At 41.6% G+C, this 144,179-nt stretch overlaps 1 protein-coding gene across 2 annotated transcripts; it reads right to left on the bottom strand.

Moving 5' to 3' along the window:
- Window positions 1-46,090: 46,090 nt before the first annotated feature.
- On the bottom strand, window positions 46,091-82,918 carry PIK3CG (phosphatidylinositol-4,5-bisphosphate 3-kinase catalytic subunit gamma). 2 transcript variants are annotated; one of them, XM_079785342.1, is made up of 11 exons: window positions 82,835-82,918; window positions 78,588-80,597; window positions 75,381-75,446; window positions 75,046-75,271; window positions 72,709-72,812; window positions 68,601-68,747; window positions 67,026-67,116; window positions 65,879-66,009; window positions 64,811-64,922; window positions 62,977-63,134; window positions 46,091-48,647 (listed from the first exon to the last, which is right to left on the bottom strand). In XM_079785342.1, the coding sequence occupies exons 2-11, from the start codon at window positions 80,583-80,585 to the stop codon at window positions 48,369-48,371; spliced, it is 3,312 nt and encodes a 1,103-aa protein (XP_079641468.1). In that variant the 5' UTR covers window positions 80,586-80,597; window positions 82,835-82,918; the 3' UTR covers window positions 46,091-48,368. The 2 variants fall into 2 exon arrangements, with proteins under 2 accessions (XP_079641468.1, XP_079641467.1); XM_079785341.1 differs by lacking the exon at window positions 82,835-82,918 and adding an exon at window positions 82,452-82,506.
- Between the last annotated feature and the right edge of the window lie 61,261 nt (window positions 82,919-144,179).

Here is a 144,179-nt window from a genome sequence, read left to right as displayed (position 1 = left end):
GGTGTCACTGTTTACTGCTGAGGAGATAGAATCTCAGAGAAGTTAAGTACTTTGAATGAAGAGAGTATCTGAAGAAAGTTTACAGGAAAGCTACAAGGACAGGGAAAAATAGACATTTATCTAAAGAGAGTCAAAAGAATGAGTATGATTTGAACTTAAGAGAAGATTCAGGGACAGAGAGCAAGTATATTTATTATTATATAAGTTCCTAAAGTAACTGTGACTTAAACCAGGTAGAAATTTATTTCTCTCTCATGTTATGATTAAGGAGTAGATGGTTCCAGGGATGGAATGGGGGTTTTGCTCCATGAGGTCATTTAGGGATCCAAGTCTCTTCCATTGTTCTATGACACTTAGGACATTGCCCTTACCTAAATGGTCCTATACAGCGTGCCATCACATCCATATTATGAGCATGGGATAGGAAATGGGGGAGTGATGGCCATGCCTCTTCCATTAAGACACATCTCAGAGTTGAACATATAATCTCCCATCACTTACAATTAGCCAGCTCTTAGTAACATGGCCACACTTAACTGTAGAGGGGGCTAAACTACGCAAACTTTATACTGAACATTCATGTAAATATCTACCAATTACGGGTTCTATCACCATAGAAGAAGGAGAGAAAAGATACTTGAGGACAACCAATATTGAACCAATCTCTGCTTCAACAAATAGCAGGTTGAAACTTTAGCACATGGATAGATGAGAATATAATAGAATTTTCTGTGAGGGTTGCTGAACACAGTTACTTTAGAAGGTGAGACATGCCTCCAGATGTCTTAAAATGGGACAGTTATTCAATTGTAATGAAATAGGTTGAGAAAAGGCATAGCTTATGCTCAATCCCAGCCCGAATGTCTATATTCAGAGATGACAAAGGGTAAAAGACAGGACTGAACGAAAGTTTAAAGGTCTTACTCAGGGCAGATTGCTACAACTGGAGTTGTATGCTTGGCAGAATGTGGTGTGCCTGCCCAATGCTCCTCTGGGCCTTTGTAGAAAATGAAATGGCCCCTAAGGAGGTCAGAGAGGCCTTGGGGCTAGAGGAGATAGAGAAAATATCCAAAGCAATTTACGGATGACAAATACAAGGGCAAATTGGGTGTAAGTTCAAAGCTGTAGAAATAGCATGGAGAGCTAGAGGGCACGTGTATGTCTGAGTGATCTTGCAACATACTACTCGGGGCCAAGAGTAATGGGGCTGTAAGTCACTGGTGGCAAGGGCAGAAGGCAGTGTCCAGAGAATGACAGCTGGGTCAGGCTTTCCAGGGCCACTGCTGCCCAGCTGACAGGCTCCTGGACTGACCCTTTTGAACTGCGCTTTCTGATGCAGTCTTCAAGCAACGGATTTCCTAGGAGAGCAGCAATGCTTGGCCCACATCCACTACTGTAAATGTCTCCGAAGTTTTTTTATGAGCATTCTCTTTTCTCATGTTTTTGGTTTAGTATAAAGATACACATGTCATCCAAGCAATCTATGAGTGTCATAGGGAACTCTGATATAGTATTAGGGTTTTTGTATTCTTCTACTCTTTTAAAAAATTATGTTAATTTATTGAAAAACATTCCTGGACTGGAATGTAATAAAAATACATTCCTGGGCTGCTATTAATAATGGAGGAAAGTTTCTAACAAAAATTATAGTATTAATAGTAATATTGGTTTACTGATCTAGTGCTTTACATGTATGTGTACCTTTTTAATTGACATAGAACGTTGTATTAGTTTCAGGTGTACAACAAAATGATTTGATATTTGTATATTTGTATATGTTATGAAGTGATCACCACAATAAGTCTAATTCACATCCATCACCATACATAGTTACAGATTTTTTTTCTTGTGATAGGAAGTTTTAAGATTTACTCTCTTAACAACTTTCAAATATCCATCCAATACAGTATTATTAACTATAGTTGCTATGCTATACATTACATTCCCATGATTCGATTATTTTATAACTTGAAATTTGTATTGTTTGACCTATTCACTTCTGGCAACCACCAATATGTTCTCTGTATCTATGAGTTTGTATTTTATGTTTAGCATTTTGTTTTTGTTTTTTTAGATTCCACATATAAGTGAGATCATATGGTATTTGTCTTTCTCTGTCTGACCTATTTCACTTAGCATAATAGCCTCATGGCCCATCCATGTTGTTGTAAAAGGCAATATTTCCTTTTTTATGGATGAATAATGTTCCACTGTGTGTGTTTCTTTATCCATTCATTTTCCTCTCTCAAAATATCTTACTGTAGTGTACTCACCCTTCTTCTCATGATTATTTAAGATGATAAAATGCCTACATGATAAGATGAAATGAAGTGAATGAGACATAATTAGTAAAATAAGGGTTAATTGAACACAAGCACTACAATACTGGGACAGTTGATCTGATAATTAAGACAGTGTGGGGCGTGTATACAGTGTGGATATACTGGACAAAGGGACGATTCATGTCCTCGGCGGGGGGACTGGGATGGTGCTACTCAGAATGATATGCAATTTAAAACTTATGAATTGTTTAATTCTGGTATTTTTCATTAATATTTTTGGGCTGTAGTTGACTGAAAGTAACTGAAACCCCAGAAAGCAAAATTGGGGCAAGGTGGGACGACTGAGGCAGTGACTAAAACAGACAGAAAGTTCCTGCCCACCTCTGGCTTACATTCCAGTGGATGACAACATAGTGATAAAACTGGGACTTAATGCATACCTCTTTCCTTCTAAAAGAATTCTTTTCACTGTTTCCTTAATGGCAGGCATAGCGCTTATTCTACACATTACAGCTCAACTTTCTTATTAGTCTTCTGATTTGATTAAAAGTTATCTTTGACCCACTATCCACAGCCACCTCATTTCTTCTCCTTTTCCGCTGAGGGTATGTTTGGATACCTAAATGGTCTGCAGTTTTAAACCGTCAAGTGATGTTCAACCTACCTTTCCATGTCTCAGCTGGGATCACACAACATGAAGGGCAGTGAGTGGTACTTAAAGCAGAACGGAGGCTCAATTCTCAACCACGTTGTTACTCTGAACTGTAACTCCTTTCCACTGATGTCAATTCTCTCTGTAGTTTTGAAGACTGCCACACGCTCAGATCTGTAACTTAATACTTATTGTAACAAAAACCTCTTCTTTATATAACAGCCTGCTTTAAAACCATCTTTATTATTAGAAGTACAATTAGTTAATAAGACCACTGATCTCTGCGTAGGAGCAGTTTAGCTTGCTAGAAGAGCAAGCTTATTCAGAAAGAGGCCGAGCGAGATATAGTCTTTCTTATTTCCCCTCATTCCCTGCAGAGTGCTTTTCAGTTCAGGGTCCACTCTCTTTGGGAATTTGCCGTTGTTGTTTTTGAAGGTAAAGGAATTTGTACTGTAGGCTCCAGGTAGAATGCTATGTAACTTTTCTGTTTTCAAACATAAGTTTGGGAACAGGCATCTCCATTTTTAAAAAATAATTTGAAATATTGAGAAGTGTTTACTCACCATCTGACCTGCCTTTACAAGGTCTTCCTACAAGCGTCCCCTTCCCTCTCTCCATAGCTCACATTCTGACCACTCAATATGATTTGAGGGGTGTAAGATCTCATCTACTTGGGAGATTTGGTCCTTAAAATTTACCTTTAGAGGTCAATTATCCTGGATTAAGTATTACCTTCCTTAACACTTAAAATGTAAATACTTTCTAGAAGGAGGTGTAGGGTAGGAAAAATAACTTTCTCTCTAATCTTAATCTAGGATCTTGAGTGAGACACCCTCACCTGTAATAAAAGACAGATTAACAAGAGAAAACATTTATTAAGTACATATGTGTGGGAGCCCCACAAGGATAAGACACAAAGAAGTGACCAAACCAGGAAGCTTTTATACATTTAACTTTTTTTTCTTCATTTTTTAAAATCCTCACCTGAGATATGTTTATTGATTTTAGAGAGAGGGGAAGGAGAGAGAGAGAGAGAGAGAGAGAGAGAGAGAGAGAGAGAGAGAGAGAGAACATTGATGAGAGGAAGAAACATAGATTGGTTGCCTCCTGTACGTTCCCTGACCAGGGATGGAACCTGCAATCTAGGTATGTGCCCTGACTGGGAATCGAACCTGTAACCTTTTTGGTGTATGGGACAACACTCCAACCAACTGAGCTACCTGGCTAGGTGCTTTTATACCTTTTGGGCAAAGAAACATTTCAGAAATCACCTCTGTGAAGCCTTCTCTGACCTCTCCCAACCTGTAGAGCTGCACGCTTTCACTTATGCCCTAGTTGTACTTATACCAGGTGTTATGGCCTAGATGTATCCCCCAAACGCATATGGAGGGCCCTAACTCCCCATGTGACTGTATTTGGAGACATGGCCTTTAAAGAGGTGATTAAGATGAAATAAGTCTTTTTAAAAAATATTTATTGATTTGAGAGAGAGAGGAAGGGAGAGAGAAACATTGACTTGTTGTTCCACTTATTTATGCATTCATTGGTTGATTCTTGTCTGTGCCCTTACCTGGGATCAAACAGCCAACTTTGGCATATTGAGACGATGCTCTAAGCAACTGAGCTACCCAGCCAGGGCCAAGATTAAATGAAGTCTTAAGGGTGGATCCCTGACCCCATAGAAATGGTGTCCTTATAAGACGAGGAAGATACACCAAATATCTCTGCCATATTGAAGATACAGCAAAAAGGAGCAGCTTTCTGAAAGCCAGGAAGAATACTCTCATCAGAGCCTGACCAACATGGTGCCCTGATCTCAACTCTCAGCCTCCAGGACCATGAGAAAACAAATTTCTGTTGCTTAAGCTACCCAGTCTGTGGTATTTTGTTATGGCAGCTTGAGCTGACTAATACGTCAGGTTCTACTGCCATGATTTGATACATCTATCTCCCCTTCTAGATTCTAGACCTCTTGAGAGTAAAGACCCACGTTAATATAACTGCCATATATTGAGGGCTTATTATGTGCCAATCACTGTACCAGACACTCACACATATTTAGATCTTACAACTTCTTAAGATCAGAACTATTATCCTCATTTTACAAACAAAGAAGCTAAGACTTGAAGAAATGATGTGGTTTGTCTAAATTCCTTAGAATCCATTTATACCGGGCTCCATACCACCATACTGCCTTTTTTTTTGGTCATCTGTGTTTCTTCACCTCCTAGGAGTTCTCCACACAAAGCTGGTTTTAAGAGGTTGTGCATTTCCCGAATAAATCCATTCCAATATCAGCAAGGGAAAGGACCTGTTTCTTTCTACACCAATGAAATTCCTGAACGTGATGTTCTTGGACACCCCCACCTCCCACAATAATAAAATGCATTAGCCTTACTTCCAGACAGAACCATCTACATAATATACAGAGCTCAGTCCAAAATAAAATTGAAGGGCCTCTTGTTCAGAATTTATTAAGAATTCCAAGAGCTTCTGAGTTGGTGAACACATGGAGATGTGGGGAGAGTGGCATTTCCAGAGAGCATGGAAGTTCTTGCCCTATGCACTCTTCCATTTGACTAGTCCTCAGTTAAATCCTTTTATACTAAACTGATAAACATATACCTATTCTGGACACCCACCTTGCTTTATTCTCAGAACAACCTCCCTGTCAATCTCTCCACATTAGTATGTCGGGATCTGCCTTATTCCTTTTGCCACAGAATCCTCCATTGTGTGGCTTATTCAGTCAGTCCCTACTGACGGACATTTGCCCTGTTTCTAGTCTCTTGTTATTATAATAGAGTTACATGAATTAAAAAAAGAAAAAGAATATCGAGATGGCCACTGTAGAGTATTAAAGGAAGTGCAGAGTCCTTCTATGCACCGGGTCTTGTGTGACCAACCATAGTCACATATCCATGAATCCAGCTCAATTCCAGGATATTTTCCTCCACCTTTCTCTTGGGATCAGTCATAATCCCAGCTTCTAGCTGTCCTTTATGAAATTGTTATTACCACCGTAGCATAGGGTTGGGTGGGGTGAGAGTAATCGTGGAGGGGAGTGCATCACACACCCATTTCTCCTTTGTTTTTCTGTTCCCTGGTAATGAATGGTTCATTTGCCTCTCAAGAACCAGCACTTAAGAAAGAGAATTTTCAACAGACAGGCCAAGTTGCTTTAGTAAACAACAAAAAGTATTTATGAAATGTGATAGATTAGTAAAGGTGGCTGAATGCCTATGATCCAAATTTTACTTCAGAAAGGTGGAAATAAATTAAACTCTACATAAATATATTAGGAAGTGAGAAGATATATTAATCATAGGAGATTAAAATATGTGGTCCATTGCCTTACAATCTCATTCGTTTTTTAATATATTCAAGATTTAGCATCACAGTTGTCAGCCCTAGCAGAATTATTCCATATGGGATGCTCCATGTTCAGCTGGTGGTGGTAGAGCTTTAAACCAAGAATTGCAAATCCAGTGCCTTTAGGAGCCAGCCAGGTTCTGTGGATGAGTGAGGTCTGCCGACTGGGGACTTGGGCAACTGGAGAGCACACGTGGGCCTCTATTTCAGCTGTTCCCCTAGCTCAGCTGTTCCCCTAGCTCAGCTGATTCTTACCTGAATGGCTAATGTCATAAGATCGGAATTTTCAAGCAAAGCCAGAAATAAGTAAATCTCAAATTTTAAATGTTAGCAACTAGTTTTAATAATTAAAAAGATGTTTTGGTCAAATAAGTATTGTCTGGGGCTGGAAGTAGTCATAGGCCCTTAGTTTGAGCCCTCCATGACAAAAGACTCATTTAATCACATAGAGTCCTAGGAAAATAAGTTGGGACTAGAGTCCCATATACAAATCCATCATTCACCAGAATGTTTGGGTGGCTATGATATTTCAATTAATAAGAACCAAGATCCTAAGGCAATGGTTTGCAAATCCATCACTCCACAGGATGTTTGGCAATATCCAGAGACACTTTTGTTTGCCACAACTGAGAAGGTGGGGGTGTTACTGGCATCTAGTTGGTAGAAGCTAGGGATGCTCCTAAATCCCTACCATGCAGAAAACAGCCCCACAACAAATACTCATCCAACCAAAATGGCAGCAGTGTTGAGGTTGAGAAACCTGCTCTAAGGCAATGATTTACCCTCAGAATGTGGTTCTCAGGCTAAAACTTAAAATGCTGATCCTTGGGCCCCAACCCAGACCAATCAATCATATGCTCTGTGACTAACACCTAGATATGTGCACTTAAAAGTTCTTCCCAGGTCATGTTAATACATTCTAAAATTTGAGAGCCACTGAACTGAAATAACAGAATCTAAAGACTCTAAATAAACCATTGTATGTTTGGCAAGGATGCATGTTAAATGATAACAGAAAACTTCTCACTTTTAAGCTGCAAAATACTGCACAGCCAAAGCAATAGTATCAGAATAATCCACCCACAATTACAGCCTGTTCCAAAAAGATAGGGGGAGTTATAAAGAAGAAAAACTGTCATCACAATTTACCCTCCATGTACAGAAGATAATTTCTTAGGCTGCTGAAAGTGTTTTTAAAAGTTTTCTTGATAACAAGAAAAACAAAACAGCTATTTTTAAAATCCCAATTTTAAAAGAATCTATATTCCTCAAGTATTGCAAACTTGAGCATCTGAAATTAGGATACATAAAATTAAAGAGAATACCTTTAAATATCCTTATTACCACTTTCAATATAACTCATAGCAATAGAAAAGTAGTTTAAGGTTTATCAAGAAATCTATATTGTCAGTTTGTTTTATTTTCCATTAACACTAAAATATATATATTTTTTGAAACACTGCTTGGAACCCTCCCTCTCTTATGGGGTGTATTAGAAGCTTCCCTGCTCCAGAAAAGCCAATAGATCCTCTCCCCTTCTCCTCTGACCAGTTAAGTCCCCACTAGGATAAGCAACTGTTATTCACAGAAATGGGTCCCACCTCTGGAAGGTCAGGCATGTGTAGTGACCATCATCTCTAAGTGGACATAAATGGAAAACTCAGCCAGAAGTATATGCACAGAAAAGGGGAGATTTGTCCCAGGGCTGACACAATAAGAAGTTCAAAGCAATCAACCAGATAGAAGGCCTGAGAGATATAACTTCTTGGGTAGTAAAATCATTGTATGCTGTGCGGCGTCCAGCACAGGCAGGTTCGGTGAGCCTGAGGAGGGGCAGTGAAGGATTAAAGAAGACAGGCAAGAGAATACAGCTGGGGCTCGGTGGAGAGACGGCGCCACGGCCTGCAAGCCCGACTCTTTATTTTATAGTCAGAGCACACAAAGCAAAACAAGGGTAGTTAGTGGTCAACATGTTTACAATGTTCTTGTGAGTTTCACCTTGTTTTGGCAGCACACAATACAATATACAGATGATGTATTATAGACTGTGCACTTGAAACATATAATCTTATTAACCAGTGTCACTACAATGAAATTAATAATAAAAAAATGTAGTAACAAAAGAGAAAGGAAAAAATACAGGGAAGCAATGGGAAACATTTCTACACTCCAGCAAACATACCTGTTTATATCCTTTGTGCTACTCTTTTCACTGCTCTTGGAGAAAACCAAAGCGAAATCAGCCATACCTACGCCAAATTGTCATTATTGCCTATCTGCAAACCAAGATGAGCCTCTGTGGCCTGGCCCTACTCAAAGTGGGGGAAAAAAGACCCATACGGGGTTAAGTGAGTAAGTAAAGAGGGAAAGAAACACACAGGAAATATACAGATTAACACTTCAAGATATAATCCTGCCATAACAGGTTGCAAATTATTTTCCCTTAGACCTTTGAAAGTGTAGATTCATTGCCTTCTAGCACCTGCTGCTACTAATGAAAAATCTGATGCTAGTCTGGCTTGTTCTTTGTGCCTGACTTGGTTTTACTTTCTGGAAGATTTAAAGATATTTTATTTAGTCTTGGTGTTCTGAAATTTCATAGTAATGTGTTTAGGAATAGGTAATTTTAAATTCTTGAACTGGGCATTTAATAGATTCTTTCAACCTAAAGATTTGTGATCTCTTGGCTTTAAATTTTTTTCATTATTTCTCTGCTAATTTCCTCTTCTTCATGGTCTCTGCCCTCTCCTGAATTGATTTGTTGATTGACACACTTGTTGAATTAGTCTTGTTTCAACTTTTGGGTGTGTGTCTGGGGGAGGGGAGAGATAAAATACACAAAACAAAATTGTCTCAACTTTTATCTCATTTTTTCTCTATCTCTTTGTTCTAAGATCTGATAAATTTGTTTTTTTATTCTTCTATTTGCATTTTTTATATCAGTAACTAACAATTCCTAATAGTTCTTTCTGTTTCCTGATTGCTTCTTATTTATAGTACTTTAACCTCGGTTTATGGATAGCTAATTTGTTGTTTCCTGAATTATTTCTGTTTTTCTGATTGTTTATGTTTGTCTCTCTTATTGCTGGTTTTATTCCTGTGCCTGGCAATCCTAAACTGTCTATTGATGTGTAAGAAGGAAAGACTGACTAGCTAGCGTGGCCTTGTTTGATGCAACGTAAGAAGGACTCTTCTGGCTGACACTGCATGGGGTGGAGCAGGCAGGGCTGTGGGCTTGCTCTCAGGTGAGCAGAGTCGGGGCTGGCTGTCAGGCTATCGATCCTGGCAAACTACTGAATGAAAAGGGCTTTGCTTACAGACTTATAGTCTCATTTATTCTTTTAATGAGAATGAAGATAGTTTCTATATTTTAAATATGTTTACTTGCAATAGGAAATATTGCAGAACTAGACTGTGTAGATGTAGGAATGGATTTAATACCATAATTGATTTCTTTAAAGAAGGATTCACCTGCATATTAGATAGCTATGACTATTTAGGTAGAGATTTTACAAGCAATTAAATTCAAATTCTGGAGTTCTTACCGCCTTCCACTTCTATTTGGGTGTTGTTTCATAAAATATAGCTAGCATTTTTATGTCTCCAAATTAAACACACACACATACACACTTTTCACAATTAGTCAGTGTAGAGTTGGGTAGTTCCCAAGGTTCTGCGTAAGAAAGAAATGTAACTCTGGTACATCCAAAGGATAAAACATTTCCCAGTCTCTCCACTTTTCCTTACTTTCTCCTCCCCTCCATTTAATAATGGTTCAAAAAATATCAATTCAATTCAATTCAATTCTTTTTAACATACTAATGCCTATCCTGAATCATATGGTTTCAAGATTGCAAAGTTTAAGACTCCATAATCTTTGTGTTTTGTGACCTAAAATTGGCAAATTGGCCTTTTGCTTATCTGAGTTGCCTCTACTTAATTCCTAGGCTTTAACCGTGGGTAACCCTGAGGCCTATGTCCCTTCTCGGTTTTACTCTGGAACTTGATGAGCAGTTGACTAGCTCCATACAGGTCCTGGGAATTGTCTCTTTCCTGACCAGCCTGGACCAGCACAGCTCTCAATGCAAACAGTGAGTCATGGTCAACAACCCCAGACTTTTCCAACAGAATCTGAAGACTCCTCTGTTCTCCTCATTCAGGTTGGATCCCCAATTTTCTGGAGATGGGAGAAGCCCAGACTAGAAGTACATGCCTTTATATTGCTTCAGGGTCCCACAAATACTTCACAGAGAGGGCCAAGGCCACGCCACGCGTCTGCTCTCTCTTTAGGGTGAATGCTGAACGCTGTGCTCACTTTCCATGCAGACACCCTAAAATGACGCTTCTGCAGCCAAGAACTAGCTGGTTCTGCTTCACAATGTGAGACCCACATGCTAAAGTACAGGAAAGGGTCAAAGGGGAGGGGAGGGTAAAGCCTGGGCCCCTCCAATAGGTTCCCATCCTTTCATGCCCCACCCCTCACATCTCTTTTGGACTCTATGGATTGAGTTGCCCTGTTGTTGTTTTTTTGTTTGTTTGTTTTGTTTTTTTGCTTAGACCTAACCTTTTACTTCTGAGTGGTGGCTTCATTCCAGGCTAGACCTTTCAGAAGAACTTGAGTCCCTAGCTCCTTTCTCTCAGTAACCTAAAGAGAGCAATATAAAGTGTTTATTTCCCCTTCCCTTCTGCTTACTAGAATTTATCTGAAAAGGTAATTATGTGCAAAAGCAGGAATATTCATGCAATAGATGTTGAGTCCAATAACAAAAAAATTTTTAATAGAACAAATCAAATATTTAAAAGAAGTCTTTAGTGGACTCTTTGCTGTTCCTCTGCAAACTGGCCCTGGGGGACCCAGGGCCCCATCTGCACTGCTTTGCTCAGACTCTGTTTTACCCCACCCACCCCTCGCATCTGCCCCCAGCCCTCTCAGTTCAAGACACAAGCATTTACCTAACGGGTAACTGGTGATGGACAAATGGTAACCAGGGGAGAAGGCAAACAAGCACAATAAGGAGAGTGGTATCTCTAAAGCAACTAACGATGCTCCTGCAATGGCATTTGCAGGTGGCTTAGCCAGTTCACAGTCCGAAGCAAACCCATGCAAAGGAAGAGATGGAGTGTGAATTTGTTACTGTCCTCTCAAATACAAGCCAGAGACACTTGCAAGTCAGAGAAGCAATGTAGCATCCTACTCAGATATGTTGCCTACCTATGAGGGTCTTCAGAGAGGTTGCTCTCAAAAAATTGAAATAAGGCAGCTGGCACAGAGTTAAACTATGAAATCAACACAGCATGGTACAGAATATAGTGCATGGAATATGCAAGTCCATTTAAAAGACAGTGCCCCACCCTACCCCTAGCCTGCAAGACAGTAACCTGACTGATGCTAAAAACAGAGCTAAAGAAATAATGAGAAAGTCAGGAGCATGGTGATCGGCTTGGAAGCACAAAACACGGAGTCACCAGGAGCAGTTGGCAGGACTCTTCAAAGCACAGCCCCGGGGGAGAGGCAAATACCCCCTCTCACTGGCTGGACCAGTCCTCTTACTAGTATAAAGCTGGGAGCATCAGGCTATCCACGCCTGATGCCATTAAACACTGGTTGTATCTGAAGAGGTCTCTATTCTAATTTCCTGCTCTCCAGACAACCTCTGCTTATTATCTGACTTCCTCTATAGTTCCACCTACAGATCTGTTACAAAAGCTCTTAGTTTTCCATTCCTTGTAGTGTTGTTGTTTTTTTCTGATTGTAAATAAGCCAAATGGCACTTGGACCATTATGTTATTTGGCTTCTTCTGTAGGTTGAACAACTGGGAGAGAAAGGGCTGGTTATATAACATATATGTTCCTGTCGCTGTGAGAGGTAGTTCTCACTGTAAATGAAGCCATCTGGCACTTAGTTTGGGGAGCTCAGTGGGCTGGAGTCTGCCCCGAGGAGATTAACATACTCAGGGAGCACTTGGGTTTCCGAGCCTGGGAGGGGGAGGCCTGACTCTGAAATGTGGGAAGTTCCCTTGGTAAAGACACAGCCCACTGAGGCTTGTTTCCTTTGTGATAAACACATATGCTGTAGCTGCTGTTATTTTACCATTTTTAGGCAAAGATAAAATGCTCAGTTCATGATGTCCGATACGGTGCACACTGTGCATGGCATGCTCAGCAAAAACATCTAGGTTTCTAGAACAAAAGTGTGGCATTGTTTCCCTCATATTCATCCTTCTATTTAAAAGTTCCCTTGAAAGTAGCCTAAAATAAACAATGTTTTAAAATTTCAACTTAATTAAAATCCTGGTGAAGATGCATTTATTATTAGGCTGACTAATTAAGAAGGGAAAGGAAGAAGGCAAATGTATTATTTCAACCCCAAACTTACCCCCTCCTATTCCCTTACAAGCAAGAGGCAAGATGAGATTTGTGCTAAGTGATGAGAAGAATTTCCATCCTGTTTGGATTATGCTGAGATGCTTTTGGAAGACACTTCAGAGACGAAAACAGAGTGTTAGGAATGCACAATTCTCTATGTGTGTCTTTTTCGGACACACATTTATGAACCCTCAGAATCATGCTCCAGAAAGGCAGGATTTCCAGTCTGAGGCAAGCAGAAGTGGGGGCTTTAATAATGGACCTGCAGGATTGCCTTCGAGGGAATCCTATCGAGTGATAAAGGCTGCCATTTCCATGGCAATGGCAAGCACAAGTCAGATTCACCTGCACATCCCTTCTCTCTGCTCCTTTTGTTCAGAGCAAACTGCCAAGAAGCAGCCAACAGCACTGTTATCCAGGCAGAGGCATTTAAGTGAATTGGATGCCACAGGTCTGTGGGCAGATCTGTTCTGCAATGAATCGGCAACTCCCTAAGTGCCTTGCTGTTAAGGTAATAACAGGAAGGAGCTTGAAAGAAATACCAGTCTAAACATCTGATCTCACCTGGGCCAGCTTTTTCTGAGAAAGAGTTATGTTTTCAGTTTTCAAATTCAGTGATTCCTAAGCCCTAATATACCTCAGAATCCCCTAATCTACAAAATACAAATTCCGAAGTCTCAATCCCAGAGAATTTGATTTAGTAGGGCTGAGCTGGGGCCTAGGACTCTGAGGTGCTTTTGTTTTGTTTTGTTTGTTTTTAAAATATGTTTTCATTGATTTTTTAGAAAGAGAGGAAGGAAGAGGGAGAGATAGAAACATTGATGGGAGAGATAGAAACATTGATGAGAGAGAAACATTGATCAATCGACTGCTTATGGGATCCAGCCCACAACCTGGGCATGTGCCCTGACTGGGAATTGAACTGATGACCTCTTGGTGCATGGGGTGATGCTCAATCCACTGAGCTACACTGGCCAAGCAGGACTCTGAGTTTTTAATAGGTACCCTAGATGATTCAGATGGCCCTGAGATCCACTTCTGAGAAGTCCTCTTTTGGATATTTGAGGACGCTGCCCCCTTCATGGAAGATCATGATTTTAACGAGACGAGTTGAATCTTAAGGTCTTTCTCCCACATGAAATGTACTTGGAATATAGTCAAGCCCTATCACTGTAGTCAGGTGGCAAAGAGGTTTTGGGATAGGCCTGAACTTCAGTTTGCTCTGGGGGCTTGGATCATTATAATCCAGTTGCAGGGCTCCTTCAGAGTGGTACCCAGCACCTGCTGCTCCCATCTCGAGAGAAGACAAGGAGCCCCTTTTCTTTTCCGCAGAACCTGCTGGCTTCCGTGAACAGGCAGGGGGAGCTGTCACGTCTAAGTTCAAGGCAAAGAGATAAAGTTCTGATTGCATTCTGCCTTTCTCATAAGGGTCAGCGTGGCCTTCAGCTCTAGGACAATTAGAGCTTCAAAGCTGTAGGAGGAGAGAAGAAGTTGTTCCTAAGATTTCCTGTCCTTGCTGATGCAAAAAATAATAATAATAATAATTAAAAAAGTAAAATAAAAAACAAGAAAAAAAAAAAAAAAGCTGAGGTCCCCCACAACTTCAAGAAGTCTTGTAGCAATCCCTTCCTTCATCCTTCTATTTTTCCAGCCTCTAAACTTGTTCTAAGACAATCTTTCTCCACCCCTTTCTTTCCATTTCTAGGTTGCCCTAGAAGCTTCTTTTCAGCATATTGTTTGTTAAATAGATGTATAATCCCAGAAACACCTTGGATGGCCACGGAAAAGAGTCTGGAATATCTGGGCAATCTTCCCACAGAGTCAGCATTTAGGCCACGGGAGTCCTACTCAGTGGCTCAGGTTGAAAGTCAGAGCATCCTAAGTCAAACTTTTCATGAGGATGCTCCCCAACTCCGCAATCCTGTTTCAGAAATAACTTCGTGTGCGTGCACCAAAGCACTGCAGGTGGTACTTATGCTTTTATTAAAATGCAGTTTCTCTTTGAAGGAGAACAAAGTAGATCTGAAAAGTCCTATTTTTGGAAAGGAGAAGTAAGTGATGCACAGATAGATATTTGCAATGTAAAAACTCCTTCTCAGGCCTTATTCTCAATTACTTAACTTTCCTTACAGCAGGCGGCCCAGGAGGAGCCCACATCACAGATAGGTCTCGATGACCACTGTGTTGCTGACTCTTTGTGGCTTTTCCCATCTTCACAAAATGGGGACAACAGGACTGGTTTTCAGGCAATGATGTAATGAAAATTAAAAATAAAACAGCACAGGCAATTGCTGACAACAGCTTTTAAAAATATTTCTACTAACTCTTGTGAGCCAGAGCCTTCTTTGCACCAACAACCGTAGGGCCAGCTTTGTAAACCAGTCACAGTTCAGATCTGAGCACAGAGGTGCTGGGTTAGTATCCTCGTCGAATGAACAGCATAGAATTGTTTTACTAAGAATGTAGCTCTGAAAAGAAGCAGTAAGATGTGGTGGTTAAGCCTGGGAGCTTCAAAGCCATGCTGCCTGAGTACTACTTCATGCTCCCGGCATACACCTGCAAAATGGGGATGATGAGAGCTACCTCATATGGTTACAGTGAGAATTAGACCAGCTCGTGCATATTGCATTTTCAGTGATGGGCCAGCACTTAGCAAGGGCCCAGTGAGTTTGCTATTCTAATTGTGGAGAAAAGACTACTGAGTTTGATATCACTCCGTGGACATGCTTGGATTTAGTTGGAAGATCAGGGAGATAATCCTACCAGTGATTGGATTGGAAGAATTAGCTGTCTGGTTGCCATCTGTGTCCACGGCTTGGATTTGGGAATTATCCACTGTGACTCCTCTAATCAAGCAAGTGGGAGAGAGCAGGACAATAGGCTTAAATTTGGCTCTAGATACTCCTGTTTCTTGCTGAATAGGACCCCCTTTCCTCCCACCCAGGTTCCATTATCAGATCCTTTTTTAAAAAATGTATTTTTTTATTGATTTCAGAGAGGAAGGGAGGGAGAGAGAGACAGAAACATCAATGATGAGAGAGAATCATTGATCGGTTGCATCCTGCACGTCCCACACTGGGGATCGAGCCTGCAACCTGGATATGTGCCCTGATCAGGAATCGAACTGTGACCTCCTGGTTCATAGGTCGATGCCCAAACACTGAGCCACGCTGGCCAGGCATCGGATTCTTTTTAGCAGGTCTCATTCCTGCCCCTTTAATATTCAGAACTCCCATTTCTTTTCAAGCTCTGCTCACTACCTAATGTGGAACGAGGGGACTCTGTGCCTCCGTGGAATCATTTTCTCCTCTGCTGCCCAATAAAGCGGAAGGGTTCATAATAACAAGGACAAGTCCAGCTCCTTGGTGCCTCCCATACCCTCAGCTCTTTGTCTCTTCCTTAGAGCACCTGTCTCGTGTGCCAATTGCCACTAGTATGATAGTGAAGACAGACTCAGTTCCAGTCCTCCTGGAGCTTATATTCCAGAGGGAGAAAGACAAAACAATAACTTCATGTTGGAACAGATTCTTCAAACAAAAGAGGGAGAGGACTAAAAGAAGAGAACAGTGGAACAGAGAGTTGGAGTTTTTAGTCCAGATAGGGAAGGAGCCGCAGTGGATGATGCATTTAAGCTGAGAAAAAATTGCCTCTTGTAAGAGGACTGCAGGTGAGGGGATAGTCTCAGGTACTGGTGATGTTCTCAGCAAAGAGCCAGGCTTGGGTTCAGGTGAGGAGGTCTTACAACAAAGACTTTGTAAAAGGCTGAGATTATGGTACTGGTGCTGAGCTCAGAGCAGGAGTCCCAGAGGACTCTGGGAAATATGTATCTGAGGTGAGTCCCTGGCTGTCTAGTAGATTAGGGTACAGACCAAAATGCAAATTCATCCATTCATCTGCCACTCCACATGTGTTCATCAAGCATTATGATATGTCAGGTACTGTTCTGGTGGGTTGGGCTGCATCAGCAAAAAAACAAAGATTTTCCCATATGTTCTAGCTGTGGGAAATAGAAAAGGAATAGCAAAAGTAAGCCCAAGTAATTGATGTGCTATATTGAGATGTTAAGTGCTATGGAGAAAAAGTAAGACATGGTAGGTCAAGCCAGATAAGGAGGGCATGAGAAGTGATGAGGCAATGGCACTGTGCGTGTGTGTGTGTGTGTGTATGTGATTTAAAATAGAGTGGTCAGCATAGGCCTCATTCAGAGGCGAGATTCAACGAGGTGGAGAGTTTAGCTGTACAGGTGACCAGGAAAGAGGGGCCCAAGAAGACTGAACACTAGTATGAAGGCCCGAAGGTGGGCACATGACGCTGGGTAATGATGAGTGCCGGGGCCTTTGGACCTCGGGTGACTGAGCTTAACAGGGAAGGGAGGCCTAATGGTGTCTGAGATGAGGGAGGGGCCGAGCTTCTCAGGCACATTGTCCGGGTGCTCAGTGAATGGCAGCTGCCACTTCAGAGGCCTGACCAGGTGTCACAGCGTGTATGGGTTGAGGCTCAGAAGGTGTGGGTGGGACACTGTGTCAGGTGCCAGGGACCTACCTGAGCTGAAAAGCATTGCTGATGAGTTAGGAGACTGACTGAACTTGACAATGGATGGGACAAAAGCAGAATATTCAGAGTCAGACAAATTTTAGCTTATTGCCACTTATTAGTTAGGAGATCTTACAAAAATTATTCTCGGGCCCCCTCAAGGTCCTCAAGGAACTCTGGGAAGCTTTCAGATTTTGAAACCTTTTACCCTTGGATTTTTTTTTTCTTTTTGAGACATAATGCACATACCATAAAGAGTGTGCAATTCAGTGGTTTTTAGTATATTTGCAAGGTTGTGCAATCATCACCACTATCTAATTCCAAAACACTTTTCTCACCCCCAAAGAGACCTGTACCCCTTAGCAGTCACTTAGCATTTGCCCTTGGCCCCAGCAACCAGGAATCTACTCCATGAATTTTTCTATTCCAGACATCCTACCTAATAAAAGGGTAATATGCAAATTGACCGCACCTTCGCTACGCCCAAGCCACACCCACCAGCCCAAGCCACGCCCACCAGCCAATCAGGGCGAGTATGCAAATAAACCCAACCAAGATGGCTACAGCCACAGAGAGCAAGGTTTCCCAGGCAACAGAGGAAGCCAAGCTTTCCGCATGCCCTTGCCAGGCCTAAGCCTCCACTCAAGCTACAAAGTTTCAATTATAGAAGGTAAACAAATTCAAACAGAATGGCAGCAGCCACGGAGCTGGAGAGACCAAGCCAGGGTTGCCTGCGGCAACGGAGAAAGCAAAGCTTTCCACACACCCTGGCCGGGCCCAGGCCTCCGCTTAAGGCTACAAAGTTTCAATTATAGAAGGTGAATTAACCCCAACAGAAATGGCTGCTGGCCATGGAGCATGCAGGAGGCTTGGCTCTGCTCCAGGCTACAAAGTTTCAATTGTAGAAGGTAAATAAATTCCAGATACCAGGGCCTCCGCTTGGGTCACCAGGGGGCGTGGCCGGCCTGCAAACCACCACAGGCCCCTCGCTCAGGCCGCCCCACGCCCCAAGGGAACCCCCAATCTGATCCGGGACACCCTTCAGGGCAAACCAACTGGCCCCCACTCCTGCACCAGGCCTCTATCCTATCTAATAAAAGAGTAATATGCAGATTGACCATCACTCCAACACACAATATGGCTTCCCTCATGTGGTCAAAGATCCTTCCCCCATGTGGACACAAGATGGCCACCACAAGATGGCCAGCAGGGGAGGGCAGTTGGGAGGCACCCAGCCTGCAAGGGAGGGCAGTTGGAGGCGATCAACCCTGCAGGGGAGGGCAGTTAGGGGTGACCGGGCCGGCAGAGGAGGGAAGTTGGGAGCAAATAGGCTGGCAGGGGAGCAGTTAGGCATCAATCAGGCTGGCAGCGGAGTGGTTAGGGGGTGATCAGGCTGGCAGGCAGAAGCGGTTAGGGGCAATCAGGAAGGCAGGCAGGCGAGCAGTTGGGAGCCAGCAGTCCTGGATTGTGAGAGGGATGTCCGACTGCCCGTTTAGGCCCGATCCCACTGGGCCTAAACGGGCAGTCGGACATCCCTCAAGGGGTCCCAGATTGGAGAGGGTACAGGCTGGGCTGAGGGACACCCCCCCCTCCGTGCATGAATTTTGTGCACCGGGCCTCTAGTTTCATATAAATGAGGTAATATAATATGTAGCTTTTTGTGACTGGCTTCTTTCACTTAGCAAATGTTTTCAAGGGTCATCCATGTTGTAGCATGTGTCAGTACTTCATTTTTTTTACAGCTGCATAATATCCCCCCTTGGATTTAGTCAGCATGAGAGGTGAGTGGATTTCTGTAGCACCTACTTCTCTGCACAGATTTATTATTGAGGAGCAGATAAAAGCCCTCCCCCATCCCCTAAGCTTGAGGCCTTTAAGCAATGCACTTGCTTTTATTGCCTCCTAGGTTCCGGGTATGTGTCCTCCTCCGGTCTCTGTCGAGCTGAGATCATCGTTATTACAGCAGAGACAATAATTATCGGCTCACAGGTTGTTGTGAGGTAATTGAAACAGTTTATGAGAGTATCTGCCTTCTCCCTTTGAACTGCGGGTGCTGCGGGGAGAACCCTCCATCCCTGCAGTGAACACCTCGCTCCCCTCCACTCAGGAGACCGTTTCCAGTCTCCTTGCTCCTGGGACCCGATCTGGGTACAGGGACTCTCTGGGGTGGAGGGAGTTACGATTAAGCTGTGTCCTAGGTTCTGGGGGTGCTTCTGAAGGGGCCACTTGCTTTAGCCCCAGGAAGCAGGAAGCAGTGGGAGCCTGGGAGAAACTTGGCTCAGAGAGTTTGTTAGATAAATGTCTGGAAGGAAAGCCAATGATTATAATTGAACCTCTGAGTCCCCTCGGTCTCCAGCTGAAAGTGCTGAGTTGTAGCTGGTGTGGCAGCACAAGACAGTTCCTCATCTTATCACCTCACCGCTCCTCCCCATCAATGAGTGAGCCTGGCATCTGATAGAAAGTTAGGAACTTAAACAAACCAGCACTTACTTCTAGAACTCTTAGGACATTTAAAGACACCCCAGAAGGACCCAAAATGTGAGATAAAAGGGAATGTTTTGGGGAAAGTGGAATAAAGGAGTGACAGCACACTGGTTTGATTTCAGGGTGCTCCTATTCTGAGGTCCTCCTTTTATCATCCCCTGTCTGCACCTCACTCATTCTGAGCCCCTGGGAGCAGTAATTCTCAATCATGCCTGTGCAGCAGAATCAGCTGGGGAAATGTAAAAATATGCAGATGCCTAGGCCCCCCTCTCAGAGACTGAGTCCATTGCTCTGGGGGTGGATCTGGGCAATCAGCATCTTTAATAAGGTCTCCAGGTGGTTCTCATGGGCACGAAGTTGAGGAGCACTGAGTTGGAGTCACCTCTCATTGGCCTCCGAGGAAACTCCCCGGAAGCGGCCATAGGACAGCAATAGCATGCACCTGACACGCAGACTGGCGTCCACTGGGGGAAAGCCAGCTTCAGGAGTGGAGGGGCTCTGTGACCCAGAGGCCTTCTTCGGGGGCATTCTGGAGGCCACATCCTCTCTCTGATGGCCCCTGAACTTAACCCTCACTTGGCTTTGCTGCTCGGGGAGCTGCTCCTGGGGAGGCGGGGTCTGCAGGGTCTCCTTCCGCAGAGGCTCCTCTGGTCCAGGGGGCACGTGGGGTGGGGTTGGAAGGCTGCAGAGACTGCAGAGACACCACGGTGAGGGCGAGGGAGCAGCAGCAGCAGGCGGCGATCCAGGACCTTCTCTGACCAGCGCAGATGTATGTGGGGCCAGTTATTTTAACCTCTGTCCGTTTTCTGTTTCTAATTTGAACAACCTCCATAATACGGGTGTTGTGAGGCTCCACTAAATAATGTCGTCATGTAAGGCCATTGTAAACTGTGAAGCGTGACAGAAACCTATGTCCTGTCATCATTACAAAGTGGCCTCCAAGCCCCCCTTTTCCTCCCCGGGGTGTAAAGATCTCACCTGCGCACTGGGACTCATCTCTGCCCTGGGGTTGGGGCTCAAGACCTCGGAGCCAGGAGCAAACCGGGAGGATGAATAAGCCCTTGTGAAAACGGTGCACCAAACTGGATGGTGAGCACAGAGGGGAAAAAAATTTTTTTCCCAACAAAGAGAAAAAAAGAAAAGAACACAAACGTGAGCCCTGCAGGACTGAATTCATCAGAGTCCTGGGCCCCTATTTGGGTCCTCAAGGTGGGAGAGCAGGAGACCAGGAAAAGGTGAAGCCAGTGTGGGGACAAGCGAGTGCATTGGGCCCATGGGAGGCCAGGGCCTGGGGAGAACCGTCCCAGGGTGGGGCCAGGTGGGTGGAGAGGAAATGCCAGCCAGGACTACAGCCTCCTCTGCCTCAGTGCCTGGAAGGGAGCTCTGAGAAGGCCCCCAAAAGTTCCCTAAGGGCTTGAGGTGCTTAGCTCAACCATCACAGGAAAATCCCCACTGCTCTGCCATCCCCAACCTGGCTCAGGCAAATACATTCCCCTCCCACGGGCAGGAGAAAGGGGCATCGTTTTGTTGCACTCAAAGGTAGAGGCGGGTGGAGCGAGCAGCACACCCTGCAGCAGGCCTGTTTTTTCCGTGAGTAATGCCATTTATGGGGAAGCAGGGAGCTGAGGGATTTGAGCAAGAGGAAGTGGGAGGGGAGTGCAGGAGTCAGGAGGTTTTGCATCTTGTTGTTGCTGGGCAGGGCTCTGAGGAAGGAGAGGAAGGAGAGAAAGTGCAGCCCAGGGCGGCAGTCCTGCCACTACCAGGGCCACAGCTGGGCCACAGCTCAAGCTCCTAGGAAGAAAGCAGTGAGCTCCTTTTTTAAAATAAAAAAATATTAAAAAAATGTATGTTTAATGATTTCAGAGAGGAAAGAATAGGGAGAGAGAGATAGAAACATCAATGATGAGAGAGAATCATTGATTGGCTGCCTCCTGCATGTCTCACACTGGGGACTGAGCCCGCAGCCAGGGCATATGCCCTTACTATGATCTCCTGGTTCATAGGTCGAAGTTCATCCACTGAGCCATGTGGCTGGGCAGTGAGCTCCTTTTCGTGAACAGCACTGAGGTCCCCAGAGCAGCTCTCATCTACTCCTGCATGCACCCCTGTTGCAGGGGATGTTGCTTTGCGGAAACACCTATATTGAATACCAATGATGTTTATGACACTTTTTCACTTATGAAATACTTTCTCCCATAACTCTTGATTTTCCTAACAACCCTGGAAGGCAGATTGAGCCGGTCTTATCAACCGCCTTTTATAGAGGAGAAGACTGGGGTTCACAAAGGTGAAGCGAATTACTGAAGAGCCTGGACTTGTCAGGGGTAGAGCTGGGAGTGGAGCATGCCTGTAGGGACGTTTAGGTGTGTCATATTTGTTCACTTTTTGTTTTGGCTTCTTTTGTTGTTGTTGTTCACATAAACCTGTAATTTTTTTTCTTAATACAGAGCAGGGGTCCTCAAACTTTTTAAATAGGGGGCCAGTTCACTGTCCCTCAGACCGTTGGAGGGCCGGACTATAGTTTAAAAAAAAAACTATGAACAAATTCCTATGCACACTGCTAAGTTGGCTGCTAAGCAGGACAGGCAGCGGTGGCAAAAACACCCGGCGGGCCGGATAAATGTCCTCGGCGGGCCGCGTGTGGCCCACGGGCCGTAGTTTGAGGACCCCTGATACAGAGTTTCATAGGATTCACGAATGCTTCTCCAGTGCTTTGGATGTGGCATTGCTACCGTTGGAATGAACCTCGTTATTAATAACAGCAAAGGAGCAGAAGGAAGGCCAAATATTACAGGCCTGTCATTGGGGCAGGGTTGGTGGGAAGCTACAACCTTACATTCCCCGGGGCCTGGGCAAAGGGAAGGTGAATCATTGATTGGCTGCCTCCTGCATGTCCAGTAAAGCTGGGGAGACTAGCAAAGGTGCTTACTGTCCTCACATCTAGGAACAGCCATGGGCCAGCAGAGGCATGGCCACTGCAGGGCGGGTCGTTTGGGATATTTAATACCCTGAAAAGAGAAGTTCACTCCCTCGGTTTCTCTCCTGTGCTCTTGGGACTCTGGTTGCGGGCTCTCCTGGTTTGCTGTGGGCCGTGCGGACCCCCACGCACAGTGGACTGATGGACTGCAGCTAGCCTGAGGCTGAACCGGACCCGGCTGCCACATGGAGTGGAAACTCTGGACACTGGCTTTGCTTTTAGCTCTACTGAAATCCTAATTACACTTCTTCCAGGACTGGACTTAGGGAAATGGGACTTTGGGAACCCCGGGATATAATTCATACAAATAAAAATGACTCATCCTCCCATGTGAGTCTCAGGAAATCATTTTTCTCGAGATATCATAAGGACTTCACCCCAGCACTCAGTGCACCTAACCCTGCATGCACCTCGGTCGCATCCCCCAATTTCCCTGACAGCAGCATGACCACACCTGCGATGTTGCCAGGCCTCCTGTCCATCATCGCTTCACCCAGCAGCCCTGGGTAGGCCACATGTGAGCACGTTTGTGTCTAGGGTCTTCAGGTGAGAGGCTGGGGTTTTGGCTGATGTATGAACTTGAGCTCCTGCTTTTGCTCTCTGCACTGTGTATATTTAATTGTGTTTGACGGAATTTACTTTAGCCCAAGTTCAGGCTGTTAGCCTTCTTCCTCTCATTGTTCCTTTCGTTTTTACCCTTACTCCGTGCAAGCGATTTGTCTTCTCTAGATCTCAAATACACAGTCCCTCACCCCTCGCCAACCCCCACAGCCAGAGGAGAGCTGTCCCGTGAAAACTTCTCCCTCTTCCCTTGGCTGTTGCCTTGGGAAAAGAAGTCAGAGTTCTCACCGTTTTTTGGCTCCCCCCGCCCCCCCGCCCCCTTAAATTGCACAATTTGTTTTACTCTTTCTTTTCCTGTCTCAGTTTTTCCAAGTTTCCCTCCTGAGCTGACAGGAGACTTCCCCGGCATAGGCTGCCGGACATTTTCCTGCTGCTTCTGAACACTTCCTCATTTGGTTATTCCAGCTAGGAATTATAATAAGCATTTGTTCTGGTTAAAAAAGAAAACTAAGAGCCCAAATTCATAATGCGTGGCTCCCTTCTGGGCTAAAGAGGTAGGGAGGACCTGGCCCTGTGGCGCTTGCTTTTCCTGGCACTTCCAGGTTTGCAGAGTGTGTCCTCAGGCATTTGATCTTCACAGCAATGATGTGAGGCGGACAGGGCAGGGGTTGTCCTTCTCATTTTACAGAGGTCAAAACAGAGCATCCCAGAGGGTGACTCAACAAGATCATCTGACTTCATGTTTTGGCTTTAAACTGTGAATCTGAATTTTGTATAAGAAAACCCATTGTTTCAGAGGAGAGTATAAACGTTCAAGTAGAGAGCCCAACTTGATATTGGGTGTTGCCTCAGTCGGCTAGGGCCACCATAACAAAATACCGCAGAATGGGAGGCTTAAACAACAGAAATCTATTTCTCACAGTTTGGAGGCTGATTTGGTCCCTGATGAGAGCTCTCTTCCTGGTTTGCAGACAACCACCTTCTTTCTGGGTCCTCTTGTTGTGTCTTACCTGAGAAACCTCTCTCTCTCCTTCCTCTTCCTATAAGGTGGCAGTTCTATTGGATTAGCACCCCCCCCCCCCCCATGATATCATTTCATCTTAATTATCTCCTAAAGGCCCTACCTCCAGATATAGTCACCCTGGGGTTAGGATTTCAATATATGAATGAGTGGGTGGGGAGACACAATTCAGTCCATAGCAGGTGTGTCTAGGAAACACCAGCCTGGCTTCTAAAATGCCTTAGATCTTAGTAAATTCACTTTGTCAGGTCCTCAGACTGAGGGCTCACAGCTCAGCCTTGTGTATGCTTCAGTGGTTGCTGACATACCTTACCCAAGTCCAAAGTTACATATTCTTAAGGTAAACTAATTATGCTGTAGTCAAATTTTACAGCCCTAGGAGGTAGCAACTCTATCTCCAATCTCATCTATTAAGTGTTGATTTATATTTACTCTCAGAGAGTCAACTTATTTCTGTTTCTTATGGGACATCTCACTGTCACTTCCATGTATCTCTTATATATGGACCAAGAGAGGTAAGCTTGATTTTCCCCACCCCCTCTTTGCTCCAGTTTTCTTACTGTTTTGAGAATCTCATTGATATCCATGAACTCTTTATTTTTTATGTCAGAGAAGACAGATGCTACACCTTTTGCGTTATGTTAATGTAGGGTTCTTGCTCATTGTTTTCACGAAAAGTCAGACTCAGCAACTTGTTATTTCCATTTTAATTTAATAAATTTTTTTGGGGGGAGATCTATTCCCAGAGACAGAAGGAACCTAACAGAGGTAGCTTTCTTATCTGAATCAACGTTTCCCCAAATTCTGCCTGAAATTCTCACTTTAGTTTTCTTATATTGCCTGTAAGCACCCTGATTTCAGATTCTACTTTGATAAATGTGAAATTAGTTGGACCAGTTATTTGTTCATTAATTCAGCAAACATTTGTTAAGCACTCTCTATGTTCCACTGTGCTATGAAGCAAGGAAAGTCTTTGTTCTCTGAAAATATAAGCTAATGTGAAAGCCAGTCAAGTGAACAAGCTGCTATAAAAATGTGAAAAATGCTATGCTAAGCATTACACAAAGTAGCCTAGGAACACTTGGGGATATAGGTGGAATGCACCATTCATTAAGAAAAGGGATGCCCTAGCTGGTTTGGCTCAGTGGATAGAGCATTGGCCTGTGGACTGAAGGGTTCCAGGTTTGATTTCAGTCAAGGGCACATGCCCGGGTTGTGGGCTCAATCCCCTGTGGGGGCAAGCAGGAGGCAGCTGATCAATGATTCTCTCTCATCATTGATGTTTCTCTCTCTCTCTCCCTCTCCCTTCCTCTCTGAAATCAATAATAAAAAAAGGGATATAAGAGGAGAATCACATTTTTTACTCCAACTGTGGTGGGGAAGGGATGATTAGCTCAGTTTTGACAAATTGAGTTTGCAAGTGCTTATGGAAATATCCAATAGACAATTGGTTATGTGGCTCCTCTGGAATTTAGGAGAAAGATCTGCCAGAGATAGCAATCCAGGAAGCGTTAGCTTATATGTAGCAGTGAAAGCTCTGAGAGTAGGTGAGGTCACTCAGGAAGAGTATGTAATAGGAAAATATAGAGGAAAGAGATGGGAGAAGAAGGTACATAGTCCACACAAGTGAGGCACTGGCGATAGTAGAAGCAGGTCAAGAGGCAAGGGAGTAAAGTGAGTGAGCATGGAGTCTGATGTGGAAAAAAAGAGTGAAGGGAACACACATGGGATGGACAGGCTGGAGAGAGGGGTGGGATTTAGAACTGGAGGTGCCAGTCTGGTTGAATGGTGGCTATATTGGGGTGATCTAGAAAAACAGAATGTGGTCAAGGGGGTGGGCATTTGAGTCTAAGATTTCAGAGGTGGAGCGATTCTAGGGAGTGATTAAACTGAAGTTGTGGTCTTGAGAGGTCAAGTATTATGAGACTAAGGTGGCCCATGGATGGCCTTAGGCATGGAGATACACTAGTAAGTCCTCCAGAGGAATTGGTGCTGTGAGTGCCTGAGTTTGAGACGAATGTGCAGTGAGGTCAGAGATGAGAATGACAACTAGGGACTTAAGGAAGTATTAATGACTTGGAAATAGAAACGGGAGAGTTCTGTACACAAGCAGAGCTTGGAAATATAGACCAGCTTCCATGCCAGATGACTGAGAAAGTGGTAGTGTCAGGGAGAGCCGAGTTTCCTTTGCTGCAAGGGAAGCAGAGGACATAGAGGGCAGGGAACCTCTTTGAATAGGCTGAGGATAATAAACGGGTTTGTTTATCATCAAATGGGGAATGACAGCTGGCAGTAAGTCTCCAGAAGAAAGAGACTGGTGGGAAATTGGATTTGAGGAGCAGAGTAGGGGAAGGGACAGGTGATCAGAGAGGGTTGAAATGTGGAGAATCCCCAAGCACGGTAGCAGGATTGCTTGGAATTAGGGAGAAAACTCGGGTTCTAATTGGTGCCTCAGGTCTGGTCATTGCCCACCACAGTGGCCTTTGCTATTCTTTGTCCTTCCATGGGGCAAAAGTGAAGTCAGCTGGAATGCAGGGAATTCTGGGGCTTTTGTTTCCTCCCAAGGGAGTAGTGTTCCATGCTAATCTAATAGGAATATCTAAAAGTACTAAGTGTTAATCTGAAGTTTTAATACCATAAGCATTTTAAACATTAAGCACTTCTCAACTCTTAGCCTTTGCCACACCCTATAACTGAAATCAGATACAAATGTGCTTCTGTGAAAATGGTTTTCCAAAGATTTATATAATTATAAATCAATTATAATTTAAAAATATATGTATAATGTAATTTTTTTTTCCTAAAAAGATACATATAGTGGTTTCATAACAAGGAGGAAGAATTCTGTCAGTATGAACATAAGGCCTATTTGGTCTAAGTTGGCAAATCAGCACAGAACATTTCTTCCTTGCTAGAGGATTAGGAAAGACTTAAAATAGTTACTCCAATTGTCAAGTTAGGAACATTTTTGTGCAGTATACAAAAGGCTCATTAGCCTACTCACAATGGCTTTTACATCATCCTCTCTTTGTCATCCAGATCCACTCCAATATCACTGGGTGAAGTTAAGAATTCTTTGGGGGAAAACCCCAATTCCCTCACCACAGATAAGAGGTTACTCCCCAGAGAATTCGAGCTGAGGATCCTTGAGTGAAGAGCTAATGACTAATCCACTAAGGACACTTCTAGTTTGTTAATTCTGACCCCTGGGGGTTGCTTTCTGCAAATGCATCTACAGGTGAGGGCGGGACACGCACAGCTATACACTTTGGATAGCACTCCTTTGCAAAGAACCTTCATTGAACTGGAGCAAGAATGTGGAGCCATGTATTACCAAACTGAAGAGAAAGGGGGTATTAAAAGGTACCTACATGCAAAAGCGAACTCATTAGAAAATAAAACAAAACAAAGGGCTTTGAAATTTACTGGAAATGATAGCCCAGAAAATGATGCATTATTCACTAACTCATGAAAATGTCATTGTCCGTTTTATTCATAAAAGCCAAATGACTGGTAAATAAAGTACTTTTTTCATAAAGCGTTTGTTTGAGGCTTATGTTCTAGTAGGAATGACGGAGGTTAGATAATAGGTAGATCTCATTATCAATTGAAGGGTGAGGGCAGGAATAAACAGAAAATCCTAAAACAACACATAAATTACCCATCTAGTCCAAAGACACATTTTGTTTGGTCCTTCTAGTAATAATTTAACAGTGCTTGTGTAGAATGCTCGTGTACAGAATGTATTTAACCCATGCCTTATCAATGGGCATTTAGACTGCTTCCAGTATTTTGTTCTTATGAACAATGTAGCAGTGAACATCTTCATACATAACCTTGAATTTGTGCCTAAGTATCTAGAAATAGAATTGCTGGTTAAAAGCAAATGTACATTTCTAATGGAAAATATATGGTCAAATTGCCTTTCAAAACTACTGCACCAATCTATGCTCTTTCTAGCAGTGAATCAAATTGTTTCTCCCACAGCTTCAGCAACATGACTGTTATAACTGAAGTCAGCTAATCTGATAGTTGCAAAGTGATATATAATTTCTTACAATTTAAATTTATTTTTATGAAGCAATTAAATACTTCCCCTAGTCATTTGTATGTCCTTTGTCCATTTTTCTATTGAAAGGCCAGCTCTTTTTTTTTATTGATTTTTAAGAGCTCTTTATGGAAATTAGTCCTTTAATTTGTGTTGCAAGTGTTTCTCTGTATTTGCTATTTGTTTTTTGACTTCATAAAAATTTGCCCAAACATTTGATTTTAACTTTTCCCTCAAACATTTGCTTTTAATTACAGTTAGCAATTTGTAATGCCTTCAGAATATTTTTTTATCCCAGAAAAACATTCCACACTATTACATATATATGGGGATTTAGTTAATGATTAAGGTAGCATTTCAAATTAGTGAAGAAAAGATATATTAACTTATTAATAACTATTTTTAGAACAACTTGACAGCTACTTGGTAAGATAAAATCTCTAATTCACCTCATATCAAATTTAAATTCTAGGTAGGTTAAAGATTTAAATCTAAAGAATGAAAGTAAAAGAAGAAAAATATGAATGAATATTTTTATAATATTGGGTGAATTCAGAACAATTTATATTCATCTCTTTCTGCATGAATCTCATTTCATTTTACTTAAAGTGGCTTTCTTTTTAAATTTTCATATGTGGTAGGGCTAATCATCCCTGATTATTTTTATTTTTCAGTTTATTACACATGCATTGTTTTTTAATCCTCACCTGAGGATATTTTGTCCACTGATTTTTTAGAGAGAGTGGAAGGATGGGAAAGGGAGAGAGAGAGAGAAAGATAACATCAATGTGAGAGAGACACATTGACTGGGTGCCTCCCATACTCACCCGGCCTGGGCCAGGGATGAACCTGCAACCCAGGTACATGTCCTTGACCAGGAATTAAACCTGGGACGCTTCAGTGTGCGGAACAATGCTCTAACCATTTAGCACACTGGCCAGGGCTACACATGCATTCTTATGAAAGGTTTTTGAATAGAAGACAATTACTCGAAATAATAATAATGATGTTGATGATGGTGCATTTATTCCATGCTTATTAAATGCCAGACCCTGTACTAAGTGCTTTAATTTTATCAGTCAACTTAATTTCTGCTGTGTTGTAAATGCTTTTATTATTATTACCATTATGAACTTGAGAAACTAAGAGAATGAGGTGCTTATCTCCTTGTCTTCTGCATTTCTCAGTTTACATTTCCAAGAAAAGGCCTCATCAACTTTCCACGTCAGGAGATAGAATTGGCTCCTACCCAGCTATAGTCGGGTGAGGTCACAGCATCTTGGAACAAAGCCGGGCTCCTTAGCTTGGGCTGTGTGGGACCGGCACATGGGCCTCCCGTGCATTAAACATGTGGGCAGTGCTTTCTCTGTTTCCTTTAATGTCGGCTCTTGGGAAAGCAACACATGTCTACTTTGGGGTTCTGAATATGAGCAAATGAACTTCATCAACATTTCTTGAGGGCAGAATCAACCTGTCATCAAGGACACAGATGAATTCATATGGGATCAAGGATTTTTGCCATATCAGTGTATCTAAAAAAATATTTAACAAGTTCACTAGATTTGCTGGGCAGTCAAACTTCCCAGTGATCTTTATCTGGTTGGTCTATCAAAGATGTAACTTCCAGGTTTAGTAGTGGGTGTGATATTAGGGTAAGTAGTTGAAACATTAGAGGAAAATGAGAAAATATAATAGATATGACATATGCTAAAAATAGATGTCATTCACACCCCGAGAATGAAGAATCTTCATAATCATCTTCTAAGAGAAAATGTTTTTCTGTACCTCTGCCAAAGAGACACCTCATTGTTTGCTTTAAAAGAGCACCCCATTAATTCTGCAGTGTAGAAAAGTAGTTGGGGTTTTGCATTTGTCTGTGAATGTCTCAAATATTTATGCATAACATCGGTGGATTTTAAGGTGTTAGTATTACATGTGTTTTTGTAAGCATTATCTAAAGAAAATCCAACTGTTGAGGGGATTTAAAAACACCTGGATCTTTTAATATCATAAAGGATTAAGTCATTTCTCACCAGAGCCTCTGGCTTATGTTTGAAAGCTTCCTCTGCTGTTTTGGCTTAGCGTTGTTCTTACTTTTAGAGGACACAAATTTCTCACTGAAAAGAGGTCTAAAAGCTAGTGCATTAGAGGGCTTGACTGTTGTTTATACCAAGACAGCAAACTGGAGGAAATGACAACAGAGTAGAAGACCTCACATTTGGGTGATTGTTTAATATTTGCATTTTATTCAAATTCTTAGGAGCTACTGGGAATTAAACATGAAAGGAAAGTTTTGGGAAATTAACTGAAAACTAATGCTGACAGACACCTGTCATAATCTGTCTTCTAGCAAAGTCATTTTTGCTCTGTCCCCTCATTAGACTCGAAGGTCCTTGAGACTTGTATCTAAGTTATCTTCTTAACCCCCACAGTGTTTCATACAGTATTCAATAATCATTGTGCCAAGTGGAATTTTATTCAAAGGCAAAAATTTCTATGTCTAGGAAACTGGGATCCCATCAGCATAGAAATCTGAAAACACACACACACACACACACACACACACACACACACACACACACACAACATAAGCTGGGGAAAAGCCTATCTTAGTGTGGCAAACTCTTACTGCATTCAAATAATATATAATTGTCCCAGTATCCATTATTGAACTTTTCCAGATTAGTACTATCTCAGTCAGAGCTCTCCAGAAGAGTTTTGGAGACAACCTAATGTGAAGTATAACCCGAGGGCAGGCTACTATCTTAATAGGGTGGGTAGAGAAGAGAAAAATGGATAGAACCCAAATGAAAAGCCTCATTTTTGTTGTTGTTGTTTGTTTGTTTTTAAAATAGTAATGGAGCTTGTTTATTCATAAAAATTTTAAAAACAGAACAAATCAAACAAATTTGATATGTAAGCAGTTGTAATACTCAAGTTTTCTTTAAATTTTCCATAGAAATTTAAAGAACATTTTATGTAGTAGCCAACATTAAAATTTATCAAATCAGGAGCAAGTCAGGGATGCTTGCTGTGTTAGCTTCATAGTTACAGATCACAGAAAAGTTACTCTGGCTTTGAAAAATGTTTATAAAGCTACATAATCTGAAGACAAAAATATCCAAATCAGAAGTGAAAGTGAGGACATTACTATCAACCATAGAAAAATAAAAAGGATTAAAAGAGAACCTGGTAGGATCAGATAACCTCATTTTAGAAATAACAACAGGGAGAAATGAAAGCAGGAAGAAACTCATTTGTACAGCATTACTCTTGCCTTAAATTAAGATGTGTTTTTTTACTCAGCATTTGCAATGAAGAACTAAGCCTGAGATGATACCAGTAGAGAAGAGGTATACTATATTAGTGCCAGAGTCTTAGCTCAAGAATGGGAAAAGAAACACCCAGAAAAAACAACAACAACATGAAAAAACACAGGAAGCACAGTAATTACTACGTTAATTTTGTCTCCTCAAAGGAGTTAATCTTAGCTGAAAATCTAACTCAAGGTTGGTCTTAGGGAAGACTGTTGATTCATGGAGTTGTTGTCAGAACTGGAATGGTTTATTGAAGTACCTGATGGATGTTCCTTGTTTTAATGGCCAAAAAACAGAACCGATTTTCACCTGGTGTTATTACACAGAGGTCATAACTAAAAGCAAGAGAGAAAAGTTGACTTAATAAGTTCTTGTTGACTCTTCTGATATTAAAGTTCAATGATAGGTGCATTGATGTTTCCTGGTATTATCTTTGATTTACTTTTTTAATATAAAGGTTTTATTGAAATATAATTCATATACCATACAATTCAACCTTTTAAAGTGTACATTGTTAGTACATTCACAGAGTTTTGTAACCATTATCACAATCAATTTTAATCACCTCAAAAAGGAAGCACCATAACCACTAAGAGTCATTCCCCATTTCCTTCCTACCATTCCCCACCCCAGGTTTAAGTAATCACTAATCTACTTTCTGTGTCTATAGATTTGCCAAATCTAGATATTTAATATAAAGGAGATCATGAAATATGAATTTTTTTTTGTGACTGGCCTCTCACATAAACTTAGTATAATGTTTTCAAGGTTCAATCATGTTGTAGTACTTCATTCTTTGTTGTTGTTAATCCTCACCTGAGGATATTTTTTCCATTGATTTTTTTTTAGAGTGGAAGGGAGGGAGGAAGTGAGAAAGAGAAAGAGGAAGAGAGAGAGAAAGAGGGAAACATCAATGTGAGAGAGACACATTGATTGGTTGCCTCCCACTCTCGCCCCAACCAGGGGCAGGAGAAAGAACCTGCAACCCAGGTACATGCCCTTGACCCAGAATTGAACCCACGACACTTCGGTGTTTGGGCCAATGTTCTAGCCACTGAGCACAGCAGCCAGGAGCATATCACATTTTAACCCATTCTTCAATTGGTGGATCTTGTTGCTGGTGTTGGGGTTCTTGTGTTCTCCAAGATAGAAATCAAGAGGAAACCCTGGGGAAATTTCCAAACAGATTTTATTAAGCTTATGCTCCAGCACAAGGGAGGCAGAACAGAGGAAAAGGACGGTCCTCTGAACTGGTTTGGGGGCTGGCCCTGTTTGGATGCTTTTATAAGATGGGGACAAAGTGGGCTTTGTAGGAAAAGGTGGGCTTTTTGAAAATGACAGGCTCGTGGAATTTTCCATGCCAGGGTAGGAAAAGCAAGCCATTCGGAGGGAGATAAAATTCTGCATTTTTTACTTTTTATTTTTTAGCAGGGTGTGGAAGGGTGGTGACATTCTTGCCGTCAGCTTATCCTTCTGGCCACCTGGTCTTAACTTGACTTCCAGGCCACCCGATGTTTTTCTATTCCAGGGCCAAGTCCCTATACTGTCGAATTGTGTTGTGCCTATTTTTTGTTTATTATGAATAATGCTGCTATAAACATTTCAAACTAGTTTCTTTGTGGATATAGATTTCCAATTCTCATATACTAAGAGTGGAATTACTGAATCATATGGTAACATGGTGTTTAATCTTTTGAGCAACTGCCAGACTTTTCCAAAGCAGCCGTGCCATTTTACATTCCCACCAGTAGTATATGATAAATCTAATTTCTCCACATCCTCAGCAACACACATTGTTCTCTTACTGATTATAGCTATCCTAGTAGTAGAAAGTGGCACCCCACTTTGATTTAAATTTACAATATGCTTTTGATTTACCTGTCCCTGATGGCTAATGATATTGAACATATTTTCCTGTGCTTATTGACTTTACTATTTCCTTTGTAGAAATGTCTATTCAGATCATTTGCTCATTTTTTTTAAACTTTATTTTTATTGTTGACACTATTACAGATGTTCCCATCCCCCCCCTTACACATGCCCCCACTCGCTTTGACCACCTCCACCCAGGCCTGCTCCTTTGGGTCCTTTGCTCATTTTTAAATTGAATTCTCAATTCTAGTTCATTATTCTATATGTCTATTCTTATGTGAGTATCACATGGTCATGATTACTGTAACTTTGTATGTAGTAACACTTCAAATCTGTGAGACCTTCAACTTTGTTCTTTTTTGAAATTGTTTCAGTTATTCAGGATCCCTTGCATTTCCATATTAAGATCGGTTTGTCAATTTCTACAACAAAGAAGCCAGCTGACATTTATATGAAGATTGTGTTGATTCAGCAGATCAATTTGGGGAGTATTGCCACCTTAACAACATTGTCTTTGATCCATGAACACGGATGCTTCTTTAGATATTTTAAAATTTCTTTCAACAATGTTTTGTGGTTTTCAGAGTACAAGTTTTATACTTCTGTTGTTAACTTTATTCTTAAGTATTTTATCCTTTTAGGTGTTATTATAAATGGATTTTTTTCAATGGAGGAAATAAAGGGACATATGTAATACTTTCAAGAATAAAGATTTTTTTAAAAAAGTAAAGGAAAGAAAAAATGGAATATTTCTTTATTTCATTTTCAGATTGTTTATTGAAAATGTATGGAAATATAATTGAATCAAAACAATAATGAGATACCATCTCATACCTGTCAGAATGGCTATCAATAACAAATGACAAGTGTTGGCAAGGATGTGGAGAAAAAGGAACCCTCCTGCACTGCGGGTGGGAATGCAGACTGGTGCAGCCACAGTTGAAGACTGCATATGTGGGATATAATGATCAACATACTTTGATGAACAAGAATAGATCGGTCTAGAGACAAATGGTAGGGGGGGCGGGCTAGAGAGCAACCAAAGGACTTGTATGCATGCATATTAGCATAACCAATAGACACAGACACTGGGGCTGTCGGGGCTTGGTCAGGGTGGGAATGGCTGGGGCGGGGGGTGTCAATTGGGGAAAAAGGAGACATATGCAAAACTTTAGACAATAAAGAAAAGAAATATAATTGAATTTTGTATAGTTGATTTACTAGTACTTTTGCTCTAAGGTAACATGCTGGTAACAGAAAACAACCACAAGAAATACTGTTCGTTCTAAATAGATTGTGCTCAGGAAATCGCACATTGTAGTCCAAGCAGTGGCTTTTTTTTTTGTCTTGAGGACTAAAATATCTGACAAAAAGCAGATGCATAATGTAAAGGCTTTAAAATAATACCATATCAATCTCATAGATGGCTTTTGGTGTTCAAGTACTCCTGGAATAGGTGAATAGCATTGTCTATTGTATTTGTACTTCATTTTCTCCAGCAATAGCTAACAATTAGGTAACAAATTCTCTTCCTCCATGTCTTGACACAGATGTCAATTCCTTGACCCATCTATGCATGGTTGTCCTACTGCATTTACTTAGTAACATATCACCTCGTTAATTGCCTTGATCACACATTACAATCTGTAATCATCTCACTTGTTTGCTATCTATCTCTGCCCTATAGTGTAAATTTATGAGAACAGGGATTTCCCCCTGTATTTTTATATTTTTTACTACAGAATCCACAATGACTAATATACACTAGTTTTTGGTGCACAAGTGAATCAATGGATTTCCCAACTACAAAAATAGAACATAGACAACTACTAAACATGCAAAGCAATAAACAAATGACACTGACATCACACTTGTGTGTGAATTGTAGAAATCAGTGTCACGCCAATGAATTCAAAAAAGAAGGGAAAAAGGAATTATACAGATATGATAATGATGGGTCAGAAAGACTCATTAGCTAAATGCTTCAACTCCTTACATGAGCCTCAAAGTTAGTTTCCTATAAAAATGATTAGTTAGTCCATACTATGAGTTGCCCTTCAATAGTTGAACTTTGTGGCCACCACAGGAAAGTTCATAAGAGGATTTTAAAAAACCTGAGTGCATTTAGGACCTAGTAATTCTAGTTGTCAGAATATCAGTCTTTTGATGATTTAGTCCAGTTAATTAGACACTTTGAAATCTTGCATTCTATTCTGCAGTTTCTATAGCCAGATCTGTGTAACTTCAAAATATTCTCAAGTAAGTTAGCATAGTTGGTAAAGACCAAATATTTCAAGAATTCAAAATATGACCTATATTTCACTAAGGTAAATGTGAAATTTGTAGAGAGTTCCAGGAAATTTGAAGAAAAGGGGATGCAGCTTTTAATCATGAATTATCAGTATATTTAACTTGTGATTTGCAGAAACACAGGATTGACTTTAGAGGGCAGGGCCACGAAGAAACTGATGAACCTTTATTGAACTTTGTAGGCAAGCGGATGGCTGTTCTTGCTTACACAAATCCTGCGTTAATTTGGATTGCTGGATCCATTTTCCTTCCAAGACGAGCAAAGGCCTGGAAGCATAACAATCACTCACCAGTGATAAACATTTTAACAACTTGAACTCTTGTGTTTTAGAAAATTTAGAAAGCCAAGTTGATTCAAGAAAGTTTTTCCTAAATACTATTTTATCCAGATTGATTAGGGAACATGAATTTTCTCTAAAAGTGAACCAGGAAAAGATACAGGCAGGAGCTAAATTACTTTGTCTCTGAAGGAATTCTGAATTCTAAAGATTTCACATGGTTCCTGGCACATGAATGCTTGATAATCATTGGAAGAGAGAGAACATGATCTTGAAAGTAAATTGGGTACTTTCAGCCCTGACCTCATGGCATCCTAAGTGTTGAGGATGACATCAAGTGGAAATGGACACTGTTTCGGAGGCTTTGCTTAGTAAGGAAGTCTTGAGTAAGTGCTGTTCTGGCTAACATTTCTTCCTATTATCTATCCAAGACTAGCCAATGTTATAGTTGTACTGCCTGTCCTGACCTATTAAATAGAGTCATGCAGTTTCTTCCATATCTTATAATGATACCTTTTCCCCCATGTGATTTGCTTGATTTTCATCTGCTCTATGGATGTTGGACATGAAGGAGGACCTTGAATCCAAGATGTTGACCTGATGTCTTAAAATGTCAAGAGTTTCCAAGGAAGAAATACCATGGACCTCCTAAAGTAAGTGTCCTTAAGTTAGAGGCAAGTGTTGAAGAGGCAGGCTGATTTCTTCTGGTGAACAACCCTGGTGGCTGTGGAGATGGAAGGTGGTGGAGACAAGAAGAGGATTGTGAAATGTTGCAGTGGAATAAGGGGTTATTTAGGTAAACCTAGTGGTTCCTAATATATCCCTTTAAGCCAACTAGGAATCATTTTCAACCTAGCTTCCATGGCACCTCGGAAATCAAGGTATTGATAATAAGCTAAAATTCTGCAAACCTGATAGTTTTGTTTGGCTTGGTAAGCTCACCCCAAAACTGTAAGGCCCAAGCATACACATTTTTACCTGTACATGGGGGACCTTTGCAAAAGAAGGAAGGCCCAAAAGAATGAAGGCCCTCTTATTGAAAAAGATCCTGGAACTGACACCAATATGTATGGTCCCTTTTTAGATCATTTTTATTCTAATCTGAACACAAGTGAATTGAGAATCGAGATCTAAATAATTAATAATCAGTAAGCTATTTCCTCTTGTTTCCCGAGGAATTCCCATCACCCATTCTGATATACACTATAGGACTTCCTCCACTTTCTTTGATAGCCAGAACTCTCAAATGCTTCAAAAGATCCCCAAACCTACCTGGGCATATTTTTCTCATAGGACCAGCCAGTAAGAACTATGATACTAAATTAAACTTAAACAAAATGAGCCCAACACTGCCCTGGGAGTTACAGTTGAGGAGCCTTGGCCTTGACCTTTAAATGGGGCAAGGAAAAATCCCCAGGCTGCAGCTCTTGCTTCTTGAGAAGATGCATATGCAAGTTTCTTTAGAAAGGTTTCCAAGGAAACCATATAACTTCAATTCCTTTTTTCTTAACCGTGTTAAGTACGCCGGCTATTGCTTGAAGTTCTCATTTGAAGGCAGGAACTGCTGAAGAAAAGTGCTTGCATGAAACACACCCACATAGCCAGAAATCATTTTTATGCTTCCTTCACTGAATGTCAGCTGCATAATCTGCTGGGGAGAACTAAATGACCTGGGTTTATTTGTGGGGTGAAAGATAGGGACGATTAACTTCACTTGGTTGATTTGCTTTTCCTCCCTGTCATTGTGATGGTTCTTAATGAATGATAGTGATGTTCAGATTGAGGAGTTGTGTCTTACCACTTTGATCCTATGTACATTAGACTATGTAGAAAATGTGAATACCAGAGAATGTCTTTATGTATATATATTTTTAACATGCAGAGAAATATTTGAGCAAGAAAATCATAGAAAACTTGGCCAAATGTTTCCATACCTGTAGGGAGCGGCTATAGGGTCAAGCCTTGGATTGACCTGTGGCAGGGCCACAAACAAGTCCCAGCTTGGAAGGTAGATCTCTCTTAGCATAATTAAGCTTAAGCTTATAGCCCCTCCCTAGCTCCTTTCTAGGTAGTTAATGGGCTGTGGGAGGTGCAGCAAGTGCTGCCAAAACAAGGTAAAACTCACAAGAACATTGTAAACATGTTGACCACTACCCTTGTTTTGATCTGACTATAAAATAAAGCTTCAGTTTGCAGGCTGGGTCTTTCTGTGTCCTCATCCAGGCATGGGAGATCACCGAGCCCCAGCTGTATTCTCTTGTCTGTCTTCTTTAATTCTTCACCACCCCTCCTCAGGTTCACCCTTGGCCAGGCTGGCACAGCACACATACCCACATATTTTCATTCATGCTAAAAGACTCAGAAACGTGGCCTTTTATTCTGCCCATGTTTTCCATTGCAGTGGGGGTAAATTTTGGGGGTCATGCTTTTGCCACGTGACCCTGATTCCGCGATCATAACTGATTGGCCTTGAGATGGATGTCTGACCAGAGCTGAGCCAATCAGAACCTTCAATGCAGTTACATTGATCCACAAAGATGCTGAGGGTTTAAACTAGACTATCAATCCAGGGGAAAGCTGAGTGGCAGCCCTGCTTAGTTCCTGCTCAACCAGGAGGAAGAAAGCTGATGTAGAGAGAGAGAGAGAGAGAGAGAGAGAGAGAGAGAGAGAGAGAGAGAGAGATTTAAGCACACACAAGAGAAAGGTAAGAGAGAGGAGAGAGAGTTGGAAAGAATTTTGGTGGCTTTTTAGTTCCTAGTTCTTCATCTGGAAGGCTTGGCTGTAGTTCTTGATTCAAACTTTTATGAGATAGATTTATATTTTCCAAATAAACCCCACTGTGTTCTTAAATTAGAGTGGTTCTCTGTCTATTCCAACTGATAGGCCCCCTCAAAACACCCAGCTTTGCTAGAATCAGCTTTTGCCACATTTCTTTCCAAGTGTCCTGGCCTGTGGGTTGTTGGTCTTACCATTTCTGACCTACTGGGTGCTGTAGTAGATGTCTATTTTATGATACCACAAGATTGCTGACCTCCCATACTGGCCATTTGAGGGGTCTCTGCGCGACTTTAATCACATTCTTCACATGATGCGGTCCAGTGATTTGCACAGAATTGCTGCTCCACCTGCTGTGGGAGGTTCTGGTGGAATTGTCAGGCTGGTGCCAGAACCAACACTGAGCAGGCTGACTGGAGAAGATTCAGAATTTTCCCCGCGCCTAGGGACACTCAGGCTTAGGGGACTTGTGGGTTCAGAATCCTAGAATCATAGATAAGGAACGACCCTTATACTAAGTTCAGCACCACCTCTTCTTTGTCCAGACGAGGATCATGAAGCCAAGCAAGCTGACTGGTTTGCCCTGGAATGGAGCCGGGACTCCCACCTCCGGAACCATGTTCTTCCCTCAACCCCATTCTGCCCCTAGCACTTTCTTCACGAAAGAAGGGTTTAGATTTCTGTGTAGGGGAGGAAAAGATCCTCTATCCTTTTAAGGTTTCTGGCTGGGCCCAGGAATTAAACTGACAGAGAACAGATTAATAGGGGAAGAGCATACACATTTTTACCTGTACATGGGGGACCTTTGCAAAAGAATGAAGGCCCAAAGAAGTGGCCAGAACAGAAATCTTTTCTGCCTTTCCAATGATAAATGTGTGCAGAAATAACAAAGCACAGGGGTTTGGGTTAGGGTTAGGGGCAGTAACCGTGGGACAGTGACTAGGAGATATGTGGGGGAGGGAAGCTAGTGGGAGATAAGGGGTGTTTCAGTATGGTTGTGTGCTCATACAGATGCATTTCAGAGGCAATTCCCAGCCTCTGGTGATAAGAATGTTCTCTTCCTGGTACAGGCAGGCACCTCTTTTGAGGGAAATTGTATGGCCTATTTTAGGCAGAAAATGGGGAGTCAGAGGACTCTTTCTGCATCTGCTATTTCGCAAGTGCTTTCAGCTCAAAATAAGTAAGCCAAAGTGGCATAGCTTGGAGTGGCATGTCGTAGACTCCTTCGCCTGGGTTTTCCCTTCTATACTACATTTGGAATATTAATTAAAAAGTACTGATACCATATATATGACTAAGAATTTTTTATCCTTGTGATGAAATTAAGGACATATTTTATTTTTAAAGCAAATTGAAGAAAAATATGACTCCACAAGTAATGTGAATGAGTAATTGTTGTTTTTTTTTCCCAGTAGACCCATATGTATGGTGTTCCTCTAAGTTTAAGCTATCTTAGGCTGTACTTGTTCAGATATCAAATTAACCACGATAACATTCCAAGGTCACCTGAATTTATTTAATAATAAAAGATAAATCTAAGTTTTGACTCTGTACAACATGCCCCCTCTAAATCATATTCATTACACAGATGATTCCCAAACTCACTTCTTAAAATATCTCTTCTCTCTTGACCCCAGAGATACTCTGTGTGGGGTCACAAACAACTGCTTTGTTCATGTCACGCTCATGGCCCATGATATCAGTCCTGGCTCCATTTTCTCTCTTTCTAGTCTACTGTAGAGGTTTCCTTGTCTCTGGGGAAATCCCCCTCCCCTCATTTTCTCCAACAGATTGCCTCTGGAATTCCTTTTCTGTTTTGTAACGGACAGTTTTAAATGTGTATTTTTGCCACTTTTATTTTTATTCTCTTTCTTTTAAAAATAGCTCTTGGATTTTCCTTGAAGGAACTTGCTACTTCCGTGAATGGAGTTTGGGGACGGTTGACCCCATTATCTGAGGATAGACACTGCATCACCCTGGCCATAATATCTACATCTGCATTGGGTGGTCCCAGTTACCCAGGAAGATTCAGCCACCAAACTCTCGATGGAACTATTGGGCAAGAAGCACTCTCCTCTCACAGGGGAGCTTAAGTCAGTGGGATGTACATCTCCAGCTGGTGATGGCCATCTTTGCCACAGATGAAGAGAGTCCCCGTGAGAAAGAAGTCAAGAAGGGGAAGTGGAACTGAAATGACATTGTTTGTTCCTTGGCATCAGCTGAGCCTGAAGCTACATTCGCCTCTTTACTTCCCAGTTAAATGAATCAATATGTTCCTTTTTACGTAAGCCAGTTCAAATCGGGTTTCTGTCACTAGCAACCTAAAGCATACCGACGAATGCACGGGCATATTGCTGCTGTTCTTAAAAAGTATTCATGCCTTTCTATTATATGCAGAATAAATCCAACCTCCTCTGCTCAGCTTCAAGACCTTTTATGATCTTGCCCATTTTAGCCTTTGCTTCCACTCTTTTGCCATACAGCTGACACTTGTGTTGTGCTGCTCTACTTGTATGTTTTGCCTCATTTTGCAGTTTTACAGCTCATTGCCTTTGTCTATGCCACTCCTGCCCTCACTCCATCTGGAATGCTCTTACATGTGAAGATCCTACTTATTCCTCAAGACCACACTCAAATGTTACCTTCATTAGGAAATCTTTCCTGGTTTCCTAGCCAGAATTAACTTTTGCCACCTTTGTATGTTCTTGATTACTTATACCTCTATTTCAGCACATGGCAATCTGTCTAGCCAAGAGGTCATCTTTATATCCCTGCTCCTACTCCCAAGCCCAGAACAGGCATCAGTAGATCATGGTCCATCATGGTTTTCCTCTAAGATAGTCAAGTGTGAATGTGCTGGTTCTTTCCACTAGATGGTGCTTATTTCCGTTTCCCAGGATCACCGAGTAGGGCTGAGGGCACACAGTAGACACTGAGGAAAGTTCTGTTAAACAGAGTGGGTCTAGTCTCACTTTGAAATACTTTTCACAGTGATTTCCATATAGATCTTGGTGGTACTGAACCCGTTTCAACTGCCAGTTTCAGTGAAGGGCTCTCATAGCTGCTATACGAGAGTGGCAGCTCTGGACCTGGGACTGTATTCTCTTAAATGTTTCTTGTAGTTTCCATTTGCCTTGAACTTGCATATTTGAATAAACTAGAAGGTAGAAGAGAGGGAATGAGAAGAAAAAATGGGATTTCCACTTTATGAAACAGAATTCCGTGGGAGCTCCCTTTCTCCTCTTGTCATCATCATCATCATCATCATCATCATCATCATCGTCATCATCGTCATCATTGTCATCATCATCATCATCACCATCATCAGTGCCCTAATGCCTGCTGGGGTACCTGGCACAGCTCTAAGATCCATGAAAAAACAAGCTTACATTTAAAAGTGAGATTTTCTACATTAGTATGTAAAACACACACGAGCATTAGTTATATCTTTGTATTTGTATATACATGTCAAACTTTTTGGTCTGAGTTTCCCTGATGAGGCTGAAACTAGCCGACTTTGTACACATAGATTATTCACAAATCCTGGTGGTATTTGTGACTCTGCTGTTTTTAGATTCAACTAACAACGCTAAGTAGCTACTCTGTGTTGGGCACTGTACTAAGTTCTTTCACACATATGAATTTCTTTGTCTTTTTAAATCTTCAAAACAACTCTAAAATGTATTACTTATCTATTGCTACATAACTAATTACTCTAAAGCATTGTGGCTTAAAATCATAACATTGATTATCTCACAGTGTCCATGGATCGGGAATCTGGGCCTGGCTTACCTTGGTTCTCTGGCTCTGGGTCCCTCAGAAGGCTCAACTTGAGAAGATGCATTTCCTAACTCACTTATGTGGTTACTGGCAAAATTCAGTCCCTCATGTGCTGTTGGTCAGAAACTTTCGGAGGTTCCTTGCCTCATAGACCCCTCCACAGAGCAGCTCATGATGTGGCAAGTACCTTGATGAAGTTGAGCAGGTGAGAAAGAGGCAGAGAATGCTATTTTCTTCCAAAATGAGAGATTGCCTTCTCTGTTTTCCAGAACCATGGGTTGGAGAGAGCAGAGCCTAGGGTATGTCAGGGATTTGCAGTGCTTTGTGGCCAGAGGATTTCTCATGAAAGCCCTCAGTAGTTACAGGGCTGGTGGTTTTGTAGCACAGGTGCGTGGTGAACGGAAAGGTGCCAGGTGGGAGGTGCCAGGGATAAGTATGGCTTTGGCTACCAAAACATCTGGTGATCGGAGGTGCTGTTCAGCCACAAGCCTTGCACATGGCTGGAAAATAGTGGTGATAATGGGGCGGGGGTGCATCTCTGCAGCGTAGGGACCTATTTTAACTCTGAAGCATAACAAAAGAATTCTGAGTTTGATTGTCTGAATATAAAACTTCTCCGATGGCTGTTCATCTGCTGTGAGATAAGAGAAGTGTTGCTGAGATGCTGCAATGATTCTCCACTCCTTGGTATATCCCTGTCCCTGTTATTTTCTCTAAGTGCATATGGACTCAGATTCAGAGCCCAGCAGGCAGTGAGACTTAATCTGTACTAAGGAGTGAATGCTTAGGGAAAAAATCCAACATTCAGTAGAAGTGAAAATGAAGCAGTTTGCACCTCCAAAGGGGGTTTTAACTGTGAGTGAGAGAGCTCAGCATGGCCACAGGGGCGGCAGGAGGTTTGCAGAGCTGAGAAGAACTGGGCCAGGTGAGGCATCTGCCACTGGCTGAATAAACAGCAGCCCTGAGGCCCTCCTGCTCCAAATGCCTTGCTTGCATGGTCGGGGGCGGGAGGGAGGGAGGGGAGATAGATCAGGCCAGCCTGAGTGCACAACAGATCACAGTCGGGTGGGGTCAGCAGAAACAGGAAGCTTCGACAGAGTCATTTTTAGGCCAAGAAGTTCCAACAACGGCTTTGATGCCAGTGCTTGATAATTATTGACTTCTCATGGTTAATTTCTCTTTGAGAAACATAATTTTCTGAGCTTTTAATGAGACTTGATGAAAACTAAAGGATCCAGGGAGCATGCAGACTGCATTTTTTCCCCCAAAATAAAAAGACTTACTTTCTTCCCTTGGTAAGAAATTCAAATAGAAAGCCAAGTTTCCCCAAAACCCAAAGAGAAAAAAAAATGCAATGTAAAAAAATCACTATCAACAGTTTGGTGTGAGTATATCCTCCCAGCCTTTTAATGCGTATACAAACCTACGTTTTAACTTGAGTGTGACTGTGAAGTAACACTGTCCTATAACCACCTCGTTTCACTCCTGCATAGGTCATAGATCTCCATGGTTGTCAATACATTGATGTGTCTGACCTTATCAAGGGCTTCATTGCAGTTCATGGTATACATGTGATTTAATTACCAGTTCACTATTGAGGGACTTCTAGGCTGTTTCCAAGTTTTGCTTATTACAAAGAATGCTGGTAACTTTTTGCCCATAAGTCTTTGCACACTTGTCCAACAATCTCTGAAGGATTAATTCTTGGGTGTGGACTTGCTGGATTAGAAGATAGATACCTTCTTAATTTTGATAAAATTTTACAAAATGCCATGAATGAATTTTACCAACTTGCTCTGCTTTCATCAGTATGATAGACTGCTCTTTCTTTCAAATTATTAACAACCCTGGCATTACCAATCTTTGCTAATCTGATGGTGAAAGGAACGTAAATTATTTTAATTCGCATTTCTTAAATCAGTAGTGATTTGGGGTCTACTGTCATATACTTACTAGGCACATGTATTTTTTTGTGGGAATTCAATATTTTCTGATGAGGTATCCATCTTTTTTTATTGGATTATTAGAGCTTTTTGTATATCAAGAATACTAACACTTTGTCACCTATTTTGAATGCAATTAAATCTTTTTGGTAACAGCAGAAAATATCAAATAGGTTTACTTACAAACACTGTGGGATCCCCCGGTGCCCCTCCCCCAAAAAAGAACCCCACAAAAGTTTTGGTTATTGACACTTTATTAGGTTTCCTAGGGATGCCATAACCAAGTATCACAACCCAGGTGGCTTAAAGCAATACACATGTGTTCTCTCACGGTTCTGGAGGTTAGAAGTCTGAAAACAAGGCGCTGGCAGGGTTTTGTTCCAGGGAAGCTTCTGAAGATCCTTCCTTTCCTGCTCCGGCTTCTGGGAGCCCCAAGTGTTCCCTGTAGACTTGTAGACACAGCTCCGTCACATGGTTTTCTCCCTCATCTTTTGTTAAGTATACCAGTCATATTGGATTAAGGTGCACCATCATGACTTCATCTTAACTTAATTACAGGCATACCTCAGACAGTGTGGGTTCAGTTCCAGACCACCGCTATCAATTGAGTATCCCAATAAAGCAGGCTCAGTTGGTTGGAACATCTTGTAAACTAGAAGGTTTCAGTTTCGATCTCTGGTAGGTGCGTGTGTGGGAGGCGGCAACGTATTGATATCTCTCTCTCACACCAATATTTCTCTGTCTCTCTCTCCCTCCCTCCCTCCCTCCTTCCCTTTCTAAAAACAAACAAACAAAAATCTATAAAAACATCCTTGGTTTTAAACTTGAGGTTTAAAAAATTGCAACATCCGTAAAGCACAATAAAATGAGGTATATCTGTACTACTGTAAAACCTATTTCCAAATAAGATCACATTCACAGATACCATGGGTTAGAATTTCAGCATATCTTTTGGGGGACACAATTCAACCCACAGCCGCCCCCATTATGAAGTGTCTGTTATCACTAGCAAACTATGTTGTTTAACGACTGGGACTAGATCGGTCTTGTTCCATATTCTGACCTGAAGTACTTGAGCCAGTGTCTGGTAGGTAGTGGCCCCTCAAAAAAGATTTCCTGAAAGAATTTGAGTTTCAGGACTATCTGCCCATTCAGATATTAAAAGAGGTATACAAGAGAACACAAGACATCAGCTTTTCTTTTATTTAAATCTACATTTAACAATTTGTAATTAATATGCAAATACAAGTGGGGATAACTGGACTGTCCAGAAGAGGGAATGTCTCAGCTTTCTGAATGGGGCTTGGGTCTGGTGCGTGCTTTAGGCTCCCCAGCACCTGTCCTGCAAACAGGTCTAAGAATATGCAGACACACTCCCAGACTAGAACCAAATTTATGACCCAGAATCATTAGGTTGGATTAAGTAGAAAATAAGACAGCAGAGCTTTTAACAATCTAAATTTATTTTATTTCTTATTCATATTGTAAAATACAATTGACATTTATTTCATAGTCACATAGAGCCAAGCTTATCAAATAAAGGTCAAATAAAGTATCTTGCTTCAGAAACTTACTTTCTAAGTTATTTTTTGTACTTGCTTCAAAAAATAATTTCCAATTACATAGGACTAACAGCCTCCAAATTATGCTGCAGAATTCCTATTTTTAAGCCTTTAAAACATAATTTACCTCCTGTAAAAGATACATTTAATAAAACATCTATCCTTCATTACCAAGAGGAATATACATTTCATTACCGGGCATGGTCCTTGTAATGAAATGTATATTCCTCTGTGAGGGACAGAACATGATTGTAAAAGATGAGCTTTAAAGAAAGAGTGTTTTATCGATACCGTATGAGTCAGGGGAAAGGCTCAACAGGCAAGGCAGCAGTTCCACCTACACCTTCAAAGGCGTGCAGGGCTTTTTCGAACCCTGTATGTTAGAACCACCCAGAATACTTAGAAAAATACTGATGTCTGGGCCTCATCCCAAACGAATTAACTTATAGCCTGAGATTGGTGCTCAGGCAGCATATTTTACTTTATTTATTTATTTATTTATTTATTTATTTATAAAATATATCTTTATTGATTTCAGAGAGGCAGGGAGAGGAAGGGAGAGATAGGGACATCAATGATAAGAGAGAATCATTGATTGGCAGCCTTCCGCACGTCCCCAAACCTAGGGTCGAGCCCACAACCCAGGCATGTTCCCTAACCAGGAATCGAACCATGACCTCCTAGTTCATAGGTCAACGCTCAACCACTGAGCTACACCGGCTGGTCCAGGCTGTGTATTTTAAAGTGTCCCTGGTGATTCCTATTTGTACCCAGAGTTGAGAACCACAGAGCATTTGCATACACAGAAGAAAGGTTTGGGCTACACCAAACCAGGTATCTACTTAGAAAAATTTAAATTTAATATATATTTATATCTAATATAAATAGACACTGTTAACAGAGTTATCCTTTGTAAAGTATTACCTATAAGTAATTTTAAAATATTTTATAAATAATGATCTTTCTCTAATGTTAACCAACACTTCCAATAAATAGCAAAGTAATTAAGAAATGAAAAGAGTTTTTAAAAAAGATTTCAATTGTTTTTTGAAAACCTGAAGAATGTGTCAAAGTTTAATAGTTCTTTAAACTGAGAGGTGGATAGGGCAAGTAGTGTTCTTCCTAACTCGGGTACTTTTTAGATAGCAAATATCTTCTTCCATTAAAAAAAAGAAAAAAAAGAAAAAGCTGCTCAGACCAAAATTTAAAACCAACGTATTTGGAAACTAATCCATAATTTCTAGAATGTCTCCTTTAATAATATACTTAAAAAAACAACAACTCCTTCAAGTATCTTTACAAATAAATGCCTAATATCCAAGTAACCCTAGAGGAGAAATTCTTTCTCAACTAATTTTTGAATCTAGGGTAAAGGGGTTCTTGAAAATTTCACAACTCTGGGTAAAAAGCTGTGGGCGGGTGGCTAGAAGAAGAAGAGAGGCAGGGAGAAAGGGAGGGAGAAAAATATGAAGGCAAAAAAAAAAAAAAGAGTTCCTTTAGCTGCTTCTTGGTGCTATGCTGGACAAGGCTATAACAGTTGTACTTAATAATTTACTCTGTGGACAGGGTGGGGACAAAGGGTCTCATCTCCATTGTTCCCTATTTATAATCTTGGAACCAGCCCAGCAGAGAAGGGCCAAGCACAAAGGTTCAGATTTTTCTATTTTGTGTTTGTGCGTCTCCGTTGGACCTCATTGCAAAAGACACTGAAAAGATGAACTCGCTTTCCTTCCTTTTAGTGCATCCCTGGCATCTGCAGACAACGAGGGGATGTTTGAAAATACCGTTAGGGGATGAGACAAAGACTACAATGAGCGCATTATTTTCTGTAAAGAGCTTGAGGAACACAAGGATAACCAAAATTGAGAGTAAACCCCACATGAAAATAGATGTCACAAATTATTCCAAAGAATTTCCAGAAGCACTCAATAATAAGATAGTCAAAACATCGGGCACAACAAGGAACTGATTAGTCTGTTTAAACACAGAATATTCTCCAAAATCACTGAGACAAATGAGATAGAAACAAATCTGCAAATAGGCCTAGAACCGAACTATCCTTAAACAATCAGACATGCCAATATTTTTCTCCAGTGACAGTTCAGCTAGGGAAAGAGCTATATATCTCAAGTGCCAGCTTTCATGATGTCCTATTACAATTTAAATCCAAGGTTGATGATTGACATGCTAATTTAAAGCTTTGGAACACTAACTTGTTTTCCTAGCCCAAAGCATTAGGCTGAATGTTTCTCTCCTTGTTTGATGCCGAGAACAAGATGCAGGAACCAGTTAAACTGCACAGTCCATCCTTTGTCTCTGCAAACTTCAATCTGATCAAGAAAATACTTTTTAGCATCCTCCTCATTTTTCCCCACGGTCAGGGCATCCCGAATGTATTCAATATCTTCTTTGCTTGTTAACTGGGGCATTCCCGTCATCAGCATCATGGAAAACAAGATGATCAGTAGGTTTGTGTGATGACGGAGGGCCAGATAAGCCTTAGCGCAGACGTCCTGAATAAAGAAAAACATGCTGTTACTGTGGTTACGGTAACTAAATAGGCTAGAGATACTGGGTACTGGAATTTACATGGCATCACTCTGTCTGTGAGAAGAAACCATCATAAAGAGGTAGGGCCCCTGCCTCAGATGAAAAGTTTGATGAGAACAGAAACTGTTTTTGTAATCTCTTAAGCACCTTAATGTAGATACATAAATCCAGGTGTGCTCAAGGAAAACTAAGTGATACAGTGAAAGTTCATCTTATTTCTTACTCTATATTTTCACTTCAGCTCTTTCCTGGGAAATTAAGGGTGGACATTTCTGCAGTCTCTGAAGAGCAATGAGTCATTTTTGAACACAATACTGGAATCAATAAACTTTATATAAGCATAAATAATCTTTGCCAAGAGCTAATGAAATCCAAAGAAACGATGGAAGCATTGTGTTTGAGATTTTGTGTTCGTCTTCACAATTCTAAGAAAATCGATGAGTTAGTCTTTCATTGTCTGACTCTCAAAATTGTTGGATGAACTTTGGAATTTTAATACATATTCTGAATACTGAGTGAAAGAGAGGGTTTTAAAAAATGCTATGGCTGCAGATAACACAGGTGATACAGGAGAGTTAGATGATACCGGTGAGTTAAATCCACTTATTAAGCAACAGGCATGCTTATGCCGGTTAAGTTATTCCAAAGCTTAGAAAAAGAGGCAAGTTCCCAAGTTCATAACATGAGAATAACCCAACCTTAATATCATAACTTGGCAAAGACAGAGTGTTAAGGGAAATTGAATTTAACAATAATAAAACATAAATATTTCAAATAAAATACTGAATAACATGTTAAAAGAATAATACACTATAGCCAAATAGAGATTATTCCAAAATTGCAAGAGTAGTTCATCATAAATTACTGTTGATTTTATAAAAGTAACATGTAAGAATATGTAACTAAAATGTAATGATGTGAAGAATTATCTGAAATTATCAGTCACAATCATTCTGAATGAGTATAGGAAAAAGAACTGAAGTATAAAATCAGAAAAGTGAAGATAAAATTGCTAGTATTTATAAATAACTTAATTGTCTTCTTGGAACACCAAAAGCAGGGAAAAACTAAAATACTATTGTAACTAATTTTTATTAAATTAGCACTTAATAAAATTAATAAGTGGAATGCTATCAGTAGGAGCCACCAGTTAGAAAGTATAGTGAAAAGATATATACTGTGAATAATGAACAGAAAATCATGATTTCTGTGATCAACACATGCACAAAACATGCAGAACCCATATTTAAAAACTGTAAAAATTTACTGAGGCACATAAAAGAAAACTTGAACCCATGTTTTTATAATAGTAATAACAATACCCCTAACACATTCCTCAGGGATGACTGACTACTTATTATAAAAATCTAAGTTCTTCTCAGATTAATCTATAAATATAAAAAAATTTCAATAAAAGTTTCTATTGAATATTTAAACTCAGTCTTGAGTTTTGATTTCATCTGAAATAATTGGGGCCTGAGAGAACATTTTGAAAAAGTACAGTAATGAAAAACAGTGCTTGCCATACTAGATATTAAAACATATCTTAAAACTATAGTATTTTAAATGGTGTGACACAGTGCCTATTCTTTTCCAAAAAGATAAGAAATTTTGTGGAACAAAATGGAAAGTTCAGAAACAGATCAAAGTATATATATATGATATAGTAAAGGTGACTTCTCAGATTAGTAGAGAAAATATCTATTATTTGATAAATGATGCTGGTACAATTAGCCCATCATTTGGAGGAAAGATAAAAGTTCATACCATGTGATATATCAAAATAAATTCCAGATGAATTAAAGATTTACATGTAAAAAGGTCAAATATTTAAATAATCATGAAGTGGGAAAGGACTTTATGAAGATGACTTCCAAAGTGGAATCTATAAGAAATAGCTAGAGAGATTATAGAAACTTCAAACTTTGGAGAAAAAAAGCCATAAAAAAATTAAAAGAGGCAAAAAAAAATAAGAGTAAACATATTTGCAACATGACGTATTACTCTTTCACCCCAGCCTCCCAATAGCTCTTAAAAATCAGTAAGAAAGAGACAAATAGTTGGCTTGAAATACAGGCCAAAGATATGAGAATTAACACAAAACAAATAAACATATGAAAAAATATACAACCTCATTAGTAATCAAATAAATGTGACTTAAAAAGAGATGGAGCCTGGCTGGTGCTGTTCAGTGGTTGAGCATTGTCCCATGAACCAGGAGGTCACAGTTTGATTCCAGGCAGGGCACATGCTCGGTTAAGTTCTCAATCCCCAGTTGGGGGTGTGTGATAGATGATTCTCTCTCATCATTGATGTTTCTATCTCTCTCTCCTTCTCTCTTCCTCTCTCTGAAATGAATAAAAATATACTTTTTAAAAAAAGAAAGATGGAAACATTCATTTACCAAAATTAGAAAATCTTTTTTATTTAAAAAAATTTTTTAAGGACCCAATGTTCACCTTTCATAGGCTGATGGTAGATGGGAATAGTTATAGTTTTACTAGAAGATAATTTGATAATTAAATCAAAAGCTTTGAAATATTTATGTGTTTTGAAACTTAATTATGGTGGTGTTTACATGACTGATGCATTTGCCAAAATTCAAAGACCTGTACACCTAAAATAGTCAATTCTGCTGTATGTAATTACACATCAATAAACTTGATTTTAAAATGTCTATATCCTTTTGCCCAGAAATTTCCATGCTAGTAATTTACCTTTTTTTAAAAATGCTAATTTTGCAGTGATTTACCTACAAGAATGTTAATTAGAACACTGCTCAAACTTGTGGAAACTTGAAAGCAACCTAAATATCCTACAATAGGGGATCAATAAACAGAGTTTATGGAAGTACCTACAATTGTGTGCTTTGTAACTACTAGGATGACACTGTAGAAGAATCCTATATAATAAAGAGGTAATATGCAAATTGACCCTCACACCCTCGCACAAGATGGCCACTCCCATGTGGTCAAAGATGGCCGCCCCATGTGGTCACAGATGGCCGTCACTAGATGGCTGGCAGGGGAGGGCAGTTAGGGGTGACCGGGCCGGCAGGGGAGTGCAATTGGGGGCGACCGGGTCAGCAGGGGAGCAGTTAGGCGTCAATCAGTCTGGCAGGAGAGTGGTTAGGGGGTGATCAGACTGGCAGGCAGGTGAGCAGTTGGGAGCCAGCAGTCCTGGATTGGAGAGGGTGCAGGCTGGGCTGAGGGAAATTTTGTGCACCAGGCCTCTAGTGTTTAATAAGCATGTAAAAATGTTTGAGTTAAAAATCAGGTATGAAACAACACGTAGTATAATCCCATTTTGGTAACTGTACACAAAATACTTTTTAAAAAAGAATATAAGTTTACAGGCCAAAATGTTAATAGTGATTTGTCTTTTTACACTTAGATGATCTTTTCTGTGTCATTTGCATGTGGCAGGGTAACTGCAGTGACAATGGTGGTCATGACTGTGTCACTCTGTGTATGCATCACCCTATCCAAAGACAACAACTCATGGAGTATTCTGGCACTTTTTAGGTAGGCAATATCTATAATAATAAAAGTGTAATATGCTAATTAGTCTGGACAGCCAAACAACCTTCTGGACGTAATTCTGGATGTCCTTTTGGACAAAGCTGCAGTGGCGAAGGCTGAGGCAGAGGCGGTTAGGGGCGATCAGCCAGGCAGGCGAGTAGTTAGGGGTGATCAGGCAGGCAGGCAGAGTGGTTAGGGGTGATGAGGCAGGCAGGTGAGTGGTTGGGGCGATCAGGCAGGCAAGCGAGTGGTTAGGGACATCAGGCAGGCAGGCAGAGTGGTTAGGGGCGATCAGGCAGGCAGGTGAGCAGTTAGGGGTAATCAGAGAGGCAGGCAAGTGGTTAGGAGTGATCAGGCAGGCAGGCAGGTGAGCAGTTAGGAGCCAGTGGTCCCAGATTATGAGGGGGATGTCTAACTGCCAGTTTAGGCCCCATCCCCGGGATTGGGCCTAAACTGGCAGTCAGACATCCCCTGAGGGGTCCCGGATTGCAAGAGGGTGTAGGCCTGGCTGAGGGAACCTTCCCTATCCTGTGCACGAATTTTGTGCACCCGGCCTCTAAAATATATATATAATGCACAGAGACGGCACATACCAAATCCTCTCTTTTCCCTAAATGGAGGGTAGATAGGCTCCGTGGGAGACTCCACAGACAGAAGACAGTGGTTCCTGCCGCAGCCCAAACATCATTTGTCCCCTGGAAGTGGCCCCAGTGCATTAGGCTCTTGCATTCTTAATGATTCCACTGACAGGCAGGAAATCATCTTCTCTTGCTCATTTATAGGACTCACTGAGGTCTCTCTCCTTTTTTGCTAATTACACAGGTTAAGGGCAGACTTCACCCCAGGCAACATACTCATTAATTTGCCAATTCGCACAATTTTCACGAAAGCATAGATGAGAATGCCTTTTGATTTTGAGTTAAATTACATTCTGATTTTTAATTACTTTCTATCCTTCTATACACAGGGAGCTCCAAGCAATTCCCCCCTCCCCACCCCCACACACACCACTGTCTGAGACCACTGTGTGATCAAACAGTACTTTTTTGAGGAGGATAATTAATCTGGGGTGAAGTTATTATAATGCCAATCTATAGGTGCTTAGTAAGTATGTGTTAAGTGGCAACACAGTGATTCACCAATCGCAGTAGCAGCGCAGGAAGAAACAAAGGAACTGCCCTGCTCTCTTGAAGGCCATCTCACCCAGATGAGGAATTTCTTCTGGCTTTAATTTATTCAGTTAGTTCTGATTTTTATATACAAGAGTCACTTCTATGAGAAAAAATGTCATCCCCAAATTTTAACACATGCCCATACTTGTCAGACGCAATGTTTAAATTCTGACTGGCTATGCAGACTTAGATACTTGGTGCAGATTTACTTATGTTTTATGTAAAGGTAGTGTGGAGCAGTGGTTAAAAGTAGATATTCACACCTGTCTGCCTGGATTCAAAGCTTGGCTTTATTTCGGACAAGTTTCTTGTCACAGAAGTTACTTAACCTTTCTTAACATCAGTTTGTTCATCTGTGGAATAATAACAATACCCCTTACATATGGTTGTGGTGAGATTTAAGTGCTATGTAAGTGGTTGGCTATCCTATATAATAAAAGCCTAATATGCTAAGTGTCCGACTGCTCGTTCAATCGTTTGACCAGTTGCTATGACATGCACTGAACACCAGGGGGCAGTCACTCTGACCAGTAGGTTATCTTGTTGCTGGGATCCAGCTGATTGGGACTGGGTGAAATGGGCCAGACACACCCTGGAGTCCTTATGTGGTCCCCCCTGGCCCTGATTGTGCACCAGTGGGGTCCCTCAACCTGGCCTGTGGGAATCAGGCTGAAATCGGCTGTCCAACAACCCCCAAGGGATCCCAGATTGCGAGAGGGTGCAGGCCAGGTCGAGGGACTCCACTGGTGCACGAATCCATGCACCGGGCCTCTAGTTATTAATAATGTGAGAAGTTGCATTATAGATCACATACTTCTCAAGGCTGAGAGGTCACCATCCCATCTGGACCATCTGTACGAAATGCCTCCTCAGACAGTGAAGACCTAGGAGGTGAGGTGAGTTGGGGTAGGAGACAAGCCTCACTCCAACCAGGGGTTAGGCTGGCCCACTGAGGTGGGAAGGAAGATGGGAGCACAGAACACAAAGGCCACATATGCAGGTGGTTCTCTTGCTGTGAGGGGCACAGTGAGTGCTTGCTCCACCCACTCAAGCCCCAGAGGTATGGTTTCTGCCCCTTGTACTCAGCCTTCCTTCTGTGAGAACATCCTGGCCATGCTGCTCCAGCCTGAGGCCTGTGGTCTGAGGGAACACGAGGATGTGGCTTGGGGAGCTTAGGGGGAAGCCCAGAACAGAAGTTACTGGCTGTAACAACAGACTTTTCCCTTCTGCCTAAGCTGCCCAGCACTGACCTCACACATCCTCCTTTCTGTCCTTTTCAGATGCCTGTTGAAGGTTTTCTGTTATTAAGTTGAGAAGAAGGGGTAAAGGAACAATCTGATGGCAGGGACTTGGTTAATGTACTTGCTGATGAGTGTGAATGTGGGGAACACTGTAGTTTTGTTAGTGGCATTAGTTGGAACACTAGTAGCTAATAGATTGAGCCTACATCGTATATCTACTCTTAATTTAATAGTTGATTCAAATGCATCTAGTACCAAAGGATCGATTACTTTTACAAAACCACCACTCCCACCATTCTTGGGAACAAAGGCACTCCTTACCATTTGTTAAGTGGCCCAACTTATCGGTCCACTAAATTGAAAAGAAATGACCTTCTATGTACAATCTACTCATTTCTTAACAACCAATGAGCTGTGGCTGCCTTGGACTGTTCACGGTCTTGTGGAATAGGCCTATTTTTTCTTTAAACTCCTCCATTCTCATCTCGAAATATAATTGCTGTACATAATGCACAAAAATGAGGAAGTAATCTCAGAATCATAAAACAGAAACCCCTGGGAGCAGATTCTAGGGCTGAGGTGAGAGAGAAAAACAAATACTCATCAATGAAAAGAAATGTTCTCACCCACTGACCTTTCCTTAAATAATCATGTTGCCTCTGTCTGTAGAGGATGGAGAGAGTGGAGGAAAATAATATTTCAAAGACAGGGGATTTTATTTCGTTTTTATAAAAACCAATGAATTGGCTAGGCAATGTCTTTAGAAGTTATTTTGGCAAAACAGAGTAGATCACTGATTAGCAGACCTAATGACACTTCGGTAAATCTGAAGGAAGAGTGTATCTGACACCTGGCCGTGCATTTATTCAGTGTGAATTGGGATTCTTATCTTTAAGGACTTCTTAACAATGATTCTCAGACTAGCTCTGTCTACTAGAAGAAGGGCTGTACTGCCATTTCTCAAATATTTAGCTAGAAGCTCGTTATAAAGGTAAAGGTTACAATTAAACTGTTCTATTTTAGTAAAATATTCTAAATAGACTAGACCGTCTGTGGAGGTGTGTGTTATTTATCTTCTAGCCTTGTTCCAAAAAGGATTGCAGGTGGATTATTTGGACACATAAATGTCAAAACAACATTAATTAGAAGTGGGTAGCAAAATGAAAGGGACTAACAAAGGAAATGACCTACAATGAGTTTGGGAAAGAGACTAAACCTATGTATCATAAATCCTATACACTTGCTATGAGTGGTCAGTCTTCAAATATATCTGCAGCCAAAAGGAAAATTGAATGTGTTACTACATCCAGTGTTCAGAAGATTAAAAAAAACAAACAAACCTATTTGTTTAGCTTTCCTAGAGACTAAGACCTGACAGAAATTTCGCAAGAGGAACTTTACAAAAGTACACTCTGTAACGTGGTGAACAGTGTCCTCAATGATATCCCGGTGGTAGACAAAACAATTCTCTAAAAGAAACTAAACATTGAGAGAATGGTGCCGGTTGGAAGGTTATTCTCGATAAATGTTGCAAGTACCAGGGGTCTAACTAACGTCTTATTTACTGACTGACATGGCATGCTGGTCAACACGTAGCCAGTCCAAGGCCATCTCTCAGTGATACGTTTATATCTTTCCAGAAGAGTGATAAAATTCAGTGAGCTGATCCAAGTCCTAACAACTCTACAGCCCCAGGCAAGTCTGCATCAGGCGAGATGTCCCACCAACATAGCTGAACTCCTACAAACGGCTGATGCTGGACCCTTCTCTGAGCACATCTTCCAATGCTGGCACAGAGAGTGAAGCACAGATTCTTGGCCCTGGATGGCGGAGGCTGAGCTCGATAGTGGGCTAGGGTACAAATCCCGAGAGAGAATCCTTTGTCAAGTCAGTAAGTCATGAGCATTTTGACAGATAAACTGTAATTTCTCTGTTGACCTGTACTAGGCCTTTCAAAGAATTTTTTTGCTTTGTTCTCTACCCACCCCAAACCAGCCCATGCACTGCTTCAGATTGGACCCCACATTTCCTTACTTGACTCAAATTCCAATACATACTCCCATGTATCCTATGTTCCATCCATACTGGACAACTGTGCTTTTGTTCCTTAATACTAATACTAAATACTAACTTCACCTCCTTGCTCATGTTATGGTCATGATCCAGAGTGGGGAAGGAACATCCAGGTAGAAAGAATAACATGAGCAAGGGCATAAAGTTAAATGTGGAATATTCCTATAGTTCAACATAGGACAAAATGAAATTGAACTCAGCCCTTACAGCCCAATAGAAAACTTCCTTCACTCCATAGCCCTTTTCTATCCCCCATGATTTAATTGCTCCTTCTGCAAACCGTTGTTGAAATACTCAGTACAAAGTTGTGCAGTACAAAGTTGTATATGTCCGGGGGGTGGGGGGAGAGGGCCCTGGGTGTGCCTTTGCTCTGTGTCACCTGTGCCCAGCACAGTGTCAGGCACACTGCAGATAGTGTGCAGAATGCTTCGTGCACAGAGCCAAGTTCAGTGTTGGGAAAGACTCACTGCTTTAAAATCAAGATGAATTAGGGAAGGATCATATTTGAAGGGGATTAAACTGTAAGCACAGTTTGCCTTGCGAAGAAGAGCAGTACTTGAGCCTTCTTTGGCCTGCTCAGTATCTGAAATGTAGTAGGCATTTAATAAGTGTGTGTTGAATAAGTGTGCATATGGAAGAACAGGGCCTGGTGACTCTAGCAGGACGGGGTAGGAAGCTGATATAGCCCGCCTGGCAGGTTACGGTACAGACAGTTATAGGTGTAGACAAATGAAGGGATATCACACAAGGAAGGGGAGTCGGAGAACAGGAATGGGAATTAAGGTGAGTGTCCCTGGTGGTCCCTGTGGCTGGGCTTAGGGAGAGTACTGGAGTCTTTAGCAAGACAGATGGCAGGAGAAAACAGGGCCCTAGTGCTGGAAGCAGGTTAACAAAGCAGGGCCCTCGTCAAGAAACCGAGGCAGAAGGAGTCAAAACAACCTGGGGTCTGAGAGGAGAGCGAGATGAGAGCAGAGATGGACTTTGAACAAAGGTTCTTAAAAACCTAAGTCAGGGCTGGGCCTGTAGGTTTAGGGGCCTAGGTATGCCCTGGCATGGGGACAACACTGCCAGGAGTGGAAACCCAGCAAGGCCTGATAAAACTGGCATCCTAGATTAACGTAACACATCCAGTAAATGGGTTCCAGACTTCACTCCTACAAACGCTCCTTAAGAGTGACATCTAGGGGCAAGCGCCTTTCCGGTACCTTCCTCAAACTGCCTGCTGGGTATAGACGTGCACAAGAGGATGCTCCCCTGACTTCTTCAGCTTTAGCTGACAAACAGTTGCTTAGTGCTTGTTTGTACAAGGCCAAGTTGTTTATGCTCCTTGCAAACCGTCTACATTGAAGGTATACACCACAGGTCTTATTCTCTTGGCATGGACTATTGCTCTGATTGGGGAAAAGTATGTAATGTTTATATCAGTAAGAAAATCTTCACAAAAATGTGAACGGCCACCATATAACCCATATTTGCATTATTATTATTTTAAAAATATTTTTTATTGATTTCAGAGAGAAAGGGAGAGGGAGAGAGAGAGAAACATCAATAATGAGAGAGCATCATTGATCGGCTGCCTCCTGCATGCCTCCTATTGGTGGACTGAGCCCACAACCCAGGCATGTGCCCTGACTGGGAATTGAACCATGACCTCCTGGCTCATAGTTCTATTCTCAACCACTGAGCCACACTGGCCAGGCCATATTTGTATTATTTAATAAAATACTAGATTTCATAATTAGGCTTACTTCTGATGTACAGATATTTAGCCTGCACCTTGAAGGCTTATTGACGTCCCTTTGACGGTAGTTTGTCAATCTGTGCCTGAGTTACTGCTTCATCAATTCACGGAATACAGTGTAGTATGGGGAAGGAAGAAAACCTAGAGGCTCGCTAGTCTCATCCACTCTGGCCGATGCAGGAATTGCCCTCCACCGTTCATTTCTTCACTCCCCAAGTACCCTCCCGAGTAGCTTATATGTCTCAGGCCCCATGGGAGGGATGCAGGCAAGATTGGTCCCCGTTGCACAGAACTTACTCTGGGAAGGGCGAGGTAAAGAGCAGGCTAGTACAAATAATTACATGCTGTGACAGATGCTATGAAGGCAACATGCAGGGGGCTGTGGCAAAGAGTAACACGAGGGACCTAAATTGAAGACTCTTCTGACAAACAACATTTAAGCTGGGCCCTAACGGGCAGTGAGGGCCTCCCAGGGGGGAGGCCCGCGGTGGCACAGCTAGATGGGGAAGGTGTGCAGGAAGGCCACTGCGACCCGAGTGAATGTAGGGAGGGTGCCATGGCACAGGGCCCTGTGGGGCAAGATTCGATAGATTTTATTCCAAGTGAGATGAGGAGTCACTGAGCAGTTTAAAATGAGGGAGTAACATGGTATCTATTTCTTAACTTCAGTTTTTAGCCAATTTTTGGTTAATTTGCAACCTTCTAAAAACACCAGATATTTAATACAATGAAAGAAAAACACTAAAATGGTGCCAATGTTTTTTTGGAAAGTGGGACCCTGTTTGTTTTTTTATGTTTATATCCTCCTAATATTTTCAATATTTTGCTAGATTTTTTTTTAAAGAAGCAGTTACTATGTTTAAAATAAGACAAAACTCACTATGACTGTTCAATGAAATTGAAAACAAAATGGTTCTAAAATAAATTACCAGTCGGCAAAACACTGTTTTTTGTGTTTTTTTTTTAAAATCTCTTCAGTAAGGGAGATATTTTTCTAAGGAGAATTTATTTTTCAAATTGTCATCGGTGAAATATATCTGTTTAGCACCCTGGTGTAGGCTGCTTCTCCAAAGGCTAATAGACATTCTTCGTTTTGTGTCTTTTTGTCCGTATATGATAGTTTGTTCCTGAACGCTCCACTGTTCTAGAAATAAATTATGAGTATGGCCCTTGGCCAAACAGGCTCCCTTGGAAAGAAGAGAAAGATGCAACAAAGGAGCACCGACCCTTTTCAGCCCCTCGGACCTCCCCCTGCTGGCCACTTGCTGGGTATATTTGTAAGACTTTGTGGAGAAGGTTCACCTTTGTCCTTAACAAAAAGTGGGTCAACTTTCCCCCCACCCTTTCTAACTGGTTATTCAGATGTTGCTGCATGCATTAATCAACCTTGTCAACTCAAAATTAGTGATTCACTGGAAATGAGGACACCTTTAATTCCCATGTAAATATATACAACGTTTCCCAGCTTACCTAAAAATGGCAGCTTTATTACACAAGATCCTGAGGTGCTATTTAGAGAGTTTAGAAATGTGCTTCCTGAGCTTGAAGGACTTCATCTCAGCAAGGGAACATAAAATGAAGACACAGAAAATCTTCTGAAAGGCTTAGTGGTACATGAAGAAAAATTGTCAAAGGGTCTGAGTTAGTTAAAGATGAGAAAACTTGCTGCTCATCTTTGTCAGGCTGGAAGCTTTAGAAATTCTGCATATGGATAACTGTACACACACATGTACATGTGTTTGGCTTTTTTCCTATTGTGAGTGAGGAGGGTGGGGACCAGTGCAGAGAGGAGGTGCAGACAAGGGGACAGGCAGAGCTGGGACCCTCGCTTGCTCTTTAACCAGAACAAGGCTATGTTTTCATGTTTTATATATGTCATGCCAGAAAGGGCTTCTTCGCTTGGAAGTGTTCAAAGTGTGCAGACCTGCTGTGATGTGTTTGACTTCCTTCGACAGTCGAGGCGCTGGGCTAAGCATTCTACACATTTCATTTAAATAATCCCTAAAAAAATAACATGATATAGGTCCTAGCATTCCCACTTTACAGATGAGGAAACAGAGGTTCTGAAAGGATAAATAATTTGTATCACACACACAGCTACTAAATAGCAGGGCCAGGATTCAAATTCAAGTCTGTCTGCTCCAAAGCCCATCCTTCCAACCACAATGCCATGCTGGATCTGTGTTTAAGGCTCAACGAGCACATATTCACAGGCCCTTAAACAGCACGCCAATAGCCAAAGCACAGATCTCAGCTCTAGAGTCCAACGAAATGTATGAAAGTGTGTTTTCAGTGGGGCCCACTGCCAAGATGCCACTTTACTTAAAGAGGCTTTAATGGCTTAAGAAACAAGTTTTGGCCACAAAGGATGGAGAAATGCTTTCAGACGGAGAGGAGAGCTTGTGCCAAGGATCTCCGCAAAGATCTCTTGGTTTGGGTGGAAGCTGCCTGGAGGGGAGGCAACCTGCCCTTGGCCTCTCCATACCCCAAATCTTTTCACCAAATAATGTTTTAAAACGCAAGACAACAATAAAGAGGACTAAAGGGGAAGTTTTCCTGGGATTTGAGGGTTGACATGGGCACTTTGGGGTCTACAGGGTGTTGTCAGCCACAGGACAGAAGGTCAATCACTGGGGGAAACCACTAGCAAAAAGGAAGAGAAAGAAGGAGAGGCAGCTAGTGAGGTTAAATCCCTCGTGCCTACTTCTTTAAATGGCACTATTGCTGCCTTGTTTGTTCAAAGCTAGTCATAGGAACCACCCCTAAGAGAGGAGATTTGAGTGTCTTCCCTCCTTTAAATGGTAAAATTCTTTCAGGCATTCTATTCTTTTCTTCCTTTCTTTTTCTTTTTCTTTTTTGTGGAACCATTTTTCTCTTCTAGGAAGTTGTCAAAACATATGACTTTTTAACTTTAAAGAAAAACAGGACTGCAATGTGTCAAATCCCTGGAAATAGTCTGAACCCAGATGAGTTTCCACAGAAAAACACACACTGAAACCCTGAGACCATCTGGCCACAGAGACCTCCGTTTCTCTGACAACACTCCTGCAATGGTGGGAGGGCAAGTCCTGTGATCACTGAAGTGAAAACCAGGCAGGAGAACAAACAAGAACAGGCAGGTTTCAAAACAACATATTCTAGTTCCTGTTCTTCTGAGCTTCAGACCCATGTCACCTCCCAAGGATAACATGGGACTGAGAAGGGACTCAGGAAAAAGACTTGCTCCTAAAATGCTGACTACAAATCAAGACACATTTAAGAGGCACTGGGGGAGGGGGCTACTTAAGGGGAGCCCAAGGCAGACATACATTTGAAGCGATCACTCATTGCCTCTTGTTCTGTTTTGTGTTTGCATGGCTACAACATCGGCGCATTACAGCAGAAACCACAATTTCTCTGAGTTACGCGCATTCGCAGTTACTAGGTTTGCAAGCATGAAAATTGTACTCCTCGGGTACTGAAAATATCTGATAGTCAGAAGTGGATGTAGCCCAGGAAGGAATGGAAAAGAAGCTGGAATGTGAATGCCCCCAGGGAGCTGGGTAGACCCACGTAGGAGCTTGTTTGCAGGTCAGCAGGACAAGCCAGCGCTCTTTGCAGGACCTGTAGTCAAGCTGACGGGATTTCAAATGAGAGATGGGACCGTCTTTTACAAAAATGAGAAAAGCGCACGGTGGTGCCACAAGAATTCCTGTGTTAATAATGTGATAAATATTCACCTGTAGCAAAAATCAAGAGAAGTCTCCAATTGCCCTAGCTGGGTAGCTGGGTTGGTTAGAGCGTCATCCTAATACTCCAAGGTTGTGGGTGCAATCCTCGGTCAGGGCACATACAAGAATCAACCAATGGCCCTGGCTGGTGTGGCTCAATTGGTTGAGCATTGCCCCATGCACTGAAAGGTCGCCAGTTTGATTCCTGGTTGGGGCACATGCCCAAGTTTTGGGTTCTGTCCCCGGTGGGGGTGTGTACGAGAGGCAACGGATTGATGTTTCTCTCTCACATCTCACTCTCTCTGTCCCTCTCTCTCCCTTCCTCTCTCTAAAGTCAATAAAAACATATTTTTAAAAAGAATCAACCAATGAATGCATGAATGATGCATAAATAAGTGGAACAACAAATCGATGTTTCTCTTTTCCTCTTTCTTTCTAAAAATCAATAAATAAATAAAAAAAGAGAAGTCTGCAATCATTTGAGAATCCTGAAAAATCTATGTAAAATTTGGACCTTCTCGGCAATATCTCGGATAGACAAACATCCAAAGCCAAACCGGCTTGCCCTTCCTTACAGCGCCCCCTGCAGTGCCAGTTCCTGCTGATGTTCTCCAGCTGCCAGCCCCAGGGCTTGCTATTTGATTTTAGGTAGGAGGGTTACTGAGAAGCATCATTTTGCACTTGGAGAAGGAATGGAGAAGACGGGGGCCATGCCAGAGGGGGTGGGCAGAGGTGAGAGGAGCCTCAAAGTGGAGGGAAAGGCGAGGGCAGCTGTGCGCTGCAGGCACCACCCGCTCGGTGTTCACCGTAGGCGATCATCATGAGGCCAATTACCTGAAATTTCTGGAAGTGTAGGCTTGTCTTCTTTCCAGAAGTTCCCATCACAAACAGGAAGTCTGGGGTTAGCACAAATGGCACTCTCTCCTTATTAATGCCCAGGAAGCTTTTGTAATTCCCAAGAATATGCCCAAAGTCAATATGAAATAGATTTCCTTAAAAGAAGAAAATGTCTGACATCATTACACTGGCATAAGTGCTTGTAACAATACTCTGGTTTGTTTACTTCTCAACACATTTTTTTAAGTTGCCCGACAATGAACTATCTTGGGGGACAGAGCTATTTTTACACTGTTTTATCAGCTGGTGATATTTTTCGTTTCAGCAGGTGTGTGTAGTTAATAGCCACAAAGCACTCTTTGAACCAAGTGTGTTTTCTTTACCCTTCCTGTGTTCTTTAAATGAGAGTCAAATGTTATTAAAAAAAATTCTTGTCTCAGAATTATTCTTAGAAATATAAATCAAAACTCTGGTTAATATGTCTTCATTATGCCCAAGACTCTCTTATACCCTTTGTGTAACTCCAGATAGACTGATGTTTCAGTCTGCTTGGGGGAGTGACATTTACCTTTTACTTTTGAGCATGATAGAAATAAATCATTTGAATTTCCTTTGGATCAATTTCTACCACCACATTGTCACCATCACCACCACAATTACCATCATCTCTTCTCATTTGTATAGCTCTTTTTCATATGTATAGTCAATACATTATTGATGCTCATAGAGAGAAAAGTGGTTTACCCAGATATGGTGCTTTTTCCAGACTCTACTCTTAAGTTGGTCCAAATGTCTTTTTTTTTTAAAAAAAACAAACAAACCTTTATTGTTGAAAGTATTACTTATGTCCCCCTTTTTCCTCATTAACCTCTTCTAATCCACCCAAGCCTGCTGCCCCAGGCCTTCACCACCCTATTATTTGTGTCCATGGGTTATGCATATACGCATACAAGTTCTTTGATTAATCTCTTCCTACCTACCCTCCCATCCACCCCTGCCTTCCCTCTGAGATTAGACAGTCTGTTCCATTCTTCTATGTCTCTGGATCTATTTTGTTTATCAGTTTATTTTATTCATTAGATTCCACATATGAGTGAGATCATGTGATACTTATTTTTCTCTGACTGGCTTATTTTGCTTAGCATAATACTCTCCAGGTTCCTCCATGCTGTCTCAAAGGGTAAGAGAACCTTCTTTTTTAGTGCTGCATAGTATTCCATGATGTAAATGTACCACAGTTTTATCGATCCAAATTTCTTAGACAAAAATTTATTGGCATGGTAGCCAATACTGACCACTGTCAGAGTGGACAGTGAACTAGTGAGCCGGGGTAGGTTAGGAAGGCACAGCATTTTAGATTTAAAGGTCTATATCTGTGAGTTCTTTTTGTTTGCTTTTCTATAACATTTGACACTGTTGATCGTGCCCACCTTCACTAGCTTCTGGGATATGATCTTATCCTAGCTACTCTCTGACTTATATTTCTTAAGGCTCATTTCCTACATCCTCCTCCATTCCTCACTCCTGGGTGATCTAGGGCGATCACAGAATCCGTGTCCCTGTATAATAATGACTTCTAGATATGTGCTCCAACCTTGAACTCAATTTGAAAAACCACTGTGCTGGGGGAGGTGGAGTTAGTGCTCAATGGGTACAGAGTTTCAGTTGGGGAACATGGGCAAGTTTTGGAAATGAATGGTGGTGATGGCTGCACAACAATGCAAATGTACGTAATGTCGCTAAACTGCATTTATAACTGGCTAAAGTGGCAAATTTTATGTTATGTGTATTTTACCACAATTTTTTTAAAAGTTGCAATAAATAAACTCACCTGTCTCTGTAATCATAATGTTGTCGTTGTGCCGGTCGCCTATTCCAAGAACAAAGGTTGCCACACAGTAGCCAGCACAGGAATAAACAAATCTCTCCACTGCTGCCTGAAACTAATTCAAATGCATCCGAATATTAGTTGTGTTCTAACTACAGAGAGCAGCATGAACCTATCGCAAATGACTTTCAACAAGACCTCATTCTGGGAACCATTTTCAGAGAGCAAATTAGTCGTGTGTGGTTCCATTAACATTATATCTGTTAAGTGCCAACTCTCTCATTGCTCTACTTACATTTTAGGCAAAGATTCAACGATTCACAATAGCAGGAGGAGAAAACAAGAGGCAAAGGGCAACATCAGTTTAATCAAAGGGTTCACCTTTCCCTCTACACAGAACTCAGGATCATTTCTTCGTCATTGGTGAACATGTGTCTTGCTTGTGAGCACTTAAAATGTGACGGGGTCACAATCCACACGTATAACAGACTAGTAAGTGCTACTAATTATATTGCCTTCCCCAAAGCCTGCTAACCATGTAAATGAGAAGCACTAATAAATCCTGTGCAGAACTTGAAACGACAGCCCACGGCTTGTGAAGGATTCAGCACATGTACATCAGGGGGATGTGAAACTGACATTTTCAGCATCCACAATTTACCGTTTAGATTAGACTGACGTGGTAAATTAGAAAGCACTTTAAAGGGTGTGTGCTGTTTGCCAGGTAGGAAGAAGTTGATGCATGGTAACTAAATTTTTTCTGCTGGACAACAAAAATAGGCTGTCATAAAAAGTGCTACTAAATTATTTCACAGAAACCAAATTTGATGCAAAGCGTGCCTGATAATCAAAGGAGAAGCAAATGCTCATGGAGTTCTGAACAGAGCCCCTCTGTTTTACACGGCGATGATAGGTCACCACAAGAAGGTGCCTAAAACCCTCATGACCTCACGAATAAAGGGTTTCACGACATACATCAGGAGGCATGACGTTGGCAGATCCTTTGAAAATGTGAAACCGATATTGCCGTGTAAATGACAACTTCAAGAGCCAGGAGAAGCAGGAGCTCACCTTTTCTTCAATGGGGCATTTTTCTTTAAGCCAGTGATTCAGGACTTCATCTTTAAACGCTCCTGTGTTGCCCACGGTGCTTTGCTGAATTTTGGCAATTGTTGTGGCATCTTTCACAATCTCGATCATTCCTACAAGAGGAGGCACACAGTTTGGTAGAGATTGGGGCCTAGTGCCTGACCCAGAGGAAAAATGGCTATGTCTTTGTTGAGTGGAGGGCAGAGAGCTACTTTCCAGGTTCATGCTGTTGGTTTTCTTAAGAGTAAGAGAAACAAAAGGAGGAGAATATGGAAGTTGTGTGGGACATGCTTAATACTACCGAGTGAAAAGAGGAAAGGGTTGATTTTGAAAGGTAATAAGTAAAAGCATCTATGGGCTCAGTATATCCCTCCTTCCTTGGCAACCTGTGCCTTTTCCTTTTTTTAAGTTATAGGCCAAATGAAATGATTTTGTATAGTTCTCAAATCAGAAACTTGAATAAAAATGTTTGATTGGCCCGGCTGGCATGGCTCAGTGGTTGAGCGTTGACCTATGAACCAGGAGGCCATGGTTCGATTCTTGGTTAGGGGACATGCCTGGGTTTCAGGACCTATCCCCACTGTGGGGCATGCAGGAGTCAGCCAATCAATGATTCTCTCTCATCTTTGATGCTTCTATCCCGCTCTCCCTCTCCCTTCCTCTCAGAAATCAATAAAAATATATATTAAAAAATGTTTGATTGAAATAAAATGTTAAATATTCATAAAAGTGTCTAAAAGTAGAGTATGTAATAGTTTTAATAATGTGAATTCTGGGATATTAAAATAAGTGACAGAATTTCTATTTTTAAAAGTTATTTGTGAGGGAGAAGTTTAGTGTGCAATGAAACAGTTAAAGTTTAGAGGTGGAAAGGTAAAGAGGGAGGAGCAAGTTCTAACTAAAATAATTTCCATGTATAGTAACAAGGATTTGAATCATGCATTCATTTATCTTCAACATATCCATATTAAATTGGGAGTCACATTCACCAGCCTTGGAATACTTTCTTCCTTTTTATGGATGAAGATTGTACTAGTAATTTGTCAGTTAGCAAATGCCTACACTGAAGGAATTATGATCCTTTAAAAGTAACTGAGTGATACATCCACCTCCTGAAGTAAGCACATACCTATTTTGTCACCAGTTGAAATGCAACCATATGGCAGGAGGCACAGATCCAAAGATTCAATCTCCCAGATGGACTCCATGATTCGTAGAATCTGGGTATCAAAACACAAAAAGGTTTCCATTATGAATGTATATATTTCTTCTTTTGAAAAAAAATCTTATCTGATAACACAAAATATGAAAGAAAACATGTTTTATTTATTTATCAACCTGGTACTCTGAAGTTTCCATTCCTTGGGAGCCTATTAATTGTGGTCCCTGAGATTTACCTTGGGGAAGAAGATAAATGGATTTCTTTTGAGATAGGTTTTAGCTCCAATTCATCTATTCCACTCCAGTTATGTATATTTTACCACAATAAAAAAAAATTCCACTCTACACATAAGGCGCTCTTGGGCTACAGTCAAGACAACAATAGCAACAACCACAATGATAGCTAACATTTACTGAGTGCTGTTTTAGGTGATCTTTTGCATTTACCTTATAGTGTGGATATAATTATTATTCACATTCTGCAGGTGAAGAGGCTAAGGCTAGAGAGCTTAAATAACTTGTCCTTATCTGCTAAGCAAAGCGCCTTAACAATAAGACAAAGTACATAAGGTTCAAGTGCAAACTTTGCCTTAAAATGAGAGGAAAATGAGTGATGTTTTGTGGTTTTCAGTTATATCTTCAAATAATTCAAAAGAGGTTACAGATTTGTTGGAAATGAAATGAACTTTCAAAAGGTTTTGAACTTTCAAAAGAACTTTCTTTTTCTTTTTAATAAAACATTATTTACAGGAAAACTACATTCTTGAAAAGAGAGCCAAGGGTATTATTGTTTCCATATTAGAAATAAGCAAAAACGGGAACATAGAGGGAATTGAGAACATGTCCTTGTTTTTAAATAGTCTACATTTATAGCACTGTGGTTTGCCTATTTTAAGTAAATCATATTAAATATTAGAAGTTATGTTACCTGTACAAGGTTGAACAACTAGAATATAGGGAATATCACTAAAGTTTATCCAGAAATGTTAGAACATAGAAAAATGATTAACACTGGGTCCCTTCATCATTCATCTGCGGTAGCAATCTGTTTACTCTGGTTATTTAACTGCATGGTTTCTTCAATCACCTACCCGTTCATCCTGTTTCCCCTTCCTATTAAATAACTCACTTGAGTTTGTATTGTGTGGGTGTGTATCAAAGGTGATGTATCTAAGAAAAGCACCTGTGTGCGCCGTATGTAGCTATGTCTATGAATATGAATAAAAGTGAATGCTTGGAGGTAAATACATCTATGTTCTGTGTAACCATACTAGAAATGGGGCATATAGGTGAGGGCAGTATATCTGACTATTTGAACATGTTGGATATGCATCCTCTCAGGAATGACAGAACTATGATGCTCACTAGAGTGCATATCTAATGGTCCACAGCCATAATCCCCCAGTGAAACTATTATGTAATCACTGTTCATCATACAAGATAGGAGAATGGGAATAGAGTCAGTAGAAGGCATTTTTTTTAGATCTAATATAATAGAAATATTTTTTCAGATAGTTGAAAAAAATCCTTCACAGTATCATACCTGTAAAATAAGCATGTCTTGGCGCAAATCATCGCCATGTTTAAAAATAATCCCAATTGTCTCATTTGATAGAGCTGTAGGGTCGGCACATTTAAACTCAAGCCACAGGGGTTTTTTCTTAGAGGCCATCACTTTACACTTTTCAACCTGGAAAGAAACAGTCAGATGTTTTTATACATAATGAATACACATTGTAGAGACACACATCCACTTGTGAAGTATCAATACAAATAACCGGGACAAACTCCTAGTTGGAAAATGATTTTCAATGATTTAGGTAAAAAATACAGAAAGTGTTCTCATCAAATCTGAAAATGCTAGTGAGAGTAATTCACAACACTTAAATCAGTGGTTCCCAAAGTGTGTTCCAAGGAACCCCAAGTGTCTGTGAAGATGCCTAAGAGCTGTAGCAGATCCCATCCTCTGTACACCCCATTCCCATAGGATTCTGGTACAGAGCAACTTGGTTTATATATTTGGGCTCCCTCTAAGATTTAAGTTGAAAAAAAGAATTCTACTGCTACCACAATGTCTAAAATCTATTATTGCAGAATCAGATGCAATAGGCCAAATATAATAAGATAAAATTTAACTGCAGTAAACAGAAATCTAGCACTTAGGTACAACGCCTCCTCCCTCCAAAAACAACTCCATACATCTAAATAATCTCAAGGAACTTTGTGGGAAATGTGGCTTAGCAGACACTCACTTCAAAATAAAAAATATCTTAGGAGTTCTGGCCAAAAGTGATTTCACCATGCATCAAAAATGTGATGTGGTCTTTTTTAAAAAAGCAAATACAATCCAAAATTGTATTAATATGTTAATATTCCTAACAATTTCTACTGAATAAGGATAGAGGAAAGTGTGTCTTTTTACTACAGGGCCAGTTTACTGCTAATTGGATATAAAGTAAACATGAAGGGAGGAGCATCCCCTTCTTTCCAGGGGAAATATCTTTCAAAAATTAAGGTGGAATAAAGAGTTTTACAGACAAACAAAATATGAAAGAATTTCTTGCCAGAAGACTTGCCCTATAAAAAAGCATTAAAGGCTGAAGGAAAATGATGCCAGATGGAAACATGGACCTATACAAAGTAATGAAGAGCACCAATAATGGAAAATGTGTGGGTAAATATTAAAAAATGTTCAATCTATTAAATCAGTTAAATCTATTTTTAACTGTTTAAAGCGAAATAATAACAATGTATTGGGTTTATAATATATGTAGAAATTAAAAGCATAACAAAAAAGTATAACAATGGGAGAAGGTTAATGGAAATATATTATTGTAAGATTCTTCTTAAGCATATATGAAGTGGTTTATTATTTGAATTAATCAAGAGTGTGTGATTTTGATGTAAGGACAAATATTTAGATAAATGGAACAGAATAGAGAATGTAGATATAGCTCTACATGGTCAGATGATATTTGACAAAAGTACTGCCAACATTTTTTTTTTAAGATTTAAAGAGTTTTTTTGAGCCAAGGGCTGAGGAACTTGTCCAAAAGCAAAATCTCAGAGGACCGAGAAAATGCTCTAGGAATAGCAGTGTTGCAGTCCTGTTTATACATTTAGAATTAAAGGGAGAAAACGTGAAATCCATTGTTGGTGGGCTAAGGAGGCAGGCGAAAGCAAAGCAGAGAATCTCTAGGATTGGATAAAAAGGAAAATGGAGAGAGACATACTTTTACATTAGTGAGTATAGTATAGTTAACATTGAACAATTACAATGAACAGAGATGGTATGTGGGGAACAAGATAACAACAAACTTCCTGGTAGTTGTACTATGTCCAGTGAGTATGTTTCTGAGGGGTCTGGCAAAGAAAATTACTCTGACATTTTAAAGGTACGTTATCCCAGATGCACAAGAACAATGGATAGGTCTTGCTTAAGGTAAAGATTAACTTTTTACTAAGGAAGTTGTAACTCCCTGCCATGACCTGCCCAGGTAGGAATTAATGATCTGTGTGGTTACTTTCAGTCACTGAGCTTGTCACGCTTGCCACATAGCCCCCTTTTTGTTCACATACCACTAAAGAGAGATTTACTTGCTCAAGGTCAGGCCATAAGTGGCAGAGACCTGATTGGAAACTCAGATATTTCTGGTTTAGTGCTGATTTCTACCAGTTGGTTTACTGTATCTTGTGGGCCCTGGCATCAGGCCTACCCAACCTGCATAATTTCTGTTTGCAGAGGTTTGCGACCACTCCCCACTCTCAGGCCATCTTGGGTACAGCCCCTGACAAAACCACTGCTTCTTGAACCGTGGTCAGCCTTATCATTGGTCAGTGCCCGCAGAGCTGACCTTGGCCCCTCGGAACAGCAGACCCCCGGGAGACCTCAGCAGGCTTCGTTTGTCAACATATTTAAGTAGGAAAAGGACAGTCTTTTCAACAGATGGTGCTGGAAAAGTTGGATATTCAGATTTAAAAAATGAAACCTGACCTTTATCTCACCCCATACACAAAAATCAATTCCAAATAGATCAAAGACTTAAATGTAAGCGTTAAAACTATATAATTTTTAGAAAAAAATATATGTTACATTGACTTAGGCAATATTTCTCAACTTTGGCACTGTTGATATTTTGGGATGGATACTTTTTTGTTGGTGTGTGTGTGTGTGTGGCGGGGTGGTGGTGGTGGTGCTGTGATGCCTTGTAGGATATTTAGCAGAATTCCTGGCCCCACTAGATGTTAGCAGCATTTTTCCCAGTTCTAACAATCAAGGGACATTATGAAATATCCCTTGGTGTGTGTGTGTATGTGGGGTGGGGGTCACTGCAGGTTGAACATTACTGGATTAAGCAAATATTTCTTAGGATGCAGAATGCATGAGCCATAAAAAAAGAAGTGATAAATTAGACAATAAAAATGAAAGCCTTCTGCTCCTTGAAAAATACTACTAGGAAAATGAAAAGGCAAGCCACAGATTGGGAGAAAATATTTGTAAAATGTATACTTAATAAATAATTTGTGTCTAGAATATATAAATAACTCATAAATAAAAATAAGAAGGCAACCCACATTAAAAATAAATAAAAGATATAAATAGAAATGTCTCAAGAGAAGATGAAAAAATAGGCACATGAGAAGATGTTCAACATCATTAGGGAAATGCAAATAAAAACAACAATCAGATACGACTTCTCTTTTTAATAACAAGTGTTGGTTAGAATGTGGAACAGTTGGAACTCACATATACTGTTGGTGGGAATCCTATATAATAAAAGCCTAATATGCAAATTGACCGAACTGCAGAACAACCGGTGGAACAACTGGTCGCTATGACGCGCACTGACCATCAGGGGGCAGATGCTCAATGCAGGAGCTGCCCCCAGCCCACAGGCCCCAGGCCAGCCAAGGCAGGTGCGGGGGTGGGGGGGGGCGGGGGGAGGGGCAGGGGGAAGGAAAGGGGAGCCCGATCGCCCCACCAGCCAGGCCTAGGGATCCTGCAGATTGGCCCTGATCACCAGCCAGGCCTAGAGACACTACCCATGACAATGAATGATATTGTCACTTTGGAAAAACATTTTTGCAGTATAAAATGACACAAATGTACCATTTGACCCAACTATCTCATTGTTAAATATTTACTAAAAAAAGAATGGAAAACAAATTGTGGCATACCTATACAAAGAAATACTACTCAGTAATAGAAAGAACATACTACAGATACACACAACGACATGGGTAGATCTTAAAAGCATTATGCTAAGCAAAAGAATCTAGATACAAAAACTACATACAGTATGATTCCACTTCATGGAATTCTAGAAAAGGCAAGATTATATAATAGAAAGCTGATTTTTTTTGGGGGGGGGGGGATCTGGAATGGGATATGGGAGGAGGAAAGGACTGACTAAAGGGATATGAAAGAACTTTTTCTATGGAAATGTTCTGTATCTTATTGTGGTGATGAACTGTACATTTAAATGGACACATTTTATTGCATGTAAGTGATTCCTCATGAAAGTTGATTCAAAACAAAATGTGTGGGAGATTGCTGGTGTTGAGGCTTTCAGTATCCAGTGTTTAGAGAAGGGCTTGACACACATTTTCAAGACCTGAAGACCATGTGGGGACATCGAGGCGATACCTACCACCAGGGCTCCTGCTTTCAGGCCAGGATCATACGGAACTCGAAAGCTCTTGGGGAGATTCGAATTCTGTAGGTTTTCAAGTTTTTGCTTAAGTTGTGAAATAACTGTAATTGTCAAAAGCACACAAGAGTTATATGAGTTTAAGAAATTACCATTATTATCTACAACATTTCCTGAAACCATCTGGTGCAGTGTGGAGGAGGAGAAAAGGGTGTCTGTCTTTGAGGAACTAACCATTGCAGGTCACAAGATAAGTCAGGTTTACTGGGAGCAACACACTCATTTACACCTACCCCAACAGGGGGTAGAAACAGGGGAGTAGGAATGGGATATCAAGACAATCAGGTAGAGAGGATGTTTTAAGGATAATGCTAAGAAATTGATACTGTGGTTTTCTTTCTAACGTGTGAAACTGTAAACTCCCATCTGATTTGGGGAACAGACATTTGAAGACCATATTAAATAGAATTCGGTTAGGGTTCTGCAAAATCTTTTCAAAAGAGTAAGTTAGGCTGTGTGGAGATTATTTAGCAGCTTCAAAATTTTAAAAGCAAAATACATAAATTAAAAATTACTCCCTGTATAACAGACAGGCTGGAGGCCAGTACATATGTTCCCCTTTACTTATAATAAAAATACAAGTGAGTAAGATCATTATTATCACTATTATTTTTAGGACAGAACATTATTGGTGTATCGGAAAAGAATCAAAGAGAAAAAGTGGAAATTCTAAGTAATCAGTTTAAAATACTGGCTGAATATATTAGTGAGTGTCCGTTATGAGTCATACTGCTGTGTCTAAGTATACGAACAAGAATAAGAGATATTTTCTAGCATCAAAGCTTATATAGTTTAGGAGACCAGAAAGATGTGTTGATGACTATAATTTAACACAATATCAACAATGGGAATACAGAGAAAGAGTGATTAATTTTCTTAGGGCAGGGACAGGATTTATTTTTTTTAAATATATTTTTATTGATTTCCAAGAGGAAAGGAGAGGGAGAGAGAGAGAGAAATATCAATGATGAAAGAGAATTACTAGTATTGATTGGCTGCCTCCTGCAAGTCCCCAACTGGGAATCAAACCATGACCTCCTGGTTCATAGGTTAACAATCAACCACTGAGCCACCCCACTTGGGCAAGGGACAGGATTTCTTAGTGATAAGAAAGCAATATTGGAAATGTCTTTAGAGAAGAGGTGATATACAATGTTTTATAAGAAGTATTCTGACATATACACATATATATATATATATATATATATATATATAATACACTAGTAGCCCTGTGCACGAATTTGTGTGCCAGTAGCTCTCTGTGGGGCCTGGCTGCTTCGCGCCCACTGCCCAGGGGCTCTCTGCGGCCCAGAGGCCCATCATGGCCGGGCGCAGAATGCTTGCCTCATTGTCGTGGCGATGAAGCAAGCATTCTGCCAGGCCACTCACACTGCCCGCTCTCAGCGGCCACCACCTTGGGACTGGGGGACGCCGATGGGGCTGAGAGGACTGGGCGCCACCATCTTGTGGCTATAGGCACCGTATCTTTGTGACGGAGTGATGGTTAATTTGAATATTAGCCTTTTATTAGATAGTATGATATATACACACACATATATATATATATATATATATATATATATATATATATATATATATTTATGCCCAAAATTTTAAATAGCTTATCAATAATTCATTACTTTAAAAGACTGAAAATTATATGCATATATTGAAAGATAGGGATAAAAAAGGTGAATATTTGAAAATAACTAATCTTTGTGTGTGTGTGTGTGCACAATTGTTCTTGAAACACAGATGTTACATCTGCATAAAGCTTTAAAATTTTTTCAGAGTTTAACCTTTTGCACTCGGATGTCGAGTGTGACTCGACACGGTTAGCATCGGTAGCAGCTCGTATGTCGAATTGTATTGAATGTATCAATAATTTGAAATATAAAAAAATCCAAATAAATAAGTTTGTATGAAAAGAAACTCCAGTTTTTTATTCTACTGCCGTGCTTTGTAAAATCTGGGGTATTTAAAAAATTAAATCCCGAGTAGAATAAAGGAATCGAGAAAAAAGCAAGCGAGTGCAAAGGGTTACTATCTATAACAAACTCATCATTAAAAATATATATAGTTTTAAAACTATGTTAACTTGTAAAGGGAGACCTTTAAATTTGCTTGCCCCATGAAGACAGAAGATTAAAAACATTTGTTCTTTGCTGCCTTTAGGAATGTACAAATTGCCTTCAGAAGGAAGAAGAAACACAGGGTTGATGGCATTTGGAGATGAAGGTATTTGGAAAGAGAACCAAGAAAATACAGCTACCATACCTTGGGAGCTGACGTCATACTTTTCAGCCGAGAGTGATTTGATATCAATGGTAACTTTTTGTAACATCTCAATGACTTGGACCTGCTGTGTAAAGTCATGCAGCATGGCGGTGCCACAGCCCCTCAGGTAGGCTTCCAGGATCACGGCGAACCTCTGCTGATAGTGCCGCGACTGGGCTATCTCACTTCTCAGGAACCAAAACAAAAAGTGACCGATTCTTTTGTTCTGAGAGTGGGAACAAGACGGTTAAAATTATTGTGACTGATGCTCTCGGTCTACCAGCCAATTCCCAATAACTTTTAAAATGCCAGGCTACTATCAAAGAAGTACTTACTCGTAAGCCACGCTTCAGCAGAAATCTGGCAAGGGCGCTGTCATGGTAAGGTTCAAATTTCACAGCCTGAAGGAGGAACACATTGGCATTTGTAGGGCTGCATTCTATGTTGGTTAATCAGGGAAAAGGAAATGGAGAAGCACTGGTGCTCTGCCTTGGTGGGTTTTAGGGGTAGGGTGATGAGACTCTTACCAGTCACTTAAATTCGGTCCTTTCTTTTCAAGGACACTTTCGGCTTAAGGACCAGGAGTAGAAGCGAACCACTTGCTTAAGGACCAGGAGTAGAAGCCAGAATTCTTGACTCACAGTCATGTGCTTTTGATAACGTCAGGGAAAAGAGGGGAGGGCGTTTGTTCCCATCAAGGGCTTACTTGATTGATTGGAAGGATAGAAGGGAAAGGGGGAAATGGCTATAATAAATCTGTAAAAGTGGAAGGTAAGTGAGGTTGTTGGAAAGAAAGCAGACAGTGGAGATCTAGTACATGTGAGGAGAAAAATATGTGTTACATGTGAAGATCCTAAAAATCTTATCGCTGCTCTTCGGCTCAAGATGTGTGTCTGGCATCTCACTGGCAAGTCTGAGCTGGCTCACAGGTTCTTACTGCAAGTAAACAGCAGGCCTGGACCCATCCATACCATATGATCACAACTCCCTGACACACGGCGGTGTATACAAAGCTTTCTGCCGAAAACCTCTTACTTTATAAGCTTCCCCAGGTTTTGTATAGTGTTTCGTAGTTTTCACATCACTTGAAGATAGAGATACTGACTTTGATGTTAGCTCTATGACTTAATACAAAGAACCCAATAAAATGTGATAAATTCTAGTGGGTCATGATATCTGTTATATCATTCTCTGTACTTTTCTATAAATCTGCAATAGTCCATGATTTTAAAAGTAGCCAGACTAACAAATATTGTTTGGTTATCATATATGCATATATAAAGTATAGGGTATATATCATGCACAAATATGAAAAGGGGAGGCTTAAGATTAAATATCTCTAAGTATTTTCTTTATAAATAGACATGGCCTATCATTTTTTCAGATGAAACAGGAGAAATTCCCATTCCAATTTATTTTTTCACATCATAAAGGGCCTGGGGCTTTTGGTATGATTTCCACTTCTTTCTCTGATTTTCCAGTTTGGAAGTGATCAATACTGACTTGCTAATATTTCCATTATCCCCATACTTTCAAAGATGCTTTCCACGGGTATGGTCAAATAGGACCCATTGTAGCTCCAGTTGAGAGTCTGGTAATTTCGCCACCAGTACTCACTTCAGAAATGTTTTAATTTTCTAACCCTAATGTGAGATTTTCCAACCTGAATGTCTCAAATAATTTTACAAATGACTACTCTTCACATTTACAACCACAAACTCAAAGCTAATATTACTGATTGGCCTATCTCATGTAAACACTTCCAAGGAAACCATTCATTTTCCAATTCTTCAAAGTTTACTTGTGGAAATGACAATGTAAAAGAATTCAAGGTGGCCTTGGGACTTAGAACACATTCATGCAAATTTGTTTTATGTTCCGTTTGTTGTGGAGAGCTAGAAAGCTGAAGATACTTGTATTATTCTAAAATTTTCGTTAGTGACATGCTAGTATCTGCCCTCATGGCCAGAGAAAAATATTGGAAATATTTGATAGATGAAGGCAAAGGCCAAATATATTATTTCAAGCATCTGCTTAATGGAAGGTGAAGATTTTCAGAGTTAAAGTGCAGAGTATCCAGAATGCTCATCAGAAAACTCCAGGGCCTTCCTGTCAATCAGATAATAATTAGACAGTTTAGAGCCTAACACTTAACCTAGGAAATCTTAATGATCTCAGGTCCAACATCACCTATTCAAAACTGTCTCTGCCTTCTTCAATCTAAATTACGTGTCCCCAGGACCCCTAACTGTTTTCTCATAGTATTCTGTAGTTCCCCCCAAAGTATTCACCACAATTTGCTATTAAATATCTCCTTGTATGTACACCATTTAATGTCAGTCCTCTCCATGCACCACAAGCCACACGAGGGCAGAGACGGGCTCTGTTTTTATCACTGCTCTACATCCAGCATCCAGGACAGTGGAAGCGCTGTGTACATGTTGGTGAATTAATGAATGGACACTTCTGCACTCTAAAATAGAATTTCTATTCCAGTTTCTTTACTTCCTTGTCCTTGTCAAGCAGCATGATCTAATTTGAAATTGGCTACAGTGAGCAGGAGAACTTCTCTCCTTTGTTTAACTTCCTAAGAAAACCTTAGGCAAATGATGTAGTCTCTCTTGACCCCAGGGAAAGGAAGGAGAACAGGAGGGGAAACGCAGTGCCAGACCTGTCTAAAGAGAGAGGCTTTCAAAGTCCCATCCAGGTATGAGGTATGATTCGTGAATTGTGATCATATTCATGATCAGAGAGTATGACCTTTTCTCTCTAGGACAGTGGTCGGCAAACTGCAGCTCACGAGCCACATGCAGTTCTTTGACCCCTTGAGTGTGGCTCTTCCACAAAATACCACAGCCTTGGAGAGTCTATTTTGAAGAAGTGGCGTTAGAAGAAGTTTAAGTTTAAAAAATTTGGCTCTCAAAAGAAATTTCAATCGTTGTACTGTTGCTATTTGGCTCTGTTGACTCATGAGTTTGCCGACCACTGCTCTAGGACATACAATTCTGACAGTGGATTGATGCAGCATATTGGGAGGCAGCGAAAAGAGCAGGGCCTGGAGTCCTGGGTTTTAATTTCGGTCTTTGAAAGTATGTGACCTTGGGCACGTTAGTTAACCTCTCTCTGCCTCGATTTCCTTACAACTAAAATATTAATTTGACCTCCATCATAGTTATTGGGAGAGTTAAATGTGATAATACACAACAAGCATGTATATCACTTGGAGCCTGACACAAGGGAGCATTCCATACATTGAATTTATCATTAATACGATAAATAAGAACAAAATATTCCCATAGGGCCAGTTTTCCTAAAAAGTGGAAATATTACCATCTTCAAAATGCTTGTCAGAAAACCCATAAAGACAATAAAAAAATAAATGGAACAGTTTACTACTTTCTGAGGTGACTTCTTCAGATCTGCTTTGACAGATCATGATGCTCTGGACAAAGGGAACTGGATGACAACCGAATGGGGCGCCTGTGCAAATGCAAACCAATCCCTGGAGAAGAGGCTCTGTACATAACACGGGCATCCCCTACCTGGACCAGCTGTAGCAGGTAATTCAGAACATCATCGTCCTCCAGGCTCTCCAGTTTCTGAACTGCAATGGCTCTTACATTTTCATCCGAAAAGTTGCAGTCCAGGAGTTGCATTGTTAGCCCAACATCCAAAGCACTTTGATCCCAGACCTCCCTTCTGGCTAACAATTGGTATGTTTTAGCCACCATTTCTTGCTGTCCCCATTTCACTGAGCTAAACAGCTTAGGATACGCTTTTGGATGCTTCAGGCTTTCATATCTGAAATGCCAGAGCAATTCTTTGTCTTCAGCTGTGAGAGGGTTAAGTGGATCGGTGGCTATGATCGCCTCCAGTTGCTTCCGAAGCTGGTTGGGCATTTCCGCTCGAACCCGGTCCCCTTCGGGGTCAGAGGTGGGCCGATGCTTAGGCAAGGCTATTGGGTGGCAGTAATTGTCCAGGAGAATGCAGATGGACATGGAGCTGTCCTTGTCTGGGTTGGTTGCAGACGTGAGCTTGTCAGCGTTGAAGCTCCCTTGGTCTTCCCCCTTCCCGGATATCTGCCACATGTGGAGCACGTATTCCCCGTGGCGCAGGAGGAACCGGTGGTCGATGAGCAGCAGGTTCACATAATAGAGAAGCTGAGCTTTGCCTTTGGACTCGGGACTGGGAGTCTCTGCGGAGGCCTTCCCGGAGAGCGCTGGGGCTTTGCCGCAGTAGATCTGGAGGTTCAGCAGAGCCCCTTTGGGTAAGTCTTTGATTTTGATACTGAACTCAAGCCACACGTTCCAGAGCACCTCCTCCGTGAAGGGTTTGGGGCTGGTCCTCCTCTGGCAAAGCACCTGCTGCCCGTGCTGGATGTTTGCCTCCACAAACACCGTGAGGTCAGCGTTCCGGGGCAGCACAGGGATATCAATGCCTCTGATTTTGACCCTGAACTTGCGGTCACAGTCCCACAGGGACACGGTGAACACGCTCTCGTGGTCCTTCCCGTGGATGGTGAGCTGCTCGTGATAGCCGGTGACGCCCGTGCAGTCATCCACCAGCGGCCACTCCTCTTTGCGCACCTCGTCCTGGGCGGGGTCCGGAGGCGTGTCCAGCACCAGGTGGATCTCCTCCCCGTTCTTGAGGCAATGCCTCACCCACTGGAAGTTTTTGAGGGGCGTCTCACCCACCAGGTACTCATCGCGGCCACAGACGCGCAGCACAAAGTCCTGTTCGCTCTGGCTTTCGGGGATGTCCATCAGAGACTTCTTCTTGGCCATCTTGGTGAAGAAGCTCTGCAGGATGGTGGCCGGGGTGTCATCGGCCGAGACCTTGATGGTCTGGCTGGTGGTGCTGCGGTGAATGACGATGAAGATGCAGTTGTTGGCGATCTTCTTCCACAGGTATTCCGGGAGCGGCTTGGAGGTCACCCAGGGGTGCATAGCGTAGAGCTTGGGGTCGCGGCCAGCCACCTCCGCCATGCGGGGGGTGACCAGGCGGCGGCGCGTGAACTCGAGCTCGTCGTCGTGCACGTTGCTGACGTCGGTGACGTCATAGCCCATGAGGGCGGTGAGCTGCCGCTGGAAGGCCAGCGTCTCCTCCGAGGGGCGGTGCCGCTGCACCACGTGGATCTGGCCGGGGCTCCTGTGCAGCACCTTCCAGTAGCGCAGGCAGTCCAGCGTCTGCACCACCTGGTACTTGTCGTAGATCTCGTACCACTGGCCCTTCTTCTGGTAGAGCAGCAGGAAGTGGTCGGGGCTGAGCCGCTGGTAGAAGTCGGCCGCCGCGCTCGTCTCCAGCGCGCGGAGCCACACCTGCGCCTTCATCTGCTCCACGTTCCCGTGGCCGGCCACGTGCAGCAGCGCCGTCTCCGGGGTCTTGCTGGCGCGCTGGCTGGTGGGCAGCACGAACTCGATGGGGATGAGCTCCATGGAGGACAGGCTGGCCGCGGAGCCGCGCGGCTTCATCCTCCGGCGCCTGCGGCGGTTGTCCTCTCTCAGAACCACGGGCTGCTCATTGCTGCTCTCCAGCTCCATGCCCTGCACGACCTGGGAGCGGAGAAACAGAGGGCTTTGTCACGGGGGAAGGCACTTTCCGGTGCGTTTTGCCGTGAGATGGCAGAAGAAGGGGTAGAAGAATGACAGGGACGTGCTTTGGAGTCGGGACCCATGCATCCTGATCCCGCCACTTAGGATCTGGTGACTTGAGCTAGTTAACCTCTGAGCCTATTTCCCATCTGTCAAATGGAGTAGTTAATACAGCCGAGGGTGGAGGTGAGAATTAAATAAGGTAATATATATACTTGCTCAGTATGGATGATGGGTTTATGGGGGCTCAGTAATCATTCTCTCTACTATCATTGTGTTTGAGAATTTAATTTGATAAAGGAGCTATGTAAGGCACTCATCCAGCATGGTGTCTGACATATTATCATGACTCAAAGTGGTACTTGTTTTTAAGCACACTGAAAGGCATGGGTGAGTAAAACAGTCCCGTTAAAGGATCAGCTCCTAGTTTGCAAGAGGCACTGTGAAATGCTAACACACAGCCTCTTTGAAAACAGGCCTCTGACTTATTTCCTCTTTGTTCGGTCTCACACTTCTTGGGACCCAGACACCTTACCCAGCCTCACGTCATGTTCTCTGTGTTCAAACTTTCTGGTTCGGGAATCTACTTCCTGGTCAACTTCCTGTCTTTCTTTTCATTATTTTTTTTTTTTTTTACTAGTTAGGAAAGGTAATATCAGAATCAGTAGTTTCAACCAAGAACATTTGCAGTCATTCAACATTTTGAATCATGAAATTCTGGTTGTCATTGCTATATTAGGACAGTGTCTTGGGGGAGTCACCCAAGGCAGCACTCTCTTAATAGGAACATTCAGGTAGTTTTAATTTTGTTCCAGTTTATTCCATCTTCCTCTGCGTTAGACAGTGGAGAAGCCATAGGATGGAAGGAAGGATTTCTGGGTTACAGTTACCTGCTGTTTGGATCCCAATTCATTATTTAACTTCTTTTTTGCTCTAATATTTTCATCTCTATCACAAGAATTCAAAAGTTTCTTCTCATCAGTTTATCCACTTTTGCTGTAAATCCAGGATGTCTCAAAAAGTATATACACACTTTAACAGCTGGTAGCTCAATTTTGAAAGTGAAGTGTATTTTAATAAACACTGCCTTTATAATTATTCTAAGTGTGTGTGTACATTTTTGAGGGACACCCTGTATTTAAGGAGTACCTCCCCTGCGCAAAGCATTTAAGTATAAATTGGACACGCTGCAGTAAGACACACTTCAAATAATGATTGAAATGCTAAAATACTAAGTTGAAATGTAAATAAGGTATTTTTATTTTAATATTTAGTATCACTGTTGTAAGATATTATCTTTTAAATAAGAAACAACTCGTGACACCAAAATGTTTCAGAAAATATCATTTACTCTCTTAAATGACTAATGTTGAGGAGACTCATAACTACTTATTTCTTTAAGAAATAGTGGAGCATTTGACAGACAGCCAAAAGAAGAGTTTGATTAAAAGATAAGGAAGACAAATTTGATTAGAGCCAAACTTCTGTTCAAATCTTAGCTTAAAGTTACTTTTAAAGCCAATATCCTCTCTCAAAATATTATGAAGTTCTACTTAGTAAATGCATGAAACCAACTGTCCCAATTCACTGTCTCTTGCGGCTTAAAACAACCATTATTTGGTCTATAATGTTGCTACATTATAGAATATCTAACAAAGAAGAGAACTGTAAGCTATATCAATACTGACACTTGAAATAAAATAGGTCTGAATTTAGGCAGTGTACACATACACAGCAATAACTTCGGTCTCAGTGATCCCAAACAGTCTTACAAGATACAAAATGCAGAAGAAAACAGGCAGACTGAATACTCACTGCTCTCCTTCATGGTCGAGGTTATGAAGCGTTCGCCTTTTAGAGAAGACGTTAGAAACACTGATGAGTACAATAATGGCCAGGCATGCACTGGTAAGACTGTGAAGCCTGGCAGGGACAGACTCCGGTGTCCTTCTTCCTCCCAAATAAAAACAAACAAACAAACCAACAAAAAACTGATGCACCTGCAAAGCTATTGCTGGAACCTCGTGGATATCCACTCATATAGGTTGCACTAGACAACGAAACAGAGACCTTCAGGGGTAGTATCGGCTCAAGAACCGACAGCAGTTCCAGATAAAAATATTCTAGCTGAGAAGGAAGTGTCACTATTCAGAGTCAGACCCAACAAAAGGCAAAAAATAGAAAGGGCAAAAAAATACCTGATAAAGCAGTGGAGGTGATGCTGCTGAAGGATCATTTGTTTAGTTTCTGAAAACAATAAATTCGAACCTACCCAGTGTGCCTCTAAACTCTTCCGCTTTTCTGGGTCTCCCTCCGTATCCAGATGCAGAGGAAGTGTTGCAGTTACCAGGAAGGAAGTTTTAACCAAGTTGATTATACGTGTGATTGCTCATTTTAAAAGTGTCACAAATGCATTTCCTGTTAATAGCACAGAGAGTGGAGCACGAGCGTGAGCCGTGTTTACCATATTTTACACTCTTTGAACTAATTTTTTAATAATTGTGAGAGGCTGAAACAAATTAAAATTACATAGATCCGAACAAAAAATACACATTCATGAGACATAAACACATGAAATATTTTCTAGCTAGTTCTAAGTAGAACAGGCTTTACAGCCACAGCATTATAGAGAAACAGCCTGGTGGGAAGATTTTTAAGAGCCAACTTAAATCCTTTAGTCCTGCAAAGCCCATTCAATTAATTTTCCCTCATGGGAATTCAAATGATCCCTTGTTCATACACTGTACCTGAGGGGTGGGAGAAGAGAAACTAGTGATCTCAGAGACTGAGTTATCAAGCTCAACATTTTCAAAAATGAGGTCTGGAGCTCACTTCCTTAGCTTGGTGAGATAGTTCTCTATTTTTTCAGAGCATGTAGGGTCCAAAAAAATATCACTGGCTGAAATAGAAAGTACAGTGAGTGAGTGTGTGTGTGTGTGTGTGTGTGTGTGTGTGTGTGTGTGTGTGTGTTGGGGTGGACACTTACTGTGGGCAATTATTGCAGACAAAACAGGAGGTTTTTAGTTTCATGGGAAAATTAGGGAGCTGAGCACTGTCACACAATCAGATAGGTAGTCACTGGAACATGGCTCCTGATTGTCATGAGAGTCAAGAACCCCTGGAAAAGCCATCCTAAATAAATTTTCCCAAGCACACTCAGATCCTGAACCAGTGTTCTCTTTTCTCCATCCCAGGGTTCCTATACCAGAGTTCATCCTCCAGCCTGGGTTATCATGGACTCCAGTTGATCCCCAAGGACAACAGGTAGGATGGCATTGGCCTCATAGGTATATAATGAAAAATTCTCTGAATCACTCTGACATCAAGATCAATGATTGATATGATATATCTCCTTTCACATAAGTCCCTCCGGTTTCAGCTTTCCACAAATTATACTATAATTGTTGATATCAGCAAACTATTAAATTCAAAGGCTGTGTCCCCAATATTTAGAGGGAACTTATTAGCACCCCAAAATATATTCCTATGTAGAAATACTCCCTTAGGAGGCTCACAGCTTGAGAAGTCTCAAAGCTGGCCCTTTTGTTTGGTTCTGAAGGAGGGACCAAAGAGTCACACTGCAGGAGCTTGCCAAGATGTGCGTCAGACAGAGAATGTGGGAGGGCTCATTGGGGTAGGTGGGCTGGATGGGAGTTTGTGGCGAGTAGGGCTGACCACAGAGGGACCATGAGCTTGGCCAGCTCTGTTCTCCAGACAAGTCAATAGATTCTGTCCCTCAACAGATTCTTTCCCCAGCTCAGTAACACCAAGGAGCCAAGTCCCAATCTGACACCACACACACACACACACACACACACACACATGCACACACACAGACACACGTTATTTCAGAAATGCTAGACTTAGTCTCTTGGGTCTCCTTGCTGCTCTAGGAACTACTCAGCTGAGTTGAATTATGCAAAGTTGTCTGTTCTATGACTTAACTTGCAAATACTTCAGGCTTTATTGGTGATTAGAGAATAAAAGTACCCTGCTCTTCCCCAAATCCTAATATAGTCACGAAAATTTGACTACATGTAGTAAATGTTCCAAGGGAGAAACAATGGCCAGTGTCTCCTTCCTCTATGTGGATACTTCCTCCATGGAGAGGAATGCTTTACTATTAGAGCCCCTTTTGTCTCCAGGTTTTTTAGGTTAGAAGACCCCTAGAACTCATCATTATCCTGTTTTATCAATGTGTTTCTCTCTTTTCTTCTTTTGTTCTCTTCTGTGAATCTCCATGCATCTAGTACCATGTTTTTACATCAAGTAGTCATACACTACACTGTATGTAATTTGGAAAAAATACAATCAAATAGTCTGACCTTCTATATCACATGCACCTATCACAGGAACGTGAAGATGGAACAGATTAGAGAATAAGAACACAGTTAGATGTGTCAATGGTCAATAAACAGATTAAGAATGAATTGTTTGCTATGAGAAAGGATCTTTGTTATGGCCTTCAGAGAGATTGTTTGTGGTCTAGCTGGAGAGATAAGACACATAGATGGAAAAAAATAAGATGTGCAATATGATAGGCCAAGTGGTTTAAGTATATAATATTTGTTACATACTACAGTGGTTTACTGAAGTAGGTCACTTTGGGTGTAATAACATTTTTTTAAATTATGCAGGAAGAGACCCAGGATTTAAGGCAATAGGGAAAGTCTTTAAGCCAAAAATGTGAACAAACAAACAAACAAACAAACAAAACAGTTCAAGAAATAGTGAATGGATCCATTTACTGAAATGGAGGGTTTGTAAAAGACAACAGTAGAAGATATGGAAAAGACATGGAAAGATAGGCATGTGCTTCCCAAACTTATTTCATGTCTCAGCACATGTAAATAGTAACAACATTTGTATGGGTGCAATGAACTGCCCCCCCCCGCCCCCACCATTCATATATTGAAATTCTAACCCCCAATGTTATGGCATAGTAAGTAGGGCCTTTGGGAGATAACTAGATCATGAGGGTGGAGCCCTGGTGAATGAGATTCATGTCTTCATAAAAGGGACCTCAGAGAGCTCCCTGGCCCTCTTCCTGCCACGTGAGGGTACAGATGTAGCTGTCTGCAATCCAGAAGAGGGCCCTCACTGGAACCTGACCTTGCCTGTACCCTGATCTCAGACTTCCAGTCTTCAGAACTAAAAGTAATAAATTCCTGTTGTTTATATGTCATTCAGTCTGTGGCACTTTGTTATAGCAGCCGAACTCACTGTGACATTGGGATAAAGTGAAGAGTCTCCTCAAAGCTCGAGATAAGGTCTGCATCCCCAAGGGCCCTCAACCCCTTTGGGGCACATTGGTTGGGAAGCTGTGCTCTTGGTTATTGCTCCTGGGTAGGGTAGCAGTCTTAAGTCATGTGTGTATCTCAGCTTGAAAAGCACTAGAATCCATCTTGTCATGTATTTTTTAGTTCAGTCTCAGACAGCTTATACAATGTGAGCAAAAAGACTAAAAGGCATTTTAATCTACTCCCACAATTTAGTTGACCTTCATACCTCGCTTTGTTGTCTGGACATGAATGCCAGTCTTTAGGAAGCTTTTTGGTCTGTATCTGGTCTGATGAAAGAGAAGCATCCTGGTACTGTAGAATATCTAGCAATCATCAGACCTGGGTTTACTTCTAATCATTCTCTGGGCCTCATATATATGCTAATTCATCTCTTTCAGCTTCCTAATCTACCAAAGGGATAACAACTACCCTACTTATCTCACAGGAAGTTGTCATAAATCTCCCATTTTTAATGAAAAGTAAACTCATCTATTCTCTATGCAAGTTGTTGTGTTGGATATGCTAGAGGACGTGCAATCCCGGGTGTCACATACCAACACAACGTTCAGAGGAGAAGAGGCATGTCAGCCTGTATGTTTCTTTTTCAGAGAAAGGAAAACTTTCGCAGAAGCCTTCTGGGCCCTCTCATATCTCTGGCCAGAAGTGGGACAATGCCCATCTATCTCTCAGCCAATTACTGGGAAGGGGAAAGAATTACATGAGTGTTTGAGCTAATTGGGATCTTCCCTGTTGAGTTCCTGGATGGCAGAAAAGGGTGGACACCAGAACAAAACTTTGTTGATACGGCAGAGTAAACACTTCACAACTTTCTGGAAAAAGTTTTTCCTATAAATTGATTTATAAATATCTAAATTCCTTAGCATGACACAACAGACCCTTTATGATCTATTCCATATGGTCTGTCCTTAACTCTTAGCCTCACCCTCCAAATTGCTTCCATGTTTGAATTAAACTGATTTCTGCTCTCACACTTGTGCTCTCCACACCTCCGTGTCACCACGTGCTGCGTCCTCTGCTCCAACTCTTCCCCTTATTCTTTTCTCTCCTCTTGCTCCCCCATTCCCTCCTCCCTCCGCCATTTGAGCAACCCCTCTTCTACTCACTTTGCGTAACCTCCTCTGGGAGGGCTTTCTGGTTTAGGGAAGCACAGGGTTAGGGAAACTTTCCTGCATTAGTCACCACCACCACCAAGAGCAAACTCTTCCATAGCACTAGCTGTGTGCCTTACATTGTCCTAAGCACTTTAATACATTCATTTACTTAATCCTTGCAACATCCCAAGGAGAGGGGCACTATTATTATGCCCGTTTACAGATGATGAAAGTAAGGCACCAAGAAGTCAAGTGGCTTGCCCCAGGTCCCACTGCTGGTAAGTGGTCATTGTCATAGCACTTCTCCCAGGGGAGACTAGCTGTTTACACTTCCTCCTCCTCCAGCCTGTGAGCCCTTGGGGACAGTGACTGCTCTATTCATCACTGAATTCCCCAAGGCCTAACACGGTATTTGCCACATACAAAGCGAGGGCCTCAATAAACATTTGTGAAAAGGATAGTTTGTATGGAATCTCTCTCTTTTTTTTAAAGTCAGTTAGTTGCATTTACAGGAAGCAGTGGGAATATTGGCTGATACTCCTAAAGGCCCAGATCAACCCAAACCCAGGCATCCCTTCTTTCCCATCTAACCACCAAACCCAAAGCCCTGCAATCTGCCGCCTCCTGAAACCCTAGAATAGGAAACTTGGAAGGGAAGTGGTTGGTGTGCAGTGTGGAACGTGGGAAGGAATCCAGTTTGATTAGCATTATAATAAACTATGTAAGGAACAAAGACTGTACCACAAGCTTGTGATCAAGAACTCTGCCATATAATCGTTACACAGACTCATCTCTGGGACCTTGTTTTTACAATGATTGGCAGACTATCAAGTATTTTTATCTAACTATCTACTTACACAGCTACCTAATCAGCTACCTCTCTCTATCTACCTCTTACACACATACCATAATACTGACAAAACTGTTGAAATAGTGTTTCCAAATCAAAGATGGAATTCATCCGTGGGATTTTTCCTGTTCAAGGGCATTGCAGAGGGTCCTAAGAGAGAGGGAACCTTAGACCTCTTGAATGGAGCCTGCTCTCACAGCCTTGGTCCTGAGGCCCTGGGGCGACATCAGAATAGAAGCTGCCTCTTAAGTCTTTACGTGGAACATTGTTCTTTCCAAAGCCCTGGGATCTTGTCTTAGAGTCTGACAGGAATCACATCCCACTGGAAGGGAGCCAAGAGGATTCCCTGCCTCTGCAAGTCAGAAAAAGGGCGCCGGAGTGTTGACTGGAGATAGGTAGGGGCACGGGGTGCTGGCCCTGAGCCAAGCTCTTCCCTTGCTCCAGATGCAGCGAGGCCACAGCCTGCAGGGCTTTCTTTTGTGGCTTGAGGGAACCTTGCCAGAGGCACCCGGGCCTCCTGGAAGGCTGTCCCCGAGGGCCAGGGGAAGTGTGTGTGGGGGGTGGGGGTCTCAATGGGCTCTGAGGGAGGGCTGGACCAGTGGCTTGGATCTAGGGCTGTACCCACCTTGCTCTGTACCTAGGAGGAATTTTCTTCTCCTCCAAAGCTGCAATACCCATTTCATGGGTCCTCTTTTTAAAAAAAAATTAGTTGACATACAAAATTATATTAATTTCCAGCATACAACATAGTGATTTGACATACTCTTTACCATGTGATCACCACAATAAGTCTTGTAACCATCTGTCACCATATAAAGTTATTACAATAATATTGACTTCCCTATGTTGTACATTACATCTCCATGACTTTTCTTTCTTTTTTTATATATATAACTGGAGGTTTGTAACTCTTACGCCCCTTCACCTGAGAATTTTCTGCAGATAGGATGTGTCTCAGTGAAGGCAAGAGCCTCTGGAGTCTGCCCCACCCCTTGCCTGGGCAAGAAGCATTCTGTGGCAGTTTCTAAACAATTAGGAACAGGGTGAGAGTAAAGGTGGGGCTAGAGTACATCTATAGAGCTGGACTTTCTTTTTTTAGATTAACAGCTCTATTTAAGTATATATTACATACCATCCCCTTCAGTTTTTGTTTTTTTTTAAATCTTCATTCGAGGATATTTTTTCCATTGATTTTTTTTTTTTTAGAGAGAGTGGAAGGAAGAGAGAGAGACAGAGAGAAACACCGATGTGAGAGAGACACATCGGTTGGTTGCCTCCTGCATACCCCTGACCAGAGCTGAGAGCCTGCAACCGAGGTACCTGTCCTTGACCGGAATTGAACCCGGGACCCTTCAATCTGCAGGCTGATGCTGTGCCCATTGAGCCAAACCGGCTAGGGCCCCTTCAGTTTTAACCTGTCACAGAGTTCTTTGAGGCACATGCAGAAGTCCTAATGTATTCCTCAGGGTATACTGTGTAATCACCAGAACAAAATTTCAGTGATTTATATCTTTCTTATATCACAGTCCCAATCTGGTTGGGTGGGATGGCACTGTTTTAAGCATTTATTCAGGATCCAGTTCCTTCCAACTAGTGGTTCAGCTCTCCCCGTGGGCCTTGAGTCCTCCAAGGCTGGCTGGGAAATGAGCCTATCTGTGTGTCCAGCGGGAAACGAAAATAGTTCCGCAAAGCCATAGTATTATGTTTGCCACAACGTATTAGAGATGATAGGGCTTTGATGAGCATGATAAAATTTAAGTGCCATTTTATATCTAATTTCATGCATTATGAATTATTTCTATCATGAGACACTTAGAATATGGCCTGTCAGCCTTAGGCAGTCATTGACATAGTGCTTATATCTTGTTTCTGTGGCGGTTAGTGGGTTTTACAAAACCAGAAACTGGCAGTCCTCCCTGCTGACTACTCCAAACTCCTCTACGGTAATGCAGTTCTTCCTTCACTTGCTGAGAAATTCTCTTCTAATCAGGCAAAGCAATATTCCAGAGAATACACATAAGAGAATGGAGAGAAATAGTAAAAAGCTGAAGAATTGCACACTGTGAAGGCCTACCAAAACATTTTTTTGGGGGCTGGATTCAGTGAACTTTATTGATTATGCATGTCAAGCAAGGTAGGGCTCCCTAAACCCCTCCCCTTCTTCAGGGGATCTGGGATGGAAACTGTGGAGATAGTTTCCAACTAGTGGATTCTCCCTCAGTGTGTTGGGGGATCAGTTTGGAGCAAGGACTCCCCAGCAGCTGTGGGCTTCTCTTCTTCTTGCTAAGGATGGGGGTCCAGTGGGCTCTTACTCCTTGGAGGCCATGTGGACCATGAGGTCCACCACCCTGTTGCTGTAGTCAAATTCATTGTCATACCAGGAAATGAACTTGACAAAGGGGTCATTGAAGGCAATGCCAGCCCCAGCATTGAAGTGGAGGAGTGGGTGTCACTGTTAAAGTCGCAGGAGACAACTGGTCCTCAGTAGAGCTCAGGATGCCCTTGAGGGGGCCCTCTGATGCCTGCTTCACTGCCTTCTTGCTGTCATCATATTTGGCAGCTTTCTCCAGGTGACAGGCAGATTCATAACCCACACATTGGCGGTGAGAACATGGAAGGCAACGCCAGTGAGCTTCCCGTTCAGCTCAGGGATGACTTTGCTCACAGCCTTGGCAGCATCAGTAGAAGCAGAAATGATGTTCTGGGCAGCCCCTTGGTCATCATGCCACAGCTTTCCAGAGGGGCTATCCATGGTCTTCTGGGTGGCAATGATGGCATGGACTGTGGTCATGAGTCCCTCCATGATGCCAAAGTTAAAATGGATGACTTTGCTCAGAGAAAGAGCAAACATTTTATCTGTTTGAGGTAGACAATTACAGAAAATAGTAGATAATTTCTTTTTCAAGCAATTTTTAAATGAGGTATAATTTTCAGAGTTAGTAAAAATAATCTTTTTTTCTTTTCTCATAAAAATTGTTCCTCTTTCCCTGCAGGGATTTTGTGTGGCTTTTCTTAGAACTGCCTCCCTCTTAATGATATTAAAATAACTGGGATTAATGCCAGATGATCTTTTTCTCCTTTTGTTTCCTTAGTTCTGCTTTAAAAATTCTATGATTATCACATTTTAAAAAATTTAATTTAATTATCACATTTAAATTGCAGTATTAGTGTATTTGCCACCAAGGCCAAGATTCACTGTGATATATCCTCTGCCCCAATATGAATAAGTGAATAAAGATGACACCAACATTAATGGGAGACAGTAGGTTATGAGTCTTTCCTCTTTTGCTGTACATGTTGCTCCAGATGGTGATGTTAGTGATGATAATGATGATGATGATGATGTTGATGCTTTTTCTTTTCCTCTTTCTCCTCTTTCTTCTTCCACCTCTTCTTTTCTTCTCTCCTCCCCTCTCTCTTTTTCCATGTGTATTTATGCAATCTTACAGTGCACAATTGGTGGCTTCCCCAAATGGCAGACTCAAAGGATTGACTGTTAGATGGCTGCTATGGGGAGTGCGATGCCGTGTGGACTTGAAGATTGCAGCTTTAGAAACTGAAATGTAGAAGTGAACGGACTTGGAATGGAAGGTTCCACGTCTCAGTTTATGTTCCTCTAACACAGCAGTCTCTAAAAATGAGACCGTAAATTCTAGAACATTGCAGTTCCAAGAAAGAAACTCAGAAACCTTTGAGGTCAGTCCTTTATCTGTGGAGGCTGCTGGCAAGGGGGCGGGCAGTGGTGGAGTGATAGCATCTGGTTCCTTCTCATGCTTTAATCTGAGTGGCTCTACTTTAATCTGGTTTATGTTTTGGGCTGCTTACGATGGAAAACCACTCCATAAGACCAGTATAGTCATTTTACAGTTGAACAAACCGAAGCCCCAGTTCTGTTGGGTTTTCATATGACAGGCAATAGAAAGCCTTTGAATACTCTTGAACTTGGGCAACATGGAATCATACAAAACATTCACATGGCAAGAAATAACTGAAGCAGAAAGAGATTGGGAATAGGAGGACCATAAAGGAGCCATTTCACTCCCCATGTTGCGGTGCAGGCCAATGTCAGATGCTGCCTGTGACCAACCAGGGACTACCTGTTAGGAGCTATAAAGAGATCTGCGGTTGGTAGTTGCCTGCGTTGGACATGGGTACATGTGGGAGAGGCCACCCTGCAAAAAAGTGAGGCTGGCTGCCACCAGAATTGAACCTGGGGAAAGTCAATAAAAGGCACAAGGCACCCCAAGATCTGCTGTTGCCTGTAAGGCTCAGCTGCTGAAAGTCTTGGGTGGTACGTGAGTGGGGTGACACAGCATCTCAGGGAGTCACCAGAGTGAGTGGGGTGAGTTGTGTTTACCAGGTGAATGCAGTTTCAGATTTGGTGTCAGTGCTGAGCCTGAGACCACTCTGCCAAAGTCACGGTGTACACTGAGGCCAGCTGGCAACTGCCTGGGGCCTGCGTACCTCTTGGTGGGGTGGGATCCTAGTGTGGAGCCTGTGGAGTTCACCAGACTAATGCAGATTCAGATCTGGCCATGCGTGTGTGTGTGTGTGTGTGTGTGTGTGTGTGTGTGTGTCGGGCGGGGAGTTCAACACAGCAAAGATGGTGACTGGTGACTGCCTGCATTGGCAGAGGGCTCAACACTGAGACCCTGGTGGCCATCCCTCCAGCCTTCATCCTGAAGCCACACAACGCAGTTTCTCCCTGAATGTCTGGCAGCTTCTGAGCCTCTGTCTCTCAGCAGGAGCTCATGGTGAGTACCTGCAAGGAAGAGTAAGTGCATGGGCCCTTTAAGAGGTTGCCTGGGTTTTTAGCAGCCTTCTGTCTCGCCCAAACGAATGGAATACTGGCTGATTTTCACAACCAGATGTTTTGTGGGCTCCTCTTCCTAACACTGGTGCTCCAGTCTGGGGAACCTGGCGTGGGGATTGGACTCCTCAGGGGGAACCTCTGTAGTTTAGGTATCCTTCCTGCTTCTCAACCACCACACTCCTATTAACCTCGATGTGGCTTCTTCTTCACATCCTTAGTTTTAGGACTCCTGTTCAGCTAGTCCTCAGATGTTTCTCCAGGTTTATTGTTCTGTAATTTAGTTGTAATTTTGAGGTGATCGTGGGAGGAGGCTTTCACAGTGTCCATCTACTCTGCTATCTTAACCGGAATAGCCTGAGTTAGTGTTTTCTTGAATCTGAACTATACTCTGCCCAACCTAATCCTTAGATAAGTCTCAGGTATTCTCTCTCAAAATGCTTTTTCAAAATAATATGTTATTTCATTGGTATATAACTACATATGTTAATGTTCTGTATAACCACCCTACTCAAAGAAAACATAAACTGTAAGACCAGTTAGAAATTGTAGGAGAACAGAGACCTAAAGGGGATAAGGATGGGTGTAGTAAAGGACTGAAGAATAAAAACTGAATTTTAGGAAACAACTATAGTTAGGGGCAGAAAATGAAGAAAAACTTAGTCATTCAAAGAAATAAAAAAAAATAAAAAATATTTATATATTTATTTATTGGAGTAACATCAGAGGAATGGTGGATGGGAAGTCCCCTGGGTCTCTCCACTTGAAGTTTCAACAATTGAACAGCTATAATTCAACAAAAGGATTCCCTGCTCAACGCACTAACATGTCTGAGAGATCCATGCATGGAATCACCTGAAGGTGGGCAAGTGGGAGTGACCCGGGGAGGTGGGAAGGGAAAAGAGCTGGGCCAGGGCCAGGGACGCAGCCTGGAGCTGGAAGCCCACAGCTCACTGTGAGTCTCAGCCCAGAGAGGGGAGGAATCGGGTTGCTGCGGGCACCCCCTTCATCCCGGAGGAGCAGAGAGATACAGTGAGCATTGCTGCAGGAGTGGGCAGTACGTGCTATAGCTGAACCAGGGACCTTGGTTGCCTGACAGTAGCCATTCCAGACAGGGAAACAACCACCGAGCCTGGCCTCCTCCCCTCACCCTCCCAGCTAACCGGCCCTCACAATCTGCATCGTCCCTTTGGGTTCATCCCTCAGCTGTTTCCTAGAAAAGAGGGACTCTGGCAAAGAGGCAGCCTCCCTGAGACGTACCCTGCCAGGGTAATGCCAAGAGGCAGAGTGATTTCCTTGCAGCTTCTGGGAGAACAGATCCTTGCCGTCTGGGGAAATACCGCTCTCCTCAAACCACATTATTCTCACACTGAACCTGGAAGTCCAGCCACACGCCTATTCTGAGGAAAAGACACATAGAACCAGTTCGACTGGGAGAGGGAAAGGGGAAAACACAGGGAGGGAACACAAACAAGGGGAAAAGGACTTGGATTAATATCTCCTTTACCAGGGACTTCTTTGCTCATAGAGACAACAGAGGCTGTCAGTATAGACAAAGAATTTTGGTTTTTAGATCTAGGAATATTATTTTCTCTAAAGCTAGCAGAAAACTTTCATAGAAGTTACAGCAAATTTTATAAATTATAAACAATGTTAAACAGTAAGAGTTGCTGTTGGACCATTTTAGGAACTTCTTGTGGTTTCTCATTGGTCCTATCACAAGTCTTCTGCTGGATCTGAATCTATTGGTCATTTTCTTTCTAGAAAATACAGTATGTTCCCCCCACCCCCTTATTTTCAGGTTAAACTTTTCATGGTTTCAGTTACCTGAGGTCAATCATGGTCCGAAAATATTAAATGGAAAATCCAGAAATAAGCAATTCATAAATTATAAATTGTGAGCCATACTGATTGCGTGATGAAATCTCACCATATCCTGCTCCATCCTGCCCAGGACATGAATCATCATCCCTTTGTCCAGTGTCTCCAGACTGTTGACATTCTCCACCTGTTAGGCACTTTGTAGTCACCATCTTGGTTATCAGATTGACTGTTGTGGCATCACAGGGCTTGTGTTCAAGTAACCCTTATTTTACTTAATAATGGTCCCAAAGTGCAAGAGGAGTGATGCTAGCAATTTGAATCTACCAAAGAGATATCATAAAGTGCTTTCTTTAAGTGAAAAGGTGAGTACCGTACAGTAAGATATTCTGAGAGAGTGAGACCACATTTTATTAGAGTATATTGTCACAATTGTTCTATTAGTTCTTGTTGTTAATCTCTTATTGTGCCTAACTTACAAATTAAATTTTATAATAGGTATGTGTGTAAAGGGGAAAATATAGCACATGTAGGGTTTGTTACTATCCATGGTTTCAGGTACCCACTGGTAATATTGGAACATGTCCCACGGATAAGGGAGGACTACTATATGCTGTCTTGGTTCTCTTGGCACCAGCTCTTCTCTGTTTCTCTTCTTCTCTGACTCTCCCCCAAATCTCCTTGATTCCTTTTTCTCTGCCACTTCTGGGTGATCATTAGATATTCTTTCCATATCCTTGTAAACTGCCTTAAATTTTTTCTCAAACAAGGCAAATAGGATTGAGTCATTGAATAAAATTCAGTCTAAATTTTACTTTTTTGGTGACATCTCCTTTGAAATACCACAAAAATTTACTTTTTCCCCATCCTTAATATTCCCAAACATTTTTTTTTACTAGAATCTATTGCAGGGGTTAGTAAACATTTTCTCTAATGGACCAGAAAGTAAATATTTTAGGCTTTGTGGGCCATATGGAATCTGTCGCAACTACTCAGCTCTGCCGCTGTAGCGTGAAGGCAGTCACAGACAACACGTAATGAATGAGCATGACTGTGTTCCAGGAAATTTGTTTACAGAAACAGGAGCAAGGCATAGTTTGCCGATTCCTAATCTGCTGCCATTTTGTATTGTATTGTGATTATTCATTTCTTTTTCTGCTTCCACAACTAAATTATGAGTTCTTTGAGGATAAGAAGCCACTGATCATATATTGTTTTTTCAAAGATGGCCATAATGACATCTCCCATCCCCCCTGCTCTTCTGCAGTGTGATCTGCCACGGCCCTACTAGAGGTGGGGTCTAAGCCTAACTTCCCTCCCTTGAACCCCGGGTGGCTTGCAACTCACTTCTTGCCATAGAACATTGGGGAAGTGAGGCTGTGTGATTTCTGAACCTAAGACTCAAAGGCCATGCTCTTTGGTTCTCTTGTAACACTCACTCCGGACATGTCTCCTCTGGGAACCCAGCCACCATTCTGTCAGAAGTCCAGAACACACGGAGGGGCCATGTTCAGATGGACAGTTCCAGCTGACCCCTATTTGAGTCATTCCAGTCCAGATACCAGACAGGTTTGTCAGGAGCCTTCCCATGGTTCCAGGCCCCACTCCCTTTCCTGTTGTCCAAGCTCCTCAGCTGAGGCCCCAGAGAGGAGTTGAACCAGAGAGGAGTTGCTGCCCCCAACTAGCCATGACCAAACTGTGAACCTGTGGACAAAGCAAATGATGATTATTGGTCCATTGTATTGATCCATTATGTGTTTTCTACTGAGATATAATTAACATATAACATTGTTTATACTGGGTAAGTATACAACGTGTTGCTTTGATACACTTATATATTGCAAATGATTTCCTCCATAGCTGGTAGCTTACACAACTACAACATCACATAATTACCATTTCTTTTTGTGGTGAGAATGTTTAAGATCTACGTCTTTAGAAACTTTCAGCTATATATACAGTATTATGAACTATAATCGCCATGCTTTATATTCGATACCATTAAGTTTTGAGATGGTTTGTTACATAGTAAAAGATAATTGAAATAGCCCTTGCTGTGAGATTTTGCTTTTATTTTTAGCATCAAAGCAACAACAAAAATAAGAACCTGAATGTCATATTGTCTATGTGTGATTTCTACATTAAACTACTTTAGTATGTGTTATACATGGGCATAATTTAACAGTAATCTAAGTCCTAGGGGCCTTAAACTAACATTTTGAGATACTTTAACCAGGAATACATCTTCTAGGCAGAATTGGTTGGTTAATCAGCATTTAAGCCCTCTTACTAAAAATCCACATTCCAAAGAGGTGAACACTAGTGTTGTAAATATAGGTATCTAAGTCTGCTGGTTAATTACTGGTATAAAGGATGTTATACTAATAATATGCAATAATCTATATATATAAAAGCCTAAGCGACTGTTCGATGATTTGACTGTTCGACCAGTAGCTATGATGCGCACTGACCACCAGAAGCAGATGCTCAATGCACAGGCAGGGAAACATGAAACATACTGATGAATCTCAGAGGGAAGAGGGGAGGGGGAAGGGCGGGAAGAGATTAATCAAAGATCTTATATGCATACTAGAGGCCTGGTGCATGGGTGGAGCCCCTTAGCCTGGCCTGGGGGATTTGGCTGAAACCAGCAGTCTGACATCCCCTGAGGGGTCCTGAATTGTGAGAGGGCACAGGCCAGGCCGAGGGACCCCACCGGTGCACGAATCTATGCACTAGGCCTCTAGTATACAATAATATTTCATTGATGAAATTTATAGTTTTTAAAATATGTGATAAACTGGAAAGAGTTGGTGGACCCTACCTCCCTTGAGTAAATAAACCATAAGAATCAGCAGGCACAGCAACAACACATATTTTGAACTAGGAACAAGGTCTCGAACTCCATTTGGTTCTGCGTTCCCTGCTTAGTGAAGGACCAGACCACCTAGTGCCACCTAATAAAACTAGAAGTTCTGCTGAGTTTGCTTTCAGAATATCATTCATCTGCCTCAGAGGGAACTCTTCTTGCAAGGTGATTGCTGGAGTATAGTGTCTAGGACAGAGAGCAGGGAATTCTCTTAGAGTAACCAGGCTTTGTTCCTGATTACTCCTAAATTCCTATACATGGCAAGATTTGTTCTAAGATTTCTACTGTAACATCCACCCGGTAGTGAGTTTGTGGAGGTGACAGCCTTACTTACTTTTAACCTGACAATGTTTTGATTGTTCAAATTAGCTTAGATTGGTTTGCAACACTGAAATATTGGTATCCCTGCCCTCTAGAGGTGATTAAACTATTTTTCAGCTTACATTGGGTTTTAATTTCAGGAAAAAAGGAGATCTTTTTGTCAGGCAATGTGTCAAGTGGGGGTAATTGCTGTTGATATGATAGACAATACATTTCACAGAGTTCGTTAATCAGCATCATACTAAATTATTTCTGTGATTTCTCCTGGAAGGTGACACAAACTTTGCTGAGTGTAGGGTTTAGAGCAAGGCAGGTTGGTTAATGAGCAACGACAAGGAGACACCCTGTGAGATTCATGAATAGCATCACTTAGCCTGGAATCATCACTTGTGTACCTCTACATGCCATGTTGTTTTGCTCTACATGTTACTGAAAGACAAGTTTTGATTGCAGATGCTAATGGATGTGGAATTGGCATTTAACTTTCTGGATGTGCTATTTGAGAGCAATGTAAGTGAAAAGTGCTGCAGTGTGTTAATGGCCTGCAGCCACTCTGCCGGAGAGCTATGCCCCCACTCTAATGTACTTGATTACCAATCAGGCAGCCCTTCTTTAAGAGCCACCCACCCCCCACAACCCCCGGCTGCAGAGAACAATGAGCTGCACAGTTTGTCACTCTGGCACAGCTGGCTGCTTTCTCTTCAGATCTGCAGCTGTGTCCTCCACATCTGCGGAGATGTCCCACAGGCACCTAAAAACCAATGGTCCAAAGCTGAACACATCACTCCCCCTGCTCAAATCTCCCTTCTTCCGGTGCTCCCTATTTCAGTAAATGCCACCACCATCTGCCCAGATGCACAAGTCAGAAACCTGGGGGTTCTCTTTGACCTTTCTCACAAGCTGCATCCAACCAACCTCATGCTCCGTTGATTCTAACTTTAAAACAATGCTCAGAATACACCCACTTCACTCTGCCCCACAGCCATAACACAGTCCAGGTTGCCAGGATGTCATACCTGGATGACCTAATACTACCTAATACTATCCTCTTGCAGTAGGATATTTGTTGAGATAAAAACATAATTATTTTATTCCTGTATTTTTAAAATTTCCTTTTCCACATTAAGCATGTACAGTAATATCAATAGTAGCTATCTACCATAAAGAATGGGAGGAGCAGGATCTAAAATATTAAATAGAAACTGTGGGATTGAGTTATTTTATGAGTAGTGAAATGCCTGGCATGAGTCTGCATAGCTAACTGTCCAGGAATTCCACAGGTCTGCCTGGATTATCCTGAAGGTAGGGTTCACTACAGCTTACATATATGGGATCAATCTGAGTCCTGTACCTGAATAGGACTCCTAGTACTGTAATGGGAATTGCAGAAATTTCCAGGTTTGTTGGCAGAAATCTACCCTCCTCACTGCTCTCTGATCTGAAATTGCCTGCCATCATCTTCCCATTCAGTCTTTTTAAAAAATATATATTTTTATTGATTTCAGAGAGGAAAGGAGAGGGATATATAGAGAGAAACATCAATGATGAGAGAGAATCATTGATCAGCTGCCTCCTACCTCCTGCATGCCCCACACTAGGAATCGACCCTGTAACCCAGGCATGTGCCCTGACTGGGAATTGAACCGTGACCTCCTAGTTCATAGGTTGATGCTCAACCACTGAACCACGCCGGCCGGGCTTCCCATTCAGTCTTTCTCTTCCTTCCTTTCATTTCATGACCCCACTCTTCCTGGGAAGTTATCATGATTAACCTAACCTCGTTTGAGAATGGGAGCTGGATGGAGGACTTGGGTTCATAGTAGTCACGTTATGGAAGAATTATGATGTTAGAGGGCATGTTATCATGAATTTTTGTTTTGTGCTCATTGGTATGTAGAAAATAAGAGAACAAAAAATTCTTGATTTTGTTCCCATAACTTTATCAATGGATTGTGAAGTGGATTATGAAAAATACAACTTATTTAGGTCAGAAGTAATAGCAGAAAAGACTTTACTCAAGACTAAAAAGTACAACCTCCCATTCCTCCTCAACCCCAGTGTTTGGTGAGAAGAGTGACAGAGGTGAGTAGACTACAATGGCCCAGGCTCAGCTTTCTGGAAGTACCCAGGGAGGCAGCGGGACCCCAGAATGAAACTGCGCAGGCTATACCCAGTTAGAGGGAGCGCAAGCACCCTCCCAAAGATTTCCAGGCCCCTCGTGATCTGTGGGAAGAGGCTAATAAACTTAATTCTGTTAGTTAATACATAACAAAAGGCTGCAAATGTTTTCTCTCCCTCAGGGGGATTTTTTTTTACTGTTAAGCAAACCAGTCTCTAGTCTTGGGATTTTAGTCCCGAAGGTGCGGCCAGGGAAGGGCCTTTGCTGGCTCTTCAGTGGATAAGCTCAGCTGCCTGTGCCGTCAGCAGGCAGTAAGGTTTGGTGCCGTTTCATTGCACCGGCACTCTTCTCTTCTCTGTGTGTTCGAAAAAAGTTAGAAACTGTTATTATTAAGTTTGTCAAGAATGGAGGACAATCTGATTTTTTTTTTTTAATTTAATGGCACCAGGGCTTAATATTTTTACTGCCGTTTCAGGATAGACATGGTTCTTTATACTCTTTAATAGAGCTGAGGTAAATTTGATTGTGATATAAAGTGAATATTTTCAGTTAGTATGTGTCAAATCATGGGAATAGTGAATAAAAACAAATCTCCTAGTCATTCTTTGATTTGTGATCTGAGTAGCCAATTTCCTGACCACCCCTCCCAACTCTTAAATTTATATATTTTTTCTTTTTTATTGTTTAAAATATTACATATATTAGTACATATATCTCCTTTTTTTCCCCCCAGTGACCTTCCCCCAGCCTCCCCTACCCCCCTGTCGCATGCCCTCATCCCACTAGATTTATATATTTTGTTTTATACTTACTAATTTGTGAAAATCTTAAGAGTAACTTATTAGGTAAGATTGCCCACAGATGTGAAAAAAATTAACTATGAAGTTGATTCTTGCTTACTAATAATTTGTGTGTATGCCATATATACACACAACACACAGGATATATGCCAATCATTTTTAGATATATATAATGTCTGCATTAATGAGAAAGCCAAGTATGTAGATACAATTGTAAACTTAGTAAGTATGTGCTATTGTAAACATTTCCCTACAAACCCACTTTCTTTTGTGGTTGAGTCCCAAGTACCATGAAACTGCTGATCTATTTTATTTAAATTCTTGTTTTAATTAGAAACTCCTATGATTGCATCACACATCAGTGGCAGAGTGTTCCTCCAGGCTTGGCCTGAGGACAGGGATGGCCTGCGCCTTGGTGAAGGTGACTCTGGGTTAAACGTCTCAGTGCAACCACCAGGTAGGGGCAGCTCTTTCCAGAGGAAGTGAAGTCCCGTTAGGATGAAAAAAAAAAAAAAAAGCCAAGTAAAGATCTCTGCATAAATTTGAACTTAACAATGTGAATCGGATATGGATGTGTGAGTAAGTGTAAATAGAATATTTGTAGTGAGGAGTGCATGTTAAATGCACTAGAAAAGCTAGTGATTAAGGAGTCATGAGGTAAATTCTTTTCTAAAATGAATATGTAATTGCATATGTAGGATTGTGAGGTATCTTTGGTGTAATTATTTATAGGTTTTCTGGGCATATGTTTCATTTCTCAATGAATCTAAAAATCCACTAGATTGTAAGATGCACCATTATTTTATGCTCCACAAGAAAGGAAATAGTATGACAAGTGAACTCTGAAGTAATGCTTTATAACTTATTCTTTTTATTTTATATGTATTGAAAGAGTTCCTAGACTAATTTAGGCATAGATTTTTACTTCCTATCAATTTAGTGCAGCAATTTCCATTTTAAAAAATCCCAGAATTGCTTTATACTCTTTTTAAAAAATTGATTTCAGAGAGGAAGGGAGAGGGTGAGATTGAAAATTAGTGATGAGAGAGAATCATTGATTGGCTGCCTCATGCATGCCCCCTACTGAGAGTAGAGCCTGAAACCCAGGCATGTGTCCTGACTGGGAGTCAAACTATGACCTCCTTGTTCATAAGTTGACACTCAACCATTGAGCCACACCAGCTGGGCTGATTTATACTCTTTTTAAAAAAAATTAAATTCTTTATTGTTTAAAGTATTACATAAGTCTCCTTTTTCCCCCATTGACCTCTACCTGGCTGCTCTCACCCCCCAGCACATGCCCTCACCACCCCCTACTGTCTATGTCCATTGCTTATGCTCATATGCATACATACTGGTAAAGTACTTTGGTTGATCTCTCCCCTCCTCCCTTGCCTTCTCTCTTAGGTTGGATGGTCTGTTCGATGCTTCTGTGTCTCTGGCTCTATTTTTGTTCATCAGTTTATGTTGATCATTATATCCCACAAATGAGTGAGATCATGTGATATTTATCTTTCTCCCACTGGCTTATTTTGCTTAGCATAATGCTCTCCAGTTCCATCCATGCTGTTGCAAATGGTAGGAGATCCTTCTTTTTTGTAGCAGCATGGTATTCCATTGTGTAGATGTACCACAGTTTTTTAATCCACTCATCTGCTGATGGGCACTTAGGCTGTTTCCAAATTTTAGCTATTTTTAATTGTGCTGCTATGAACATAGGGGTGCATATGTCCTTTCTGATTGCTGTTTATGATTTCTATGGATATATTTCTAGAAGGGATTACTGGGTCAAATGGGAGTTCCATTTTTAATTTTTTGAGGAAACTCCATACTGTTTTCCTGCACCAGTCTGCATTCCCACCAGCAGTGCACGAGGGTTCCTTTTTCTCCACATTCTCGCCAGCACTTGTCCTTTGTTGATTTGTTGATGATAGCCATTTTGACAGGTGTGAGGTGTTACCTTATTGTTGTTTTAATTTGAATCTCTTGGATGATTAGTGACTTTGAGCATGTTTTCATATGTTGCTCAGCCTTCTGTATGTCCTCTTTCAAAAAGTGTCTATTTAGGTCCTTTGCCTATTTTTTGATTGGATTGTTTATCTTCCTTTGTTAAGTTGTATGAGATCTCTGTAAATTTTGGAGATGAAATCCTTATTGGAGATAACATTGGCAAATATGTTCTCCCATGCAGTGGGCTTTCTTGTTGTTTTGTTGATGATTTCTTTTGCTGTGCAGAAGCTTTTTATTTTGATGTAGTCCCATTTGTTTATTTTATACTCTTAAAAATTATTGACCAGCGCCAAAAGCTTTAGTTTATGTGAACTTTATTTATGGGTATTTACAGTATTAGAAATTAAAACTGAGAAGTTAAACAATATTTAATAACTACTTAAAAACAATAATAACAAGCCCATTCACATTATATGTTAAATTAAATAACATATTTTATAAATATATTTTTAAAAAATTAGTGTGAAGAGTAGCATTGTTTTACATTTTTCCAAATCTTTTTAATATTTATAACTAGCTTAATAGAATTTAGCTGGATTCTTATATCTATTTCTGCATTCAGTCTGTTGTATTATGTTGTTTTGATGGAAGTATATGAAAAAAAGAAAAGCTGGCCTTTATCTGGTAAGATCTATCTATCTAGCTATCTTGCATAGCTGCAAGGTCCATAGGACAGGAAAATGGAAGCATAAGTGGTGGTCTTTTTTATTAGCATTGATTTCATAAAATTATATTAACCTGTATTTGGAAATGCTGCCATATCAACTTCTATAACTGGCAGTTAGAGTGACTTGACCTTTGACACAGTGTCCTTTCTCCCACTCCTGAAGAGGAAAATGATTGTGGGCGATAGTGCAAGCTAAGTAGAGGACATTTGAAGAAGAAAACGTGGCACTTTGGTATTTAGATGAAGCACAGTTTAATCAAGATTAATCATGCAGATATGCTATCATTTTGCTAATAGTATTTTGAAGAATGCAAAGTAAACTTATTTTACCCACATTTTGACTGAGAAATGAAGATATTAGCAGGGAGTTATAAGAAGCAGGCAGCATTAAAAGTAAATGCATTTTTTATTTTATTTTTGTTATAGTTCTGTTGTTTTCAAAAGAATGATGCTTTTCAAATCATAGCATTCATTCAAAGAAGTGTAATTCTGCATGGTTAATGGGGACTGACGCAGTCATTTCTTTTTTCCAGTGGTTTATAGTTATTGTTTGTGAAATTACTTTTGAAGCTGAGTCCTTTCTAAAATGCCCTGGGTAATTAATTTTACCATAGATTCAGGTGGTAAATAGCAAATCCATTAGTGTTTGGGACAGAACCAAGAGAAATGTGGTGGACATTTTTGTTATTGCAAAATTTTCAAGAAGTGATTTGAATTTGCATAAAATCTCATAGCTCCCTCATTCAGTCACTCAGTAGCACAGGTCGGGCTCCTTAGAAACATATATTGAGCAGAGGATTCGTGGGCAAGTGAGCTGGGCTCTCATTCTCCCACAGCAGTCAGTCATTGGCTGTGGCTGCTCAGGGAAGATGGAAATGCCCAGGCACTCAGGTCCTCTGCACGAGGTGGCAAAACAGTCTGATAGCTCCAGAGTAGTACCCTGAAGACGAATGGAGGGGTAGGGCCATTGGGATCAAAAGCCCATAAAGGGATGCACAGAAACAAGACAAGACTAAAAAGGATGTAATCAGGAAGGAGAATCGACGGTGTTCACTACACTCAGCAAATATTTATTGATCACCTACTACGTGCTAGTTACTGTTCAAGCTCTGCGGATTCAGTGGAGTATCAGACTGTGGGGCTTCTGTGCTAGTAGGGGAGACAATGAGGAAGGTAATATATGGATCACTTGTAGTAACATGGTGATACATATTATAAAGATTATAAAGCAGGGTAAGGGAGCAGACAATGATTTGGGCCACTAGATTAGGTAGGGTAGTCAGGGCAAGTTAAATAAACAAATTAAGTTAAAAAATGCATTTGAGTTTCCATGGGGCCAGCCTTTGGGAAGTACTGGCATTGTGTATTGTTTCTCCCTAACCCTGGGAACTTCTTTCCTTGGAGCTCATAGAAGGGAAGTGAGCCTCTTATTTGAATAAAAACATCACAATAGGTATTCTTGACATAGGAACAACAAACGTAAAATAAATGGTCTTTAAATTTTTTCCTCTCTGAATTTTTTTTCTAAATGTTTTGAAGTCAGATATTTGGGGAAGCAAAGGAAAAAGAAAATTAGGTTTGTATGTTAAGAATTCTGATAATGTACACTGGCTAAGTTTCTCAATTCTGATTAAGGAATTTAAAAACAATCTAAGTTACTTGGGGGAGAATGAGTAGACAAGGAGGAAAACACAGTCATCTGGCTTGTAAAACTACCTTTGTTGTTTTAAACTGGAGAATCTAAATAACATAATAGACGTTAGAAAGAAATGTATATGATGAGGTCCCAGTGGTGCAGAGGTGACAATCCAGGTCAAATAATAGACCTTCTGTTTCAGAGGTGGCTGGACTGTTGTCACTGATTCAAGCTGAAACCCACAAGTGACTGCCCATCTATTAATGTCTGAGGTTATGCTTGTGGGGGATCTTACTGGAAAATGACATTTTAGAAATTCTTTCTCCTGAGTATTTCACCTGAAACAAACTACTGGTAACCTCAGTTAACTACTGTCTCACCGCCCCCTAATTTCTCTTTGGCTTTCTGGGCCAAAGGAATGGCCAGAGTTGATGGTGGAAGGAAATAAATAGGAATTTGCTAGCAGGAATAGAACAGTTTCCTTTCTTTCTTATTCTCCATGATAAATGTTTCAGGGGTTTTCTAGTCGTGAAGAGAGAAGATAACACATAGATTAAAATGGCCCGACTGTGTAATTTTTACTAGGAAATTCTTCCCAGATTTGTTTTATTAGAAATATGTATATATTACATTAAGAAATTAAATGGATTGCGGATTTTGAAATTTCATCAATGAGCATTTCATACCATTATCAAAATTCATCATAATTTAAAAAATTAACTAGTCATCAATTAATTTAAATCATTTAATGTAATAATATTGAAATGAATTGTGTGGCAATGCTCTTCAGGTACCTATTTTAAAAGCAAAAAGAGTGCCGTAGATGGACAATGAAATATATAACAGCAGAGGGTATCACATATTTTTCTCCTTTGGTCAGCCTAACTATGAAGAGAAAATCGCCTGGGGACTGTGACATTAGAATATATCAAGAGCCACTTATCACTCAACCAATATTTATGGATCACCTACTGATCTAGGTGGTGAAGATACAATGGTGAAGACCACAGACAAACCCTGCCCATATGGACCTTACATTCTAGAGGCAGAATAGAGACCCCTACCCACAAATTATGACATGTTGTCAAGAAAACAAATGGAACAATAGGATATAGAGCAACAGATGACAAACTTTTTCTGTAAAGGGCCAGATAGTAGATGTTTTAGGCTTCTGGGTTATATGATCTCTGTCTCAACTCCAACTGCTTACCTCTGTGGTTGTAGTGGGAAAACAACCATAGACAATATGTGAATGAATGGACATGGCTGTGTTCCAATAAAACTTTACTTATAAAACAAGAACAATCCTATATAATAAAAGCCTAATATGCTATATGTCGGTCATCTGGTGACCAGTCAACTGTTCAACCAATCAAAGTGTAATATGCTAATTATATGCTAAGGCCGCTCAACAGCTTGCTATGATGTGCACTGACCACCAGGGGGCAGACATTCCAACTGGTAGGTTAGTTTGCTGCTGTGGTCCGACCAATCAGGACTGAGCGAGACAGGCCGGACATGCCCTGGAGCCCTCCTGCGGTCCCTCCCCAGCTGGCCAACCTCTTGCGTCCCTCCCTGGGTGGCCGCCCTGATCAGCCCCAATTGGCCCTGATCGGGACTGGGCAAGATGGAGCTGGACACACCCTGGAGCCCTCCCGTGGTCCCTCTCCAGCCCCGATCGTGCAGCAGTGGGGTCCCTTGGCCTGGCCTACCTCCTTTCACAATCTGGGACCCCTTAGGCGATGTCAGAGAGCCGGTTTTGGCCTGATCCTGCAGGCCACTCCCCTTGGGAGGGCTCCAGAGGCAGGGCTCACAGTTGGTGAGTGCTGCTGCAGCAGCGCAAGCCTCTCCCAATAGGGACTGATTGGGCGTGAGCCCACGGCAGGCACAGTGGGGCCAGGATGAGCGGGAGCGGCAGGTAGGAGCTGCAGGCGGTGTTGGATTGCGGGTTCGGCCAGATGCCCGCAGGCCACCCCAAGGGACCCCTCCTGTGCACAAATTCATGCACCAGGCCTCTAGTAACAACAATAACAGGTGGTGAGTCAGTTTTGGCCGAGGGATATAGTTTAATGACTCCTGAAGTAGAGTGGCACTGGAGTGGGAGATGGTGACTGTACACTGGGGTGGTTAGGAAGGACTTCTCTGAGGTGGCAACATTTGGAATGAAAGTAGAATGGTGAGGGGCCAGCCATGTGAAGCTTGGGCGAAGAGCATTCTAAGCAGAGGGAGTAGCTATGTCAGAGGTCCTGTGGTAGGAATAGGCTTGGTCTCCTTGATGGTGGTGGCTGTTTTATTTTACTGTGTAACTTTGGGTATGCTACTGAATTCTTTGAGCGCTTTTCTCTCTCTCTCTTTCTTTCTTAGAATGTACACATACTTTATTTACTTAATTGAAAGCCTGATATTTTACATAGTTTATCTCAACTTTGTTCACACTGACTTCAGTGAGTTGTATTTGGGTTTCTGTGCTCGAGACTCTGCTCAGTTGCTGCTGTTGTCATTGGTTTGTTTTCTTTCAGGATCAAGGTGGGTACTTTCATATAAAATCTTATTTTTAATTCCTTCTCCTGCAATTCTTTCCTGGATTAGCTTTGCATAATTATACTTACAATGGAACAAGCATCCTAAAGTAACTAAGATAAATCCTCCTACTCCAATAACACATGATCTAAGTCTACTAGTTCACAAAAAATGTCCAAGGCCAGCCACAATAGATCCTAATGAACCATATAATACCAAGCCCCATGAACAGGGAATGTTCTTGACATCTAAAATTTCTAGTAGCTTAAAGGGCTTCCCCTTCCCGGCTTGCCAGGCTCCAGTGTGCCACCATGGGGACTACTTCAGTTTCTTATACTTCAGATATCCCATAGTTATTTAAGATGCTCACCGATCTGGGCCAGGAAGCTAGAATAATGCCTGGCATATGGTAGTTACCCAATAAATTTGCTGAATAAAGGAGTTCAGGAGAACAACCAAGTCCAGGAATAAAAGAAGCATTTTCTTAAAGTAAAGCCTGCCTATTCAATCTAGCTGCATACAAGAGTTGTCAGAAAAGACTGGATCGCAATAATGATGGAACAGTTGTCTGATTGAGGCTTGACTGTGGTCTTATTTCCCAAGGAAACACCCTAGAATATTTGGGACGTTGGATAAAAGTTCAAGTACAATTTTACTTAAGGTCTTTAAATGACTAAAATGTTATAATTGTTGGCACAACCCTGATTAACTTGCAATTAGTGATTAGAAACATGGATTCTGGAGCCTGATTAGGTTCCAATTCCAACTCTGCCACTGAACATCTGTGTGGCCTCACACAAGTTACTTAACCTCTCTGCGACTCATTTTCCTCATTTGTAAAATGATGGCAATAATAATTCCTACCTCATAGGGCTATTGTGAAGCTAAATAATTTAATGCAAGTGATTAAGCCAATAATTTACTGTAAGTGTGTATATCAGTGCCCTGCACATAGAAAGTAATAGATGTTTGCTATTGTCATTATGATGTACATTAACCCTACCTTCTCTTCATTACCTACCTGTTGTGCTAAGTGGATTCTGAAAGCCAGCAAAAAGACACTGAGTCCATTAAAATGCTGTTGCCTAAGTGTGTCTCCTACACAGTGTGCTTGGTCAAAGTTGCCCTATTAGCTTTATATTTGTTTAATTTTTGATAAATGGGAGTAAGTAGAATAAGTTTTGTTCTTTTGAAATAGTATTTAGATTCTCTCTTCCCCTCAAATCCCCTTTCTAAATCTGTAATCCTCAGCCTTTTCAGAAAAGAGGGAGAGATCTAAAGGAGAAAGAAGGCTGTTGACATAGTGCTGCCAGAAAGAGGGATCTTTTCAGGATGTGGGGAAATGTGCATTAAAGAAAAAATGGGGATTTTCTTCCTAATATCTTTGTTTTCTAAAATATGTCTAATGTATATTTTTTAAATTACCGAATAAAAATGTCATGCCATAATCTCTTGTTACACAACTAAAAAGATCTACTAAAGGAAGGCCAGGTCAGGAGGGGTGAAGGGAGGGGTCAGTGGCTCATATAGATCTTGGAACATGAAGGAGCTTGGACTGGACGTATGTGCGAAACAGGAGTGAGAGCTGGGCTTTTCTACAAACCTCAAATCATTTGGAAGAGTAAAAAGAAAAGTCAGGAGGACAGAAGGACTCTTGGCTGGCCGGTAAACAGTGTCCGACCACCTGATGTATGCAAATTACTATGCTAGATACTGTGGGAGACAGGACAATGAATAAGGCAGCGTCTCTATCTTCCTGTTGCATCTAAACATGCACTTAGGAGGAGGAAATAGACTCTGTAGCAAGTGTGCTGTCCTCTTCTTTTTGAAGGAAGAAACCTTTTAAAATCACACCCTTTGCAGGCCAAGCCCCTCAGGAATATCAGAGCTTATTATGAAAATGCAGATTCTTAGAGGGATTTGGCTTTTAATCAATCACTTATGCACAGTTTAAATATTAGAACTCCTGCTGCTTCTGGCCCCCACCATCATGGGGTAGTGGAAAAACATGAACTGAGAGTAAGATACAGACACATGTGATGAATTAAAAGAGAAATTGCTTTTACCTGGAGGAAGGGGATGGACAGTTTCTTGGAACAGAATGTGAACCGAGGCTTTGCCTGAGGTCTGCTAACTGTGGCAAAGGGGAGGTGGTGTTCCTGGAGCCAGGAATGGCTGGCCTAATGAAGTGCAGAGGGGGCAGTGACTCTAGCACAGGGAGGAGGTGACTGCTCCAAGGTTTCTGACCCACCTGTGATGCAGATCAACCAGGCGACGTGTTTTCCCTTCCAAATGGCAGTCCCTCAGCCCTGTCTTCCAATGCACAACCAGGACAGCATTGGAGAAGAATTTCACCACAGATAGAGGATTTTGCTTGGTGCTCATTTGCCACTGAGTAAGCTAAAACCACCAGTTTTCTGCCTTCTGTCAGGTCAGCTGTTCTCTGAATTCAAGTAGACGTGTGAGAATTTGGTGGAATTTCAGGCTGGAATTCTGCTCTTCTCACCTCTTGAGATACCTGTATTTACAAATGGAAAACAGCCCACTCTACACTACCCTCACCTAGGGCAGGGCAGCATGGCCAGGCCAGCACTTAACATACCAGGTGGGTTTGCCCGCCCCGGCAGCCTCTGGGGTGAGTGGCATGAAGCAGGAAATCAGATGTTATTAAATAGCAGAAGTGCGTGGACCAACTGCTGGGTCAGTGAGTGGGTTGGTACTTCCCCTAGTTGGCCACCTGGATGTTGTCAATCAACTGAACAATAAGCATTTAATGACTAACCCTACTGTTGATGCAGGCTGTCAGTCTCCTTCCTTGATTTCTAGGTGATGCTATTTGAGGCATATAAGGGCTGAGAGCCTGGTGCTCATTTCCCTGTGAACCTGAGGCCTGGGCTCTGTCAAAGACGGATGCCACCCTTCTGGCCCCCATCGTCACGGGGTAGGAGAAAAACATGATGAACTGAGAGTAAGATACAGACACGTGCAATGGACGTGAAGGTGTGCTGCCCAATGTCCCTCCCAGGAAGGACTTGTGGTCCCAGCTCCTGGAGTGCAGATGGTTGTCAGCTGTCAGCCTTGCAGGGTCTCTCGGAGCTGCAGAGAATCATGTCCACATCCAACGACTGACGGAAGCAGGTGTATAGAAGCCTGGCTATTTGGCCCAGTTCCAACAACTCAGCTGGGCCTCCCAGTCCTGCTTCTGTCACAGGTGCTCGTGCTAAAGGGCATTCCCTCATAAACAAGGCGACCCGAGTTTCAGAGGCTGCTTCCCAGAGAACCCGACTTGCAACACGAATTTGAATTTCAGATCAACTACAGGCATACCTCGTTTTATTGCGCTTCACTTTATTTCGCTTCACAGGTGTTGTGGCTTTTACAAACTGAAGGCAAGACCCTCCACCAACATGAAGGTTATGGCTCACTTTATTGCTGTGGTCTGGAACCAAACCCACAATATTTCCAAAGTCTGCCTGTACTTAGAAGCCCAGTGATCTTGGGGAAGCAATAACTTCTTTTCTGTAAGACTTAACTTCCTTACCTGCATTACGGGAAAAATAGTAACTTCGTTGGGTTGTTGTGAGTGCACTTAGTTTACTCTCTGGTGCAGAGTAATCACTCATAAATATTAGATTTTAAAACCTTGGGTAAGTTATTTAACTTTGGTGAGCCTTGGATCCCTTCAAAATGAGAACAGTGGCACTTATATCTCCGAATTTTGATAAGAATTGTATAGCATAATGTACGTGTGTTAGGTACTCAATAGAAATGTTTCCCCCTTATTTTCCCTTTAAAGTATCAATGTAACTTTACATAGTGAATTTGAAAAATAATCCCTGTTTGTTTTTTTCTCTCTTTTGCTTGCCCTTTATCCGAGTAGAGGGCACTTGTATCTGGAGGAGGAAGACTGAGTGTGGAGCAGCAGGTGGGGCTCTTCCTTCACAGCTCAAAGGCCAGCTTTTCCGAGCAGCTCACCCTGACTGATCAACCTGTTCCCCAAACCACTCATACGACCTTTGATTCCCCTCTTTTTCCTTGATTCACTTCTGTAATCCTTATAATGATGTATTTTAGTGGATTACAGGTTTTTTACTTTTATACTGTAAGACACTGAGAAGCAGGGATGGTATCTGTTTTTTTCAAAAAGCATACATCTGGCTGAACATGAATATTCCCTGGAAGTGTTCACTGGTTACTGTACTAGTTAACAGTGACTAACTCTTTTAACCAATGCCGAGTCCTGCTGGATACCTGTGAGAGAGAGACCCCAGGAATTCCTGCTGAATTGACAAGGAATATGAGAGCCAGATGGGGTCTTCTGAGGTCCCCTCATCTAACTCGGTCAGCTCACCCAGGAAGAAACTTTGCTTAGGTCAGCTCTCTTTTCAAATAATGACATTGAAAGCTCCATGTGGAAATTTGGTTCCCCCATCTTTATTATGTCTTCTCTATATTACAGCTTGATAGTCTTTGTTTCTGATTTAAAGCTTGGTCAACTCTAGGAACATTGTCTTACACTGACACCTACTGGGCAGGTGGAAAAATAACTGATACCTATAATCCTAGTGTTTGTCTTCCTCATTGCATTCATTTTAAGATTTTTTTTCTTACAACTATCCTAGTTTTAAGCTTTCATTTCTCTCTTATACTAAACTTAAAGGTATGTATTATATCTTAGATGTCTTGGGTGTGATGATTTTATCCAATTAAAATGCTTAAAGGCCAAAGTACTTTTAAACAATGCTATTCCATAGATCACTTAATGCTTAATGTTGACCAATAATCACATACATTATTATATGTGACCTTAATTCTGCAAGCACTACAGTTCTAAACAGCTGACATGTCAAGTGGACTCTAGAAAAGTATGGGGCCGTTCTTAATCCTAGATTCACCCATTAGTGGGAATTGCAAGAGACCATCTGATTAAGGTCAAAACCTCTCATGAATGGCAGTGAGAACCATCCAGGATGAATGACATAAATTCTTTTCTTGAAGATTTCTCCAGGGATTACAACCCCAGCAGAAATTCAAGTGTTCATTATCTTAGTGTGACTTTATTACAAAACCACCTCTCTCCTGCTTTTATCTAAAAATCTCTTTTGTTCTTCTAAGTTTTAGAAATGATTAATAAAATCCTACTCATCAGAACTTTACAAAATATACCAGTAGGTTACATTCTAATCACCCCCTTATAAATGCCCTTGCACTGGATTTTTTTCTTTAGTTAAAAATGTAATCATGAAAACTACTTTCTAGTGGCTTCTATAGTTTTTTTAAATGTGGTGTGTATATACAATTGAATACTATATCTATACTAATAAAAGGGTAATATGCAAATTGGTCACCACACCCTCACATTAACAACTGAACAGCAGGCTGCGTGGGGCGACCAGGCTGGCAGGGTGGTTAGCGAGGGATGACCAAACGAGGGATGACCAAACGACTGATCAGGCTGCATGGGGCGACCAGGCCGGGAGGGTGGCGGTGAGGGGTGACCAGGCCGGCAGAGGGGGGCACTAAGGGGTAACCAGGCTGGCAGGAGGGGGGAAGTTAGGGGCCACTAGGCTGGCAGAGCGGGGAAGTTGAGGATTGAGGGTGACCAGGCCAGCGGGGGGCGGGGGGGGGGGCAGTTAGGTGCGATCAGGCTGGCAGGCAGGTGAGCAGTTAGGAGCTAGCATTCCAGGATTGTGAGAGGGATCGGGCCAAAATCGGCAGTTGGACATCCCCCAAGGGGTCCCGGATTGGAGAGGGTGCAGGCTGGGCTGAGGGAACCCCCCACCCCCGTGCACAAATTTCATGCACCGGGCCTCTAGAATTTATATAAAAGCCTAAGCAACCGGAACGACCTGTTGTTATGATGCGCACTGACCACCAGGGGGCAGATGCTCAATGCAGGAACTGCCCCCAGCCCATGGGCCCCGATCACCAATGGGGCCTGCTGGACAACCTCCCGGTCCCTCCCCCTGGCCAGCAGGCCCCAATCGCCTGATCGGGGCCGGGCCGCCGGGCTGGGACGGGGAACTGGGGGTGGGTGGTGGCAGACCTGGCATCTTTCCCAAGGGGGCCGAGGGCCAGCTCCCTCCTCGGGGCTGGCGGCCAACATCCCAGGACCTCTCCCCTCTCTCTCCCCGAGCTGGCAGGCCCCAATTGGCCTGCTCTGGTGGTGGTTGGCCCCTCCCCCCGGCCAGCAGGTCCCAATTGCCCAATTGGGGCTGGGCCCCTGGTGGGTGGTGGTGGACGCGGGCAGCGAGGGAAGGAGGAGGCGGGGAGGCAGGGAACCTGATTGGCCCTGATAGCCAGCCAGGCCTAGGGACCCACCCGTGCACCAGTTTCATGCACTGGGCCTCTAGTTTAGTCATAAAGAAAAAGGAAATCCTGCCATTTGTGACAACAACATGAATAAACTTGGAGTGCATACTGCTAAGTGAAATTAGCCAAGCAGAGAAAGACAAACACTGCATAGTATCACTTATATATGGTATCTTAAAAAAAGTCAGCCTGGCTGATGTGGCTCAGTGGTTGAGTGTCGACCTATGAGGTCGTGGTTTGATTCCTGGTCAGGGCACATGCCTGGGTTGCGGGCTCCATCCCCAGTGTGGGGCGTGCAGGAGGCAGCCAATCAATGGTTCTCTCTCAACATTGATGTTTTTATCTCTCTCTCCCTCTCCCTTCCTCTCTGAAATCAATTATATATATATATATATATATATATATATATATATATATATATATATATATATGATATCATAGGCAGTAAAATCTCAGATATCTCTCATAGCAATATGTTTATAGATACATCTCCTAGGACAAAGGAAACTAATGAGAACATTTTAAAATGACTTTTATTTTTCTTATTTAATTTTTATATGCTTTTAATCTACCTTTACATTTTTTTCTCATCAATGGTTTATAAGATTTCTGAATTCTAGGGGTTTAGATCTTGATATTCAAAGTAAAGCCTCTGGTATTTAATAGGAAAAAAATGGAGAAACCCTCTTTTGTTCTCTCAAACACCTGCCATTTACAATAGAAATGCCCTGCAGTCCATGGTCTCTGTATAAATGTTCTTGGTGGCTCCTAACCCATAACTTTTGTTCTGCCAGGACGATCCTGCCCTGAGGGTGATGTATAAAGATAGTGTCCACTGACTGCTGAATGGTGGGTGAGAGGAAAGGGTAACAGGAATTAAAAAGCCCATAGTTACAATAATAATAATAATAATAATAATAATAATAATAATAATAATTGGCCCACTACAATTGGGAAAGCATGCCTGTTTCTAGCATCTTCATCAAGAGATCATGGTGTTCCCAGGAAGTTGGCTAACAGCAGCTGCGTAAAGAAACTGCAACCTACTCAATTACACTGCAACTTGCCAGGAATTAAGTAATGGTGTTCTTGGAATTGGAGAATATGATGTGAGCAGTGTTTATCTAACACTGTGCTTAGGAGTCTAGCCTTAGCTTCTGGGAATCTAACAGGTTTATCTAGACGATAATATCTTTAAAATGGAGAACAGTACATCAGTTTGTTCCGGGGCCTAGCTTTTGGAGATAGAGTTGATGGATTCCGTGTGAAAGGCATGTGAGATCTGCTAGCTGTTTGATAGCAGATCTCAATGTGAATTAGAGTCATTTAAGGAGATTGTTTAAAAACGTAGATTACTCAGAGGGAAGTCGGGGGAGGGTGGAAGTTCAACAAAGAATTTGTATGTATAACCCATGGGCACAGACAATAGGGTGGTGAAGGCCTGGGGTGGGGATGGAAGGGGGCTAGAAGAGGTCAAGGGGGGGTGTGTGGGGAAGGGGGGGGCGAGAGGGGAGGGAACATATGTAATACTTTCAACAATAAAGTTTTTTTAAAAACCCACAAAAACAAAACACACACGTAGATTCCTGGAAATTTCCCCCATATAATCTGATTCATGGGTCTGGGTTAGGGCTCAGGAATTTACATTTTAATAAGCTTTTTCTGGACTACGTTTTAAAATGATTAGACTCATAATTGAAGTGGCTAGGATAAAAATTAAATAATTTTCACAGTGGCAGTATCACCCTTAGGCCCAGGCCAGTGGGGCTCCTGAGTTGGGGTTTGTGGTTGAGAGGACCTTGCTCAGGCTGTGACACTCCCCATCAGATGGGGAATCTGGGGGCTCAAAGATTTATGCCAGCCTGGAGCCTAGAACCAACCTTCTGGACCACGATCTGGGTCCCTGGAATGTTCCGCCCAAATGGCACTGAGCTGATTCTTGGGTTTTGTATGGGCTTCTTCCCTTGTCTGACCTCCAGAGGGCGTACCCTGCTGTCGACAGCCTTCAGCCTCAGCAGTGGCCAAGGGGTGTGGGAAAAGGTGGACTGAGTTTGGCTGTGTGAGCTATAGTATGTGCTAGCGGCCGGAGGAAACCCTAGATGGAGGGCTGGCTCTGGGAAGAGCAGAAGTGTGGGCCAGGAGCTGGCTCTCCCTGTACCACTACATTCCTACACCTGGTGTTTCAGGCCCTTTTGAAGGTATATTTATCAGATAGAGGAACCGAACGTGTATTAGTCAGTAGCTTGTTAGCTTTGATTTATAACTTCTAAATATGTAGACATTAGAAGCCTGGTGCATGAAAATCCATGCACTGGATGGGGAATGTCCCTCAGCCTGGCCTCTCACAGTCCGAGAGTCCTCAGGGGTGGGAGGCGACCCGGTGATCAGGGGAAGGCAACACCCCCATCACACCTCTGCTGCTGCCACTGCCAGCAGCACAAGCCTCGGCCGGCCCTGGTTACCTGAGCCTCAGGTGGCCCTGGGCGGCTGGGGGTCTGAGGGACTCTGGAGGCAGGCGCATGGAGCTGAGGGGACGGGGCACCGCCATCTTGTGGCTGTGGGTGCCGCCATCTTTGAGGGCATGGCAGTAAATTAGCATATTCCCTCCTTATTGGCTGTGGGGCTGCCATCTTTGTGAGGGCGTGATGGTCAATTAGCATATTCCCTCTTTATTAGATAGGATAGGGGTTGTGGGCCTTCATTGTATTCTTGTCTCAGGTCACACAAATGATAGGGGCAGACCTGATCAATGTTTTCAAATTATTAATGTCTTAGAATTCATTTATTCTGATCAAGAAACTGTCCAGGCTCCGGGGAAGGAAAAGTAGACAAGAGTGGAAAGTAAATATGACCTCCAGGTTTGGCCACACTGTGGCCTCAGGGAGTGAATCAGTCCCCTGTAGCAGGGCCAACTGGGTGCAGCCTTTCCAAGTCTGTCTGCTGTCCTCTCACCTGAGGGTGGGAGATGGATGAGGCATAATTCCGTTTTTGCTAAACTGGCAGATTTCAGCTATTTTGGGAGGATTCAAAACCCAGGATGTTTTATCTCCTTCTCAGCAGGATTCCAACCTCTCCCTCATTACTCTACTAGTAGTTTCCCTAACATTTTCTTGGTGAGATAGAGTCTAGAAATGTGAAGTTTTCAGAATGACTTTAACATATTTTCAACTACAGTTTCGTGTAAGAAAAAAGAGACTTGTTCAGAGTTGGATCAATTATTTTATGAGTGGATCCACAAAGGATACTTTGATTTATTTTTTACACATTTCACACACACTGCGAGGGGTAAAAGGCATCGTTACACGACACTCACTTCACTTGACACCACATGCCACATACCGTAAAGGCAACATTCCTTGAAGCACCCAATAACTTTTGTTTTAATTCTTTGCTTCCATCAGGTCTGTTATATTCAGTTATCCAGGTTCTCACTACACAAGAGCACCTACCTCCAGAGTTGAAATCTTGTCTTCCTTCTCCTTGTCAAGCTGCATGTTCTAACATTGGCCTGCACTGGCCAGGAGGAAGGATGCCTTTTTCTAATCACAGAGTCACAGTCTGCTCCTCAAGTAACATACCTCCAGGCCGAGGCTCATGCAAGAGGGTCCCTTTGGGTGCCATGGTAGCCAAACATTTAAATATGGCAAAATGTGTATTTCTAAGGGGACTTCCCTTCCAGAAAGACATGCCTTAGCAAAGAGCAGAGCCTGGCTGAATGGCCAGATATGGCTCCTATTATAGATCAAGATACTAACATTGTGGTTTATAAAAGGATCTCTTTAGTATGGTTAGCTCCTAAGGGTTGGTTCTCCAGAGACTGATCATCCCTGGGTGAAGAGATGGAATTGGATTTGTAGATCAATAAAGCTGTAGATGCTACACTTGTGATCTTTATGGCCTCTTATGTCCCAGGTAGAACAACAAACCAGCTGTAGGAAATCCTTTGAAACTGCTTGAAATTCACTGTAATGTTCTAGGGGGTTTACCTCAGTAGACATGAAGGAAGGAAAACTGACTTTTACTAACATTACTCCCTGCTTGCATTTTCTAGCCTCTTACTCTGTTTTTTGTTGTTGTTGTTTTTTTCATGTTATTTATCATTACTGGATCTAATGGTTCATATCAGTTTGTTTATCTACTATACAGGGTTGGCTGAAACTAGGTTTACAGTTGTTCATATGGAAAATAACACACTAATTAATAAATAATAGTGCAAGAATGAACTCTGTGCTTCACATACTCACAACTGTAAACCTACCTTTGCCCCACCCTGTATGCTTATGAGCTCCTGCCACTGTCAAAGTACTCTGTATTTGTTGAATGAATAAATGAGTGTTCCACAAGGATGCAACCTCAGCTTCTGTAAGGTTGCTGGAAGGTATTGTAAATGTACTGTTAGGAATAAAGACTATACCTTCATTGGCCACCTGAAGTGGGCATGACATTGATCAACTCTGCGCTCTTGTGAGAAAGGGCATGTCTACTGGGGAGACACTCAAAGTAACTGCGGAACAGAGGATGCTAGGATGATGCTGTGTGTTGAAGAATGATGGGAGCCTCTTAGCAGATGCTCAGTGGTAACTTAGTTTCCCCCCCCCCCCATCCCCATCGCTATCACAGCAAAAAGAAAGAATGCCTTTCAGGGAAGAAAGAGGCAGCTGCAGTAGCCATGATTTCTGGACCCCAGGGGGGGAAAAAAAAAAAAGCCAAGCTTCGCTATTACTTTATGCTGTGTACTAATCAGGTACTGGGACAGATTTACCAGAGCCAGAAAATGGAGTCAATGAGGGTTCTCTAAGATACAGTGTTTGAGTATTTACAGCTGGAGAAGGAGTATTTAATGCTCCTAATATATCAGCTTTGAGCACAGGAAGCAATTAGTCCAATATGGATCAGCACTGGTCATGAACATAAAAGAGACATCTCCTACCCTCCTCCAATCCCGCCTTCTTCTGGGCCTGCTAGAGCCCACAGCCAGTTATTAGCAAAACCTGATATCCTCAGCCTCACCCCTGAATGTTCCTGCCAGCACACTGCTCTGATGAAAACCTGGCTCTCTGTTGAGAACATTGCTTTTCTATTCTGCACCCCAGTCATGTGGTGGCTGTGGTTTTCTCCATCACATGGAGCCTGGGGGTGGGATGCATTTCCTTTTTGTTTCTCATTTCCTCTGAATTAGTCTCTTTCCTCCCTGACAGTGTCTTAGGTGAATCTCAGGTGATCGAGCTGCGTCACCTGTTCTCCTATTTTGCTGACATCTATTGTCTCAAGGTCGTCCCTCAGTACCCATCTCATGTTACAGTCCTATTCCTGCCTTGATTCTTGGCAGTTTCATTATGCCAATCATGTAGACTGTCCCTCCATTCCTCTGGCTTCTCAGTTCCCTATTTACTTCTCCTCTCACAATCTGGCCTGTCACCTTTCATTGCTGCCAGACCCCATCATGACCCATCGCTGTATGCCCTCCATGATTACAATGTGTACATTCCCCTCTCTGAACCCTACTTCCTCTAGCACACTCACTCTTTCTAGCTCCCCATTATCTAGGGCTGCATAATAAAGTACCACAGACTAGGTGGCTTAACCATTTATTCTCACACAGTTCTGGAGGCTGGAAGTCCAAGATCAAGGTGTCAGAGGTTGGTTCCTTCTGAGGGCTGTCAGGGAGCATCTGTTTCATGCCTCTCCCCTGGCTTTGGGTGGTTTTCTGGCACTTTTGACATCCATTGGCTTGTAGATACATTACACCAATCCCTGCCTTCATCTTCACATGGCGTTCTCCCTTTGTGTGTATCTATGTCCAACTCCTCCATTTCTATACAGACACCAGTCATATTGAATTTAGGGCCCCTCCATACTCCAATATGACCTTGTCTTAACACAAATAATTACATCTGCAATGACCCTGGATTTTGGATGTCATATCTTCTCCATCTATGCTCACTCTTTGGGTTATCTCAGCCAGTCCCATAAATGTAAAAGGTTCCAAACCTTGAGTTTATAGCTCCAGCCTTGATCTTCTCCTTGAACTATAAGCTGATATCCACTTGCTTCCTCATTTCCTTTAGGATGTCTATATGCCTGAACTCAACCTATTCAAACCTGAACTCTTAATCTTATCCCCATACTCATTTCTCCATCTTTCCACTTGCTCAGGCTAACCCTGGGTTTAGCCTCTTTCTGTCACAGTCCAGGTGGACTTGTGTTGACTCTTCAGAGTATACCTGGAGTTTGATCCCTTCTTACCACCCTCACTGCGGCCTTCTGGTCCACACCACCATCCCCTGATGATGGCCTCAGTCTCTGTCTAGTCCCTCTGTTTCATTAGGAGTAAAAGCCAAAGGCATCCAGGGCCCTACTGGATCTGGGCACCTTGGCTTTCCTGATGGTCCCAATTATTCCCTGTCCTCCCAGGCTGGTCTCCCTCCTCTTCCTTGAACACATCAATAATACAGCCTGTCTCGTAGCCTCAGCCTTAGGTCCTCCCTCTGCCTGCACTGCCCTTTCCTCAGGTAACCTTATGTCTTATTTCTACATCGCCTTCAAATCTTTGTTCAAATGTCAGCTTTTCAATTAGACCTCCTTGACCATTCTGTTTAAAGTTCCAGACCTGCCTAGCATCCTGGATTCCCTCACCCTATTATTTATTATGTTTATTGGTTATTCTGTGTCTCACCCCAGTAGAATGTGAGTTCATGATTTTTATTGGTGCTCCTTTTCTTCCCTGAGCCTAGAACAGTGTTGACACCTAGGATGTGCTCAGTGAATATTTGGGGGTTTACCCAGAACTCGGCAACAAGAGAAAATGGACTTGCAATAGGACGAGGACTTGCTTAGTTAGGAGTGTTGTGAAGAAAGCTAGCTAATTAACCTCAGAATCAGTCTACATTTTTATGTGGATACCACTTAAAAACTTGTGGTATTAAGGTTTATGTATAATTTAATTGTTAGGTGAACCAAGGATTATTTATCCCTAAGCATAATTCAGTGTTTAATCCTTTGTTGCTTTTATAAAGTACTGAATGTTAGAAGCTACCTCCTACCCCTGGAAACCCTGTTAAAGGGAAGAACTGGGGGACATTAGAGTGAAGAGGCTGTAGGCGGGCAGACGGGGTTATTTTCCCCTCATCTGTTGTGTGTGATCTCGGTCTATCCGTGTTGGAATTTGCTTTTAAAAAATGCCTTTAAAACAGATGTGCCCTTGTCCCTTGATGGAAACACTGTGCTACTGTAAACTGCAGTCACTGTGGTGTCAGGTTTTACTTATGATATTCTAGTGTCCACACTGGCTTGGTACTTGAACACTGTCCTACAGGATAATAAGCCACAATTTAGGGTGAGAGAGGAGTAAAAACTGCTTATTTCATTTACTTGTTATAGAAACACTTCTTGGGAAGAACGAGCTGTTAAAAAAAAGTGTTGCTGATTTTTATAGTGATAAATCATGATTTAGGTATATGCCATATTAGTTCAAGTTTCATGAAAGTCCACACTGGTACCAAAACTAACTTCGAACACATGGGCATAAACATTAGCAGGAAAGATTGAGCAGTTGATTCACATGATCTGACTTTCTAATTGCTGGATCTAACTTCTGGAAGGTTGCTTTGGTTTTCAGTCTAATGAGTAGTGTTCTCTTTCAAGTTCATTTCCTAGTGTTAGTCAGTTCTTTTGCTTATCCTCAGCAAATACAAAGATGAACAATTGAACGTGTTCTAATTTATCCTATGTAGTGAGTGATGAGTTTTGTCCAAATCTCAGGGAAACAACAATGGAAAGACATAGTCATGAACAATGGAAAGATTGGCAGGATCAATATGGAATGAACAAATTATTGAAAAGAAGGTAAATTTTTACACAATTGGCTGCTTTACAGATATTTGAATTTTAGCATTTTTACATGTACACTTATTAGCCAATTACCCTACCCACTTGGAACACGTGGATGGATTTACAGGAATCAGTTGTTTTCCAGGTTCCGGATATAAGGCTTTCCTCACCCACCTAAACTTGAAATCCTAGGAACTTTTGGGATTAATACCCAGTCCTTGGGCAACCCTCTCTAAGGATTTCTTAGGGAAGGGAGAAATGGGAAGAAGTGGTGGTGCTGGGGAGGGGGCAATATAAAAAAGTGGTGTTGGGTTGCCCAGCCAGTGTGGCTCAGTGGTTGAGCATTGGCCTATAAACTAGGAGGTCCCGGTTTGATTTCCCACCAGGGCACATGCCCAGGTTGTGGACTCGATCCTCCACAGGGGGCAAGCAAGAGGCAGCCAATCAATGATTCTCTCTCATCATTGATGTTTCTATATCTTTCTCCCTTCCTCTCTGAAATAAGTAAAAATATATCAAAAACAAAAAGGTGAAACAACCCAATCAAAAAAATGGGCAATGGACCTAAATAGATACTTTTTGAAAGAGGACATAAGGAAGGCCAAGAGACATATGAAAACATGCTCTAAGTCACTAATCATCCGAGAGATGCAAATCAAAACAATAATGCGGTACCATCTCACACCTGCCAGAATGGCTATCATCAACAAATCAACAAATGAAAGTGCTGGAAAGGATGTAGAGAAAAAGGAACCGCCATGCACTGCTGGTGGGAATGCAGACTGGCGCAGCCACTGTGGAGAACAGTATGGAGTTTCCTCAAAAAATTAATATGGAACTCCCATTCAACCCAGTAATACCACTTCTAGGAATATATCCCAAGAAACCAGAAACACCAATCAGAAAGGACATATGCACCCCTATGTTCATAGCAGCACAATTTACTATAGCTAAGATTTGGAAACAGCCTAAGTGCCCATCAGCAGATGAGTGGATTAAAAAACAGTGGTACATCTACACAATGGAATACTACACTGCTGTAAAAAGGAACTTTTACCATTTGCAACAGCAAGGATGGACCTGGAGAGCATGATGCTAAGCAAAATAAGCCAGTTGGGGAAAGATAAATACCACATGATCTCACTCATATGTGGGATATAATGAAAAACATAAACTGATGAACAAAAACAGATCCAGAGACAGAGAAGCATCGATCAGATGCTCAAACCTCAGAGGGAAGGTAGGGGAGGGTGGGGGTAAGGGAGAAAGATCAACCAAAGGACTTGTATGCATGCATATAGGCCTAACCAATGGACACAGACACCAGGGGGGTGAGGGCATGAGCGGGGCGGAGGGGGGGTAATGGGGGGATAACGACACATATGTAATACCTTAGTCAATAAAGACAGGAAAAAACAAACAAACAAAAAGTTGTTGGGTTGATTTAGTGGAACAAAGAGATGAGAGAAGAGAAAATAAGGATAAAGGCATCAGACTCAGGAAACATGTGCTGTGACTACAGAAAAGTTAATAAACTGTTTTCTGTAGCTATTTGCTGAAAAATTTTAAAATATGTTTACTTCATTTTTTAAATGAGCAAATTACTTTGAAGGTTGTTGATTGTACAGTTTCTGATATGTCGTAGGGGGCAAAAAGTGTATCGTAATTCTTTCTAGGCACGCTTTGAATTCTGATCTCTACAATTCTTCAGAAACAGCTAAAAGAATACGAAAGAACTGTTCAGTGGCTGTGATTCACTTCCTCGCCCTGTGATTCACTAGTTTAAGTCACAAATGCCAGGCATATGGCTAAGATAGAATAACTTTGATTTTGAGGATTCATGAGTTGATTCAATACTGTGTGTCTTTATGTTTTGACACCATTCAAGTCAAAGCTTTGCAGTGTTTTGACATCTCAGAGGCAGAGAGGTGAGGGATCAAAGGATGAAAAAAGCAAGCATGTATGAGTTTGGTATCTAAAAGCATACATTTCATGCATAGCATCAGGAAGTGAAGTTAGGTGGCTACTGATAGGATGGGTGATGAAGAAAGCAAAACTACTTTCTGCTTTTAAACCCAGAAAGATCTAACCACTTGCTCTTACATGACTTCCTTTCAACTGAAATATTTACAGTCAATAAAGAGTGGCAGCAAAATAAACATTCTTGGGCTCCCAGGCAGTTCAAATTCCCTCTAAAAAAATTTTGTTTCAATTCACCCAAAGAAGCACTGATATTAACCAGAAAAAAACACATACAATGATAGTTACTATATATTTAGAAGACTTCATACAGGTGGGGCAAAAGTCGGTTTACAGTTGTGAGCATGTGAAACAGTTTATTCTTGTATTATTATTATTCATTATTGTATTATTTTCCATATGAACAACTATAAACTGACTTTTGTCTCACCCTATATAAAATATACAAATAAGTACGTTAAACAGTCATTTGGTTACTTAAATTACTTTAAGGTGATAAAAATTTCTGAGTACTTAATATCTAGCTATGTTTATGGTAACAAAATCAAAATGTTTAAAATATTTAATTCTATTATGTCATGACATTCTGGACATTTTCCTTAGAAAGATGTCCTAATTTAAGCTCCCAATTCTTGAAACGCTTGTTAGTGGAGAATTAGATTTAATGAGTGAGATGAATGCGCTTGGTTTGTTTTTCTTTTAAGACACTAAAAGTTCATGGTTATTTGTATATACCTAATTACAGAGGGTTTTTGTTTTTGTTTTTGTTTGGCATACCAACACTTTTATTTTCAATAGAACCTGCCTGGTGGAGTAGGAGGTCCACTTTGCCCCCAGAGGGTCTATAGACAATGGGTATCTGGGTCCATGAGGGATATAGGCCAGTGCAGTGAGAGCAACGCCAGCTATTACTAGGGTCTAGGTGATCAGGGACAGGGTCAAGTGGCTAGCAGGGGGACATGGAAGCCCCTGGGAGACCTAGGATCTGGGTCTCAGCTCCCCCTGGCTCATCTGTAGGAGGCCAATGAGGGCCATCGACACAAGCCCACTGAGCCAGGTGGTGGAGCTGCCAGGGATGAAGTGAGGAAGACCCAGGGGAACATGATATGGGGGTTTATTTTCATCTAGGTTACTTTGTTTCCGCTGTGCACATTATTTCATATCATTATCCAGCAGCTAACCTCACTAGAAACCTACCCACTTGCTAGATAGTGAGTGTGAAGGGGCTGAAGGAAATGGAGATATTTGAGAAGCTACCAGCCTGTAGCCAATATATAGACTTGAGGTACATCTATCTATATATTTCTCAGATTGGATCAGGCGGTGACTATTTATGGATGCAAAAATACAAAATTTGTTGTTAAATCTCCCATGAATTTCTTGGGTGACAGTATATTTTAATATTGCTGAATGTGTTGGGAGGTGGGGCATGGTGGGGGAAGCATATCACTAAATCAAAATGCATGAGTATAGTTGAAGTATTATAAAGTTATATTCCTTTTCTTTAATTTTATTCTAAATGGTGCCAGTCAAAATAATAATTGCTTGGTTAAGTTTATTAGATTAAAAATGTTGCTGAAATCAGGCTAAATATGCATGTGAGGTTCCTGCTGATGTGACCTGTCTATAAAATATCGACAATCAATAGGATCATAAACTAACCCATGCTGTGAAAGAGGAAATGGCCATCACAAGTAAGTTAAGGGTCCTGATAGGCAATGACTTAGAGAAGTTACAAGTTGGAAGAAACATTAGAGATCAGTGTAGTTCAAGCCCTTTGTAAATTTTAGAAACCAAGAGGTGCAAAGTGGTTTTCCACTTCCCTAAGGTCACATGGCTGAGTGATAGAATATGAGTCTGGATTTCCAGTACAGAGCTTCTTTGTTATACCATGCCAAGCCAGCACCAAATTCTGGGACCACCTTTGCAAAATTTCATTTAAACATGGCTCTTATATACCAGCTGCTAATGAATTTCCATAGAACCATGTGAATGGAGAACCAAATCACATGATACATGTTGGACAAAGTGGTGTTAAATGACTGAAAACCTTAAATAAATATTGACTTATAGGCTTTTTGGAGTTGTGAATCCCTATCAGTTTTTTTTTTTTTTCCCTTGGAGGTGTTTCTTGTAAAGATTGTGCATATACAGTGAAGGCAGGCAATTCAGTGCAGAGGCAGGTAGTTCAGTGCAGGCTTCTCCCTAAAGAGTAGTTTGCGTGAGAGATCCCTGTGTAGAATGGTTGCTAGGCTGTTTTTTAAAATTTGAGCCCAGTTAGCCACCAGGAGCCCTTCTTAGTAGATGTCTTCTTTCTTAGGGTTCATACTTCTCAAATCCAAACATGAATAATAGTATAGAAAAATATTTAATTTGTGAGGAAATATTTTAAGCTTAATGGAAAAAATGTTAAAAACATAAAAAGATTGAGAGATTTGATAATTTAAAATGAAAATATTTTTATTCAGCAGAAAGTCTCCACAAACAAAATTAAAAGACAAATGACAGAGACTTGGAAAGATGGCTACCGGCAGGAAGGTAGGGAGAGAGAGAGTGTGAGTGAGGAACCCATAGAGGAGAGTGTAGACGTGTGTGGTGTGTGTGTGTGTATGAGCTAGGGTCAGTTAGATTCTGCAGGTCTTCCAAGGGGCTGCCTAACCGGATAGTCCTAGACGGCGGAGCCCTGCGCACAAAGCGGACACTTCTGGGCGGCTGGTGTGGACGCGGAGACCACACCATCTTGAGAAACAGAGCTGCCTGAGCCTAGGATCCTGGCTTCAGACACAAACCAGGACCCTGCAGCCACTGGGGACAGAGAACTGCTATCACAGCTTCAGACCAACAAACAACAAGAATCCAGACTTCCCAGCAGATTTCCGTGAGTCAAAGAGCCTATCCCCCTCCCCGCAGGCGCACGGATAGCGCCATAGTAACTGATAGACCCGCCCCTCACCCAAGCTGCAGAGCTTTGCGCAGGGAAGCGCTCCCCCTTAGGGAATTTGGCGTGCAGGACAGAAGCAGCTCCCCTTCGGGGAAATTTGACAGTGCACACAGAGGGCTCCCCTTCGGGGAATTTGGGGGAATTTGGCTTGCGGGTCACAGCTCCCCTTCGGGGAATCTTAGAGCGTGCACAGAGGGGCTCCCCTTTGGGGAATTTGGCGCACACACAGAGGGGCTCCCCTTTGGGGAATTTGGCGCATAGGACAGACTCCGCCCCCCTTCAGGGAATCTGGGAGAGTGCATGGAGGCAGATCACCTTCAGGAATTTGAGAGTGTGTGAAGCCCTAGCCGGTTTGGCTCAGTAGAGAGAGCACACACAGGACGCAGCTCCACTTCAGGGAATTTGGCACGCCGGACACAGCTGCCTGGGATCCCTGACTCACAGCGCATTCACACTAAGAGCCAGTGACCCCAATTGTTGGTGCATGCACACACAGGGACCCTGATTCTCAACGAGAAACCGCACAAGGCAACAGAGACTCTGAGACTCGATTCTTGGTGCAGACACAGGGAAACTCTGACTCTTGGCACATGCTAAGGATCTCATTTTGGCACATACCAACAGTGTGGTGCAGACAGGGCCCCTGATTCTAAGTGTGCACACGAGACCACACGGAACACTGGGGACACTGATCCTGGGAAAGTCTGGTTCCCACCAAACAAAGGCAGCCACACGTCCTAGTGTCAGAGCACTTCAGTGAAACTCGGGTGGAGCGAAGTCCCCACAGCACACGGCCCAGGTCCACGCAAACGGAAGCTTGAGCTTTCTGGTGATAGCCAGAATGGGGAAATGAAATAACTCACAGAGGAAAGAAAATGTGGAGTCGCCAAGAAAGGAAATTAGTGAAACTGAAGCTTGCAACATGACCGAAAAGGAGTTCAGAGTAATGGTCGTGGAATTTATACGCCAGATGGATGAGAAAATCAACAACTTATGCAAGAATCAGGAAGAAATGAAAAGTGATAGAGCTACAATAAAAAACACCATGGAAAGTTTCAACAGTAGACTACAAGAAGCAGAGGACCGAATTAGTGAGTTAGAAGATCAGGTACAGAAACAAGCTCAATCTGAACAGCAATTGGAGAAAAAAATTAAAAAGCAGGAGGAAAGCCTAAGGGAGCTTCGGGACAACATGAAACGAAGTAACATGCGTATAATAGGGCTGCTAGAAGGACAAGAAGAGCAGCAGGGATTAGAAAATCTATTTGAAGAAATAATGACAGAAAACTTCCCGGATATGGGAAAGATAAAAGTTACGCAAGTACAGAGAGTCCCAAGCAGGATCAACCCCAAAAGACCCACACCAAGACATGTCATAATTTCAATGGCAAATATAAATGATAAAGAGAGAATCTTAAAGGCGGCAAGAGAGAGACAGAGAGTTACCTACAAAGGAACACCCATCAGTTTGTCAAATGATTACTCAACAGAAACACAACAAGCTAGAAGAGAATGGAAGGAGGTATACAAAGTGTTGCAAAGCAAAGGACTGAATCCAAGAATACTATATCCAGCAAGACTATCAATCAAAATTGAAGGGGAAATCAGGAGCTTCGCAGACAAAAAAAGGCTCAGGGAGTTTATCACCACCAAACCAGCAATGCAAGAAATGCTAAAGGAAATACTGTAAAAAGAAGAAATAAACAGGTAAGAAGGAAAACAGACACAAAAATAGATATGACTACAAACAAATACCTTTCAGTAATAACTTTAAATGTAAACGGACTAAATGCTCCAATCAAAAGACATCGAGTGGCTGAATGGATAAAAAAACATGACCCATATATATGCTGTCTACAAGAGACCCACCTCAGAACAAGAGACTCACACAGATTGAAAGTGAAGGGATGGAAAAATATCTTTCAGGCAAATGGAAATTAAAAAAAAAGCTGGGGTAGCAATACTTATATCTGACAAAATAGACCTCAAAGTAAATGCCATAACAAGAGATAAGGAAGGCCACTTCATAATACTAAAGGGAGAAATCCAACAAGAAGAAATAATTCTGGTAAACATATACGCACCCAATATAGGAGCACCCAAATACATAAAAAAAAATTCCTGGAGGATATCAAAGGAGAGATTAATAGCAATACAATCATAGTAGGAGACTTTAATACCCCACTATCACCATTGGACAAATCCTCTAAACAAAAAATCAGCAAAGAAACATCAATCCTAAATGACTCACTAGACCAGATGGAATTAATTGACATCTTCAGAACATTTCACCCCAAAGCCACAGAACATACATTCTTCTCAAGTGCACATGGGTCATTTTCAAAGATAGACCATATGCTGGGTCACAGGCAAAGTCTCTTCAAATTCAAGAAGATAGAAATTATATCAACCATCTTCTCAGATCACAGTGGCATAAAACTGGAAATCAACTACAATAAATACAATCCAAAGAAATCAAACACATGGAGACTAAACAGCATGCTATTAAACAAGGACTGGGTCACCAGAGAAATCAAGAAAGAAATAAAAAACATCATGGCAACAAATGACAATGAAAACACAACAATCCAAAATCTATGGGACACAGCGAAAGCAGTCTTGAGAGGGAAGTTCATAGCTCTACAGCCTATTGCAAAAAACAAGAAACAATGGTAATAAATTACCTAACCCTACAACTCAAAGAGCTAGAAAAAGAGCAGCAAGAAAAGCCCAGTGTAACCAGAAGGAAGGAAATAACAAAGATCAGAGCGGAGATAAATGACATAGAGACCAAAGAAACAATACAAAAGATCAACAAAACCAAGAGCTGGTTCTTTGAAAGGATAAACAAGATTGATGGACCTCTAGCCAGGCTCACCAAGAAGCAAAGAGAGAGGACCCAAATAAACAAAATCATAAATGAAAGAGGTGAAATACCAACAGACTCCGCTGAGATACAAAGGATTGTTACAAAAGACAAATGACAAAGTAGGAAAATATTTATTTGAAACTAATACTATAGAGAAAGGATAGATATGTTCAATATATTTAAAAGTCCTTAAAAATCAACAATTAAAAAGAAACTGGAAGGAAATTGAGGGAATTCACACAGAATATTAAAATGCACATAAACACAAATATCCTGTAAATAAGCACAAATAAATGGAAACTTCTAGATATCAAAGAAGTATAACTCAAAACAATTAAAATGCACCAGTGTTTACTATGACAAAGGTTTTCTTCTTTAATGTAAATATCCAGTTTTGATAAGGATTCTGGGAAATGGGACTTTCATATTGCACTAATAGGAGTGAATATTAGTATAGCTTTTCTGGAGGGCAATGTAGCAATATGTATCAAATGCCTCTAACACATTAATGTCATTTGAACAAACAGGAATTTACTCAGTAAATAATTATGAATTATTTACTTACAAGGATATTAATAACAAATATTTAGAAGCAACCAGATGGCTAAAAACATGGGACTAATTGAATAAAGATGGATAACATGTAGGTATGTAAATGATGATGTTGAAGAATAATATCACAGAAAATATGACCTATTGTTTAAAAGTAAGCTTTCAAAGTTTAAAAGTAATATTGCTTAAAAGTAGGCTATAAAGTAGGTTATAAGATAATAGTTAAGTATGGTTTTATTTTAAGAAAATACACTTCATATAAGAAAATGATTAGAAATAGAAACATGAAAACATTACTCTGGTTAAATTCAGTTGTGGGATTATGGTGATTTTTATGCATTTACTATGCTTTTCTATACTTTACATTTTGTAATAAACATGACATTTAAAAATGTTATTTTGAAATGCTATTTTAAAAACAAAACCTTATTCACTGAGGCTTATGTCATTTGACTACCTACTACTTTTGGATTTTTCTTGGAACTTTCCTTCCTTCCCCTTCTCCCCAACATTCATTCAAAATTTTGGTACTACCTATCTTCTTCCCCCACTCAAAGCCCTGCCATAATTAATATATTCCATCAGATTCAACTACCACCACATTATTATTTTCTCCAACACAGTCCTTTTTCTGAAGTCTTAGGTCAGCATATGTATAATAGACTATTGAACATGCATTTGTGTGTCCCAGACGCACAGTCTATCCTGCTACCCTCCCTAGTACTGGAAGCTTTGGCCATTCTGAGCAAATGTATTTCACACTCTTGATCCTTTGGCCTGGAAATGTATTCTTCTTTCCCTGGACAACTCCTATTCATCCTACAAGACCGGAAGAGGGAGACTCATGCTCTGGGCTATCTGTCTTCATCTTCTCATGCCCATCCTATTTGCAGAGCCCTTTCTTTTATGAAGGCAGCACTGGGAACCCTGCACAGGCCTTGACCACAATCTTATTAAACTATCTGTAATTCAGTTTACTTAGAACGTAAAATATTTGTGGGCAGGAGCTGAGATTTTCACTTTAGTATTTGCAGTACCTCGCATGTACCAGATACTAGGGTTAAAAGAATATTTGCTGAACAAAGGAATCATTGTCAATGTTAAATCCCACACTCTTATGTTAAGAATTCTAAATCTGCTTGGTCAATGTGGCTTAGCAGTTGAGTGTGGACCCAGGAACCAAGAGGTTACTGGTTTGATTCCCAGTCAGGACACATGCCAGGGTTGTGGGCTTGATCCCCAGTAGGTGGCATGCAGGAGGCAGCCAATCGATGTTTCTTTCTCATCAATGTTTCTATCTCTCTATCCCTCTCCCTTCCTCTCTCTAAAAATCAATAAAAACATATTTAAAAAAGAAAACAGGAGTGTTTTCTAGAATAAGGAGTATTGGGCCTTATTGGAGAGTCCTCCTAAAGGTATTCAGATTTAAAAGGTTCTGTGTGGTTGTTGTTTTTAATCTTTAATTGTGGTGGAAAAAAAAAGCCCCACATAACAGAAAATTTACTATCTTGACCAGCTATTGTGGCTCAGTGGTTGAGTATTGACCCATAAACCAAGAGTTTACCAGGTTTGGGGCTCAATCCCCAGTAAGGGGCGTGTGGGAGGCAGCTGATTGATGTTTCTCTCATTGATGTTTCTATCTCTCCCCCTCTCTCTCTAAGTTCAATAAAAACATCTTTTTTGAAAATTTACTATCTTAACCATTTTTAAGTGTATGGTTCAACTACATTCACATTGTTGTACAACAGATCTCTAGAACTTTTTCATTTTACAAAACTAAAATGGAACACCAATTCCCATTTCCCCACTCCCACAACCCCTGGCAACCCCTATTCTACTGTCTTTCTGTAAGTTTAACCACTTTAGATCCCTCATGTAAGTGGAATCATATAGTATTTATCTTTTTGTGACTAGCTTGTTTCACTTAGCATAATGTCCTCAAGGTTCATCCATGTTATAGCATGAAACAGGTTTTCCTTCTTTTTAAAGGATGAATACTATTCTATTGTATACCACATTCTATTGTGTACCACATTCTACTGTATACCACATTCTATTGTATACCACATTCTATTGTGTACCACATTCTATTGTGTACCACATTCTGTTGTATACCACATTCTGTTGTATACCACATTCTATTGTGTACCACATTCTATTGTATACCACATTCTACTGTATACCACATTCTATTGTATACCACATTCTATTGTGTACCACATTCTATTGTGTACCACATTCTGTTGTATACCACATTCTGTTGTATACCACATTCTATTGTGTACCACATTCTATTGTATACCACATTCTATTGTATACCACATTTTCTTTATTCATTCAAATGTTGATGGAAATTTGGGTTGCTTCCTCCTCTTGCCTATTGTGAATAATGCTGCAATGAACAGGAGTGCGCAAATATCTCTTAGGAATTCTTCTTTGAGTTCTTTCGGAAAAAGGGGTTTTTAAAAAAATAAAAACCCTCTTCAGGCCAAATCAAATATAGCTTCTAGCCAGAATCAGACTGTAGGCTGCCAATTTTCAATGCCTGTTAGCTTTTATTTATTTGCCTATATAGTGGGGACAATGGAAGGGCATTCTTAGCTCTGGCAAAGAAGGGAAAATTCTGAACCGAGTGTAATAGGATGAGAAAAAGTTATCTGGATGAATATGTTAAAGGCGGTTTATTACAGGCAAGGTGAGCAATATTAAGAAGAAAGTATGGGAGAAGACAGGAGACCGGAGAGATCTGAATTTGGGCCAACAGTATAGGATAATCATGATGAAAGGCAGGATAGCAGTAATAGTTGTTTGTTTGCAATTAACTATTGGAATTGAATGTTTCTGAACTTTGAGGGTAGCATCACTCCTGCTCCCAGGCCTAAGGAGTCATGAGGTAGGTGAAGATGTACGGCATCAAGCTCCCACAGAGCATATAGCAGAGTGAACTGTGGATACAGATGACAGTGACAAGTGATGGTGAAGGATGGAGTTTCACATGGGTGTGAGACATTAATCTGGATTTGGCAATGGGGAGAAAGGTGAATGTGGTGGTCCATGGGAGGAAGTGCTCTGAGAAGAACATTTCGGAGTGAAGCAGATCCCTAGTGAATTGGACGTCGCCCAATCATATCTTGCAGAGAAGTGAACTTCCCACTTAGGACAAAGCGACAGCATTCTGCCTTGATGGTATCTGTAGTTAGGGAACAGAGAACATCAGGAGGCCAAAATGGGGTCAGAAATGTATGGTGTGGCAGGGTTGTGGTGTGAGGCACGGAGGTGGAGTAACCTATAGGCATCCCTCAGGGACAAGATGAACTTCACACACAAAATTGTGTTTGGATATTAAGTCTGGTGATGCTGCATACGCACCAAACGGGTATGAAACGTTTATTACTCACATATGAGGCTTTTTTGGGGAAAGCAGAGCAGGATCCCAAGTAGGTCTGGGAATGTCTTGAGAGGTCAGGGAGGGGAGACTGGCTTGCGATTTTATCATGATTAGGAAGGTGATGGTGGAGTGAGGGTTACCTCACAGTGGCTAGATTTGCATGGTTTGAGCTTCCACTGTCCAAGAAGGGAGCACCTAGGCTTTCTTATCAGCTTGTGCCTGGTAAAAGGAAAGGGGAGTGTTAGGTCTTGAAAGCTGTCAGCCATCAAATATAAAAAATGGAGTCAGAATCTTTAATACAGAGTACCAAGAGCATTGGTCTGGACCTCAAGAGAATGAAAAGTGCTGCGCTGCCCATCCGGCATCCAAGTAGTCCTTAGAGGAACCAGCAACCAGGGGCTCCAGAGGCCAAGATTCTACAGGTCCTGTGAAATTCTGGAGCTTTTATAATTTCCCATGCTTCTTATTCATATTTTTATAGTCTGTTTCCTGTGAGGGTTATCAGAAAATTTCACATAACAAAAAGGGCTAGAAATCTTTCATCATGGGTAGTGTTCATGTGTGCCAGTGAGTGTGTGAGTGCGTGGGTGTGTGCCAGACATTGTTGATTGGTACCCGGCATCCATTGCCATGTGGTTTTGGTGTCTTCCTGTACATAGAGGCTGGAAAGCAGGAGATCACATTTCCCAGATTCTTCTGGATGAACTTTAGACATTTTGGTTTACATAGAGCAAAAGTGAAACAGGAGCCTTCCCCCCACCCCCACCCCTTTTTTTAAAATAGGTGTTTTACTGCTGCTAAGCAAGATGTTAGAGGCTTTTCTTTTTTTAAATATATTTTTTATTATTGACTAGAGGCCCAGTGCACAAAATTCGTGCATGGGTAGGGTCCAGGTAGGGTCCCTAGCGGCTGCCTACTGCCAGCTGCAGGCCAGGGCATCCCTTCGTTCCACGCCACCCCCTAGTGGTCAGTGCACATCATAGCGAGCAATCCAACTCCCGGTCAGTAGAACTCCCGAGGGGATACTTTGCATATTAGGCTTTTATATATATAGACTAGAGGCCCGGTGCACGAAATTCGTGCACGGGGGGGGGGGAGGGTGGGCCCCCTCAGCCCAGCCTGCACCCTCTCCAATCCAGGACCCCTAGGGGATGTCCGACTGCCGGTTTAGGCCAGGATCGGGCCTAAACCGGCATTCGGACATCCCTCTCACAATCCGGGACCACTGACTCCTAAATGCTCACCTGCCTACCTGCCTGATTGCCCCTAACTGCGCCCCCTGCTGGCCTGGTCACCCCCAACTGCCCACCCCCTGCCAGCCTTGTCCCCTAACTGCCCCCCCCACACCAGCCTGGTCACCCCTAACTGCGCCCCCTGCCAGCCTGGTCGCCCCCAACTGCCGCCCCCACCAGCCTGGTCACCCCTCACTGGCCCCCTCTGCTGGCCTGGTTGCCCCTCACTGCCCCCCTCCCCGCTGGCCTGATTGCCCCCAACTGCTCCCCCTGCCAGCTTGATTGCCCCATGCAGCCTGCTCCTTGGTCGTTTGGTTGCCCCTCACTAACCCCCCTGCCGGCCTGGTCGTCCCATGCAGCCTGCTGCTCGGTCGTTTGGTCGCCCTTCACTAACCCCCCTGCCAGCCTAGTTGCCCCACGCAGCCTGTTAGGTCATCCGTTCAGTTGTGATTGTTGCTTAGGCTTTTATATATATAGATAGTATTATAGATGTCTCCCTTTTACTCCTCTCCTCCCAACCCCTACCCACTCCCCCAGGTGTTCATTACCCTATTGCCTGTGTCTATAAGATATAAAAGTATATAAGTTCTTTGGTTTACCTCTTCTTGTCCCCCCCCAACCCACATCAAGGTACGTCAGTCTGTTCCATGCTTCGGGTCTTATTTTGTTGGTCAGTTCATTTTGTTCATTAGATTCCACAAATAAGTGTGATCATGTGATCTTTATCTTTCTCAGATTGCTTATTTCACTTAGCATAATATTTTCCAGGTTCATTCATGCTATCCCTTGGAGGTTTTTCTAAAGGATGTTCCAGTGTCAGCCACTAGCTTCCGGGGTGCTGAGAGGCAGTCGTGGTAAGGCAGTGGTAGTTTCCTGATGTTTCTTTCTGATCCTTGCATCACAGCTATGGTTGTGAACCACGTGGTTCATGAACTGAATCGTTCCAGTGTCAACCTACTGATTGCTCACCTTTCTGATAGTTGCAAAGCTAGTAGCTTGCCTGGATGGTCATTTCTGTGTTGTTCTGGGAGTTATTTCTAGAGCTTCCTTCTCCAGCCATTCCCGTTAACTTTAAAACACCCAATTCCTTTTATTAAATTCCTTTGTGCTTAATATAACTAGACTGGTTCTATTTCTTGACTTGGATCTTTATTGTTATCGTATGTTTGTGTTAGTAGAGGGAGACTGGTTTGGGGGCAAGGGGAATGTAGATATTGTGTCAACTCCAAACCTTATTTTGAGAGCGGGGAGTGTAGCGACTCCACAGGCGAGAGAGAATGGTGCCCTCATGGAAAGAAACCAGGCTGGTTGCAGGGTTCTGAAGATCAGCTGGGACCTCTGAGAAGGAGCTTTGGTCAGGGGTTAGGTAAGGGGAAACCTTTGGGGTTCTCAGACATCTTCACTCTGACTCTCCTTACCTTAGGAAGAGGGTCTGAGGTGAGTTTTTTCCATCAGTGGATATAGGTGTTTAGCATTTTATTTATTGCTTTGTTTCTAAATTTCTGGAAGCTTATTCTCCTAAGTAGTTTTTATGTTCTTAGTGCAATCATAGTGCACTCAGAGAACCCCCCTCTCTTTCTTCCCCCCCCCCCCCTTTCATAGGTGAGAGCTAACTTGCATATGGTCTCCATTCAAACTCATACAACCATCCCTGACTTTATAGAATAAAAATGAGATTTGCCTAGGTACTGGCCGGGGAAGTAATTCCATTCAACAAATATTTTTTTGTTTTTAAACCTAACCTGAGCATATGCTAATTGATTTTAGAGAGAGGAAGAGAAAGAGAGAGAGAGATACATTGATGTGAGAGAGAAACATCAATCTGTTGCTTCCCATACTCATCTCAACTGGGGATCAAACCTGCAACCTTATGGTGAATGGGACAACACTCCAGCCAACTGAGCCAGCTGGCCAGGGCTCAACAAATACTTTTGAACTGTAGTAAGCCTCAGGACTTCCTGGGCCTGTGCCACCTCTCTTTCCACTTCATCTCAGCCACCCACTCTCATGACACGCTCTGAAACTTGATTTCAAGGAACTGCACCACCTCCTCAGTCTACATTGGGCATATTATTATCTGCTTATAAACTCCTTCTTAACAGATGGCTTTGCTTTCTATTTCAAAGCTAAGGTTTTCCATTGGAAATTTCCTCAACTTTTTTACTCCAACTAATGAACTTGGTTATACTCAGAACCTCTTTCACTTCTTTCAGTCAGTTTAAGAAATTCGCTGTTTAAAAATACCTTTATAGAGATATAATTCACCTATCTAATTCACGCATTTAAAGTGTATAATTCATTGTTTTTTAGTATATTCATAGAGTTGTACAACCATCAGCACCATCAATTTTTAGACATTTTTATTACCACAGAAAGAAACCTCTTAGTCATCACTGCCCACCTTCTAGTTTCCCCATTGTCCCTCCATAAGAAATCATTGCTCTACTTTCTTTCTCAGTAGATTTGCCTATTTGGGGCATTTCATATAAATTGGATCTTATAATATGTGGCCCTTTGTGACTGGCTTCTTTCAACTTAGCATAATCTTTTCAAAGTTCATCCACATTTTAGGATGTATCAATACTTCATGGTTTTTATGGTTGAATAATCTAATGCAGCGGTCGGCAAACTGCGGCTCACGAGCCATATGCAGCTCTTTGGCCCCTTGAGTGTGGCTCTTCCACAAAATACCACGGCCTGGGTGAGTCTATTTTGAAGAAGTGGTGTTAGAAGAAGTTTAAGTTTAAAAAATTTGGCTCTCAAAAGAAATTCCAATCGTTGTACTGTTGATATTTGGCTCTGTTGACTAATGAGTTTGCCGACCACTGATCTAATAATGCATGAATATACCTAATTTTAAAAAAATACAGTAATCACTAGATATCCATTGGTTGTATTCACCTTTGGGCTATTATGAATAATGTTACTGTGCTGAGTCCTTTGTTTACATTAACTCTGATCCGAGAGTGATAGGAAATTTGGAAGCTTTCCCAGCCCCCTCCACTTTCCCCGCAATAGATAAGAGTTTAATTGGAAGGTACATTGACCTGACTCCATTATCTGAATGGCAATAAGATAAACCACTGAGAACTGACACAATTTCCTTTGTGGTGTAGTTTGGTTCAAGCAGGACAGGAAATGTAGTCTATTGTTCCAGAAGGGACAAGAGCATCACCATGATAGGAGAAGGATTGTTTTCTCAGTTTGAGATTAGACCACATTCAGGCAATGGATAAGGCCAATGAATAAATCACAGTTCTCCTTAATGGAAATCCTGAACTGAGTTGAAAGCACTTATATCCATTCTTGCTCACAGCTTGACAAGCCCTTTCTGTGTCTTCAAAGGCCCGTGGTGACTATCAGATGGGAGCCTTGACAAACATCTGGCTGAAGTCCCGGGGCTTTACAGATGTTAGCAAACGTGGGAGGGGACTCGGGTGGCACAGCCTCCTAGGGAAGGAGATTGACTTTTCTGAAATAGGCTGGAAGCAAAAAGGGGGTGAATGACTGAACTCCTGTAAATGCCAACAGCCAGGAGGAAATTAGGGAGACCTTCATTGCAAAAGTGAGTTTAATTTTTTGATCCATGTTGTAGTGGTAAAGGCCTAGCCACACTAAGTTATACTTATAACAAACCTACAAGGTGTGTATAAATCCATTTCATCAGATGAGGAAACTCAGGCTCTTACAGGTTACTTCATATTTAAGACTAGAGGCCTGGTGCACGAACTCGTGCACCAGTGGAGTCCCTTGGCCTGGCCTGCGGAATCAGGCTGAAACTGGCTCTCCGACATCCCCTGAGGGGTCCCAGATTGCGAGAGGGTGCAGGCCAGGCCAAGGGACCCCACTGGTGCATGATCAGGGCCAGGGAGGGACGGGGGAGGTTGGCCAGCTGGGGGAGGGACCACGGGAGGGCTCCAGGGCATGTCCAGCCCATCTTGCTCAGTCCTGATCAGCCAGACCCCAGCAGCAAGGTAACCTATCGGTCAGAGCGTCTGCCCCCTGGTGGTCAATGCATGTCATAGTGAGCAGTTGAGCGGCCTTAGCATATCATTAGCATATTACACTTTGATTGGTTGAACGGACGACCAGATGACCAGACACTTAGCATATTAGGCTTTTATTATATAGGATGAGGCTAAACTCCTTGACATCACAGTCTATACTTCCCATTCACTTTTCTTTTTTTCTTTTTCTGGTGCAAAAGTTATTTTTATTTATTTATTTTATTGATTAAGGTATTACATATGTGTCCTTCTCCACCCACTGCCCGCCCCCCTCCAATCCTGCCCTCACCCTCACCCCCTGTTGTCTGCATCCATTGGTTATGCTTATATGCATGCATACAAGTCCTTTGGTTGATCTCTCCCCCTTACCCTCACTCTCCCCTACCTTCCCTCTGAAGTTTGAGCATCTGATCGATCCTTCTCTGTCTCTGGATCTATTTTTGTTCATCAGTTTATCTATTCACTTTTCAACCCATTTCAAACACTCGCCTTAACCACTTCACTGAAAATGATCTTGCCAAGGTCACCAAAGAATATTATTTTGGGGAACTCTATCAGATAGTCTTTAGATCCTATCTGTTTAATTTTTTACTTCTTAGCAGCTTCTGACCCTGTTTACCACTTATTTCTTCTAAAAATTCGTTTTTCTACTGGCTTTCATTGCAGTGGGCTCACTGTGGTGCTCACCATTCTGACCATGACTTCTTTGTGTCCTTACTGATTTCTCACATTTTCTATTTTTATTTTTCCCAATATTCTGTTTTTGATCTTCATGGTAGGTAATGTGCTTCACTTACAATGCATTTCAGCCCAGCCTCCTTCTAACATGTAGAAGCCAGAAAGCTAAACAACACCTCCCACCACCTTTTCTCCACCCTCCCCTCCTCTGCTGCAACAAACAAAACAAAACAGCAAAGCAAAACATTTTTCAGATGCCTTAGAGTTCTGGTTGTAATTTAAATTCTGCTAAACAAATAGATACAGTTGTGTGAGATTTAGACTTAGAGCTATTTTGAGAGCAGAGAGTAAAGGCATGGGGACATTTGGGGGAGGAGGGACTGGTATAGATCTTAATGAGTGTGATTTGGTTTTGGAACAAGTAGCTATAATAATAGTTTCTGATGTGGCCAACAGTTTCCTGATTGTAAAGATCTCTGATCATTTTAAAGGCTGCCCAGTTCTGCAGTGTGGCTTTGGGAATTGTCTGTAATAGCTTAGGATAGTCCTTTTCATTAGTGATCCTAAGAAAGCCATTAATATTCTGTCATAAATCGCTTTTCTCTTAAACTCGTCCCAGTGGATTCTCTTCTTTGTATATACCTTATAAATATTGACCAATATGCTACTGGTTTTGATTTGTTTGTTTGTTTGTTTTAAATTCAATAGGCTGTCCATGGACAGTATCAACCAGTATCATTGACTCATTTCTGCTAACTTTGTATCTGCAGAGTAGGCAACTCTATTAAGCTCTAGATTTGTATATTCAGCTGCCTACTGGACATCTCTATCTAGATATCAAATGAAACCTGAAATTCAGTGTATCCACAGTTAAACTAATTTTTCTCCTAATACTTTCTCTGCTCCCTATCCAGATATGTAATGGAGAAACCCAAGAGTCAACCTATACTCCTTTGTTCCCTTCATTCTCAACTTCCATTATTCCCAGCCCTGTTCATTCTAATTTCTAAACATGCCTTGTATCCATCCTTTTCTCTCCATCCCCACTGCTCATGCCTCAGGTGGTTTTTTTTGTCTTTTGGGGTTTTTTGGTTGTTGTTTTTTTTTACATAATTAGAAGAGTCTTCCTCTTCTCTTTTTCTTCATCCTTCTCCTTTATTCTAGGTTTTAAAATCTGCAATTAGTAGCTTTGACAAAGGTTTATGAATTCCAAAATATATAAAGAATTCATAAAACTCCACACCAAACAAACAATGCATTCAAAAAGTGGGCAGAGGACCTGAAAATATACCTCTCCCAAGAAGACATACCAACAGTAAATAAATATATGAAAAGATATTCAACCTCACTAGCACTTAGGGAAATGCAGATCAAAACTACAATGAGATACCACCTCACACCTGTTAGAGTGGCCATTATCAACAAGACAAGCAATAACAAGTGTTGGAGAGGTTGTGGAAAAAAAGGGAACCCTCATTCACTGCTGGTGGGAATGTAGACTGGTGCAGTCTGGCAATTCTTCAAAAAATGAAGAACAGAGCTACCTAACCCAGCTATCCCTCTCCTGGGTATTACCTAGAAAACTCAAAATGTATTCGCAAAGCTGTATGTACTCCTATGTTCATTGCAGCATTATTCAAGGTGGCCAAGACATGGGAACAAGCAAAGTGTCCTGTGTAAAGATGTGGTAAATATACACAATGGAATACTACTCAGCCATGAGAAAGGAGGCAGTAGCGCCATTTGCAAAAACATGGATGGATGTTGAAAATACTGTGCTAAGTGAAATAAGTCAATCAGAAAAGGCTAAGGACCATATGATTTCACTCATATGTGGGATATAAAACGGAAACTTGTGAACACAAACAGCAGTTTGGTATTTGCCAGAGAGAAGAGGGTGGGAGGAGAAGGGGGTTCTAATATAAGGTAACAGGAGAAGATTTGGGTGGTGGGCACATGGTGCAATATATATAAATCTTGTAACATAGAAACCCACATCTGAAACCTATATGATCATGTCGACCGCTGTCACCCCAATAAATTTAATTAAAAAAATAAAACCTCTATTGCAGATAATTGTTGTTTTTTTTTTTTAATGTTTTAACATGTCTGAAATTGGGATGCATCTTATAATTGACAGTGTCTTCCATTTGCTGTTAGCCAAGAAGTGGTTCTAATATGGTGATCATTATCTACTTGCACAAACGTTATTATTATTTAGAGTGATATGACTGAAAAACTACAACTCCCTGTTTCCTTCAATGATTATTGAAGAACCATTTGAGGAAAGAAGGAATATGAGTCCTGATCGGTATGTAATAAACTTTCATTGATGCCTTCTGGTAAAATTAAGTAATAACAGTATCAAAAGCTGCAGAATGGGTGTCAGCAGCTTGGAAGAAAACCACCAGACAATATTAAAATGTTAAGTGGCTTAATTAGGAAGGCTAAATAAGCACTTGTTTAATAGCTGCTGTATATTGCTAATACTCTAGGTAGCACAAAGAAGGATACTGTCTGGAAAAATATGGAGATCAACTCCTTTGAGTCCAAGACAACTCAGAAGAGTCGGATCTGTAAGGAAGTTTTAGAAATACTATGGCTATATTGCATTTACATTGTAATATATGTACAAAATGAGAAATGATAAAAATATCTACATAAGCCTAAAATAGCTCTTTCAATCAATATAAAAATTATTAGCTTTAAGAGAGCATTCTGTCCTAACTTTCAGCATTTTTTCTCAGAGGTACATAAAAAATAGTGCACCTTAGTACACTAAGATTCAGTGAAGTATGATACTTCACTAAGTTGTTTGGCTTTTAAAAAAGTAAAAATCTGATTTCTTCTAGGTACACACCCTCTTTCTACTTTTGGAGGCAATTACTTTCAAGTCTTTTAAATATTTCTTCTGGTGTTTGCTTCTTTTTCTCTAAGCAGTATCCTTGTACTGCTTCCTCTAGATTCCCCCCTCCCCCAGTTAGATCTATCTTTTGAATTCTCATTGTAGGAAATGTGGGATTGTAGAAAATTCTCATCTTCTCATCTGGACTGGGTGGCTCTCTGGCCCTGTATCAACTGCCATCCTGAGATTTCTATTTGCTGTCACCCTATGATTTCCCTTTCATCTCTTTTCTGTGAGATCTCATAATTCCTGTGTCACATGCTTTTCCTTTTCTTGGCTTACTCTTGTTTTGGTGGAGCACATGTTCTAGTCACAACCTCAGAAAGGATGCTGGAGAAGTAAATGTTTTTTATTTGTTTGTTGTTTTGTTTTGTTTTGTTTTTGTTTGAGAGAGAGAGAGAGAGAGAGAGAGAGAGAGAGAGAAACATCGATGAGAAATATAGATCGGCTGCCTCATGCACGCCCCCTACTGGAGATCAAGCCCTACAACCTGGGTATATGCCCTGACAGGAATCAAACCTGTGACCTCTTGATTCACGGGTCAATGCTCAAACACTGAGCCACACCAGCCAGGGAAAGACCTTGTATATCTTAAAATGTCTCCAGTCTCCTCCACTCCTTGATTAATATTTTGTCTGAGTATAGAATTCTAGGTTGAAGTAAATTTATCTCCAAATTTTGTGAGCATTGTTCACTCATTGTTTTTTTGCTACCAATTTTATAATAGAAGCCTGATGGCATCTTGAATCTAGATCACGTGAATGTAATCATTCCTCCATCCCTATTCCAGGAACTTTAGAGCTTCTCTTTGTTCCTAAATTTTGAAGTTTTGTGATGTGCTGGGCCCTCAGTGGACTCTCCTAATCTGGAAATTTTTTCTTTAAACCTGGGAATTACTTCATTCATAGTTTATTTCCTTTGTTTTTTCTGGAACTCTTGTGATTTAAATGTTGGATCATCTAAAACCATCTTCTTTTGGTTTTGCTTTCTAGGATATTTCCTCAATTTTGTCATTCAAGCCTTCTTCAGGTTTATAATTCTAATATCACTTTTTAAAATATGTTATCTGAATGTCCCTCTTTTCAGCCTTCTATTCCTGTTTGTGAATGCATCATTCTTCCTAATTTTTCTTAAAGATATCAGTAATAATATTAATTATTTCTCCTTAAATTGTGTTTCTTCAAAATCTACTTTTGGGTAGTTTTTTGTTTGTTGTTGTTGTGTGTGTATTGTTTGTTTTGTATTGGATTCTATCTTTCACATACTTGATGATTCTTGATTGTCCATATTTATGAGCAGATACTAAAAGCTGATTTGACATCCTGTGTGTGTGTGCTGGGCTTTTTGATGGAGGGCTTGGCTGTGTGGTCATTAGGCAGGGCCGGGACAATTTTACTGTGGGACTCCCAGCTATCTCAGTATCTAGATGTCTCTTCTCTTGGTCTGATCACTTTCCCCAGAGATAAACCTTTCAACCAAATACAGCTTATGACACCTCTTTTATAAAGTATTTTCTAATCCCATTGGACTTTTTCTGCACAGGTGATACTCTGTATATCCTTTACCAATTTATGTTTACTTTTTATCCTCATCCAAGGCCATGTTTGTATTGATTTTCAGAGAGAGAGGAAGAGGGTGAGAGAGAAAGAGAAAGAAAGAGAAACATTGATTGGTTTCCTCTCGTACGTGCCCTGACCTGGGATTGAACCCGCAACCTTTTTGGTGTACAAGAGGATGCTTCAACCAACTGAGCAACCAGCTAGGGCTTTACCAATTTATGATGCAATACCTATAAAACTTAAATGTTAGTGCATAGAACACATCATTAAAATGTTAATATTTTTTGTATTCATTTTTATACTCCTCTAAAAGAAAGTAGGTACTCTTCTTATTGATTCCTGTGTCTCTATCTCCTAGCAAATGCCTGACATACAAAAGGCACTCAATAAATATTTCTGCAATAAATTTTATCATGTATTGTATTAGGTTATGGAGTGGGTGAGATGTGGTAGAAGTGGGATTTAAAGAGTAG

The sequence above is a fragment of the Cnephaeus nilssonii genome (genome assembly GCF_951640355.1).
Source record: "Cnephaeus nilssonii genome assembly, chromosome: 12".
Lineage (NCBI taxonomy): Eukaryota > Metazoa > Chordata > Mammalia > Chiroptera > Vespertilionidae > Cnephaeus > Cnephaeus nilssonii.
The sequence above is the reverse complement of the archived record's forward strand: the minus strand, read 5'-3'. Positions and strand labels throughout refer to the sequence as shown.

What these genes read in the sequence shown, in the direction of transcription:
- PIK3CG (XM_079785342.1), bottom strand. Translation starts at nt 80,585, where the DNA reads ATGGAGCTGGAGAGCAGCAATGAGCAGCCCGTGGTTCTGAGAGAGGAC. An exon ending in ACCTGCTACAGCTGGTCCAG is followed by an intron (nt 75,447 to 78,587) that starts GTAGGGGATGCC and finishes TTCCTCCTTCAG; the next exon opens with GCTGTGAAATTTGAACCTTA. An exon ending in TGCTGAAGCGTGGCTTACGA is followed by an intron (nt 75,272 to 75,380) that starts GTAAGTACTTCT and finishes TCCCACTCTCAG; the next exon opens with AACAAAAGAATCGGTCACTT.